Source organism: Nelumbo nucifera, chromosome 5 (genome assembly GCF_055504915.1).
Source record: "Nelumbo nucifera cultivar China Antique chromosome 5, China Antique-T2T, whole genome shotgun sequence".
Taxonomy (NCBI): domain Eukaryota; kingdom Viridiplantae; phylum Streptophyta; class Magnoliopsida; order Proteales; family Nelumbonaceae; genus Nelumbo; species Nelumbo nucifera.
Window position 1 is genome coordinate 24,199,540 of NC_142653.1, and position 123,523 is coordinate 24,323,062.

At 40.9% G+C, this 123,523-nt stretch overlaps 6 protein-coding genes, 1 long non-coding RNA gene and 1 pseudogene across 20 annotated transcripts; 6 read left to right on the top strand and 2 right to left on the bottom strand.

The window, feature by feature from the left end:
• Positions 1-2,697: 2,697 nt before the first annotated feature.
• LOC104595849 (GDSL esterase/lipase At2g23540) lies at positions 2,698-4,762 on the top strand. The gene is made up of 5 exons (XM_010256780.3): positions 2,698-3,083; positions 3,211-3,341; positions 3,536-3,784; positions 3,883-4,138; positions 4,269-4,762. The coding sequence occupies exons 1-5, from the start codon at positions 2,828-2,830 to the stop codon at positions 4,487-4,489; spliced, it is 1,113 nt and encodes a 370-aa protein (XP_010255082.1). The 5' UTR covers positions 2,698-2,827; the 3' UTR covers positions 4,490-4,762.
• A 28,435-nt stretch (positions 4,763-33,197) lies between these two features.
• Positions 33,198-34,416, top strand: LOC104595850 (dof zinc finger protein DOF3.4). Its single transcript, XM_010256781.3, has one exon. It carries the CDS (start codon positions 33,467-33,469, stop codon positions 34,130-34,132), a length of 666 nt encoding a protein of 221 aa, XP_010255083.1. The 5' UTR covers positions 33,198-33,466; the 3' UTR covers positions 34,133-34,416.
• An 8,724-nt stretch (positions 34,417-43,140) lies between these two features.
• On the bottom strand, positions 43,141-63,816 carry LOC104595851 (lysine histidine transporter-like 8). Its single transcript, XM_010256782.3, has 5 exons — positions 62,799-63,816; positions 46,670-46,803; positions 44,629-45,056; positions 44,343-44,474; positions 43,141-43,756 (listed from the first exon to the last, which is right to left on the bottom strand). The coding sequence occupies exons 1-5, from the start codon at positions 63,179-63,181 to the stop codon at positions 43,271-43,273; spliced, it is 1,563 nt and encodes a 520-aa protein (XP_010255084.1). The 5' UTR covers positions 63,182-63,816; the 3' UTR covers positions 43,141-43,270.
• A 16,502-nt stretch (positions 63,817-80,318) lies between these two features.
• On the top strand, positions 80,319-89,130 carry LOC104595854 (uncharacterized). The gene is made up of 5 exons (XR_734957.3): positions 80,319-80,801; positions 80,891-81,005; positions 87,514-88,317; positions 88,452-88,612; positions 88,706-89,130. It is a non-coding gene; the product is annotated as an uncharacterized LOC104595854 (long non-coding RNA).
• Positions 89,131-92,894: 3,764 nt separating this feature from the next.
• On the top strand, positions 92,895-96,774 carry LOC104595855 (thylakoidal processing peptidase 1, chloroplastic-like). Of its 2 annotated transcripts, none has more exons than XR_016075942.1 (6): positions 92,895-94,046; positions 95,360-95,428; positions 95,535-95,603; positions 95,715-95,932; positions 96,036-96,103; positions 96,328-96,398. XR_016075942.1 is itself a non-coding variant. In XM_010256785.3 (6 exons), exons 1-6 carry the CDS (start codon positions 93,312-93,314, stop codon positions 96,479-96,481), a joined length of 1,182 nt encoding a protein of 393 aa, XP_010255087.1. In that variant the 5' UTR covers positions 92,899-93,311; the 3' UTR covers positions 96,482-96,774. The 2 variants fall into 2 exon arrangements, 1 of the variants encoding a protein (XP_010255087.1); XM_010256785.3 differs by having other exon boundaries at positions 92,899-94,046; positions 95,715-95,801; positions 96,328-96,774.
• Positions 96,775-97,043: 269 nt separating this feature from the next.
• Positions 97,044-100,031, bottom strand: LOC104595856 (Pentatricopeptide repeat (PPR) superfamily protein). Its single transcript, XM_010256786.3, has one exon. The coding sequence runs from the start codon at positions 99,757-99,759 to the stop codon at positions 97,657-97,659; it is 2,103 nt and encodes a 700-aa protein (XP_010255088.1). The 5' UTR covers positions 99,760-100,031; the 3' UTR covers positions 97,044-97,656.
• Positions 100,032-100,746: 715 nt separating this feature from the next.
• On the top strand, positions 100,747-102,599 carry LOC148791300 (galactomannan galactosyltransferase 1-like; annotated as a pseudogene).
• Positions 102,310-112,282, top strand: LOC104595857 (golgin). 13 transcript variants are annotated; one of them, XM_010256787.3, is made up of 14 exons: positions 102,310-103,470; positions 103,580-103,642; positions 103,784-103,837; positions 103,971-104,072; positions 105,254-105,340; positions 105,429-106,022; positions 107,566-108,045; positions 108,511-108,572; positions 108,664-108,772; positions 109,730-109,809; positions 110,091-110,432; positions 111,200-111,724; positions 111,822-111,890; positions 111,976-112,282. In XM_010256787.3, the coding sequence occupies exons 1-12, from the start codon at positions 103,405-103,407 to the stop codon at positions 111,264-111,266; spliced, it is 2,106 nt and encodes a 701-aa protein (XP_010255089.1). In that variant the 5' UTR covers positions 102,310-103,404; the 3' UTR covers positions 111,267-111,724; positions 111,822-111,890; positions 111,976-112,282. The 13 variants fall into 13 exon arrangements, with proteins under 13 accessions (XP_010255089.1, XP_088743253.1, XP_088743254.1 ...); XM_088887127.1 differs by having other exon boundaries at positions 111,200-111,417; positions 111,500-111,724; positions 111,822-112,282; XM_088887128.1 differs by having other exon boundaries at positions 111,200-111,417; positions 111,579-111,724; positions 111,822-112,282.
• The last annotated feature ends 11,241 nt before the right edge of the window (positions 112,283-123,523 follow it).

The window sequence follows — 123,523 nt, forward strand, 5'->3', positions numbered from 1 at the left end:
AAGCCTTCCAAGGCTCCCGTGTGAGCTGGCAACCTAAAGTTAGTAGTGCTGCCCCCGAAGGTCGAGCCCCTAGCAGCTTCTTGTAGGAGTGGGTGACCGGCATTATGAAGCTGATGCAGCACAATCATAGCTCGACACCTCACAGGCAAAGCCTACGGGCCACATTACTGCTTAAGACCCGGTCGCCTCTCTGGCACGGGCAAAGTCAAAAAAGAGTAGACCACGAGTCACTCCCAAAAGCCTACGGGCCACATTACTGCTTAAGACCCGGTCGCCTCTCCGGCACGGGCAAAGTCAAAAAAGAGTGGACCACGAGTCACTCCCAAAAGCCTACGGGCCACATTATTGCTTAAGACCCGGTCGCCCCTCCGGCACGGGCAAAAGTCAAAAAGAGTAGACTACGAGTCACTCCCAAAAGCCTACGGGCCACATTACTGCTTAAGACCCGGTCGCCTCTCCGGCACGGGCGAAAATCAAAAAGAGTAGACTATGACTCACTCCCAAAGCCTGCGGGCCACATTGTTGCTAAATATCCAATCGCTTTCTCAGCAGGAACAAAATCAGCAAAAGTGAACTACAAGTTGCCCCAGAGCCTAAGGGCTACACTACTGAAACCGGCGGAGATCCCCTCGTCTTACAGGCAGCTCGCCACATACAGACAGCTCCCAAAGCCTAAGGAATTGGATCAAAACTTACTAACTCGTCGACTTACGGGCCAAAAGAAATCTACTCCCTTCGCTGAGTTACTCTCAGCTCGGGAGTGGGGGGCAATTGATGAGGGCTGATTTGGCCCTCCAGTGAAGTTGCGACACATGGCACCTCGTGACAACTAGGCAAGCCCCCAGGCAACAACTTACCAAGTTGGTCCCCCCCGGGCACCGGTCTGGCTGGCCTGCGCGCGACCTGCGCGCGGCCTGCGCACGACCTGGCCGGATGAGCCTGCCACATGCGCCGACCTGGCAATCTGGCCCGGACGCAGGCGCCGACCTGGTGATCTGGCCCGGACACAGGTGCCGACCTAACAACAAGACCCGGACACAGGCGCTGACCTGCTGACCTGACCCGGACACAGGCGCCGACCTAGCAACTTGGCCGGACGCCGACCCGCCGACTCGCACAAGCGCCGACCTGGCAACCTGGCCGGACGCCGACCAGCCGGCTGACACAGGCGCCGACCTGGCAACCTGGCCCGGACACCGATCCGATGACTGACACAGGCGCCGACCTGGCGATCTGGCCCGGACACAGGCGCCGACCTGATGACCTGACCCTGACACAGGCGCCGGCCTGGCAACCTGGCCCGGACACCGACCCGTCGTCTGACAGGCGCCGACCTGACAACCTCGAGGATTTCATCACCGTACCCCGGTTCTGACGGGATATGACATCTTACCATTTGAAGGCTTTTTACCCACCTAACCCACGAGGGCACCACTATATAAGGACTCCGACCCCCAAAGCCAAGGGAGGAGAAAAAAGAGTATGGTTAACCCCCGCTCTCTAGCTCTCTCATTTCTCTCCAAGCCCTCTGTAATCAGAATGCTAACTTAGGCATCGGAGAGTCCCCGCCGGGAAAATACCCCCGGGTCCTCTGATTCAGTTCCCGCAGGTCCCTCAGCTCCCGCCGTCTACAAAGGAGAGAAAATCACCTCACGCAGGGGGTAGTCGGGTAGCGCTGCACCAGGGAGCTCCACCATCCTTTGAGTTGCAGACCCCCTAGGAGCAAGTCAAGTGACGAGTTCGCCATCAGGGAACACTACCAGGTAGTTCGCCACCAGGCAGTTCGCCATCAGGCAGTTCGCCATCAGGCAGTTCGTCACCAGGCAGTTCGCCATCAGGCAGTTCGCCACCAGGGAGCACTGCCGGGCAGTTCGCCACCAGGCAGTTTGCCATCAGGCAGTTCGCCACCAGGTAGCACTGCCGGGCAGTTCGCCACCAGGCAGTTCGCCATCAGGCAGTTCGTCACCAGGCAGTTCGCCATCAGGCAGTTGGCCACCAGGGAGCACTGCTGGGCAGTTCGCCATCAGGCAGTTCGTCACCAGGCAGTTCGCCATCAGGCAATTCGCCATCAGGCAGTTCGCCACCGGGCAGTTCGCCACCAGGCAGTTCGCCACCGGGAAGTTCGCCACCAAGTAGCTCATCACCAAGGCACGTCACCACCAGGTCAAACACGAGGTACTTAGCCAAAAAATTTTACACATCCCAAAAAATGGTACGTGACCAAAAACGGTTACATCACAAACGATCTTATTTATCTTGAGCCTCTAAAAAGTTGAAAAGCATCAATGTCTCTACATTTTAATATCTTTTTAACTTTCTAGATAGTTAAGATTTATCAAACACACTTACACACCTAAGTTATGGAATGCAAATTCCTAGATAGAATTGGTTTTCGTGAGGCAAATTCCCAACCACATTACACCTAAGTTCCCACCTACTGACTTACACCATGCTTTTATGTAGTCGGTTGTGTGATGCAATAAGCAAGCAGTTTTGACCTCAGCTGGCGAACTGCCTTACTGAGAACGTAATATCCCAATTCCCAAGTCCACGACACGTTACTTAAGACGACAACAAAATAAGGCTGATGAACTACCATCCTAAACCCGGGTTAGTTTTTCCCTTCCACCAAAGAATATGTCAAACCAAATGCAAATCTGCATATCCAATAAAAGTGGCTTGCAAGGATCATTCATTCCTAATAGTTTTTATTTTGTTTTCGGTGAAGTACAAACTCGATCGTCTATAAACTCACTTAGTAGGGGGAAGGTCGTAGCCATGGTTTTGTAACTCTTGCTCTGTTGAAGTTACAAACCCAAGGGTCTCCATGAACTCTCAGATCCTGGTTCTGGCCTTCCTCTTCCTGTTATTCATTATCTCGCCCTTTGTTAGTGGAGGTCTAGATGATGATATCTTAGGAGCCTCTTACATTTTTGGAGATTCTCTGGTAGATGCTGGAAACAATAACTACCTCAACACATTGTCTAAAGCCGATATCTCGCCTAATGGCATTGATTTCAAGGCTTCTGGAGGGAACCCCACCGGCCGGTACACCAATGGGAGGACCATTGGAGACATTGTTGGTAATCTCTCTCTCTCTCTCTAGAAACACGAAATGCTTTGAAGAGAAGAGAAGAAAGGCTTACTCACATTTCCATGTGAAATTATGTTAATTAGATGATGTTTACTTTCTGGTTTGTAATCTTGCAGGGGAGGAACTAGGTCAACCAAACTATGCCGTCCCATTTTTGGCCCCAAACACTACAGGGAAAGCTCTACTTTATGGAGTCAATTATGCTTCCGGGGGAGGAGGAATAATGAACGCAACTGGGAGAATATTTGTAAGCCTTCTTTATCTATCCGTCTCTCTAGCTATTGTTGCAGATCAGTAACTTCTCTTTTCTCCATTTCCAGTTTCCATTTTTCATCTAAAGGAGGAATATTCATAATTTCCTAGGTATATATATATATATATATATGCTCATATAATTTCGTGGCTTCTAATTAATATATTCATAATTTCGTTTTGTTGCAGGTTAATAGACTCTCAATGGATATCCAGGTTGATTTTTTCAATGTGACAAGGAAGCAGATGGACAAATTGTTGGGTCCGACGAAAGCAAGAGAACATTTAATGAAGAAGTCCATCTTCTCGATCACCATTGGATCGAATGATTTCCTCAACAACTATCTCCTTCCTGTGCTGTCAATTGGAGAAAGGATTTCTGAGACCCCAGAAGCTTTCATAGATCACCTGATCACCAATCTGAGGGGCCAGCTTACCGTAAGTAGACTGACGCTGAGAACAGGCATTATTAATTGATTTAATTCTTCTTCAGTAATCTCCTGATGACCTACCTGGTTCTTAATACATACATGCAGAGACTCTACAATCTGGACGCTCGAAAGTTTGTGGTGGGGAATGTAGGGCCAATAGGCTGCATTCCCTACCAAAAAACGATAAACCAGATTAACCAAGATCAGTGCGTAGAATTACCGAATAAGTTAGCGCTTCAATATGATAAACGATTGAACGACCTACTGACGGAACTAAATGAAAACCTCCCTGGAGCAACATTTGTCCACGCCAATGTGTATGAACTGGTGATGGAGCTCATAACAAATTATCAAAAATATGGTGAGTCATGATCGATCATGAGTAACCATCTTCAAAACTGAAAAGCTTTGATCTTCGTGAAATACTGAAATAGGCAGTTGTGAAGTAATTGTAAATTTTCAAATTGGTTAAATGCCTTATGCATGTGCAGGGTTTAAAACGGCAAGCAGGGCTTGTTGCGGCAATGGAGGTCAGTTTGCAGGGATCATCCCCTGTGGGCCAACATCTAGTATGTGCGGAGATCGTTCTGAGTATGTGTTTTGGGACCCATATCATCCAAGTGAGGCTGCCAACCTTATAATCGCAAAGCAACTGGTCGATGGAGACAAATACACTACTCCCATGAATCTTCGACAGCTTAGAAATCTCTGATTCAAGCATTTCCGTCTTGTATTCGTATCTGTCCAAGCGAGAATTTACCTTCAATAGCAAACCAGCAAGAAAGAAGAACGTTTTTCGAATTGTGCTCTGATTGGCGAAAGTGGGTTGCCCTGTCTTGTTGTATTCCTTTTTTTTTTTGATTGGCGAAAACAATGAAATGAAAATCTCTTTTTGATCTGTCGTGGAATTCCTGTTTTGGGGTTTGAAGTTTTTAGTAGTATGAACTCTGAATTTTCAAGATTGGCTTTGATTTGCTTGCACCGCAGTTTCATTTGTTCTGGTGCAAAAAGTATGGGAGTGGAAGTGAAGTGAAATAAAACCTGAAGCGACGTAAATTGAAATCCAAATTAATCCCGAGCGAACGGTTGACCAGACTTCGAATTTTTCTCATTTGCAATTAGATATGGATTACAGTGGACAAAATTTACTCTTTTTTAAATTTGAAAATTCATATTATTAATTTGCATATTATATGCATTTATCCCAAATAATTCGCATATTTTTAAATTTATATCGCAATTTCGGGTTTTTGGTTCTTGAATAACCGCCATTTTCTGTGAGAATATCACAATATGAAATCGGAAACCCGCGAGATCCTGAAAAGAAATTCAAAATTTGGGAGTTTCCACTTTCCCAGTCCAGTTGTAATGGAGGAAGAAGCGCAGTCGACAGAGAAGAAAACGGTGGTTGAACCAGCAAAGGGAGGATGGGGAATCTCTCTTCTCCTATGTCAGTTCTATCACATCTATCTATCAGATCTTCAGAAAGCCGCTGCCGTCCCAGCCGAAGAGATTTCTCGTAATGTATTCCCGCCTCATATTTTTTCTGTCTTGTCTCTCATCTGAGACCATACAATGCTGAAATTTGGCTTAACAAAGTAGGAGCATAACCTGAGTATTTTGTTGTAAATTGGAAATGCTTAGGTCTTTTCATTTTTTTTGGGTAACTTACAGGGACACTACCCTATGGGATCAGTGAGCCGGTGACAATTACCCCTGAATTTTCATTTGCGACAAACACCCCTTCTCAAGTCTCAACTTTGGCTTTGCGACAAATACCAGTCGTTAATTATTAAAAGATTATTTTTATTTTTTATTTTCTCTTAAGCCCCAGATAAAAAATGCTTTCCATTGCCGTGCCTCAATGGCTTCTCACCGGAAAATACTTTTGCTATTTCATTGGCGAAGAACTGTTACACAGGAGAAGGAAACAAATCTTTTGGGGAAAAAAAGAAAATCCTTCGCATCTGGTTTCACTGTGCTGCCTCCAACTCCAGACTCTTCTCGTGTAGTAGCAGCAGGAGAATCATTTCTCCCACACCATCACTGGTTCCAGTTGTGTTGCACTCCGTCTCAACTATGCAACTTCTGGTGTTGCGATTGTTTTTGTTTGGTTCGCAGTTCGCACTGCCATCACTTAATTTCCGTAGCCGGTGCTTTGTTTTGCAGCGATTCTTTAGTGCTCCCTCCTCTAGTTTGTGGTTGGATGGTTTCAACAACAATGAAGAGTATCCAATTTTTGAATTAAATTGGTATTTTTAATTGTTTAACATTAAGGGTAATATCGTGCAAATAAATACGAGAAGGGTAATTTGGGTATTTAATTTTTTTTGTTTTCAAAATTGACCAAGGGAACCTAACGGTAACGTAGAAGTATTTGTCGCAAAATGAAAGCTCTGAGGTCTTTGTTGTAAATGAAAATTTAGGGATAGTTGTCACTAACCAGTAATCCCTATGGGGATTCTGCAAATTACCACTTTTTTATAAAAGAATTAAACAAGGGTTTAATTATAATATTGCTTTCTTTATATTCTTATACCTAGATAATGGCCACCCTGTATTGGATCATTTTTGTTTAACACATTTAGGTTTTTTTTTATTTGATATATACATTTGTTATTAAAATAACCCAGTTTATGAATCCCAGTTTTTTTCTTTTTTTAGTAGAGGTAGCTAGCATTTGAAGCTCATATGTTTTTTTTTTTTGGTTAGAGCGTGAATAGACACGTGTAAAATAAAATGAGTCTATTTGAATGGAAATAACTGTTCTTTTGATTATATACCTATTGATGAAGGAAGATTTGGTTCGATCTCGCAAATCACGGCACGTGGCAAAAAAGGCAAGTAGCTCAGCACTCAAGACAGCATACCGAGGGTACAAACACCAAAGGGAAGGGACCAGCAGGCCCAAACTCCCTACTTAGAGCTCGAACTCCCTAGCAAGAGGCCCGAGCTCCCTACTTAGAGCTCGAACTCCCTATCAAGAGGCCCGAGCTCCCTACTTAGTGCCCGAACTCCTTACTTGGAGTTTGAACTCCCTAGCAAGAGGCCCGAGCTCCCTACTTAGTGCCCGAACTCCCTACTTGGAGTTCGAACTCCCTAGCAAGAAGCCCGAGCTCCCTACTTAGTGCCCGAACTCCCTACTTAGTGGTCGAACTCTCTGCAAGGTGCCCGAGCTCCCTACTTAGTGATCGGACTCTCTGCGAGGAGCCCGAACTCTCCCTTTTGACCCCGTCACACAAAGCAGAGACCCAAACTGGCCCGTCTTATGATAGTTCGGGGCTTCCCCTTATTTGAACTCGAGACTTTGCCTTATGCACCACTCCAGGCACTTCGCTTTCGGAGCATTGAACTGGACGAACCACGCCGTACCTGACACCGAAGGAGTCCGTATCCAGGGGCGGCGCATCTGACTGACTTGGGATCTGACGCTTGACGGCCGCATTTCCAACGGCCACCTGCCACCGTCACCTGTCACCACTGCCTCCAGTTACAGAGACGGCTCCGACAAAAGGAGCAGTGACGGTTCTGCCCCAGCAGAGGCGATGACGCCTAGACTAGCAGAAGCACGGAAATACTCATTCTCGACTTGACAGGAGTCTAGGAGTGAGTGCGCAAGGTGGTTATAAAAGGCGCTCCACCCCCAAAGAGGAGGTATGCAAACTTTGCGCTATCTGGTTTATCTTGCCTTTGAAGGATTCTAACTCAAGCTTCGGAGCCTTTACACCGGGTCCTCCCCGGAGCTTCCTCATCTCCTCCGTTTCAGGTTCCCTGTCACTCGGTTCAGAGGCAAGATCGCTGACAGCTAAGACCGACCGGATTGCGCATCATCACCTATCATCCATTTGCAACCCTACCCTAGTCTTATTTTTTTGATAAAAAAGCATTTAAATTTCAGAAGAGAAAAAGTCTTTCAGGAACCACCCAGGAACTTCCTGAAAATACAATTCAGATTCATTTAACCTATTTACAGCAATGGTATGGGCCAATCTATTTTCTTCCCTATTTACAAAAGAGACTAGAAACTTCCTGTCCTTAATAACATTTAAAAAGTCTTGGACTAGTAGTCTTATTTATGCACATAATTGGATGCAAATGTGGTGTAGCACATCAAATTAAATTGCCCAAATGTGGTGTTCCCCAATCATTTTTGTGTCAAAAGTCAAATAATTTTTATGATACATGTAATCAGAACATCATAATAGTAAGTAAAATCAATGGGCAAAATAAAATAAAAGGGTAAGTTACAAATTAGAACCCTATACTTTGAGGGTAGTCTTACTTTAGTACTCGAACTATAAAACAAGCCACTTTAATACCTGAACTCCCAAAAATTGCCACTTTAGTCCAATACCATTAATGAACGTTACAATGGACAATAAAATTACCAAACTTCCCTTTATTATCATGAATAATTAAATACATTTACAAAACCAAAAAAAATTGGTCTCTTCCATTGCCAACGGATGAGGAGCACAAAGTATCCTTGTACTTGGTAGGTCATCAACGACTTGAGGAGCACAAAGTACCCTTGTACTTGGTAGGTCGTCAACGACTTGGCCTCTTCTATATGCTACCTATATCGAGGGGACTCGCTTCATTTATCTAAGATTGTTAAGTGTTGGTTCAAGGAATTCTTCACAATGACATTGAGGCATCTTAGGGAGGAGGTGGATTGGTGGTGGGTTTGGCTCTTTGTTCACTAATGTTCTAATTTAGTCTCAAGAAAGAACTAAGAAGACAGTAAACAATTTCTTCTTTTGAAGAGTAATTTTGAGATTTTGAAAGTTTTAAATCCCATATGACATCACATGTGCTAGATAATTGATGGAATGCTAATGGCAAGGCCTAAAGTGGCAGTTTTTGGGAACTTAGGTACTACAATGGCACATTTATGATGGACCATCCTTCTGCCTACCTTACTAAACATTAAAAGCTTTTTTTATTGGAATTTACCGTAAGAGAGTATATTAGATCGAAGGGTTGGACCATAAATATCTTGCTTATTATGGTCTGTATGCAAGATTGTCTATGCTCTTTGGCTTTGGAATTAGAATCAGCCTTTCACAGTTTCTTATCCTGTATTTGTTGGAACTATTTCCATAATACTTTTGGACGGTAAGACTTCAATAAGAAATTTCCAATAAAATAATAACTTGCGTAAAATTTTGTTTCATGAGCACAAAGGAGTTGCAGTTGCTATGGTAGATTGTATTTGTCAGTCTCACTGGCAGCCATGGTAGATTGATTCTATATATTGCTATGCTTCAGTAATAGATCTCTGGTTTTGTGGATTGAGGCAGTTGCAGTTGCTAAAAATGCAGCAAAGGGCATTGCAGATGTGCAAAAAAAAAAAATTATCCTGACTCTGGATCTTCCAGGGAAGAAGAAGAATTAGAGGAATCAACAAATAAAGGGGAACAGGAGGAAGAGACAGACAAAACTCCCCAAGGCTGTCCTTGATAAATTGGAGGCCAGTGAAGATTCTCTCCTGGGGAAGGTAAGCCATACCTCTTAACTGAAAACATGCTTTTTGCTTCTTTATCTGACACCTTGGGTTTTAAGCTGTGTTAATTTATTAGCCGATCTTTTAATGCGTATACATCTTGTCCACGTACTTCCTGGGTGAATGAGAGATTATAAGCCTCAGTTTTTATTGCTTACCTATTATTGTTATTGTAGGGATGCATATATTTAATATCATGTAGATTTCATCTCAGATATTATTTTAGATCATGCAGATGCCTAGATCATAAGCTCATAACCTATTGGCTATTAATTTCTTACCACAAAAAAAAGAAAAAAGACTTTGACTTATGAATTACTGGAACCAGATAAGCTATTCAATCTGTATTTGTTTAGCCAGATATTATTCGGAAGTGTTATTTCTCTTAAGTACGATATATATTTTTAATTTTCTTGATTATCAGTTTTCTTTATCGTTTTTCTTCTCCTACAGGGTCTTAAGGTTCTTGACAACTCGATGGAAAACCTTGTTTCAGGAGCATGGCAAGCATTAGACAGTGCATGGAAAGGAGGTTCTGATTTGGTCCAAAAGTATATGATACATTTGTAAGATAACTTTAACGTGTTACACTATTAATCATACACTAAATTCATGAGACGTAGAAAATTTGGTTCATATCTTGTGATGGAGATGGAGTACTATCTTGTTTTTTGGAATAACTAATGAAGTTTGGACTGACTTGAGTTTATTTGGCTGCATCTCACTAAATGTACTGATCGTTTGTTGCAATTTGTTTGATTATATTGTATATTTTTATAAATCAGGCCAAACTTGTCATGCATTTTTCAACACTGAATTTTTGTTAATGAAGTGAGTATTCATTTTCTGATGTTTGCTGTAGAATATCTTGGAGAAGGCATGTGCAAATTGATTTGTTGGAGTATGTTTCTCAATAAGAAGTTTTGGATAAAACCTCTCATAATTCAAATGATAAGTTTCTGTGTCAGAAGAATGATCTGTTCTTTTTTTTTTTTCATTTGATTTTTCTGTTGAACCTTAGGAAGGTAGGATAGAATTGGGAGAGTTAGATTTAGGGACAGAAGTGTAGCGAGGAACCAGAATTCTAGATGCTTTCAGGGGTGAAGGTATGTATCAAATGTACCTGACATTAATTAGTAGAGTGTGGACCAGAATCTTGGAACTAATCAATAACTGGGCCAGTTTAGGTCCATACATTAATATCTAATGGGGAATCTCGGGTTCTTCTTGGCTTTGCTAATGGGTAGACAGGTTTTCTATGATATCTCTTTAATACTATTATTCTACATATATTCAAAATTTGTTTGACAGAAAAGACTTTATGATTTGATCAGACAAAGGAAAGACAATTGTGGCAATGGGAGAGGGTAGAGTTGATGAGATGAAAAGCCTATGTGATTCAAGTGTGCGCCTTGGTTAGGTGCTTAAGTGTGCGCATGATGCATGTTCAAGCCTCATTGAAAATTTTGTAAGTTCGCAATTGACCCTTGCTATTTACATTGTCTGTGAATGGATTTTATATTCTCCAAATGGACTGAATTTCTTCTCCTGCTCTCACTCATGCTCAACATAGTTCAAATAATGGTTTGCTTAATGCAATTTCTTTTGGGAAATGACAGCAATTTTCTATTAGGTGTTATTCATGTTGCCATCATCTCTCAAGAACTAGACTATAGAATATTGCCTTTGGTGTGCTGATCCTGGGGCCATTGCAGTCTAAACTCTAAAGGTAAAATCTTGGGATGGAAAAACATGAGAGTGCAGGTTTATCCTGGGGGCCATGACCTATGTGCTGATCCTGAGAACTTGGACAGAAACTCCAGAAATAGCAGAAGTGTGAACTGCCAATTACTTGCAAATGGGACCAGTTTAGTCACTTAACTGGTCTCTTTAATTATATTTTCTCCTGTAAACTTTTTATTAATATTTATCCTGTTTTTTTAACTGAAGATATGGCCTTAGAGTGGAATGGTAGAATGGTTTCATGTTAGCGAACCATAGTTGTTTAGGCTGCCTTTGGTTTGTGGGATAGAAAGGGAAAATATGGAATATTCTGGATTAATATTCTTCCCTTCTCATGTTTGGTTTGTGGGATGATATGAGATGGGAAAATATGGGATTATAGATCCCAATTCTTGGGATGTGGAGTCCCACCATTCTGGTGGGAAACAAGTGGGAATGTAGGGGGAAACTTATTTAATAAAAAAACGCCTTTCTTATAGTATTTATAAGAGTTAATACAAGATCCATGATCCATAAATAAATTATTAATTATTTAATAACATATTAATAAAATAACTTAATTAAAACAAATAATAAATAAATAATTGATAAAATATTAATCAATTAATAAATTAATGATTAATTATTTTTTCAGAATAAAATATTAAAATTATTAATTAAATCATGGGTATTAATAAAATATAATATTAGTAATAACTTATGAACTAATAAAATGTAAAATATTAATTAATTAAAATAATTAATTAACTAATTATATAATTTAAATAATTAATAATAAAATACTAAATAATAATAAGTATTATTAACTAATTAATAATTAAAAAATAGTAATAATCAATTAACTAAGTAATTAATGAATACATAAGGATTTTATTATTAATCTAATTAAATTAATGATTCAATAAAAATGTTAAATAATGAAAAGTAAATAATAAAATGAAATTATTAATTGATTCCTAGTAAGTATTAATAAGAATAAATTTAAAATATTAATACTTAATGAAATAATTAGCAATATTAATTTATTATAAAATTATTAAAATATAAATAATTAATAATTAATAATTAATAATAATAAATATGAAATGATAAAAATGTTACTAATCAATTAATAATTGTTATTAGGGTTGATTCTCCCACTATTTTCCCTTTTGCAACCAAACAAGGGAACACGAAAAAATTCCACCCATTTTCCGTTTCCCATCACACCAAAATCTTCCCACAAATCAAACAGAGGCGGGTAAGTTTCATATGACAATAATGATGATAATGTTCTTCGTATAGTTTCTAAAGGAATTTGATTCCCTTGCTTATTACTTTGTTTTGGTTCCCGAACCACCTCCCATTTAATGAAACGAAACTGCATGGCATGCTCACTATAATGAAGTAGTTATTAGTTGCTGCAAGTTTGATTACCAAAAGCAAGTTGCTGCAACTTTCTAACAAACAGTGTTCCTGCATCAGTTCCTCTGTCCTGTTACCATGATTACTTGAATATAGGAACAGGATTAAAAGTTGTAGACATGTATATAACCTGCATTCTCATGCTTTAGTAATTTAAGTTCGTTCTACAACTGTTATTGCTTCATTAGGTTTTTTACTTCAAAATTGTCATACAGAGACTTTCTGAGCTGTGCGGCTTTGCGGTTTCTCAAATTCTTATGCTTGGAAAATCTCTCATCTCCAATTCAAACAACGTACAGAATGAAGATTTGGATGATGATACCATGAAAGTTGACTGGCCTGAGGATTCAATTGCAAGTTCAAGGATAATCAGATAAAAAGCACAATCAATGACAAGAGATGTAGAAGCAGTTTCTGATAGTTTCATCGCAGGTACATTTTCTAGAATCCTGCCTCTTAATCATGATAGATATTTTGCTTTGGGAAACTGGGCTCCATTTTTGCCATTATTTTTTTTACCTGCAAATTGATAAAATCTGTGAAAGTGACAAATGTCCAAAATGTTTGAAATTGAATCTGAAAATGCATTTCATTGTTCACCTGTTTAATATTTGTCACGATATCTAGAACTAGTGAAAACTTAAGTTTTGCATACTTTATAACTAGTTTCTATGGTAGACCAACAATCAAAACAGAAGCTTTTAGTATATGCCTTTATGTTGTTTGTGCTAAAAGAAATCAAATGTAAAACAAGCACCACATTGAGTACCGACTAAAAACACCACACTGCAGAGAATGTTAAAAGAAAGAAAAATACCACTCGCATGAAAAAATCTGGCATAAATCAAGGAATTTCACTTGGAATTAATCAGTTGATCACTTGTTTGTTCAATCAGTCCATGAACATGTTTGCATGCTCATCTGGTACTCTTATTAAATTTTTTTCATCACTCAAGTATTTCTCATGTGTTTGTTTGTTTTTTTTATTTTCCAGGTAAATAATATAATGATTATTTTAACCATAAAAATTTCATTATCAAAAGAGGCATTTTTGTCCCATCCAAGTGTTCACAATTTTCTCTGAGATGGGAAAGTTAATTTACCCATCATCGGTATCACTTATCCGGCCAAGTGATAACTAAGAAAATAAACTTTTCCTTATCTCCACATAAATCTGAAAAAGAAAATTGATTTCTTGGTCAATAAAAAACTTTCCCTCTCTCAAAATCCCAAAAAATAAAACCCCCGAACACCCGCTTATATAGTAATTTCCAATTCAATGCCCACCACATACGACTGTTTCTTTGTGCATTTCTCTTGCCATGTATACAACTATTTATAATTTGATTGTATAAAGTTTCTATTATTCGGGTTGAGTGAAAGGTCTGGGTAGAAACATGCTCCATGTTGCTGCCATTACATTGCTGGTTCCATCCTGACCCATATCACACTGATCATAAACATGTACAAAAGATTTTTTTTTTTTTTATTGTTCTACATATTTGCTAGTCAGCAGAATCCAGCCACTTACTGATATTCAATGCTTGCCTTACAGGTCAAACTGAAAGTATTAGATTGAGTTCAAGCAATTGAACTTTAATTTGAATGTGACAAAAGGATAACTATTAGAAGTTCTCATTGAAGATTCAAATACCGCAAACTAAAAATGAGAACGCAACTTCACTATTATTTTCTCCTTCACTATTCTTAGTGGCTAATGGTATGTAGTATGTAGAGTGGGTCATACTCATGTCAGCTGTGAACAAGGAAAGAAGTTTTGTTGTCTTTATGGTGATTCCCATACAAGTGTTTCTGTCTTCTCAGAGTACTATAGCACCATTTATACTATGCTACTGATTGTTTGGTGTCATTGACAAGACGATGGTGATTCTGATTTCCAACAGCAGGGTTGGGCTCTGGTTGTATGGGACCAATAAAGCTACAAAAGGTGGTCTTTCTTCACCGTCAAATTTAGCTTAGGTGACCCACAAATACCATTTCGAATTGTTTGATCAACTTCACTATTCTAATTTGTAGGTCTTCCTGACGACTGACGAGACTCATGCAACAAATACGATATGGGCCCGATCCTGGGATTTTGATGGTGGGATCAATTTTTGGTAGAATCTCTAAAAGGGTAGGGCCATCAATGGACTCAATCTAAAGTTCATTAATAATAAATCCATTAATATATAAAAAAGATTAATAATTTTTTTTCGTTTTTTCTCAATTTTCAGAAGTTGATACTCAAAAGATACATTGACGTTTTAAAATGGACTTAAAGCATATATTTTATGACTCTTTTATCTTTTATTTTCTTTTAAATTTTTAAAAACGTACCAAAGATAAAATAAAACCATTTTGTCTGTATATGATTTCTAATTTCCATCCTTTAAAAGTCTTTTTGTTCTTACTGTTAGGTTGTGAGTAATAAAAGCGTAATTTGAACAAAAAAAAAAAAAGAAAAAACGATGAAGAGAATAATTCTTATATATGGATGTATTATACTGTTATTCGTTTAAGCTGGGTTTCTTGGTTCACTTGGATTGAACAGTTGAAGAGAATATCTCTTCTGGAAAAACATGCAACCTGATATAAAACCTCTGGTTTCAGATTATTGATTATTTTGCCAGTCTTATCATGAATAGCTGTGTTTTGTGCTATTCATCTGGGTGGGTGATGAGCATATCATCGTTCAAACAGTCATTTATTCAAAGTTAGGTTAAATCTAAGTGTATACTGTTATTGTTCGTTTAAATAAACCCTCATATTAGAGTAAATTTTTTAATCTATCCTTATGGTTTAATTAATTGACTAAATGTATTGTTACTGTTTAGAAATTGATTAACACTATCTCTATTATTTCTCGTGCAAGTGACTAACGTTATCCTAATGGTTTAGTTAATTGATTAAGTGCACAATAAGTCAAAACAGAATAATTCTTCAAACCATATTATTAGTACCATTGTGTCATCATGATCATAGTTGCACCAATTGGGTTTTTATCACAGAAAAGTACGGTTAGGTTCATTACAGATTTTTGAATTCCACTGTAGACCTATAAACATTTAAAATGTGAAATACCCCCATTTTATATATCAATGCCCGCTCATGAATTGGTATTAATTTCGAATTAACACTTACCCCAGCTATAATTTGGGCCTAAGAATTCTAACCCTGAAATGAATCTTCATTCTCCCGTTTTAAATAGTAAACATGACAAAATAAAATCATGTTTACTGAATTTTAATTTGTAAGAAGCCTAACCGGGTGTGATTTTTTGGTTGTAGGCGACTACAGTTTCATATTTTTAAAACAAAAGTATTGTCTATTAAAAGGACAAAATAAGATTTTTTCAATTTATTTTAAGTTCACAGGTGACGTTCGACTAATGGAGAATATGTTTAAATCGGTATTTTTAAATTTACTTTAAAATTTTTAAAAATAAATTCAAGAAACTTGAAAGGGTTCGGAATTAATCCAAAGCCGGCCAATTGATCTGAATCCAATCCAGGTTTCAAATTTTAACAATCGAATCAAATCCGAAAGTGACCGGAAGCAATTTGAATCAACTCCTGTTACAGCCGTAAACAGGGGTTGAAGCTCTAAATCCGGGGCCTAACCATATTACCCGGTCTAGAGCGGTAGACCACAGTAGTTCGTATGTTCTGAACTACTGTGGTGCAGATCAGAGGGGGAAGTTGAGAAACAGAGAAAGCGACGTAAGAGACGTGAGACGTTTGGATTTTGGTTAGGTGTTGGAGCCGCGCGTGGCAGGCGAATCCCACTATATAAATGTATGAAGGTAGAGGACGAGGTCGAGGACCCGTGAAAATCCAACACGAGTCGATTTGCAGTAGTTTTATTCAAGTCAAGCCCCACCCCCAGAGCTGCGGCGCTTGCCCGGCTGATCACTCATCAGGACAAGTCAGGTCTGATCAGGTCGGCATGACAGAAGCTGCTCTCTCTCTCTCTCGTGCTAGTCTGCTTGATGGGGGGTTGAGACTTGAGAAAGAGAGAGAGAAGGGTGGGGAGTTTCTGTTATTTCCAAATACATGCTTGCTTGCAGGAGAGCTACCGAGCAGAGAGTACGAGACATGCTAAAATTGTTTCCACTCTTTTGGACACCACCCTATTCTCTGTCCCTCCGTGGTCACAAAATGCTGTTAGTATCCCACCAGGTATCACGGCGACCGAGAAATCCGGCAACAACACCAACAACGTACGATGATAGAGAGAGAGAGGAGAGCCCGAGGAATCTGATGCAGACTGAAGGTGAAGTTTGCCACTTGGCCGGAGACCCAATTATTGCTGCACACGCTGCCCGACATCAATGATGTTGTCGGTTCTCCTTTCGCTACGTTACAGTCATTGTCATTCTCATCACTCGTCGTCTCTTATTTTGACGGTTAGCCGACCCCCGCTGCTGCTGCTCAACTGGCTCCGTCGTGTCGGTTAGCTTCCTCCGTAGCCGTCGTCTTTGCCCAAAACTCGTCACAGGTGAGGTGAAAATTGAAATTTTTTACACAACGTACTTTCGATAGGCACTCTCCCTCACTGAAAAGCTTTTAAATTTTTTATTTTTTAATAAAAATACAATAATTTTATAAATTCCTTTCGAAAGCTCAAATCAATCGGGCGGCCCGAATTTGAACCGGCCCGGCATGGCACGATACGACCGTGTGCCGGCACATAGGCTTCCCAACAATTATTTTCAGCCTTCTGAGTTTTATTTTTACAAAAATACCCTCTATAGAAGGGGTATTTATGCATTTTAGTTTGGGGCAGGGAAAAGAGAATGATACAAATGCTTCCCAACAACTATATAACATGACAGTTGGTTTGGAGAGGCATTTTGGATAAAATGATAAATAAATTTACAATAAAATAACATCGAATAATACAAATTCTACAGTTGTATCTTTCATGTCTCAACTTGAGTCGGAAGAGAAAAACCTTTTTATTTAATAAGAGGCAGAAATATAATGCCTCCACAACAAGTTTATTTATTAAATTTAATTTTTATTTACAAGACCTGTTCATGGGTCGAGTAGCCTAACGGGCCAGCCTGGCCCAACTTGATCTAATTCAAGCTTGGACAAGATATCAAACCCATAGGTTCGAGCTCATGCCTAAAAGATTGGGCCTGACCTTTTTCAAGCTAAGCTCGTGCTTTCTCCAAAAAGTTTGACCCGAATTCGAGCCCCACTTGATAATATATTTATATAATAAAAATATATTTTATATAATAAAATATATATAATCTATTTTTTCCTTATTATTCTTATCTTTTTTTTTCAAGTAATAATGAGATCGTTTATTATTTTTTAGGTTTTGAGATCTTTTAATATAAATAAAACAGTTTTTATTGAATAAAAATAAATAAATCATTTTCTAATTTTCGGATCAGGCTTAAGCTCAAGCCTGGACTTTAAGCTTTACATGAAGGCTAGGCTCGGGCTCAAGACCTAGGCCCATTGGTTAGGTCGAGCTCAGAACTGAGTATATTCTATTAATATTGAGACAAAGCTTACCCCCAACCCAGATATGTCTAATACTCACCTTGAATGATTGGGTATTCACCTTGCCCGAGCTACCTAGTCAGTAGTAGTCACAAAGAGCAACTCAGCTTACGAGTCAACGTGTATGGGTAAGAAAGTAAACTCCAACGACACGAGCCGCACTAGAGGACATTTGAGCTCCACCACGTGTACATTGAGACAATCACTTTACAACCCACTTATCACACCTGCCCATCCTATGAACAAGTGGGCCTCAAACTTTCTCCATCTCCCGTAGCGGTTTTTTCCATGGTTCGGTGAGCCCACATGACACTTGGTAGCTCGTTTGCCCACAACCCTTTAGCTCGGTCTAGTTGTGCTTTCAGTCCGTGGAGGATGGCTCTGTTCATTACTTCTGTCTGACCGTTTGCCTGCGGGTGTGCGACCGACGTGAAGTTCTGACGAATTCCCATACTTTGGCACCATTCTTGGAACTTGATATCCTCGAACTATTTTCCGTTGTCGGAGATCAGTACCCGAGGTAGCCCTAAGCGACATACTATGTTCTTCCAAAAGAAGTTCTGTATGTTTCGGACTGTAACTATTGCCAGAGGTTCAGCTTCTATCCACTTTGTGAAGTAATCTACTGCCACCATTAGGAACTTTCTCCCACCTGTTGCTGGCGAGAATGGCCCCAGAAGGTCGATGCCCCATTGTGCAAAGGGCCATGGACTGGTGAGGTACTTGAGGTCAGCAGCAGGCTGATGGTGGATATTGGCATGCTTCTGACACTTGTCGCATTTTCTAACGAGCTCGACGGCCTCTGCCTTCATCGTTGGCCAGTAGTATCCTTGTCGAAGTGCCTTTTGAGCGAGGGCTCTGCCCCCCAGGTGTCTACCGCACAAGCCTTCTTGAGTGTCACGGAGTACGAGCTTGGCTTCGGCAGGTCGCAAGCAACGCAGGTAGGGGAGCGTGTAGGATCGTCGGTACAACCGTTCGTCTATTATGATGTATTTGGCTACCTGGCGCTGCACCCTCTTGGCTGCATTGCGGTCCGCAGAAAGGGTTCCATCTAGCAGGAAGCTCGTGAGTGGGTTGATCCAGCTCGGCTCTGCTTCAAGGACGGGAGCGACCTCTTCTACCCCATCGAGAATGCTAGGTCGAAGTAAGTCCTCTATGTACACAATTCTCATGGCGTTGTGACTCATGCTGGCTATCCGGGACAGGGCGTCGGCCTTAGTGTTCTCTGACCTCGGGATTTGCCTGATGAAGTGTGATTGGAGTTGAGCAGAGCCTCCTTTACTTTTGCCAAGTATGCAATCATAGTGAGCTTGGGTGCTTCGTACTCGCCTGTAACTTGGTTGACCACGAGCTGGGAATCACCGTAGATAACTACGTGCTTTGCTCCGACCTTGTGTGCTAGGTTCAGCCCGGCTATCAGTGCCTCGTACTTCGCCTCGTTGTTGGATGCTGCGAACTCAAAGCGTAGTGCGTATTCCAATTTTGTTCCACTCGGGTCACGTAGCACTATTCTAGCCCCGTTGCTCTACTGAGCCATCTACGTGAAGGATCCAGGGCCCCTCATCCCAACTTGCGTTTGGCCTAACCAGGAGAGATGCTACACTGGCTGCTACTTCACGGGGTTCGGACTCTATTGGCTTGGGAGCTCCGAGCTCGCCCGAACTAGGGATCTCGGGCTCGACCGGCTCAGGGGCTTCGAGGCTAAATGTGCACTCGGCGATAAAATCTGCCAAGGCTTGGGCCTTAATAGCAGTTATTGGCTTGTACTAGAGGTTGTACTCGCTGAGTTCGATGGCCCAATTCGTCAATCGACCGGAAACCTCGGGTTTGAGTAAAACTTGCCTCAGAGGTTTGTCAGTCAGGACGATGATGGTGAGCATGGAAGTACGGGCGGAGTTTCCGAGCTGCTATCACCAGTGCGTATGCTAGTTTTTCTATCTGCGAGTACCTTGTCTCTGCTCCCTGCAAAATTTTACTAACATAGTAGATGGGTCGCTAGACCCGGTCTGCTTCTTTTATTAGTACCGAACTGACCACCTCGTCGCTTGCCGAGAGGTACAATTCTAAGACCTCGCCTCCTCGGGCCGGGCTAAGGTTGGCACACTAGCGAGGTAACTTTTTAGCTCGTCAAATGTGAGCTGGCAGTCTTGGGTCCATTCGAACCCTTTGCCTTTGATTGCTTTGAAGAAAGGTAGGCAACGGTCTGCTGATTTGGACATGAAGCGACTTAGAGCGGCTATGCGGCCGTTTAGCCTCTGAACTTCTTTTACTTTCCGGGGTGGTCTCATAACTAGGATGGCTTTTATCTTGTCCGGGTTGGCCTCAATATAGCGCCGGTTGACAATGTACCCTAGGAACTTGCCCAAGGTGACGCCAAAGACACATTTGTTGGGGTTCAACTTCATGCTAAATTGACGCAGGATTTGGAAGACAGAATCTAAGTCTTGTATTAATTCCTGTGAAAACTGTGTCTTGACGACCATGTCGTCTACATAACATTCTATCTTCGTGCCAATCAAGGGCCGAAACAGCCTATTTACAAGTCTTTGGAAGGTTGCCCCGGCATTTTTTAATCCGAAGGGCATGACCTTGTAGCAGTACAGGCTGAACTCGGTTATGAAGTTGGTTTTTTCCTCATCGGACCGGTCCATCCTAATTTGGTTGTAGCCCGAGTAGGCGTCCAGGAAGCTTAGCAACTCATGTTCCGAGGTCGCGTTCATTAGGCGGTCAATTCTGGGGAGGGGGAAGCAGTCTTTCGGGCAAGCTCGGTTCAGGTCGGTGTAGTCGACGCACATGCGCCACTTGTCGTTTGCCTTTTTCACCAGCACTAGGTTGGCCACCCAGCTCGGTTAATGGACTTCCCTTATGAAGTTTGCTGCGATGAGCTTCTCGACCTCCTCGTCGACCACCCTCCAGCGTTCTGGGGCTAAGTTGCGTTTCTTCTATTTAACAGGTCTGACTACAGGGTCAGTATTAAGTTTGTGAGTTATCAGGCCGGGGCTAATACCGGGCATGTCGGCCACGGACCAGGCAAAAATATCTAAATTTTGAAGTAAAAAACTCACCAGTTCGGTTCGTAGGGGTTCCTCGACGGAAGCACCGATCTGTAGTATGCGAGCTGGGTCTATAGCCGAAGTCGGAACTGCGACCGTTTCTTCTGTGGGTGAAGCTCGTTCCTCGCCTTGCTCCGCAGGCCGCTCCAGTTCAAGGTCATCAGCCACCTTGGATTTTCTCTTCAGGGCGGCAACATAACACTTGCGGGACTCGAGCTGGTCGCCCCGCACTACCCCCACACCGAAGTCTATAGGGAACTTCATGGCCAAATAGTAGGTGGAGACTACCGCCCGCAGGATATGCGTGATTGGCCACCCTATTATGGCATTGTATGGGGAGGGGGTCGCGACCACCAGGAAATCATGGTTGAGTCTGACCGCACAAGGCTATGTGCCGACTTCCACAGGTACTGTTATTTTTCTGAGGGGCCTGATTTTCTCTTCGCTAAAACCAACAGGAGAAGTGTTCGCGGGCTTCAGCTCGCTCCTCTGTAACTGTAATTGGTCAAATGTTGATTTGAAGAGGATGTCCGCTGAGCTGCCCGAATCTATGAGTACGCGTCTGATCTCGAAGTCGCTGATCCTTAGTTTAATGACAAGCACGTCATCGTGGGGGTAGTGGACCCCTCGCGCGTCGTCTTCCATGAAGGAGATTGGTTCTTCGGTTTTCGGTCTTTTTGGGGGGTTCCGTTCCTCGAGGGTCGCTTCGTGAACTGAAGTCCGGGATGCTGCCGAGGTACACCCTGCTACCACTGAACCTCCCACAATTACATGGATGGTTCCCCGAACTGGCCTCTCTTCCGGAGGCTGTCGCTGCAACGGTTCGGCAGGTCTGCTGCTAGATTCGAGGGCATCCTTTTCGTGCTCCCCTTGCTAACCTGCCTTATTGTTATTATTGTTATGCTGTACAAAATTTCTTAAGTATCTGCGACGGATGAGTCCCTCTATCTCGTCCCGGAGATTATTACATTGTTCGGTACTATAACCGTGGTCTCTATGGAAACTAGAATACAAATTCTTATTTCTCTCGTTCGGATTTCCCTTTAGGCGAGGTGGCCACTTTACGTATGGGGCGTCCTTGATCGTCATTAAGATCTCGGTCCGCCTCGTGTTTAACGGCGTGTAATCCGTCCGAACTGCTAGGGGAGCTCGGAACGACTGGTTCGGCTTCTGCTCCCGGGCCGGGTTTTTTCTGTCGACTGGGTTGGAGGGCTTGCCTTCCCTCTTTCTTTTCTCGTTCCCGCTTTTGGTTCGTTGGTTGATTTCTTCCTCTGTCCTCATGAACTTGTCCGCGAGTTTGAGGAATTCGGCCACGGTTGCGGGCTGGTTAGCTACCATGTGCCATTTGAACTCTTTGAATCGCTTGATGTAGCCCCGGATGGATTCTCCTTCCCTCTGGACTACTCCGAAGATGCTTTCCTCTGTTATGGGGCACTGTTTGCTGGTGACAAAGTGTGCGGTGAAGACCTGCACGAACTGGGCCCAGCACTTTATCGACCCGGGGGTCCAGGTTCCTGTACCAAGTGCGGGCTACCCCCCTGAAGGTGGTGGTGAAGGCCACGCACATGCACGTTTCACTGGCCCTGGCGAGGTGCGTTTGGGACTGGAAAGCGTCAACGTGGTCGTTGGGGTCGAAGGACCCGTCATACTTGTCCAAAGGTGGGAGCTTGAAATCCCTAGGCAAAGGGACCGCTAGGAGTTCTGATGCGATGGGGGGAAGGAACTGAGAGAATCGGGGCAGCTCCTACCTCGTCCGAGCTCGTCTCTTCTTTGCCTCTGAGCTCTGACAGGACACGGGTGGCAGTTCGGCGCTTTCGCCGCCGCCTTCGTTGTTGAGTGGGCCTGGTACTGGCGCTGCTGGCCTCCGTGTTGCCGAGCTCGATGGGCCCAGAATGCTGGTAGTCTGCTGCCAAGGCACCGAATTGGTTTTCCGTGAGCGGGAACTCGGGCTTGGAGCGTTGAGGTGCCGATCTTGGGGGCGAGGTTCCTAACCTGCCTGTGAGCTGCGAGGCGGGGATGATTTTTCTCTCTTTTCGGTCTGGGGACGAGGCCTGGTTGTTAGGGGGGTTCTAGGGCCGGGAGGCCTTTCCCTGGTGGGGGCGTCCATCCTGTGGGGAGGCCTTAACCAGCCTCGGAGCAGGGTGCCGAGGTGGAAGTAGTGGTTGGTTCAACGGCAGTTGGGGGAACTGCTGCTGATAGTGATACTGAGAGATGTTGTGCAGTACTTGGTGCTGATGAAACTGGTGTTGCTGGAACTGTTGCATTTGGGCTTGCATTGCCCACATGCACTGCATCAGGTCGTCCAACCGGTTTTGGCTGGCAGCCAGGGTGACGGCAGTTGGTTCAGTAAAGGTTGTCTTAATAGGGGAGGAAAGGGGATTCTCATGGCAGGAAGGTTTACGGGCGCCACTGCTTGTGGCGCATTCAAGCTGGGGATCGCATCCATCGAAAGGGGGATGGTGAACTGTCCGACGCACACCACGGGACTTGAAGTTGTTCCCCGGTGGTGTTTGTCTCCGTGCCACATCCGGCGTTGCTGAAAGAAGCCATGAGTGTTGGGTTTTTTGAAGAAAAGAGGTTATGAGAGTTTGGAGGGAGGCTTTTTGAAGCGTTTCCCACAGATGGCGCCAATTGATGATGCACAATCTGGCCGGTCTTAGATGTCAACGACCTTGCCTCTGAACTGAGTAGTAGGGAACCTGAAACGGAGAAGATGAGGAAGCTCCGGGGGGAACCCGGTGTAAAGGCTCCAAAGCTCAAGTTAGAATCCTTCAAAGGCAAGATAAAACCAGATAGCGCAAAGTTTGCATACCATGTTCTTGGGGGGTAGAGAGCCTTTTATAACCACCCCGCGCACTCACTCCTAGACTTTTGTCAGGTTGGGTATGATTACTTCTGTACTTCTGCCAGTTCGGGTGTCATCACCTCTGCTGGGGCAGAACCGCCACTACTTCTTTTGTCGGAGCCGTCTCTGTAACTGGAGATGGCAGTGGTAGGTGACGGTGGCAGGTGGCTGTTGAAGTGCGGCTGTCAAGCGTTAGATCCCAAGTCAGTCAGGTGCGCTGCCCCTGGATACGGACTCCTTCGGTATCAGGTACGGTGTGGTTTGTCTAGTTCGGCGTTCTAGAGGCAAAGTGCTAGAGCGGTGTGCGAGGCGAAGTCTTGAGTTCGGATAGGGGGGGTGTCCCGAACTGCCATGAGTCGGGCCAGTTCAGGTCACTGCTTTGTGTGGCTCGGGGCCTAAGGGAGAGTCCGGGCTCCTCGTAGGGAGTTCGGATAGGGAGTATCCCGAACTGCCATGAGGCGGGCCAGTTCGGGTCACTGCTTTGTGTGGCTCGGGGCCTAAGGGAGAGTCCGGGCTCCTCGTAGGGAGTTCGGATAGGGGAGTATCCCAAACCGCCATGAGGCAGGCCAGTTCGGGTCACTGCTTTGTGTGGCTCGGGGCCTAAGGGAGAGTTCGGGCTCTTAGTAGGGAAGTCGGGCTCCTTGTAGGGAGTTCGGGCTCCTCGACGGGAGTTCGGTCTCCTCGAGGGGAGTTCGGACTGCGGGTTTCTTCCCTTTGGTGTTCGCCCCCTGGGTACGCTGCTTTAAGTGCCAAGCTATTTATTTTTTGCCACGTGGCGTGATCGCGAGGTCGGGCCAAATCTTCCTTCATCAAAATGTTTTCAATGCACGAGGGAGATGGGTTGTGGGGTGCCTTTGAGGGGCTTTCATGGTGTTAGGTTCTATTGCCTTTTTATAGGTTTCAGTCGGCCCAACACATTGTATGGGCTGATGGGTCGTGCTGGGCTGTGCTCGGCCCATCTAGAGAACTAGTCATTGGAGACCCCCCAAATAGCTAGTTTCAACTTTTTTTTGGCGGGGGGGGGGGGGGGGGGGTTGAAAATACCCCCAACAGCTATAAACAACTATATAAGGGGGGCATTTATGTATTTTGGCTTTAGGGAGAGATAAAACGGCAATAATGCCCCCAACAACTATATAACAACTAATTTAGGGGGTTATTTAAGTAAAATAATAAATGACTTTATAATGACCAAAATACCTCTCCTAATAACTAAAAAACATCTAGTTTTTAGGGTATTTTGGGGAATTAAATTATTTTCAATTCCTATAAATAGCCTTATCCTCCACCATTCTCTTCACACCAATTCTCATACTCTCTTGGTCTCTTAGTCTCATACATCTCTCACATATACTCTCATAATCTCTCTACTCTTTATTTCTCAACTTGATTCAAGTTTCAATAAAAAGAAGGTTTGCTCGGGTATCTCAAGTTAGTAATTTGGGAGACTTGGAGGCTTCAACCGTTGAAATTACAAAATGGAAACTCGGGTAAGTGCAATTAAATTAAATTTTATTTTTTTATAATTAAAAAAAGGTCAGCTCCTCTTCTCGATCTCGACACAACATAGTCAATGTCGACGATGTCGATGTTTAGTCATAATATGATAGTATTAGTGTCGGTATGGATGCTGTTGCTGATATTACCAACGTTCCCACCCCTAGTACTGCTACTTGAGGTAGGCAAAAGAAAAAGGAGAACACTAGGTTGATTAGCCCGATATGGACAATATTTAAAATAGAGGAGGTTGAGGGGAAGGGAAAAAGAACCGTTTGTCAAAAATGTAAAAATGACTTTAGCTATAGTAATAGTGGTGGTACTGGCCACTTAGGCAGACATTTGAAACGCCATTTGATGAAAGAAGAAGAATGGAAAGAAACATCACAAAGACAAATAGGAAGTGATATTTTTGGTACTTTTAAATATTCCCAAGAAAAAATAAGGCAAGATTTAGCAAAATATATTGTGCATGCCGAACATCCATTTTTATTAGATGAAGATACTAAACTTGAAAATTTTTTTACATAGATATGTAAATCCACAATTTAAAAAAGTTTCTAAAAATACTATTAGAATAGATGCTTTAAAAATTTTTTATTCATATAAGCAAAATTTAATATTTATTCTATCAAATCTTAATTCTAAAATTACAATTGCTTATGATATTTGGACATCTAGATTTAACATAAGTTATATTTGTGTTACCGGTCATTTTATTAATGAAAAATGACTTTTACATAAAAGAATTTTAAGTTTTACTAGGCTTGAAAGGCCACATATTGGCCCAATTATTGCTACAAGTATTTTAAATACTTTACATATTTATGGAATTAAAAATAAACTTTTTTCTGTTAGTTTTGATAATGCTAGTAATAATGATTTAGCAATAAATATTTTAAAATCTCAATTAAAACCATTTTTAGATGGTAAATTATTTCATATTAGATGTGCATGTCACATTTTAAATTTATGTATTCAAGATGCTTTAAATATTAATTCTCATTATATTTCTAAAATTAGAAATTGTATAATATATATTAAAAGTTCTAAAGCAAGAAAACAAGAAGTTAAATATTTATGTCAAAATTATAGTTTAAAATATAAACATTTTGTATTAGATTTCAACATAGATGGAATTCTACATATTCAATGTTATAAAGTTGTATTACATACAAACAAATTCTTAATGATTTTTATAATGCAAAAATGACACACGATCCTATACTTGAGGAAGATTGGGAAATGGTGATTTGTATAAGAGATTTTTTACAAATTTTTTTATGATACAACTAATGAATTTTTAGGTGTTTATTACTCAACTAGTTGTCTTTTAGTTAATCAACTATTTATAATTAGTGAATATTTTGAAAAATATAGGAAAATTTCACAATTTCAAAGTATTATTGAAATAACAAAAAATAAATTTAAAAAATATTGGGAGAAAATTTCTCCCCTTTATTGCTTAGTTGTAATATTAGATCTTAGGATTAGGAAAGATGGTTTAGAAATTTTACTTGATTCATATTGTGAAAATATGAATATTGAAGTTGGAAATAAAATAGAACTTAATAATTTATTATTTGAAATGTATAATTTATATGAATCTCAAGTGGGTGGGCATAAGAAATCTTGTATAGGTGCAAGTTCCACTTCTGAAATAGTTAGTTCCATTTCCAATAGTGGAGACAAAATTTGGTTTCTACTACATAAGAGGCAGAAATCTACTACCAGTTCATCAACATGTTCATTTACTGAACTTAATTTTTATTTACAAGCAAGTGTTTTTACTTTAAGGTTATGTTTGGTTTGAAGGAAAAGGTAGGGAAAGGAAGGGAAAGATAGGAAAATCTATACAAAGCTTGTAAAGGTTTCCCTACCTTTCCCTTCATTTCCCTACCTTTTCCTTCAAATCAAACATAGCCTAATTGATTCCTATGACAATGAGGGACGGGATACTTTTGATATTTTAGCTTGGTGGAAAGGACATGAAAATGACTATCCAGTCCTTGTCGCCATGGCACATGATCTACTAACCCCTTCGTTGCCTACAGTTCTATCGGAGTCTTGTTTTAGTGTAGGTATTAGGGTGCTGAACAACAAAAGAAGATGTATGAATGATAAAAGTCTAGAGATGTGCATCTTCTTTAAAGATGGTTGAATGCTGAAAATAGATTACAAGACAAAGGAAGATATGACATTACAATCAAGGAGATGATTAGATGAAGATGTGGGTGGAAGTTGAACTTGAATAAATATGATAAATTCAATAACTTTTTTTCTTTTGTATACTCGATATTTTATCATTTCAATTATTGTAATTTTTTTCAATTTTATTTATATTAGTTCTTATTTTTTCAACAATGTAGTTTTTTTATTTTCAATTTATAATTGTTTTATTTTTTTATATTTTATTCCATTTTCTATATTTCATTCATCGATTATTCATTGACCACCGTATTGTTGAAATTCAAGAAATAAAATTCCTATTTTTCCAATTTGTTGTCCATTTTTTATTTTGTTAAGTATTTAAGTATTTTTTAATTTTTTTATAAGATTTTTTATTTTTCCAATTTGTTCCCATAGCTCAAAGGAATTATTAAATTAAGGAAAATAAAGTATTTTAACAAAAAAAATCAAAATATCAAAAAAAACAATTTAGCTTAATTGGGCCCAAACCCAAGGCCTGACCCGTAGCCCAATCTGACACAGGCCAGGCCCACTACATGGACCTTAGCCCACCCAGCCCAGGCCCATGGCACGGCCCAGCCCGGCATGTAGAATACACATATACACAAGTAAAAAGTAAATTAAGCAAATTTAACTTTTTCTAAAACTAATAAACTTAACTTTTATCAGCTACACCAAAATCAAAGCAAAAATCTGTTTTATATAATAATATAGATTAATGTTACAATAATTAAAATAGAAATTCAACTAAAGCACTCTTTCCTTTCATTTACAATGTCTTAATGTCTTTACTCTTGAACTAGTTTCAAAGTCAAAGTTTTATATGTCTTTTGAATGTTTGAAGAAAGTCTATCAACGAATATGATCAAAGTGCCACCAACCTGCACGGCCATTTGAACTGACAAGCTGAATGAACACGACGATAATCGATGAAAGCTAGCAGCTAGTATATTAAATGGACGGTCCTGATCAATAGATCATTGCAACTACATATGCTGCTATCCAATTCGATGTTCAGAATTTTGACATTCCAATGGCTGACCGATCAATGCGATTGCTTATTTATATTAGGGTAAAATTATAAAGACCCTCCTGTATTATGGGTCTATGATAAAGACACCCCTGTATTTTGTTTTGCAACAAAGACCCCATCTGTACTATGACGGTGAGACAAAGACCTCATTGACCGTTAAGTCAGATGATAGAATGCGTTAAATTACCAAAATATTTCACTAAATTTTTTCTATTTTTTTTTTGCCTTTTTTCTCTTAAAACCTATTTAACCTTTTTTTTTTTTTGCCCTTTTGCCATCCAACTAACTAGTTTGGCATTCCCATTCAGAAATAAAATAGAACAAATAAACAAAATGAATATTATCCATTAAAGAAACACCAACAACAAAGATCAAGCACACTAAAGCAAAAAAAGTCATTACCAGTTGGCTTCCTGCTCATCCAAAATTCTCACGAATCCTGCAAGAAAGCAAGTAAAGGCATAACTCAATCGAAAGTTTACATATCAAATTATCAAATTTCTCCTTCAAACTTCAAACATTCCACTAGAGATTCAGGAACTCAGTGTAGAATAGCTTTTCAAAAAGGCATAACTCAATCGAAAGTTTACATATCAAATTATCAAATTTCTCCTTCAAACTTCAAACATTCCACTAGAGATTCAGGAACTCAGTGTAGAATAGCTTTTCAAAACTAAATTGCCCAAAAACACCTAAAAACTGAAATCAAAACAATAGCACAATCCAGATTCGCCTTCAACATTCTAGAACACAGTGTAAGAAATGTAAGAAAGTGGGTTTACCGGTACCCTTTTGATTATGTCTTCAAGACTTCAACTAGAGACAGAGAGAGATGGAGGTGAAAAAAGGTAATATAAAGAAACAACAAGTCGGAAAAGGAAAACGTAAATGATGTGAGGGGCCAAATTCATAATGCCTTGTACTTGGGTGATGTCAAGGAGCGTGTCAAGATTTTGGAGAATGATGGCCATTTGCCCCTTGCATATGTTACTGCTGCTGTCCATGGTCTCCAGGATGTTGTTGAATGTCTTGCAGCTGAATTGGGAGATAATGTTCCAACCTTGCCAAAGGGGAGAGTGCTATCGCTTCTGATGCCTCCATCACCTATTCTCTGTGGAGGAGATTGGCCCTTATTGAGGGTTAAGAAAGGTATCTTTGAGGGTGGGCTGGATAATGCAGGGAGGGGTGCAGAGGAAGATGATGAAGAGGCTACTAATGGTGATTGGGGTGAGGACTTGGATATTGTTGATGCAAATGACATGTAGAATGGTGACATTGCTGTGGTGGTAGATGATGGAGAAGGGGAAGAAGAGAGATCGGGGGAGAGAGAGAGAGAGGAGAGAGAGGGAGAGAGAAATGTGAAGGAATCTGAGGTAGAGGGGATTATCGCAGGGTCTTTGTAATTTACCTTTTATATTATAAAATGTAATCTCTTTGAAAAATTATCAAACAAAAAATAGATAGCTTTTGAACGTAGAGGGTACATACATTTTTTAGTTATAAAACATATATTCTTTTTGGGCAGAGAGAGAAAGATTGGTGTGAACATTAAAAAAAATATCATGGGATCTGCTATATCATAGGGATGTGAATGAATTGGACCCGGAACAAATTCATCTCAACCAAATCCTGATTGACCTAACTTAGGCCCCATTTGGTTCATGGGAATAAGGGTCTGGAATCAGAATTAGAATGGGCTATTTTGATTTCAACTATTTGATTGGGTAGAATTGGAATTCCATTCCCATTCTTACTGGAATGACATTCTCCCATTTAAGGAAATGGCTATTTTCTACCATTCCCTTGGAAATGAAGTCCCATTCCTACTGAACCAAACAGACTATGGGAATGGACTATTCCAATTATGACTGTGAACCAAACAAACCCTTAAGATATCAAATCCAACCCACTCCATCCTATTTATATTACAATACAAATATACTCAACCAAGTTTATATTTACAAATATTTTAATATTGTAATGTCAATCAGTCAGGTTTAATGACGGTGCACCCTTAGGGGTGTCAATTGGACTGGATTTGGCCCAATCCAGTCCAATGTGAGTCCATTACAAATGGACCAGGTCTAATCCAATCCAATGAATATTTTGAACCGGTCCAATTCAATGTTTGGATTGTCTAATATGTTCAAATTTATTTTAATTTAGATTAATTCTAACTCAAATCCGGTCCATTGACACCTAGACCTGTTCATGGGCCAAGCTTTTGCTCTTCATCAACAGAATTTTTTTAGACTCGAGCCCGAGCCCGACTCGACCAACGGGCCTACAACTTGGGCCCGAGCGCAAAGCCCGACTTAACAACTTGTACATACTACAAACCACAGAGTAACAGAGGTTGAAATGCATGACTTGTACAAAGTTGAGAAATGTTGGACTCACTGTCGGAGAGAGAGATGACTGAGTTCACTGGTGGCGCAGCTGGCGCCGGTGCCTGAGTTCATCAATGCTTGAGCTTGCCGGTTCCTGAGAATGTGCGACAGTGTGAGTGAGAATGAGAACTGTGAGAGAGAGGACTGGTGGCGAGAGAGAGAGAGAGAGAGAGAGAGAGATGACCGATGCCTAAGCTCGCCTCTAAGACTGAGAACAATGGCTGCCTACCTAGGTTCATGCCAATTCTTGAGAGTGAGAGTGAGGAGAGAAGATAGAAGATGAAAAGAGGGAATGGGAAAGGGTTAGTCGGCTAGGAATTTAGGTTTTAGAAGAAACTACAAAATGTTGGGCCGAACCGGACTTTTAGGCCCGAGGTCAAGCCCGCAGGCTAAAATCCATGTGCAAGCCCGTCTGGGGGTTGGGTCGGACTGGGCCGGCCCGTTGGGCTACCCGGCCCATGAACAAGTCTATTGACACCTATGTTCTTATCTTCTATCAATGGACAAGATATTAGCTCAATCCAACCCATTCCAATATAAATTCAGCATGGACGGACCAAGTCCAATCCAATCCTATAAATACCTTGTTGGACCATTAAATCTGGACTTGTCCAATTCAATATGTCTTGTTGGTTCGTCCAATCCATTCAAATTGATTTTGGTTTGGATGGGGTCCAATCCAGAACAAGTTCATTGACAACCCCACCCACCCCAATCCAAGCTTGACTTGAAACCCAATTAACATTGACCAACCCTAACCCAATAGGGTCAGGTAAGTGTAGGTTTACTACTAATCCAACCCATTGACATCCCTGGCTATATGAATCCTGTTTTGCATGTTAAAACATTCTAGTTATAAACCTCAATTTGAAAATAGTGTAAATACAAATATGTTCAATGCAAAACCTTGTATAAAGTATCTTTAAATATTATTGTATTCTCACAATATATATTTGTATTTATACGCTTCCCTGATCATCCACATGATTCACGAAACCTTTTAACACGTTTTTTTTTTGTTTTTTTTTATGCTGGGAAAATTTAATCAAACCCACAAAAAGCATTTTAATTTTAAAGTGATACATCGTGTAAGCATGTTAGTATTTGTTATAGGATTCAAATATGATATGAAAAAAATATGATACAGACAAAACAACTGATCAATAAACTGAAATTATAAACGTGATTGCAAATAAAATGTTATTTATCAAAATTCATGGATGAGTTTTGATTGATCAAAACTTTTTCCATATCATATATTTTCTGCATCATAATTTTTTCCCTGGATTCGACTCAAAAATGGAAAAAAAATATGACCAACAATTTAAGTCTAAAAAATGCAGACTAGAGTGTAAAGGTGGTGCGTGGGAGAATGAGAGACGCCATGTTTTTAACATCATTGTTTACTCTCAAATATTTTATTGGGCTTTAAATAGTTTGCGTGGTGTCTGCTACGTGATTGTTTATAGTAGAAATGGGTGTTAAGAATTTCACTGGTGCTACCTCAATTTCAAATAGGTATAATAAATTTAAATGGTGTTTTAAGAACTCCTGAATTTATGTTTTTCTCTATATTCAATTAAGGATAAATCTATGATAATGAAAGAGCTTTAATTTTTTTTTAAAGTTTAACTATGATACCAGAAAGACATGATACCATTCAATCGATAATAATGGTTTGAATTTATGTTTTCATTGAAGAATCATTGGTTCAGGTTTCAGGAAGCAAAGCTTTTTCAATATATTTTGTTCATGTATTATAGTTCATTTTATTAATAATATTAAAAGCTCATATGAATCTAAAAATGAATAAATCAAATTTGGATCTACCTTATGATTTAATGCATTGCGATCCTTATCGCCTAAGTTGAAGCAGTTGGATTGATTATCATACTCTAAAATGTTTTATTATTTGATTAATTCTCATGCACTAAAATGCAAAGCAATAATAGCTCATTCAATTTAACCTCTTCATAATTATCAAATCAAATGCTTGCTAAAATTTTCCTTCTCATTTACACCCGTTTTTTTCCCTTTTGTGTCCCTGTTATAATCGGATTCGGAGAGATCCGATCCAGGAGAAGTCGAGCCTAGCCGAGTAAGATCAATCCAGCGAATAAATGCCCGTTAAAGGTCATATGTCACACAGGCAGAACCCACGGCTGTAAAGCTGTTCTCAGTTTCGAGTCCCCCAATGCGTACGTTTCCTCCTATATATCATGTATCAGAAAATCAGAAAATGTTCACCAACAGAATTTCTCCTCTCTCTCTCTCTCTCTCTCTCCACACACATACATAAAAGCCCCACTCGTCTCAACTTCCCAAACCCCTTCCGAGTTCCGAGCTCCAAGTTCCAACCTCGCTCTCTTTCTCTTCTCTATCTAGCTTCTCTAGCTCGAGCCAGCAGGCCCAGCACATATACATACAAAGAGAGCTACACCCCATCTCACATTCTCTCTCCATCACACAGGCACGGTCCCTTCGACAAACAGAGGAAGCAAAAGAAATGCCGTCTGAATCCGCTGATCGACGACTGGCAAAAGCACAACACATGGGCGCTCCAGCTCCCCCGCCTGAGCAGGAGCATCTCCCCTGCCCACGCTGCGACTCCACTAACACAAAGTTCTGCTACTACAACAACTACAACCTGTCGCAGCCCCGTCACTTCTGCAAATCCTGCCGTCGATACTGGACCCAGGGCGGCACCCTTCGTAACATCCCCATCGGTGGTGGCAGCCGCAAGAATGCCAAACGCTCTCGCACCATCTCCTCCTCTTCCTCTTCCCAGGACCCCATTCCTGCCACTCCAGCTTCCGTCTCCCTCGCCCCTGATCCCGACTTTTCCTTGCCTACGCGCGGTGATCTTAATCTCGACGTTAACGTCTCGGGGAGCTTTACTTCGTTGTTGAACACGCAGGGCCCAGGATTCTTGGCACTTGGTGGGTTCGGGTTCGGCCTCAGCTCTGGTTTCGAGGACCTGGGTTTTGGGCTCGGCCGAGGCACCTGGCCCTTGTTGGAGGCTGTCGATATTGGTTGTGGCGCTAGCGCTGGCGGTGGTGGTGGTGGTCTTACCAACTGGCCGGTTGCAACCGGTGAAAGCGGCATCGTTGAAGGAGATTGCTTTACTTGGCCAGACCTCGCCATTTCTATGCCAGGAAAAGGCCTGAAGTGATTACTCTTCTTCTTTGGTTTTGACTTGAGGTGTTATTTTCTTTTTTTGGGTCTTTGCTTGGTGGGTATAGATCGAGTATAGGCTACAAGATATGGATTGTAGACAGAGGAATCAGAAATAAGTGTACGTATTAGGATCATGATTTATTTTTTCCTTTTTTTCCCTCTTCTGTTTGTTCTTCTCCTTTTTCTATGAAAGTTCTGTAAATGCTTGTGTGGTCTGCATTGAACACATTGATGAAAGAAGATGAGAAGAGGAGCTTGTTTTTAGGTTTTTTTTTTACGTACTCTTATTGCCAATTTGGAGTTCCTGATGAAGTTCATTCTCTCTCTCTCTCTCATCTCTATTGAGGCTTCATTCAATTCCCAATTTTAATCTTGTTAACTTTGTCTAATTTTGATTACAAATCAACTAATGTTTCAAAAAGATGCATGTATATAAATCCAACAGAGTAGGGAAATGTACATGAATTGAAAAGGTCCAAAATGAGAAATGGTCACTCCTGTAGAGAGAGAGAGAGAGATGGAAATGTATGTACGGTTGATCATGCAGCGTGCACTCTAATCTGCTGACTGCTGGTGCTGCTTCTCTCCCGCCTTTGATGTCTTTGTCTAGATCGTTTTGGGTTCTGGTGCATTAGTTGCATTTGTTGTCACGGTACACGTGCTCCCTTCCTACTATGTCCTTCCATCCGACTCGACGTTTTTGGCAGAAGGCACAGCCAGCCCCCAGCCAGGGGGGGACTGATGAGATTAGAGCATGAGCATTGTTGCTTTGTTGCTCGGTCGCATGGGGCTGGGGCCCTGGGCCTGAGCAGGGATGGGCGAGAGAGTAAACCAAGCTAAGCTCAGCTAACCGGTTACATTGATAGTTTTGGATATGATCACATGGGTTGGTTAGAGGCTTAGGGCAGAACTTTAAACCTTACAGGAGATGGGACCCACCAAAGAAATAAATCTCAGACAGATCATTATTAATAGTTTAATACATATTCTTCTTCCAAAGAAGAAGCTTCAAAACTCTTTTGGAACAATCTTTAACGGGATGGTTATAGATTTTATTTTTTATAAAACTTAATTCCGACTAATCTTTTCATGTATTTAGGCTGGAACCGGAAGACAAACGACCCAAGTGGGACCAATTTAGAGTGGCGTTTATCACCCATATGCATAGTTACATACACGGCCGTATCTGACTACATGATCGTCTCGTCTGAAAGGGGTGTTTTGTGCGCTTCTGCTTGTTGCTAACAAGAATATCGGACCATTTGGCCTGATAGAGGAGGTCCCGTCCTAGATATATCTCCAATTTTCAGGAGAATGCATCCTTGCTTTAGCCACCTACCTGTTCTACAATAATTTCTCTACAGGTTGAAATTTCAAGTTTTAAAAGTGGCCTATTTTGGGGGTCTTTGCCTGCCAATGGGTGGTTCCAATGAGTTGAGTCTCCACTCTCCTACAAGTCGGGCCATCCACGTTAAGACTGGACTCGATATTCAATGCAGATCCATTTTTACGTAATCCTTTAATGTTTATTGTTGTGCTTTCCCCACCATTAATCGATCGTCCACTGCGCAATTAAACTCGCCATCAGTAGTACATCTGGTGTAGACAGACCCTTTGATGTAACTTCGTTGGCATAAACGGAACCCATAACCGTCTTTCATCAAATTGAATTATATTGTAAGTTTAGACTTGGGTAATTGGGTTAATCTTAATTGCTCTGTCAGCTAATTGCCGGAACATCTAAAGACGCCCACACCAGACCGGCCTGTGAGCTAATTATTGCACTGTGACCCTTATATGCAGCAGGTCACCACCACCACAAGAAGGGGAGTTTGTTGGGGGTTGGGTAGGGATGTTGAATTGGGTTTTTCCATTTTCACTGAAATAGGGCATAGGGGGTTGGGTTGAGATGAATATTATTAGGTGACACCGGCCGGGCTGAGTTTCCAAATTGGGGGAAGAAGATGGATTCAAATTTGATGAAATTACGACAACGACTTGACGTGACCAATACTATCAATTATCAAACAAATGGGTCCCTTGTGGATGAAGGGTGATGAATGATCATCATCATCACTTGCTACACATGCACCCACTAATGATGCTATTGTCGCTACATATGAAGAGAGAGAGAGAGAGAGAGAGATGAAGCATTGACTAGAAATTCGCATTACATTACATACTCGGGGTAGTCCCGTTTTGCACCAAACAAAGAAACAAAATAAAAATAGCAAGGTCAGTTGTTCAGATTGGTCCTTCATTCATCTCATTGATTTACTGCTTTAAGTCAATTTAAGAGAGCTTTGAATTCCCTGAAAGCAACCTTAAACAGCACATGTAAGTATGCCCTGTCAGGCCGTCCCACGTTGATCGTCCGATACAGGGAGGGAGAGAGTAATTTTAAGAATGAAGGGAAGCAGTGGAGTGGGGTGGGGTGAGTCATGAGTGATGGTTATGGGACCCATAAGAAATAAAAGGGAGGAAGCGTCAGTTATAGAGAGTTAGGGTACGAGGTTGAGGTTGCAGGAGGGGAGGGGCCCAAGTTCGGTTACGGTAGGGCCAAGCGGCCGTTTTAAAAAGCATATGGGGGGGTGGCCGGTGGAGTTAGACGTTAAAGACTCGGTGGAGTATAGGCTGGATTGTGGCCCCCACAGACATGGAATACAATACTGAACAAGTGCTTTGTGACCTTTTGTTACTCACTCCCACATAATTCATAAATATATGTCTGTTGCTTTTGCTTATCACGATTCTACCTACACTGCGGTCTGCGTGCGGTTGTGAGCTGTGGCCGCTGGCCTGGATGCCTGGATAGGGGTGGGAGGTGGAGGTGGGGTGTCCGTGTATCATCAATAACTTGCTTTTCACTTTTGAGTCCCAGGCTCAGGACTCAGGACACAGGGATGGAGGCAACGATTTTGAATTTCAGGCGCCATGCTTCATTCATCACTCTTCAGGCCGAGTCTGTTAGGCTGTTAACAAGGTTCAAAATTTTGATATGATATCATATTGTATTAGTGGCTTAATGGTATTCTTCTACAGGGGTTATATTGGAGTTTGACCCGGTTTAGGGGATAGATCAACCTTAAATTGATCCCTCAAAACCGATTTCAAAGAAAAAGAAAAAAAGAAGAAGAAGAAAATGGATTTCGATACAGGCCGCCGATAGGCTGGGTGTTATATTGGACTAGGTCCACAAAATCCATTCCCAACCGGATGGGATTGGGTGTTCAATCTGGGTCGAATTGGATACGCCCAGGGCCAGGCCTCATCACCAATTTAAGCCCAGACTTGACTTTGACTGGGCTTGCTGCTGGGAGTTGGGATCAGGCCGTCCATATATAGATAATTAAATACGTTGGATATATATTATAGCTGGAATGGGTCAAGCTTCGAGGAGCCATGGCCAACCCAAATCTCCCAATTCTGAACAAACATAGACCAAGCATAAACGCCACCCAAGTCCAAACCCAAATGAATAAATGTTAATTGAAAGGTGAATATGGAAGAGTTTGAAGAAATCCCAGCAGTCAGGGCTCATGGGTTGCACATGCACCCCTTGTTTTGAAATTAAAATGCAAACCCAACAGTAATGTTGTAAAGACTAAAGAGCTCGTGCTAAAATAGGTTAGCACCTTTAGGCCTTAGCTCGAGCTTTGCACCCTAAATTAAATACATTTTAGTACAAAATTACAAAGAATAAGGCCTAGCGGATACCACTTAATTCAATCTTTCATGGGAGGGAGGCTTGTGGCCAACTAATAATCAATCGTAGACACATTAGAACTACACACATAGAGAAGAAGCCTTAGCAACTCTACCAGTACACCGGTTTGCTTATCCAAGGAAAGGACCGAGACCAAGAGCGAGAGAGAGAGAGCTTTGGGTTTGGGACAACATTAAACGGCGGCAAATGCCCTCTGACACTCTCAACTGCTTTTACTTTTTTTCTTTAGAAAAACCAGTTGAATAATAAATGAATTAGAGAGACAGACAAAAGCACACGTGGTATGATTGCATGCTTCTTTCTGCTAAAGACCCATCCATGAATGCAGTGCAGGTAGTTCCAATGGGCTTCGATATTGCCTCGATCATTGTCCATGGGGATGGATCATCAATTGAGAAATGAGTGCCTGTCGATCTGTCTTGTCTTCTTTTTCTTTGCTTATTTTTAATATATGTACCACCTTCAACTCAAATATTTAATTAGTACATGACGAATAATAGTGCAAAATTTTCCTCTATCTTAGCAGTTTGCACATGCTTTCCATTGTACAAACCCCTTCTATGATTTTTATTTTAATTTTTTTAGGAGATGTTCTTTTTTTAGATTTTGAGAGGGGAGAAACTTGGTGAATGAGATTTGATTCTTATTAATAAAAAATTTCATGTTCTTTTTTTTTATTTAATGTGGGGATCAGTGAAAATTCATTTTTCTGGATATCATTTATCCGGATAAGTGATACCTATCTTCTACGTGGATAATTAATTTTCCCATTTAGGGGGAAGTTTCCAACATTAGAATGGGACAAAAATGTCTTATGTGGATAAATAACTTTCCCACCTAGGGGGAAATTTCCAACACTTGAATGGGACAAAAATGTCATTTTTTAATAATGGATTTTTATGGTTCAAATGGTCATTGACTTATTTACTTGGGAAATAAAAGAACCTAATTAAATACACTTACCTGGGTAAGTGTTTCCTAAGAAAAACTTACCCAAATAATTGTATTTATCCAGATAAATAACTTACTGAAAAGCAAGCGGGGCCTTAATTTCAAAGTCATACATTGCCAAAATAGACTAATTTCGGAAGCTAGGAAAATAAGCTATCAAAATTTGAAGGAAAATTTATCATTTTAAAAATGAAAATGGACAGCAAACAGAGAGGTTTTCCTTTAATTTTTTACAGCCCTGATAAGTATTAATACTAGTTAGATTATGCTATTTCAACCAACCCGAGATCATCATTTTGATCAAGGATTCAGTGTAAACCGTATACTGGAGGCAGGAGATCAGCTTGATTGGGTACCTTTAATGAGAGTATTAAGGAACAATTTAGTGTTACCAAGCCCAAATCAGTTGGGAAGCCCATTCAGATCGACATTGGAAATTAGGAAGCCTTGTCTTTCTATTCTAACGAGCATTTGATTGATCCTATGCTACTACTTGGGTTGAGTGGTTGACAACAACGTCATCCCCTTGAAATTGGATCCATTCCTCACAAATTTTTCTTCACATTATGCTCACAGCCACTTGCAGCTGTGTATTGAAAATATCTCTCTGTGAATAAAATATACAAATATGAAAATGTTCCCGATGCATATTTGTAAAAGGCTGTGAGCACCGTTTTGCGAAGATTGAATCCAGTATCCATTCCATAATGTGTTTAAGCTGGGCAATAATGTGATCCAACCTTTCAATTCTAATCAATACAATATTTCTTTCCTTTGAATGCTTACTATTTAAGCAGTTTACCCCGAATCCATCGGTTTAGGCCTTGTACTGTAGGGCTGCAACTTGGGCTAGGTTGGGCCCAACGCCCAATCCAACCTAAAGTTGGGTCAGGCTGGGATTGGGTCAAGGGATTTTATATTTGTTTAGGTTAGGGTTGGGGCTGACTAGGTTGGTTGGGGGGGTTCAAAACCTCAAGTTGGGCTTGGGTTGACCAAAACCCAACCTAACATAGTCTGAGTTGTGCCTTAATTTGCTTTGTGTGGTTGACGGGTCAGTGGTTCAATCATTTAGGTCAAATGGTCAATTTATGACATTTTAATTAAATAATAAATAAATATAAAAAAATTATGCATCTGTATTAATATATAATTTTCATATTTTTTATGAAAATTATATAATATATAAATATAATCTTCATATTAAACAAAAAATGAGTATGATAAATATAAATTATTTGTATTGGTGACAGAAATGGCTAAAAATACAAAACAAACAAACCCACCCCGAACCCTAACTTAGTGATGAATAATTGCACTGATACAAAACAAACAAACAAAAATCAGTCTAACTGGCTGATTCAACCAAGGATTGAAAACACTATTGATGCCGCGATTGCTGCAGTGTGCTCGTTCCTCTGATCAATAATTGTACTGATACCTTCCAAGCATAACAGAGAGCCTATGTGATTCATTGAAGCGCCTAGGAAGTCAAAGAAAACAGTAAAGGCAAGTCTCCAAATAAAAGTGACCCATGATTGATTCAATGCACTGTTAACGTCCACCAGTGCATTCAGACCTATTAAAACTCTCGGGTTTTTTATATGTAAGCGAGCTGGTCTTACATTCAGACCAATTAAATCCGTCATGAAAGAATTAACCTGCAAATATATATAGAAAATACAAATCCACTGATAATCAAGAAAAATATAATGAGGAATCAAATCCTGAAAAGACTCAAATTTGTCAAAGAGAATTTCTTTTTTCGAGATACAAGAACCATGATCTTCCCAAGAGCTTACACCAATTTTTCTTACACAAATATCCCATTTCAACAATGAAATTTGATTCCTTTGCCACCCCACAATCGAAAATCATGGGGAGTTTATGATCTACCCTCTGAAGTAGAGCCTCTCCTGTAGGAAGAAGCAAGGATCATTGACCTGATTGTCACAGTGAATAGCACAATATTATGCTCAATCCAGCTTGGGGATACAGCAATCTGTTTGTTATAGCAGGAATAATGAGAAAAACCAAGTATAATCAAGCTACATACCCACCTGGAGACATGGGAACCTCAGCTTTCATGCATAACAACAGTGGATGATAACACTCCACACTTCACTGGCAAGAAAGGCACGCATTAATGATGCATTCCATCTCTTGCACACCAGCCCAGGGACAGAAAGCTGCTCCAGTGTGCAAGAGATGGAATATATCATAAACCCATGTGAACATAGCTGACAAACCAAGAAAACAGATGACAAACAGAGAAGGTATCTTTGAAGTTCTCTCAGGCAGAAGACTGAGAGCAATACTTGCTCTGTGTGTTTGAAAATCCATGGAGTTTGAACAATTTATAGAGGTGATGGGCTTGACTTGAAGATCCAAAAGTCCTTCTCCAAAGGTGAGAAATGGTGCCTCATCTGAAAGTTCGAATTGACTGTTGGTTCTTTATGTTAAGGTATTAGTCTTACTCTTGAACGGAATTAGAATATATATAAAGGTAGGATTAATGTCTTAATCATGTTATGACGTGGACCAAGCTAAAATGCTCTATGACGTGGAAGTCACCCATGAAACCTGCAACCGACATCTAATGTAGATCCATTAATTAATGTTGGGTCTCTGTAATTTCTTTTTTCTTATTGAGATCTTTGTCTTTGAGAGCAATTCAAACATCCTCTTTGGTACCTCTCTTAAGAAAAGGACGGTTAGGCTATGTTTGGTTTGATAGGAAATAAGAGAGAAACAGAAAGTTGAGGGGAAATTCTGAACATATGTTGTGAAATTCCTTAAGAACTTTCCCTCATTCACAATCAAAACAAACACACCCTTAATTATCCTCTGCTGATGTGATGCTGTGTCATGCAGAGATGCATTTTATGTAGGCATGAAAAAGAGACTTTTTCCATTAGGATGACCTTACAGCTTTTCAAACTCTATGTTTTTTTTTTTTTCTTTAACCTCAAATCTCGATCTCTTTCTTGTGCCTTTGGTAAAGCAAAAGCTGGTCTTGTCTCTGAACTGTTGTCCTTGAATTATTCCCGTGGCTGGCCTGCCCCTCTATGTCTGTGTGAGACTTTGAAGCTCTCTCCTAGCAGTTTTTGATCCATAGACCGGCTTCACTACTCACTAGTTCTACCCAAAATATAATAGACGGGGCTGACAACTAGCCACTGCAGAAAGATTTTTCCTTTTGTAAAGGGAATCTCTGCTTAATGGGAATATGTGGTCCCAATAAATTATGCTTGGAAACAGTGATAGAGAGAGAGAAGATGAATTGTGTTGTTGGTTCTCAGTCCTCAGTGTTTGGGCCATGATTTTAATTGAATAAAAAGAAAAACAAGCCCAAGAAGCTTACGCACGCATGTTTACAGGACTATATATGTTTCTGGTCATCCTGCAACATGCACGTTACGCACTTTTAACAATGTCTACAAAGCTTGCACTAGTCGACAGAATGGCATAAAAAGAAAGATTCAGCTCTCATTTACATACACTCCTGGCTCAGCCGCTAAGGTTCACTACAATTCCATTGGGTTAAGTAAACGTTTGTTGAATAAATAGGTCAGAAATCAGAATTCAAGGTGGAGTTTCTCTCTTTGAAAGCTTTAAGCCTGGAGCTTGCACCTATTTTCCAGTTGGACTTGTTTACACCCCTTGATTCAGTAGTTATTTTACAAATTGAAAGAATAGGGAGAAGAAAAACTTGAACATGGATGGAGACGAGATAGACGTGTATTTTCACATGCAAATTAAATAGAACTAGGTAAAACAAACCATTCAGACTGCATTTTTCCTTCAAAGTTCATACTGTAGGTTCACACAAGTGGGGTCACTCACCCACCTTAGCAAGTTTGTGGTCATTACGAGGCTTGCTTTAACCAGAAAGTATATCTCACTTTCTCAGAAATCTTAAAATAATTCCTTAAAGGCTAGCAAGGTAAATTTTACTTGATAATCTGAGACCCCAATTCATCCATATTCATCACCAAATATTGTTAAATTTCTTTTAAGACTCCATTTGATGCTTGGGGAAATTAAGGAAAACAAATGATTTCTAATGATAGCCATGGAAAATGATCAGATTTCAGAAAGTGAGTACTAGCTTTAGGAAAATGGCACTCCTGCTAGTTTTCTCCAAGTCATTTTCAAATCAGAAGTTGCCTAAAGCACCGGGGAAATTAAGAATATGATTGGTGTTCTTGTTAAATATCATTTTCCTTCATTTTACATGCAACCAAATGCAGCCTAAATCCAAAAGCAAATTTCATGCCTGCTGTAAACTACCAGAAAGACCATTAGCAGAGTACATTACAAAAGCATTTAATGAGCCCTGAACTGGATTCATTTGAATTTCACATTCATCAAACCAGTAATAGAAAAAACAAAAGATTGTAATTACATACACTGAGGCTCACTTCTTAGGTACCACTATCACAAGTTTACAATGCCTCAATTCGGTTTAAAGAACTTGAACTTAAGCCCATTGTTCACGATACTCCAAACACCCCCAATACTTAAAGCTAAGCTGAAAGCAATTCCTAGCCACCCAAGTGTCCAATTGAAGTACCAATTAAAGCTGAACTTTTGGGGTTTCTTTATGAGAACCCACATGAAGCAAGGGTAAGCAAAGGTGACAGGGAGAGTAAGTCCTCCCAACAGACCAGCAAGGCTGGAAAGGAAAGGGAGTGCCACTCCAATGAAAAAAGAGATGAATCCATAGAAAACTCGGAAACCTGATCGCACCCAAATTGAGCAAGGACGGTTGGTACGGCCTGTGTACCCTGCTTCGAAACTGTCAAAAACAGGCATGGAGTATATCTGGAAGCTACTCAGGCAATTGAACACAACTAAGAGGAAAGTTGTTGCAAGAAGTCCTCGTGGAATGTCATGATTATGAAATGCATACAAGGCACCCAGAATCCCTCCTGATGGCATCTATAACAATAATCAGACAGAGGATTGAAATTCAGTACCAACCACAGACACACAGACATAACCATAAGCAGCATCAAAATACTTGTATGTGCATCATGTAAATACTTGCACATGAAAAGACATGGATATCTGCCTTCCTAAATCCTAAGGGATTTTTTTAAGTCATATTAAATTGCCAAAAAAAACTTACCAACAGTATACAAGCACAGCTTTCACTCTTTATTTGTACTCACAAATGAATTATCTAATACATTATCTTTTTAGCAAAAAAAGTATTTAATATATATCTGTCTATTTAGATATCTTGTTTTATTTCTTAATAATTAATGGTCTCGATGTTTGCGTCTCTCCTAAGCTATATGACAGTATACCCAATATATTTGGGTTGTCCTGTTTAACACCCTCACAATGAAGCTGTGGCTCCCCACCGTGTTTGTCTGAACAGTCACATAGGCTGGCTACACTATAAGCAGACATGGCTGTCTGCATGCATTCTAACAAAGTTTTGAGTTGGAAAGGCGATAGAGTTTGTGGTTTATGTTAGCAAAGTTAATGTAAGAATAAAGATTGTTAGTATTGTACTTACAAGGTTCCCATATGCCCAAAAACCTCCAATTGCAACGGGAAACAAGCACATCGCAATGAAAAAATAGGCAACCTTAGCTCCCCTCCACATTGGCACATGAGCTGGGTGTTTAAATGTTGATGGCATTGTCGCCTGAAACATCCAATTAAACTCCTTGAAGTCAAGATAACTGAATGGATAGTTGTGTTAATTCTATGAAGCTTTTTTTTTCTAAAAAATGCATTTAGAAAGAAAAATTAATATGACACAAGAATGTAGGTAACAGTTCAGTTCATCTAACAAATACCTGAATCTCCAATGCAAGATTGTGACCCCTGAAAGCAAAAGCTATGATTCCAAGTGCATTCATGATTGAAAAGACTGAGGCAGAAAATGAAGGAGATGCAAGGGGCTGATATGAGATTGAGGATGGCCTTGGTTGACTAACAGAGAGGACCCACACCATGGTGGAGTAAGTGATGGCTGTTACAGCCCCTATGAGAGAAAGCCCAGCAATTGAGTTGAGATTTGGAAGCTGAGACAAAACAATGCATAAAGAAGTGAATACCAGGTACCACTCTACGGTTGTTAAAGGATTTGATGAACAGAGGGGTCCACAGACTATCTGGAAGAATAGCTTCATGGTCTCCCCTCCTGTGAGAATCAAAGCTGTTGCAGTCCCTGCCGATAGGTAAACTGTTGGAAAAAGAGCAAGCCACACACCTAACCTTTCCCCTGCAGAAGACAGAGAGAAATGTGGCATAGTAAGAAGCAAAATAAATTACACTAATTCATCTAGGTTTTGATACTGCTGTCATTACCAGTAATAGGAGTGCTTTAGAGATATGGATTACAATCTATTAACTGTAATGTGAATGATATTTAATATTGAATATATCATCATTACAATGATAACACTACCACTTTCTAAACATTAAACATTTTAATGCTTTTGCAATAAAATTCATAATGAGATGGCACATCAAATACACAATCTCATATTTGATAATAAACTGTTGAAAAAACAATAAAAAACAGAAAAAATACAGAAGGTTTTCAGCCTTGTAATGATGTTTCATTTTCTTTAGTAAGGAAAAAGGTATTTTATTAATCAGAAACAGAACTGAGTACAAGTACAATAGAGATTAGCCAGCACAAGATTGTATACAGAAATTTCCAGCTAAACCAAAAACAGGATAAATGCCTAAACAAAAAGAATACCCTAGAAAGGGTGGAAGAGTGGGGCACATCCCAGAAAGGTTTCAGCACCAAGGTCCAGGTAAAAGTCTAAAGCAGAATCCTCCTATGAAACTCCTCTTGGGTAACTTTGTTGTCAAAGATCCTAGCATTGCAGTCCTTCCACAAAGTCCAAGTAATTGCCAAAGGAATGGCATACCAGGCCAGATTTCTTATGCTCTTGAGGCCTTTCACAGGTCAGCAAGATAGGGTCTTTTCAAAGCACATTTCTTAAGGGAGAAGTATTTTTAAAGAAACAAAAATTATGCAATATCACATACAACAGGAAACAGTGAAGGATGAGAGATGTAGAAACTCAATCTATGATACAGTAAAAAAAATGAAGACAATAGTGAAGCAAGTCTCTGTGGTTCAAGTATTAAACATCATGCTACATCTAAGGGAAAGATCAAAATTCTTCACTATGTAAATTAGTTGTAATTCTAATTAGAATGACATGAGTATAAATGGCCCTGTAATAATGAATTACCAAAAATAAAAGGTTGCTCTGACCATTATTTGTGGTAAAAGTGTAAAATTCAAAATTGTGAACAGTCTGAAGCGGAAAAAAATGATAATAGTTAACAAGAGTACATGACACCTATTATAACAACATCAGGTTCCTTTTTGTTTAACCATCTAACAAATTAACTTTAAAAAAGAACCTTAGAGGTACACTTTTTTTAAACTTTGTTTAATTAAATAAGTAAATTCAGCTGGTTGAGATCACTCAGACACTAATAATGGAAATTCCAGGAATATCATGCCAGTTGCCCATATTCCAACTATTTGATGATTCAATCCAAGATTTAATATTTCATTGTGCTAGATTTCAGCATAGGTAGGAACCAGAATTTTGACTAAAATTCCACTGACTTTTCAAGATTCCATTCAGAAACTACAAGGGAAACTCTCTTTTTTTCTAATGAGTAAACATATGTAAGAGGAAAAGAAATTCTGCCCGACTCTATCCTCCATATTAACAAAACCAATTGACTGTTAGGTCCCATCCATTGCATGTATAACATATTTTTCTATATGTTGACTGTTGCATTAAGTCTATCACACAGGTACTTCAGCTTCCTAATAAAAAATTGCTTGTTAGCTCTTACCAAATGCTGCTTGTGCAAGCTCTACATATCTGTTGTATCTCTTCCCAGGAACTGCCTCGTGCAGCTGGACTAGAATCCACAGAGTGTAAAGTTGCCAGAAGTAGGCTATGGTCAGGGATATTATCCCCCAACTCCTGTAATGCAACAAAAAACTTGCAATAACATGCTTAAAAAGTTGAATGTGTTATGATGCCATGTATCTCAAATTAAAAACATCAACTTCAGAACCATTTTCTAAACCCTAACAATAAGGAACCCAAAAAAAGGCAAGCAAAACCTGGGAGACTAAAGACCAATGATGAAGAAGATCAATGACAACTGTCTAATTGGCAGACAATAGCACTAAACAACCAATTAGAGTGAGGAGCAGGGAATGATTAAGGATGATAATGCTTTATGTGTTTTATTCTTGTTCTTATGTTGAGGAAACATTGTATAATAAAATCTTTCATTCAATCACACCTACGGCCATTGCTTGTAAAATAGTAAATCTCAAGCTGACAGTGACAAATGTGAAAATGTGGTTCAAGTCATAGCAACCACTGTGCAGATTGCCAAAGATGCTCTCATTCAATCAATACCCTATCCCTATGCCTGCAATCAATGAAACTTCTGTAATAGCTTAATTGTTTAACCTCCAAGATAACAAGAATGTATCATGTATCCATTATCATTGTCTGTGGATTTCTTTCAATAAAAAAAATTAAGAAAAGAGACCAATCTATAAGATCTATCTTTAGAATCCCAGTAGTAGTATAGTAGCAGAAGCAAAAAGATTGGGGGGGCACTATAAGATACTTCTTTGGGGGCCAGGAGATTCTAAAAGGGACGATCTTATCAAATGGAAAGTTGTATGTAAAAGTTGATTTTTCTTCTGTAACCAAATATCTAATAACCATCTAAGGGTTTTGGTGGCATTTTTCTTAGTTGGACTGAATAGCTGGACCTTGGAAGGATAAGAGGATTGGATTAATTTGTTGTCATTCATGAAGAGATGTTCCTAATACACAGCTGCAATATGCTGTGAGGAGAAAATCCCACTTTTCAACTAGGGTATTATGTAATTACTTACATCAGATTTTCACACTAATGATTGCAGCCTGGGATTGCTAAAAAGGGGAAAACTTTGGCTGTTGGGAGCGTTTGTGGACATGACACATTACCATATATTTGGGGTAAAAGAGTAATTTTCTCAATATTCTTTTGGCTAGAAATACAAGCATGGGACTAAGTGGGTCGGCGTATCATGTGGAAGAAGCTCCCCAACAACCCTCAAGTGCCAAGGTTTTGTCGCTAATAAGATAAGCAAGCAGCCTACCGTCTATAATTTTGTTTCCAGACTTATAGAGCCCTTGCTACATGAATGAGATAAACAATGTCTTAATTGCCTCTGGGTGTGAAAAAATTTATGATACCAGAAAGATATGGTATTGTAAGAGCTTAGACCAATCAAAGCACCATGAATTTTGATTAATACCAGCTAATTGGACAACCATAGCGAAAAGTTATGAACTTTGGAAGTTTGATGTACATTTAGCATACAACTTGTGACCCAATTAATCTATATCTATACTATAACAAAAGTGTGGATGTAGTGCGAAACTTTTTTTGGACTAAAAGTACCTTCTATTTCTTTCTTTGAGAAAGGGTATAAAAGCCATTTTATTATAGCTTTAATGGCTACTAAAATGCCCATATTTGTATATTTAGTCCATCTCTAATTGCTAGGGTTGGAAATGTAGCTTCAATTATTACTTTCCACTTCAATTTAATCCCCTCTCATTAAGTCTTATACTTATGATATTAAATATCATTTTCTCTTATTAAATCTTATATTTAAGTTGTTTTTCACTAATAAATGCTACTAACTAGATCTATATCAATATTTTTAACTATATTTTAAAATTGACTCAAAAACAAAACCATTCTTTATCCAAGTGGTGGTTAAACAATTCAACCATTCGGATCAAATTGATTAACCTGTGAAGTCATAGTTAGGTAATAAAATTTTTAAAATAGAAATAATATAGAAAATTACAAAACCGTAGAAAAAATTTAGACACATTTATGATATTTTATTAATCAAATTAAAAAAAATAAGTGTAATAAACAAGAATTATTCTTATTGATAATGAAAATGAAATACATAATTTAGAACTAACAAAAAATAGAATATAAAAATCAATAATAAATAGTTTAACTTTTGGGTTAAATGTGTTAACCTTTAATGTCATAAATAAATAATAAAATATAAAAATGAAAAAATACATAAATTTTGCAAAAAAAAAAAAACATTCAAGCACATGTATAATATCATATATTTATGATATTAAACAAAAAGTATTAGAATTATTTTTACACACAAAAATATATATAGAAAAAACTGGACACATTTATAATTCTATTTTTACACTACTATTAAAAATATGAATAACATTGTGGAACTTTCTTTTGACTAAAATACTCATTTTTTAATTTACTCCCTATTTAATTGTAAGGTTTAAATTGTAAATTGAACTACTATTTTTCACCTCATTCAATTTTTCTATTTAAATCTTACATTTTTTTGAGAAATGAATAAAAGAAAAAAGATACACCAAAAAGATAAAACATTACAAAGAGAAGAGTCTAGCCAAGTAGGTAGGCCTATTGATGATACTTGAAACTTCACAACTCGATCCGATTATCACATATTTTGATGAGATGTTTATGTAATCAAATTTGGATTTTGCAATATTTGTTTGATTAATGATAAAAAGCAAAAAAGCAAAAAATACATAAATTTTATAGAAAATTTTGGATATATTATTACTATCATTATCATCACCTAAAATTACCACATACAAAACAAGTGCACACTTACTAGTAGATTAAATGGAACCAACTAATGTTGGCTCAATTGGTAGGATCTTTGACTCATTAGAGTAGAGACCTGGAAGACTTGGGATCAAATCCCCTGCCACCGTGTCACAAGTGACTGCTTCACCACGCCTTCAAGTGCCTTCGCCATGCCCACGTCTCGCCATTAGAGTGCCATCAAGTGTGTCTTGGGTGGGGCTACTTATGTATTTTGTATTGGGGGGATGCCAATGGCATAATTGTAAATACAAGTATGATAGTTCAATATTTTGATGTAACCTTCTTCCAGAGCACCAAAAGCTTAAGCTACTCTTTGAGGGGAGGTAGGTAGTTGAGTGGTGCCAATACCGTGTAAAGGTTAAGCACGAGGTCTCCTCGATACAAACTTGTGTGCTTGTGCTTGCCACTGTTTAATGCAATACAAATCATCTTTTGACTAATTCGTGTGCCATCTTGTTTCCTTGTTTTGTGTTGTTGCTTATCTCATAGGTTTACTTGACCCACAACAAGTGCCGCACAGGGCCTCACCATCTAGCCCTGTGACAGTTGGTATCAGAGCAGGAGCTCCACTACACATTGGACCCTATCAATCGACTCACATCCAGCACAAACAATGAAAGGCAACCGCGACGCCGCCAATGACATACTACATGGGCTGTCTCAAGCCCATGACACTGACAAGGCACCAACCGGCAAACCTTCCAAAAGCCAAGCCCCAAAGGGCCACACAACCAAAGCAGGCAAGCAGGACAAGTCCGTTGATCAATTATCAAGCATGGACATGCATGTCTTGCGTTGTGAGGCAACCGTGGGTGAGACCCAAGATCGGGTTAATGAACTCCAACTAAACATGGAGACTGTTGAGCACGCCGTGGTAGAGTTGGAAACCCATGTCAATGGAGCCCTCAAAGAGATCCATGATACCTTGCAACGTTCCCAAGCCAGCTCCTCCCAAAGCAACCTCCAAGGCATGATGGACAACTTTCAAGCACAATTGGATGAGATGAGGGGTGAGATATCCCTCATAAAAAGGGCCATGGCCAATTCAACTAGTACCTCATCTGCTCCAACCACACACATAAAGATACGACAACCGACGCCCTACTCAGGTGTACGGGATGCCCGGGAGCTAGACAACTTCTTGTGAAAACTTGAGCAATATTTCTCTGTGACTGGCATACATGATGATCAAATTCAGGTACACATAGTCGTCTTGTGTTCAAATGATATTGCAATGTTATGGTGGCGTAGGTGTTGTCAAGACATGGAACGGGGCACACGTACCCTCGACACCTGAGTCGATTTCAGAAGAGAGATCAAGCGACAATTCTACCCTGAGAACGTTGAGTACCTTGGGTGAAGGAAGATGAAGAACTTGAAGCAAGATGACTCATTGCATGATTATGTTCAAGAATTCTCAGCCTTGACACTTGAGATCACTGACATGTCTGATAAGGACCTCTTGTTCAACTTCATGGACGGTCTCAAGCCATGGGCCGAGCTTGAGCTACAACGAAGAGGGGTGAAGGACCTAGCAACAGCAATGGCAGTGACCGAGCAACTTGTAAACCTAAAGAAGCCGGATGAAGTAGACCACCAGCCTCCTAGCCCACGTACCGGAAGCTTGAGTGGGGGAGACACGCAGTCCACGTTCCCTTGAGAGAAACAACCATCCACCAGCAAGCCAGTTAATCAACAGCAAGGGAAGAAGCCACAAGGATCTTCTAACTCCCAAGGTTACTGTTGGATTTTAATCTCATAAGAGATTAAATCCAATGGGTTTGATTGGTCAATTACATGAGAAATTGCACCTGCACACTTGATTGAAAAATTAGTTTTTCTCTTACAAAACCCAGCTTTGAACTTGTCCCACATTGGAAAATTATAAGCTTTGTTTTTAGTATTTTAATAGGAGTTGATTTACACTCCTTAGAAATAGTAGAGGAGAGTATGGGGGTTTGATACCGCGCAACATGTTGTGGATGCATTCGTGGGAAGAATTACCCCCACCGGCAGCAGCAGTGAGGGGGGGCCCACACAGCAGCTTATCTTGCCACGTCAGCTCTTCTTGCCAGCTCGCCAATAGTTTACTTATTCCAGTTCTGTTCTTACTTATCTAGTTTTGTTCTTACTTATCTATTAGAGATAGGAACTGAGTTCTATTAGAAGTCTGTTAGAAGTAGGAGTTATGTTCTTACTTATCTATTAGAGATAGGAACTGAGTTCTGTTAGAAGTAGGAGTTTGATTTAAAGTTGGATTGTCCTAGCTTAGTCGAATGGAGTAAGGAGTCTCCTCTTGTAATCTCCTATTTAAGGAGCTATGATTTGGGAATAAAGTATTCAGTTTCCAGTCAAGAGAAGAGTGAGGAGAGTTCGGGTGGTCTCTTGGACAAATCATCCATTCGGTTTTCCACAATAGGGTCTGCACGCAAGGGAAGGTGCAAGGGGAAGCAAGAGGTTCTCCCCGTGGACCGACCCATGACGAGATCTTACGCCCAGGCCCATAACATTCTGGTATCAGAGCCTACCGTCATGGGGGAACAGGAGCCGCTGTCTTCCAAGGTCCACGAACTGGAACATAAGCTCGCAGAAACCAGCATGGAGATTCGTGAAGTCAAGGATGATGTCCGGGAGCTGCGACGCCTACTGGAAGCATTCCTCTCCAACAAGGACAGAAGTTCTGAGGGAACCACCACCACAAACAGTCGTCGTCCGGACTGGGCAAAGACGTCTAGCGAACAGCAGACCGCTGCCCCGACAGCCGTAGTTATTCCCAAGTATAGCCGGCTGGAATTCCCATCTTACAACGGCACCAGAGACCCGTTAGGATGGCTGTATCGCTGCGAACAGTTCTTCCGTAATCAGCGCACTGATGACAAAGATAAGGTCAGTCTGGCCGCCTTCCACCTATCAGAAGAGGCGCAGCTCTGGTTCTACCGACTGGAGCAAGAAGAACCCGGGCTCAGTTGGGGACAGTTTAAATCATATTGTCTCCTTAGGTTTGGACCACCGTTGACAAGCAACCCGCTGAGCGAGTTAATCAACCTCAAGCAAACTGGAACTGTGGCAGAATACCAACGCCAGTTCCAAACCCTTCTCGCTAGAGCAACCTCGGTTTGCGCAGATCAGCAAGTCAATATGTTCACCGTGGGGCTAGCAGAACCCCTAAGAGTGGACGTGAAGATGCAACACCCTCCCAACCTGGTCACAGCCATGAACCTAGCACGCGCCTTCGAACGCAAACTACAACTCAGCCACGAAACCTTCAGTATGGGGCGGCCTCCATCAGCATGGGCATCCCCGGAACCACTCGGAATGGCTCCATATTCAGCAGCCATCCAAGAACGGAAGCCACAGACGAGCACCAATTCCAGATCAGCATCCAATGTGGGGAGCAGCATCGTTACACCCCCTATTAACCACTTGTCCAGGGCTGAGATGGCAGAACGCAGGGCGAGGGGGCAATGTTTTAATTGCGATGAACTCTACTGAGCAGGGCACAAGTGCAAGAGACTTGCCTCCTGGTGAAACAAGAGGAAGATGAGGATGAACCCCCTTCATTGGAACCCGATCCAGGAGGGCAAAGTCATTCCACCTATCCGGGATTCCTTTGACGGTGTTTCTCGACACCCATCTTGAATTCGAGCTTGAGGACAAGCTCGTAGTTCAAGAGGGGAGTAATGTTGTGGATGCATTCATGGGAAGAATTACCGCCACCGGCAGCAGCAGTGAGGGGGGGGCCACATAGCAGCTTATCTTGCCACGTCAGCTCTTCTTGCCAGCTCGCCAATAGTTTATCTTGCCAGCTCGCCAATAGTTTACTTATTCCAGTTCTGTTCTTACTTATCTAGTTTTGTTCTTACTTATCTATTAGAGATAGGAACTAAGTTCTATTAGAAGTCTGTTAGAAGTAGGAGTTCTATTCTTACTTATCTAGTTATGTTCTTACTTATCTATTAGAGATAGGAACTGAGTTCTGTTAGAAGTAGGAGTTTGATTTAAAGTTGGATTGTCCTAGCTTAGTCGAATGGAGTAAGGAGTCTCCTCTTGTAATCTCCTATTTAAGGAGCTGTGATTTGGGAATAAAGTATTCAGTTTCCAGTCAAGAGAAGAGTGAGGAGAGTTTGGGTGGTCTCTTGGACAAATCACCCATTCGGTTTTCCACAATAGGGTCTGCACGCAAGGGAAGGCGCAAGGGGAAGCAAAAGGTTCTCCTCGTGGACCGACCCGTGACGAGATCCTACGCCCGGGCCCATAACACAATGCGCGCACACACGTGTGCGTGTGTGTGTGCGGCACAGTGAGGCACACTTTGCTCGCACTTCGCGCGCACCTGTGTGGATTGTGAAGGACGGCTTTGGTTTTGGTGTGATGCTGACCGTTGATCACCGTTGATGAGATCAACGGTCACGATTCGATCGAGTGTGATCAAGAGGCACAATTCAAAGTTAACAGTCATTAACTGTTAACTACTTTTTAAACAGTCACGATTCGATCGAGTGTGATCAAGAGGCACAATTCTCTGAACCAGCACCAACCTTTTCTTCATACCTCTTCATAAACTATTTAAGGAGCATGAATCAGACTTCAAAAACACACATTTTCGAAATCCACTTTCTCTCTCTCTCTTAGTCCGGTTTGCTACAGTCTCACAGAAGGTTTCTCCGGAGATTCTTCAACTTTGCTGGTTGCAGATTCTTGCCCAAGGCTCTGTTGTATCCGAGGAACGGATTTGCTTGTAACCCAACAGCAAACTCAGTGAAACTGAGTGGGGGAAAATAATGTTCTAAAGACAGTGTCTTCAGACGCGCCTCAGAGCTTCTCCTCCAAAGTTACAGTGACCCCATTTTCCAACAATTTTAGAATGTTATTCTGCAATGGAGGTAGAAGCAAACATGACTTCGATCAAGATGATGAACCAAGATCTTGTTCGACTAGACCAGTTCGATGGAGCAAACTTCAGCCGATGGCAAGACAAGATGATCTTCTTTATGACCACACTAAAACTATACTATCTGCTGGACCCAAATCTGCAATCACTTCCTGAACCCACTAACAAAGACTCAAAAAAACTAAAGAAGGAAAAAGCAAAACAAGAAGAGGACTCACTTCTGTGCCGAGGACACATACTGAATGCCTTATCAAACCGGCTCTACAACTTCTACAAGGAACTTACATCTCCAAAAGAAATCTGGAAGGCCCTAAAATTCAAATACAAGGTGCAAGAAGCAGGTACAAATAAGTATCTTATTGCAGAATACTTTGACTTCACCATGAACGACCATAAACCCATACTGGAGTAAGTTCATGAACTACAGGTGATAGTCAACAAAATTCGATCCCTTTACATCATCCTTCTTGAATCTTTCCAAGTGGGAGCAATCATTGCCAAACTTCCACCCTCTTCGAAGGATTAAGGAAGAAGCTTATGCACAAGGCTGAAGAACTTACCTTGTAGCAAATTCAGCAATACCTTTGTATTGAAGAAGAGTCTTGGATTAGAGACAGTAGGGATAAGACCCTGGTCGGTATGCTAAACTCTAAGGTCAATTTTGTGGAAAACGGATCAAAGAAGACTAACCCTGCATTACAAGTAAAAAAGAAGGATGGGAACTTCAAGAAGAGCAACAATAAGAAAGGATCCTGCTATGTTTGTGGAAAGAAGGGGCCGACATTGGAAAGGCGGAAGCAAGTCTGCAAACATGGTAGAAGACAATCTAGTGGCCATGATTACTGAAGTCAACATGGCAGAATCATCTTCTGGATGATGGTTTGATTCAGGCGCCACAGTTCATGTTTGCAAGGACAAGTCCTTGTTCAAGACATATGAAGAAGTGACTGATGGCCAGGAGGTAAAGATGAGAAACCAAACATGTGCCAAAGTTGGAAGAGGCAGCGTAGAGTTGAACTTCACCTCCGAAAAGACACTGACTCTCCTGAATGTTCTCCATGTTCCTAACATTATAAAGAACTTGGTCTCAGTAAATCTTGTTTGTAAGAGGGGATTCAAAGTTGTCCTTGAATCTGACAAACTAATCCTATCCAAGAATGGGATGTTTGTTGGAAAGGGATATGGTTGTAATGGTATGTTCAAATTAAGTATTAATGAAGGAAAATTTTCTACTTATATTGTTGATTATTTCTCTTTATGGCATGATAGATTAGCACACTTGAATTTTAAATCCATAAAGAACATGAGCAAACTTGGTATAATTGCTTATAGTAATGAATCAACTGAAAAATGTGAGATATATGTAAAGTCTAAAATGGCTAAGAAACATTTCCCTAGTGTTGAGAGAAATTCTCAACTTCTAGAACTAATTCATTCTGACATCTGTGAACTCAATGGTGTATTAACTAGAGGAGGTAAGAGATACTTCATAACATTTATAGATGACTTTTCTAGGTACACCTATGTCTACCTTATGAGAATCTAAGGATGGAGCCTTTGACATGTTTAAACTATATAAGACTAAAGTTGAAAATCAACTAGAAAAGAAAATTAAAATCCTTAGAAGTGATAGGGGTGCTAAATACTTTAAAAATGAGTTTAATTCTTTCTGTGAAGAATTTGGAATAATACATCAGTGTTTTTCTCCCTATACCCCTCAACAGAATGGCCTGGCCGAAAGAAAAAATAGAAAACTTATAGAAATGATAAACTACATGTTGTTAAAAGCTAATGCACCATTAAACCTGTGGGGGGAAACACTCCTAACAGCCTGTCATTTACATAACAGAATTGTTTCTAGAGTTAATAACAAATGCCCATATGAATTATGGATAGGAAGAAAGCCTAATTTAGCATATCTAAAAGTGTAGGGGTGTTTAGCATATTATAGAGTTCCAGATCCTAAAAGAACCAAGTTAGGACTCAGAGCTAAGAGAAGTATGTTTGTTGGATATGCAGAACATAGCAAGGCCTATAGGCTTATAGACTTAGAGTCCAACATAATAATTGAAACTAGAGATGTTGAATTATTTGAAAATAAACTGTGTTCTGAATCTACAGAAAATGAATCCACAGAAAATGACAGAGAACCTGAAAGAGAAACTCAGATCTCAATACCTGTTGATAATAACGAGACTGAAAGAAGAAATGATACAACTGTAACACCTACAATAGGACCTAGAAGAAGTCAAAGACAAAGAACAGAGAAACACTTAGGTTCAAATTTTATCTCTACGCAGTCAATTGTATTTTTGGTTGAGGCTGATAGAGAGAATATTTTAAATAAGATACCTATTGTCCTAAACATTGAAAATGATCCAAAAACCTACAATGAGGCCATGACCTCTAGAGATGCTGCCTTTTGGAAGGAAGCTATAAATGATGAAATGGATTCAATAATGTCAAATAACACATGGGTACTAGTAGACCGGCCTCTATGATCAAAACCAATAAAATGTAAATGGGTGTTTAGAAGAAAATACAACACTGATGGAACTGTACAAACTTTTAAGGCTAGATTCGTAGCCAAAGGATTTAGTCAAAAAGAAAGGATTGATTACTTTGACACCTATGCACCAGTGGCTAGAACAACTTCTATTAGAACACCCATAGCATTAGCATCCATTTATCACTTATTTGTTCACCAAATGGATGTTAAAACTGCTTTCTTAAATGGTGATTTAAATGAAGAGGTTTATATGGAACAACCAGAAGGATTTGTTCTTCCTAGAAATGAGAAGAAAGTCTGTAAACTGGTTAAATCACTATATGGATTAAAACAAGCACCTAAACAGTGGTATGAAAAATTTGATTTTTGCATTCTAGCTTTTGGTTTTAAACATAATAGTGCTGATAGATGCATCTACTCAAAATTCACTGAAAATTATGGATTAATTATATGTCTTTATGTTGATGATATGCTTATTATGAGTACAAACATGGTTGTCATAAATGAAACTAAAAACTACTTATCCTCTGTCTTCAAGATGAAAGATTTAGGAGAAATAAATATCATCTTGGGAATAAAAGTTAAAAAGCATAGTAGGGGCCATGCATTAAGCCAATCACATTATATTGAGAAAGTACATGAGAAATTTAAGCATTTAGAGTTTAAAGAATATAGCACGCCATATGATTATAGTATAAAGCTAGTAGAAAGTACTGGTAGAGCAATTACACAACTTGAGTATGCTAGTGCAATAGGAAGCTTGATGTATGCTATGCTTTGTACCAGACTTGATATTGCATTTGCAGTAAGTAAACTCAGTCGATTTACAAGTAATCCCGATGCAAAGAACTGGAAGGCAATTGGGAGAGTTCTTGGGTATCTCAAGAGAACCTTAGAACTTGGCTTGTTTTACTGTGATTATCCAGCTGTACTAGAAGGGTACACTGGTGCAAGTTGGATTGCCGGTAATGAAGATAACAAGTCCACTTTTGGATGGATTTTCGTTCTTGGTGGGGGTGCGATCTCTTGGGCATCCAAGAGACAAACTTGTATATCTCACTCGACCATGGAATCCGAATTCATAGCCTTAGCGGCTGTTGGAAAAGAGGCTGAATGGATTAAGAATTTATTATTGGATATAAAACTTTGGCATAGTCCTATGCCTTCAATTTCCATTTACTGTGATAGTGAGGCAACTCTGTCAAGAGCTTACAGTGGTACCTACAATGGTAAGTCCAGACATATAAGTTTGAGACATGAATTTATTAGGCAACTTATTCAAGATGGAGTCATCACTATAACCTATGTGAGGTCAAGTAAAAACTTGGTTGATCCTCTTACCAAGGGATTGGCCAGAGAATTGGTAAGAATGACAACCAAAGATATGGGATTAAAACCTTTACTTAGTCTTCTGCATGGTAACCAAACCTGAACTGAAAAACCATCAGTATTGGGTTTAATGGGTAACAACAACTTACAACAATGTGACTGTTAGCACTAACATTGAGAAATTTCCCATCACAACATAAACAGTGTTGTCCGTTATGATGAGAGGTTGAGTTAAACTCTTAATGAAGTTATGAAATGTGTCAAATAACGGAACACATAGTGGAACTTCACTTATGTAAACATAGAAGTAGTGTCGCTTCTCATGAGAGTTTGGGTTTGCTCTCGAGATTGTTCATGAAATCAGGAAAGAAGCACATGGCCATAACAGTACAAACTTGAAACTCTTGCAGAGACTGGACATTTTTGTGTGTATAGGTGTCTCCAGTCTATCTTAAGAGTAATTGGTTTAAGATCTTACCACCAATAACTTTGACAAGGCTCTGAGATATATCTATACTAACAAAAGGTTTAAGTTGATAAACACCTTTTGTATGCATAACCGTGTCATAGTAATTTGGATTGAGAGAGAACTATGTAATTGATCAATCAATGTGGGGGATTGTTGGATTTTAATCTCATAAGAGATTAAATCCAATGGGTTTGATTGGTCAATTACATTAGAAATTGCACCTGCACACTTGATTGAAAAATTAGTTTTTCTCTTACAAAACCCAGTTTTGAACTTGTCCCACATTGGAAAATTATAAGCTTTGTTTTTAATATTTTAATAGGAGCTAATTTACACTCCTTAGATATAGTAGAGGAGAGTATGAGGATTTGATACTGCGCAATGCGCGCACACGCGTGTGCGGCGCAATGAGGCGCTTTAGAGGCGCACTTTGCTCACACTTCATGCGCACCCGCATGGCTCGCGAATGACGGCTTTGGTTTTGGTGCAATGCTGACCGCTGATCACCGTTGATGAGATCAATGGTCATGATTCGATCGGGTGTGATCAAGAGGCACAATTCAAAGTTAACAGTCCTTAACTGTTTACTACTTTTTAAATAGTCACAATGTTTGAAATTGTGACTGTTCAAGGTGCCTTCTCTGAACCAACACCTACCTTTTCTTCATACCTCTTCATAAACTATTTAAGGAGCATGAATCAGACTTCAAAAACACACATTTTCAAAATCCACTTTCTCTCTCTCTCAGTCCGGTCTGCTACAGTCTCACAGAAGGTTTCTCTGGAGATTCTTCAACTTTGCTGGTTGCAGATTCTCGCCAAGGCTCTGTTGTATCCTGGGAACAGATTTGCTTGTAACCCAACAACAAACTCAGTGAAACTGAGTGGGGGCAAATAATGTTCTAAAGACAGTGTCTTCAGATGCGCCTCAGAGCTTCTCCTCCAAAGTTACAGTAACCCCATTTTCCAACAATCAGTACAGGAGACCTGCCACACCTCCTTCCCCATGTTTCATCTACAATGAGATGCATTTGACCAATCAATGCCCCTTGTGGAAGAAGATCAATGCCCTCATCGCCAAGCTTAGTGATGATGAAGCGTGATGAGGAGAGACTCACACAGGTGCCTAGAGTTGGTAACCTCAAACTCATAAATGCCATGGTCAAGAAAGAGGCCACGACTAAATAGTCCAACAAATCCCACAAGGGGCTAAAACACATAGACATCACCTTTGGCGGGAGGCCAACTCAAGCCTTGGTAGACACCAGGGCAACACACAATTTAATCTCCCGGGCAGAAGCTGAGTGCCTTGGCTTAACCAAACAAATGGGTTGGGTCAAGGCTGTCAACTCGGGGGCCAAAGCAATCGAAGGTATGGCTCGTGGAGTAGAGCTCCAAGTGGGACCATGAAGGGGCAACATCAACCTATCTGTGGTTCCCTTGGATGATTTCTAAGTTGTTCTCAGAGTAGAGTTCTTGACACAGGCGGAAGCAGCCCTCATGCCTCACATCAACAGATTACTCATCTTAGACGAGCGCTCCCCTTGCATGATCTCGGTGACAACAGAACTTCAGGTACATGGGAAGCAACTTTCAGCCATTCAACTGTGCCCAAGAAGCAGACGTCCATAGAGCCAGCACCATGTCAGCAGTAGAGAAGGTCCCCTCTTTGACACGTCACATCAGCACCAGAATGGGTAAGGAAGCCATCATGAAGAAGCAGTCTCCGCCCAAGTTGTTCCAGCACCAGCCTCAACAACAATGTCAGCATCCGCACCAGCCTCGGCATCAACACTAGCATCAGCGCAACCGTCATCCAACGCCGAAGGTGCCCGGGAGACCAAAGGCCATCTCTAGCCACAACCATTTCAAACACGCCCACTATAGGGGAGAGCGAGTGCCATCCTACCCACATAGGTACCCTTCCCATGATAGCCATCACTCCATCCCTCCTAGGAACCTTGCGAGGAGCCACCATCGGGGGACAAGTCATTTTGGGAATTTAAGTCCTGAACCTGGCCCCAACTTTCCCTTCAACCAAGCCAGACCCTCCTCTGTCTGGCCCCAGCACAATGAACACTTTCAAGACTACCCATCAAGACCATGCTTGGGCCCTGGGAGAGATAGTGTTCGCGGAGTAGCTGAAGAATCCTCCCTCACCAACAGCTAGATCAAAGCATCAAGTAAGAGTTGGTCTTCGAGGACAAAGACCGAATTGAGTGGGGGAGACTGTCACAAGTGACCGCTTCACCGTGCCTTCAAGTGTCTTCGCCGTGCCCACGTCTCACCATCAGAGTGCCATCAAGTGTGTCTTGGATGGGGCTACTTATGTATTTTGTATTGGGGGGATGCCAATAGCATAATTGTAAATACAAGTATGATAATTCGATATTTTGATGTAACCTTCTTCCAGATCACCAAAAGCTTAAGCTACTCTTTGAGGGGTGCCAATACCATGTAAAGGTTAAGCATGAGGTCCCCTCGACACAAACTTGTGTGCTTGTGCTTACCACCGTTTAATGCAATACAAATCATCTTTTGACTAATTCGTGTGTTATTTTGTTGCCTTTTCTTTTGTTGTTGCTTATCTCATAGGCTTACTTGACCCACAATGAGTGCCGCACGGGGCCTCACCATCTAGCCCCGTGACAACCGGTTGGAGGGTTTAAGGAAGGGGGATGTGTTACCCCGTAGTATAGTCCCATGAAACAACAGAAATTACTGCTACTGTATTAAATGGATCGATGATTGTACTATTTGGATCGGATGTTTTTTTACTTTTTTTTTTTTTTTAATCCACCAACATGTCTCAGCCAAACCGGACCCGGAATCTACATAGCTGACGGTTCAACGGTCTGAATCAACGACGGGTTGAAAAAACTGGTTTATAACAAGATTTTCATGGAGAGGCAGAAGCAGGCCACACCATACGGTAACAAATTAACAATGCTAGGTATGGGCAATGGCAAAGCTGGAAAACAAGGACGAGACGTTCCGCCGGGTAGCTCCCCTCCCCCTCACTCAAGGAATTAGACATGCACACGTAATTATTGAAGTTATTGGAAATGAGAATGGTGAAAAATCAAGATAGTGACATGACGTGTGACATGCCCATTTCCTTTCTTTTTCTTTTTAAGAACAAAATAACAATCCCAATAAAATGAAGAGAAAACACCAAACATCAGCTTATGCTACTAGGAAGCGTTTCCTAGCCGCTAGATTGTTATCAGGCGGCATCCATGATCATGCCATGCCAATCTAACGGAAATAATTCGCGTCCAGATTAAAAATTCCTCCCTACAAGTTCCAACATGATCCCTGTGTGGGATCCACCATGCATGTGATTTGTTAGCACAGATCATCCGGTACCATACCTCTTTTTTTTTTTTTGTATCAATACCATACCTTTCCAAGCATCATAAGCAGGAATTCATGGAAGAAGCGATCGACAAAAAGCACAAAAATCTCATATCGAGGAATGGACGACGAGGACCACAGGAAGACTCGACACTCAACCCTAGAGAAAAGCAAAAAAAAAAAAGGAAAGAAATCGCATGCACTTGCACTTTTCTCCTCCGTGCCAGTGCAAGACCCGAGACCCAGACCATTCACAGAGTATGGTGAGACAGAGAGACAGAGGATACCAATGCAAACATGCGATATCAGACCAGACATTTGAACACAATAAACACATCCCGTCTTTCTCACTTCTCAGTTTCAAAATCAAAATAGCCAAGAAATGTAAAACCAGACCAAATTTGTTGGTGCAGTAGAAAACAACCAAAGAATACTAGAACAGAGGCAGAAACTCAGAAAGAAAACCGGACCTACAGTTTTGAATCAGTGCATAAATCTCCAAGCCTAAGGGACTATTTCATAATAGGAGCAGTCTATTCGGCTGTCAAGTTGTTCAGTACCACTACCCCATCCCTGTGTCTGAATATCAAATGCTACAACTATGAGCAAAGCAAAGCTACTGACCTACTGTTGGATGAAAAAAACGAAAAACACAAAAGTAAAGAAAGAAAATAAATAAGCAGAGGAAGAAGAAGGTAGGAAGGAGGTAAGGTACCAGCCGAGGAAAGCAAAGGCGACAGGTAAAACAAGAGCCTGAAACCCAACACCGGCGTTAAGGTTGTGAAAAGCGGCGTAATGAGCATTTCCGTTGCGAGACTCTGTGATGGGGAGCCATGCGTCCTGTGGGTTGAGCTTGGTGAGGTGGCCCACCTCTTCCAGGTACCCTTTCATGTTTACGAGCACCCTCTTCATCGGCGTCCCAAGCGGGCTCAAGAACCTCGGCGATATCAACGACGTTGGGGTCCACGCCGTCGACAACTTTCCCTCCTTGGAGGCCGGCCTGGGGGATCTCTGCCCCGATGGGGTGAGTATCTCCGGCGTCGATACCCGAGGAGTTGCTGGTATCGACACCAGCTCCATATCTGCTCTGTCCTCCATTGATGTTGTTTCTGCTACTTTTTCTTCACTGCTTAATCACTCACGTCAAAAGAGTATGTCGCTCTTACACAGTCCCGGGATTATGTGATGGTTTTTGTGGAAGAAGAAGAAGAAGGAGAAGAGTACGTGGAAATAAATTAGTGATGGAGTCCCGTTTGTTTCTGTCTGTCTCTGTCCAGATGGGTCAGTTAGAAACCAGTGATGTTTGTGTGTTTCTGTGTATGTATAATGTAAGTGGGCAGAGCGAGCAAGCGAGCGAGAGAGATGAATAAAGGATTGTGGAAAGCGAAGAATATGGGGATAAAAAGAAATAGAACAAAGACATGAATAGAAACTCAAATAAAAAAAGAAAAAAGAGGACGAGAGTGATGGATCACTGTGGTCGGTAGGGACAAGGGCGTCGACTGTGTAAGTTCAAAAACAGTAAATATGAAATGGAGTCGTCGTTCACACTTGGAACCACTCACCCTGCAGCATTGTTTTCCCATAAGACCCTTCTCTTCTTCTAGCAGTAGCTAGCACTGTAACAGAAAGAAAGATGTTGAAATATACATACACGCCAAGATTCCAATAAATAATAATAATTGTTGCTGCTAAGGATGGGGCCGAGGGCAAGAAATTAAATCCGCTTCTTTGAATGTGTCCAACTTCAGAGTAGGAGGATACGTTAGAGGTTTCAGTTATTATCCTGCGGGTGAAGACTTGGATGATCAAATTAGTCAAGTATATGAGAGGATATGATGACTTTACCTAGAAAAACACCCCTATACACATCCATCAAACTTTGTTGTGAGGTGTTTATATAATTTACTAAAGCTTTGGGGAAAATGAAGCAATACTGGCTTAGGCTTCCAATAGTTATAGTTACATTGGAGTAGGAGTAGGAGTAGTACCACACTCACATATACATACACATACACACGAGACACGACACACACCCCTCTCGCCTCTACCCTGTCTTCTGTTGACATGACTCCGTAACTGCTGTACTTATTTGCGCGGAACTTCTCGTGCGCTTTCATTCCGTCTACTGCTCTCATTTCATTATTTAATTTTTGTTCTTTGTATTTATATAAAATACCAAAAAGACTACCTGATACTTTCTCCCCTTTGCTTTAACAAGACTGTGTGTACAGAGTCGAAAGCATCACATTCTCGCTGATACATGACGGCTATTATTGATTTGATTACCGTTATTATTATGTCTATAATCAAGGTTTAAGGTTGTTATGTGATGATTACAGCCATGATCTAGTTTATTTTCTATGAAATTTAATGGATGAATCCTTTTACCATGCTCAAGTATTCAATTTCCTTTTCCCCTACCAACCTTTGTTGCGGTCACTCGTTCAATCAGGATCATTGAACCAATTAACCTGTGACATGTCATCCTACATGTATAATTATATAATAATATCAATTATATAATGTCATCCTACATGTATATTTTTTTATTTTAGTTTTAATTTTTAACTAAAATTTAATATTTGACGCCAAAAAACTCTTATTTATTTATTTTGCAAAAAACAATGGAACCCCCCCCCCCAAAAAAAAAGGATTAAATCAATTTGACCGCTGAACTAGGGATGGCAATTTTCTCGATCCCTATGGGGATCCGCCCCGAATGGGACAGGGATGGGGATGATTCTTCCCCGCGGGAATGGGGATGAGAAAATTTCCATCCCCATTAGCAGGGATGGGGAGAGCACTCCCCGCACCGCAAAGACCCCAATCCCCGCCCTGTGGGATCCCCACTAATATATATGTATATATGTATGCATATGTTAGCGGAACAAGGACGGGGATGGAGAGATGCTCTCCGTCCCCACCCCGATTTGTTGCCATTCATTTGCTGAACTGACCTCCAGCAATTTCTATATACATTGAAATGTATATGAACAAAAAAACATCAAAAAAGTACATACAGGCCCAATGCAGATTTTTTATTTCCACTACAGAGCTATAAACATTCAAAATGTCAACAACCCACATTCTATACACCAATGCCCGCCTATAAATTAGCATCAATTCCAAGCTGGCACCTACCTCAACAGTACTTTGGGCCTATAAATTCTAACCCTAGGCTGAACCGTCATTCTCCCTAAAAACATTCAATTTTATGATATGAGGACCAGTTTCTCAATTGACCGGCTATATATGAAATTCAAAAAGATTCTCATAAAAAAGGTAAATGGTTTATGAAATTCACTAACTCTACCTCTATTGTTAGGGGCAGAGCCAAGGGGTGGAAGGGGGGGGCATCCCCCCCCCCACCCATGCCTTAAAAATCCCTACAATACCCATTTTAACTTTACCTATATTTTTGTCCCCCTACCTATATTTACTAACATTTGGCCCCCCTATCCATGTTTATTACATTTTGGCTCCCCTCGAAAGAAAATCCTAGCTCCACCCCTGCTTATTGTTTACATATGGTCTTAAAATACCCCTAAGATTTTTGCCATTTGACATCGTTTTTAAGCACTAATAGAAAAAAAATGAAATGTTGAATTTGCCATCCACTATTCCTCAAATTTTTAAAATAAAACTCAATTGACAAAAATTTTCAGGAAGACGAAGAAGTGGATCGCAGCTCAAACGGTGATGTTTCGGAGATGGTAATAAAACTACTAAAGCTAGAAGAGAGCGCAGTTAACAGGACAATGTACAATTTCGTTTTCGGGTTGGGTAATCAAAAGACAACACAGAGTAGGGGTGAGCATTTGGTTTATTCGATTAAAGACTGAACCGAATAAATTGAATTTTTAAAAACTGATATACCTATTTGGGAAACTGAACCGAAACCAAACTTTTTCAAAACTGAACAAACCAAACCAATTTTTTTTTTTCGGTTACTTTGGTTGATTCAGTTAAAACCGAGTCTGCTTGCTACTTTCAATCTTTCCTATGCATTTATGCAAGTGCATCTAAAATTTACACTACAAAGTTTAAACAAGCACTTAAAAACAGAAAAATCCAGTGGCTAAAAATTTTCACAATCCATATTCAGTGGCTAACAAAATTACAGGGAAGAATTGAAGAATAAAGGGAAAAGAAGAAAAAAAAAAGAAAAAAATTACATGTACACAGAGACTCTAGTGGCTAAGAAAAAAACACAAGGAGGGAACTAAGAAGAGCCGAAAAGCTGAAGATTGAAGAAGAGTTGCAGGACTCTATCACTTTCCACCAAAAAGGTTAATTTGTTGGAGGATGCAGCCTGGAGTAGTGGAACTGGAACTCGTAGTTTGCTGCTACCTTGCTCGCTCACTGCTGCAAGCCTGCAACTGAGGTCTGAGGTTGCTAACGACACGGTATATATTGGAATAGAATGGAAGCTCTCAACAATTAGGGATTCAGGGTTTCAGTCATTAGAGTTTAGAGGAAGAGGAAGGTCCATGGTCAAAGAATAATGGGGTTTTGGCCTTAAGGCTAATGACTTTTCGGCTTTTCATTGTATGTGCATATTTATCAATTTATCTCCTAAAAGTTTTTGGGTTTTGGCAAGGCTAATGACTTTTGGTCTTTTCATTATATCTGCATGTTTACTCCTAAAAGTTTGATTTTTTTCGGTTAACCAAATTACTAAATGTCACAATCAAAATCAAACCAAAAACACCGAAACCAAAATTTTGGTTCAATTATTCAGTTTCAACCGAATTATACTCACCCCTAACACAGAATGATAAAATCTGCAACTTGTGGACAGGGTTTCTCATTTCCAGAATCATATCAAGTAATGAAGTAAACAATCACAAGCCTTTTTTTTTTAATTTTCTTTTCGGTTTAAGCGTTGAATCTTTTTTTGTAGAACCCTTTTTATTCTTATATAATTTCTAGCATAGAACGCCAATATATATATTTTATACATTCTTTTCAAATTGTTCAAAATTTTTTCCACTTACGACCTCTCTAATCTCCATTATTCGACACTAGAGTAGTAGAAAACCATTAAACAATAGCAAAGCTGTATATGAAGCCCCTGACCTTCCGCAGAATCTATCCACATATTTCTTTAGCTTCCCTCCATTTCCCCATCAATCAAGAGCCTGTAGAAAAGTTCGAAGATCAACCAATGGAAACCTCAAATTCTCAAAATCTTTTAAACGTATCTAAATTTCAATCACTCCCTAGGACCCATGGTTTTCGAACTGCTATTGATCCAGATGGTCGGACCATTCAGCCTGTGAATCGTTCAGGCAGTCGGTTCTGTTTTACCCCAAATTCGGTTCTTAGTCAAAAACCATTGAAAAAGTCAATAACCTGTTGACCCGGGCAGCCGAACTGTCAACCCGTTCAATAAATTTTGGTTGTTTTTATTTTTAATTTTTTTGTCAGAACAGACCGTTCATTCGAACCAGACGGTCGGACCATCAACCCAAAAAACCAGTGACCAGAATGGTTCCGTTTCCTGGTCATTTTTTAAAATCATGCTAGGATTGTTTAACTTTCAAGGATTTAACTAACCCTAACAGTTCTCGATCACACAAAAACGTGAACATTTCACCTCTGTTGAAATTGATAATAATAACTACAACCCATCCAAGCAAGAAAAGAAGAATAGAAATAGAAATTTCAAATCTATCTAAGCAAGCAAAGATCTCTCGCTCCTGAAACATATGTTTGGTTTGAAGGAAAAGGTAGGGAAAAGAAGGAAAACCTATACGAGTCTTGTAAAGATTTCCCTATATTCCCTTTCCTTTCCTTATTTTTTCCTTCAAACCACAGTCTAAGTTCAAAACAGTCTCCAATATAACCAGAAGATGAAAAATAGTTAAGAAGTATTTTGATTTGTATACAGTTAGGTGCGTTGTTTTGGTTCCTTATGGTTTGTGGTAGCTCATCAGTATCAATGAGTGTGTTCTCAGCAAATAAGCCACTAGGGCCCTGCTGTTTTTGTTGTTTCTTGGCTGAAATTTGAGATATCAAAATTTCATGAGGAAAAATGTAACAGAGGGCCTAGTTTTTGGGCTTCGGCGGTCGGAGTCGGAGGTAGAAAGGGTTCGTTGGGACATCTCTTCTAGGGCATGAAGCCCTTGGACTGTAGGCCCATTCTAGCAGAGAAATCATTTGAAAACAGTTGTATCATTATTTGAACTTCAGATTAACACTGAGAAATCAAGAGGAATAGTTTTGACACCATAATTATAAAAGAGTATTTTAGAAGTTTTTAAAAATATATCAATAATGTGATGTTACATGTGAGTGAAGTGTAATGGAAAATTAATGGCAATGGGGGCTTTAAACAACTATAAAAAAACTTAAGGGTACTTTAAAATAATATGTAAATATTTAAAGTAGAGTTGGTCAATTTCTTAAACTATAGGGGTACTTTAAGAAATTTTCTCTAAAACATCTCACAAATTTGTATTCATCATCCTCAAACATTGAAAACGGAAATGACAATAATACTAATCACAACCTAAGGAGGTGTTTGACAACATAGTTGGTTTTGTTTTTGAAAACAAAAACAACTGATACATTAATGAAAACTGATGGTGCGCAATCCGGCCGATCCTATCTGTCAACGACCTTGCCTCTGATTGGAGCAATAGGGGGGCCTGAAACGGAGAAGAAAGTGGGGAATCTCCGGGGAGGAACCCGGCGAGATCACTCCGAAGCTCAAGTTAGTATTCTCTCAAAGGCAAGATAAAACCAGATGGCGCAAAGTTCACATACCTCGTCCTCGGGGGGTAGAGAGCCTTTTTATAACCACCTCATGCACTCACTCCGAGGCCTCTGTCAGGTCGGGTATGATTACTTCTGTGCTTCTGCCAGTTCGGGTGTCATCACCTCTGCTGGGACAGAACCGCCACTGCTCCTTGTCGGAGCCGTCTTTGTAACTAGAGATGGCGGTGGTAGGTGGCGGTGGCAGGTGGCTGTTGGAATGCGGCTGTCAAGCGTTAGATCCCAAGTTAGTCAGGTGCGCCGCCCCTGGATACGGACTCCTTCGGTGTCAGGTATGGTTTGTTCAATTCGATGTCCTGGGGGTGAAGTGCTGGAGTGGTGTGCGAGGTTAAGTCTTGAGTTCGGATAGAAGTGTAGCCTGAACTGCCGTGGGGCAGGCCAGTTCGAGTTGTTGCCCTTTGTGTTCGTAAGGCTCGGGGCCTAAGGGAGAGCTCGGGCTCCTTACTGGGAGTTTGGGCTCCTTGCGGGGAGTTCAGACCACTGATTCCTCCTCTCGGAGCTCGCGCCTTGGCGAGTTGTTGTGCCGAACTGTTGCCTTTGCCACGTGTTGAGTGGTTACGAGGTCGGGCCAAATCTTCCTTCATCAATTGCCCCCCACTCCTCGTGCTAAGGGTCTTGCCCTGGCACGGGGAGTTCGCGAGGTGGCGGGTCTATTGGTCCCGTACTTCAGTTTGACTGATAGCGCGAGGTGCATCGTCAGGATTTTTTGGGTTTCTCGAGCGCCCAAAGAATGGGAAACGCACTGATCTGCCTACAAATGCTGACAGACGTGATAGCGTGCGCCTTATTTCAAAATTCAAAAAGCACGCCGCTGGGAGACGTGACAACGCACGCTTTATTTCAAAATTCAAAAAAGCGCGCCGCTGGGAGATGCGACAGCGGGCGTCTTTTCAAATTTGAAAACGTGTTGCTGCCGCCTTTAATGTGAGGAGACATGCAGTCAGTTTCGAGAGACGTGTGGCCAGTCACGTCTTGGTCTCAGGAGACGTGCGGTTAGCGCGACTGCGGGCCATCGGATTGGCTTTGATCTGAGCCGTTGATTCTTGGTTACTGTGGGTATAAATAGTGGGGGGACCCCAGTTGCTTGTCACTTCTACGCCTTGCTTCTTGAGCTCGCTTCCAAGTTTCAGCTCGCGTCCAAGCCTTTAGTTCGCCTTCAAAGTCTTCTGCTCGTGTTCAAGTTCCCGTAGTCCGTTCAAGCATTTTTCCGGATGAGTACTTTCCTGGGATCCATCTTCTCTCCCCGATGTCTAGCTCGGATAGCTCAGACGGTTCTTCAAGTGGGTCAGATGCAGGTTCTACGGACCGAGTTGCATCCCCTGATGGTCCTAGTGAACTGGAGGTAGAGTTCAAGGAAGAGTTCGAACCCGTAGGCCGAGTCGCCTTGGGTAGCTTGGCGTCCACCTCTCGTCGAGGTCGGACGTTAGACAAGTTCGGTCCCTCGACCATGACGCCTAAGGGGCTCCAATCCCTTATTACTTATTACAACTTGCTTGGGAAGTACGCCTACTTCATACCTTCGGGTAGCTTTCCTTGGGAACACGGTCCTGAAGAGATCGTGATATTTCGGGAGCAGCTCGCTGCGGGGCTGTGACTGCCTTTCCATCCCCTCCTTGTCAAGGTTATGAACCACTTTAGCGTTACTGTCGGTCAGCTTCACCCAAACTCCATTCGTAACTTGGTGGGGACAATCTCCCTATTTTGCGAACAGGGCTTCCCTTTAGACTTTGAGATCTTCTTTTCCATCCTAATGCTTAAGAAGCAAGCGGGTCCCCTTCCCGAGCGTAGGTGGGCGTATTACCTGTCTCCCCGCCTGGGTTTTAAGCTTTTACACGAACTTCCCAACAAGGTCCCGGCGTGGAAGCGGGACTATTTCGGGGTGCGAAGTGTATTGGGGTGGCCGTTTCAAACCGGGTGGGGAATGGCCGCCCTTGACTCCGGTGTTACGCTTGATAAAGAGACGGCGAAGGGCCTCCGACAACGGGCACGGCCTGGGCTAAAATGCCATCTTTATCTGTCGGAGGCCAAGCTCATTGAGGCCGGTTTGAGTTCGGGTAGGTTCCTTACTCAGGTTTCTTTTATTTTGCTTTGTTCTTTCGCTTTTTCCTGATGCCGAACTCATTTTGCAGGTGTGATGGACTTAGAGAGGACTCGCGGTGGGCACTTGTTTCACGGCATGAAGAGGAGGAAACGGGTTACCAAACGAACTCGTGCCAAGGTGCCCCGAGACGCGGAGCCCGAAGTACCAGACTACTCGTCTGTGGATCTGCCTAGGGAGCCCAAGATGGCACCTCCAGTCCATGAGGCGGTAGGGGCTCCTTATGCTGAAGCTACTTATACGGGGGCTCCTGCTTACTCTGAATCCGCTTACACGCGAGCTGGGCCCTCAGGCTCGAGGGCCCAAGGTGAGTTCAGGAGCGTGTTGTCACCGAACTACGCTTTGCAGAAGAGTAGGGAGGCCATCCATCCTGAGGAGGTCACGGCATGGTCCGAGCTTCCTTTGAACCAGGTAGCTTGTCGTGCTGCTACTCATGCCATGGTGGTAAGTCAGATTTCTTGTCCGGCTCTTTGCTTTTATCCTTCTGTCGTTTCTTTGATCATTTTTGTTCTTCCCCTTTTGGTAGGTGAATTCTTCAATCCATGCCTTGGTGGCCCAGGTGGAAAGGAGCTCGAGGCAGGCGCGAGCTGCCAAAGAGGCCTTCTGTGCTGCCGAGGCGGCTGCTCGCGTTGCACAGGCCAGGCAGGCGAGGTCTCAGAGAGATGCTGAGGCCATGAGAGTTGTGGTAAAGCATATGGCGGACCTGAGGCTGGACTTGCAGCATCAGGTTGAATATCTTCAAGAGGATATCAGGGAGAGGACGCAGATTTTTTCCCAAGGCATTGAGGACGCCAAGAAGAAGGCTATTGATGAGTACATTGCTTCGCCGCGCTTTGATGACCTAATGGTGGATTCGTACAGAAAGGGATTTAAACTAAGCCGGTGGATGATCTGGAATACATACCCCGAGCTTGATATTAGTGCGATATCCACCTCGCGCATTACTCAGGAGATGGCCGACGCCGCTGATGGTGAGCCGGATTCTGAGTGCGAGGCAGGACCTTCGGGTGTTGTCGAAGTGCCTTTTGATGAAGAATACTCACCTCCGAGCCTGTGAACTCAATATGTATTTTTTTTTGTTCGAAATGTACACTCCCTTATTTTGGAATGGAATCTCTTTTGGTTAAGTGTTGGTTGTTTTTTCTCCCGAACTGACCGTATTTGCCAAACTGCCCATATGCCTGATTTGTTTCTTGCCCAGGTTACTACACACGCGTGACCTGTTTTGGTGTTAATACTTAGTCTCTGAGATGCCGATGTCCTTATTAGTTCGTTGTCACCACTTCGTTAGCTCGACATCCTAACCCTTGGGCTCTGATAGCGATTTTGTCCACTTCGCTTGGTGGTTATAGGTAGTATCGCCTTAAGTTGACGATGTACCACGCTCGGGGTACTTGTTTGCCCTCTAAGGTTTCGAGCTCGTATGCCCCCCTGAGCGTTCTCTTTACTCTATATGGTCCTTCCCAATTTGGTCCAAGTTTGCCCACGCCGGGTTCGGGTACCATGATCTTACGGAGAACCAGGTCGCTGACACGGAAGCTCTGCTTCTTTACTCTGGCATTGTAGTATCGAGCTACTTTTTGCTGGTAGGCTGCTGTCTGGATGTGCGCGAGGTCTCTTACCTCATCCAGTAGGTCGAGGTTGGTACGTAACTCGTCTCCGTTTGTCTGATCGTCATATGCTTCTAGTCGTAGTGTGGGTATTTCGATCTCTGCCGGGATTACCGCTTCAGTGCCATAGGTGAGGTTAAAGGGGGTCTCTCCCGTGGTGGTTTTTTCCGTAATTCAGTGAGCCCATAGAACACTTGGTAGCTCGTCCGCCCACAACCCTTTAGCTCGGTCTAGTCGTGCTTTCAGTCCGCGGAGGATGGCTCTGTTCATTACTTCTGTCTGACCGTTTGCCTGCGGGTGTGCGACCGATGTAAAGTTCTGACGAATTCTCATATCTTGGCACCATTCTTGGAACTTGATATCCTCGAACTGCTTGCCATTGTCGGAGATCAGTACCCGAGGTAGACCGAAGCGACATACTATGTTCTTCCAAAAGAAGTTCTGTATGTTTCGGGCTGTAACTGTTGCCAGAGGTTCAGCTTCTATCCACTTTGTAAAGTAATCTACCGCCACCACTAAGAATTTCCTCCCACCTGTTGCTGGCGGGAATGGCCCCAGGAGGTCGATGCCCCATTGCGCAAAGGGCCATGGACTGGTGAGGTACTTGAGGTCGGCAACAGGCTGATGGTGGATGTTGGCATGCTTCTGACACTTGTCGCATTTTTTGATGAGCTCGATGGCCTCTGCCTTCATCGTTGGCCAGTAGTATCCTTGTCGAAGTGCCTTTTGAGCTAGGGCTCTGCCTCCCAAGTGTCCGCCGCACAGACCTTCATGAGTGTCGCAGAGCACGAGCTCGGCTTTGGTAGGTCGCAAGTAGCGCAGGTAGGGTAGCGTGTAGGACCGTCGATACAGCCATTCGTCTATTATGACGTATTTGGCTGCCTGGCGCTGCACCCTCTTGGCTGTATTGCAGTCCGCAGGGAGGGTTCCATCTAGCAAGAAGCTCGCGAGTGGGTCGATCCAACTCGGCTCTGCTTTAAGGACAGGAGCGACCTCCTCTGCCCCACCGAGAATACTAGGCCGAGGTGAGTCCTCTATGTACACGGTTCTCATGGTGTTGTGACTCGTGCTGGCTAACCAGGACAGGGAGTCGGCCTCAATGTTCTCTGACCTCGGTATTTGCCTGATGAAGTGTGACTGGAAGTTAAGCATAGCCTCCTTTACCTTTGCCAAGTAGGCGATCATAGTCAGCTCGCGTGCTTCGTATTCGCCCATAACTTGGTTGACTACAAGCTGGGAATCGCTGCAGATAACTATGTGTTTTGCCCTTACTCTTTGCGCTAGGTTCAGTCCGGCTATTAGTGCCTCGTACTCCGCCTCGTTGTTGGATGTCGAGAACTCAAAGCGTAGTGCGTATTCCAGTTTCATGCCACTTGGGCGGCATAGTACTATTCCAGCCCCACTGCCCTGTTGGTTCGAGGAGCCATCTACGTGAAGGATCCAGGGCTCCTCATCCCAGTCCGCGTTTGTCCTAACCAGGAGAAATGCCACACTGGCTACTACTTTACGGGGTTCAGACTTTGTTGGCTTGGGAGATCCGTGCTCACCTGAATTGGGGATCTCGGGCTCGACCGGCCTGGGGACTTCGAGGTTGAACGTGCATTCGACGATAAAATCTGCTACGGCTTGGGCCTTAATAGCAGTTTGTGGCTTGTACTAGAGGTCGTACTCGCTGAGTTCGATGACCTATTTCGTCAGTCGACCGAAAACCTCGGGCTTGAGTAAGACTTGCCTCAGAGGTTTGTCAGTTAAGACGATGACAGTGTGAGCCTGGAAGTATGGGCGGAGTTTCCGAGCTACTATCACCAGTGCGTATGCTAGCTTTTCTATCTGCGGGTACCTTGTCTCTGCTCCCTGCAAAATTTTACTAACATAATAGATGGGTCGTTGGACCCGATCTACTTCTTTTATTAGTACCGAACTGACCACCTCGTCGCTTGTCGAGAGGTACAGTTCCAAGACCTCGTCCTCCTCGGGCTGGGCTAAACGCGAGCTGGCATTCTCGGGTCCACTCGAACCCTTTGCCTTTGATTGCTTTAAAGAAAGGCAGACAACGGTCTACTGATTTGGACATGAAGCGGCTCAGAGCGGCTATGCGGCCGTTTAGCCTCTGAACCTCTTTTACTTTTCGGGGTGGTCTCATATCTAGGATGGCCTTTATCTTGTCCGGGTTGGCCTCAATATCGCGCCAGTTGACAATGTACGCTAGGAACTTACCTGAGGTGACACCGAAGACAAACTTGTTAGGGTTCAATTTCATGCCAAAATTGACGCAGAATTTGGAAGACAGAATCTAAGTCTTGTATTAATTCCTATGAAAACTGCGTCTTGACGACCATGTCGTCTACATAACATTCTATTTTTGTGCCAATTAAGGGCCGAAATAGCCTATTTACAAGTTTTTGGAAGGTCGCCCCGGCATTCTTTAATCTGAAGGGCATGACCTTGTAGTAGTACAGGCCGAACTCGGTTATGAAGCTGGTTTTTTCCTCCTCTCGGAGCTCGCGCCTTGGCGAGCTGTTGTGCCGAACTGTTGCCTTTGCCACGTGTTGAGTGGTTACGAGGTCGGGCCAAATCTTCCTTCATCAAAAACAATATAATTTTGTTGATGTGATAATTGTTTTTGTTTTCTGAAATAAAACCAACCAGATTGTGGAACACCCCCTAAGTCATGGGCTAGAGTTCTTTGACCAATGCAAGCCATTCCTATTTCTTTAGCTTTGGAATTTGGATTTGTTCTTGAGAAGTTTGGAATTTGTAATTGCTCAAAACTTTTTTTTTTTGCAATACTAGTGGGGGTGCATGTGCGTTGCACGTGTATGTTCCTATTGTCAGAATTTGGGGGTTCACAGTCCGGTTTGGTGCGATTTGGAGAAGATCTCAAACCAAACCTGTAAATTACATTTTGAGAAATTTTTAAACCGAACCAAACCGTTTTATTGTGGTTTCTATTACGGTTTGGGGACTTTGGGCCATTCTATGTTCTTTTGGGCTTAACCCAATTAGAAAGCCCAAATAGCTCCCCTAAAAATTAAAACTTAAAAACTTTTATTTATTATTTTATTATAAAATAAAGAGTTCATTATATATTTATAATTTTACGTATTCCATTTATATCATATATATATATATATTTACGGTTTGGTTCGGTTTATAAAATTCAATAAACCAAACCAAAATTGTAAATCATAATTTAGAAAATTCTCAAACCAAACCAAACCAAACTACAAATTCAGTTTGATTCGGTTCAATTTTGTGATTTAAACCGTATAATGAACACCCCTATTCAAAATAACATATTTGAATTGAAGTGATTTAAAAAAAAAGAATTGATTTTCAAGTACCAAAAATATAATACACAAAAACAACCCGGCAACGATAATAAATGTAAGTTCAAATATCTTCGATCATTCTCTAATTTAAACTCCTCTTCATTACCAAAAAAAAAAAAAAGAAAAAATTCCTCTTCTTGTTTTCTTGTTTGATCTATGAATTTAATAGCGGTGTTCCTTCCATCTGAAAGCAATCCTTATAAACTGGCCCAAAGCGACCATGTCAAAATAGAAATAGTAGTCTTCCCAAAGCTGTTTAAAAGTGAAGAGTCGAACCACTATCTCAATTGCAAGTTATAGGGTTGTATAATCACATTTCTCTTCATATAAACTGCTATACACCCAAAACAATTTAACCAAAAAAAAATTAAACATAAAAGAGAAACCAAAAGAGAGTGCAAGTTAAATCAATTTAGAATTTTAGACAAAATAAAAGAAAATAAACTAACTACTTTGTTGAGTGAACTCTTATATTGGATTCTAAATTGATTGTGTATCCAAAGAAAATGAAATAGCATTCAAATGCTATAACATACTACGTCCCTATTTAGGTTCAAATTTGGAGGATTTTTAAAAATATGATCACATTTTTAATAAAAATGGGGAAATACATCCATTCAGCTTATCAATTAAGTTTATCCTTGAAGGAGAAATTTTGAACTTATCATGATGATTTGATTCTATTTAATATCATGAAAACAATACAGAGTAATATGAGAGTTGTTCAGCCACATTAATATATTTGATAAAAAATTAACCAACATCATGACTACCTTAATAGGGTAACCATTATGTGGAGAATTTGGATGTCCATGGATTCATCTTTTTAGGGTTCCATGGATTCATCTTTTTAGGGCACTTGTCTCTCTTGTATATAAGGGTAAAATAGAAACTTACGAATTTGCTAGATTGGCTGTCAACCCATTCAAAGTTGTATTATTAATAGGGGTAGATTTGTAAATAAAAATTGGGGTGTTCTACCAAGAGAATTGATCATTTTCATTTTTTTAGTTTTTATTTAAATAAATATAATGGGGTATATGTTAGTTTGGCTGTTCAACAAAGAGCCGTTGATCATTCTATTTTAATTTTTTTTTTAAATAATGGGGTATATGTTAGTTTGGCTTTTTGTATTATTAATAGAGGAAAAATTGGATATAAAAATCAGGGTATTAGTTTGACTGTTTTGTATTATTAATAGGGATAAACTTGAAAATAAAAATCAGGGTGTTCAACGAATAGCCATTGATCATTCTCATTTTTAATAATGGGTCAATAGATAATAGAAACATGTTATGAATTGAAATTGCATGGTTGTGGATGGTCCAAGTTGTTCTTGATTTTGAAAGCAAATTAAGGAAAAAGAATGAAAATCGTTATCCCACTAGGGCCCGGTGAACATTCAAATAATCATTTAGCTCACATGTTATGTGTCCAGGCCAATAGTCCACATATGTGCACCCCAAGCTTGAAATTGTACATTGGGCTTAGCACTTGTTGGAACACTTGAAATCAAGGTTCTAAAAATCAACCCGGATATGAAATCGCTTTGACCATCGGTTTCTAGGTTGGTTCAACTGTCCAGGTCAATCAGTTCAAACGTTTCAGTTATATATCTCATGATCTCATCCTACCCTTTGGACTGGAATATTAGGGTATGATGGGATGTAAATGTTATGGCAAAGGGGCATGAGAAAGAGAGTGAAAGGAGGGTTTGTGACGCTTGTCGGCTTAGAGAAGGGAAAAGAAAAGAAGGTTGAGAAGAAGAAGAGGAGGAGGAAGTAGAGGTGTGGGTGACATGTAGCGGCAACGACGACGGCGACATATTTCTCACAGATCTCTTTCTCGTAGATCTGTAATTTGAGATCTCTCTTACAGATCTCATCTCTGAACATAAGATTTCTCAGATCTCTAAATCTCTCTCATTTCTTACTCTCTCTAGATCTCAGATCAAAGATCGATCTTGTTTCTCTATGTTTTTTTTGTTATTTTATTTTTTTTTGAAAATTTTAAATAAAACATATTGTACTGCAAATTGTTGCCCATGTCAAATGGTTTAATGGTCAAATTGTTTGGGTCAACGGTTTATTGACCAATTCAGTGATTATTAATAAAATAATGGTTGAACATTAAAATGGAACCGATGCCTTGACCAATTTTCAAGCCGAATGGTTTGACCGTCCAGATCAATGGTGGTTTGAAAACACAGCTTGAAATAAGTACATATTTTTAGGTGTTGGAACCGCACAATAGTCCACTAATGTTTTGGTTAGAATAATTATGTTAGATTCTTGGGCACATTACCGATAATACTCCATCAAATCTTGCTCGACACTAAAAACAAATTGCGCTAAGGTAGTCTTTCCACTCCCATGCATATCCAAGGTTTTAAAAACTGATCCGGAAATGGAACTGTTCTAGCTACCAGTTTCTGGGTCAATGGCTCAACCGGTCTGGGTCGAACGGTTCAGACGATTTGCATATTAGGGCAAATGTTTATATGAGATTTTCCCTAATATGCAAATCTCATGTAAGAAAGAAGATGTCGGTTGAGAAAAGCCAGGTTTGGCTGAGAAATAAAAAAAGAAAGAAGAAGGAAAGAGAGGAAGGAAGGAGAAAAGGAGGGAAGAAGGAAGAGGAGGAAGAGGATTCGATGCTCACCGGCGACGATAGCGGCAGCGGCAATAGATGCAGATCTGAGATCTGAGTTCTTGGATCTCAGATCTCAGATTTGAGTTCTCTGAAGTCTAAACACCTATACTTCTTCTTCTTCTTCTCTCCCTTCTCAGGTCGCATATTTGAGTTCGTGTGGATCTCTGATCTGAGTTCTGCAACATTATATAGTGAACCGCTGGCTGGGTCAAACGAGTCGACGGTTCGACTGCCTGTGTCAGTGGTTTTCTAACGAAGTCAACGGTTTTTTACCCAAGAATGGGTTAAGGGTGAAATAGAACCGGTTGCTTGGACAATTTTCGGGCCGAACGGTCTGACCGTCCGAATCAACAACGGTTCAAAAACATTGTGCATATCAACTATTGACAGTATGAAGACACAAATTATCTTTTCTATGTTTCTATCTCCTCTCTCTTGGAATTCAAAATTCAGTTAAACAATTACTTAATTGTAATCTTGCTCTAGCTCCTTTCGGGTTCTCAAACACTTTCGGTCAAAGTGAGAGCAACCTTTTATGATGTGAGTTTCTTTAATTTTTCCAAGGTGTCAAAGTGAGATGTGAGTTTTTTTTTTTAAAAATTTTCCAAGGTGTTCATTATCCTTAATTTCATCCCAAGTTTAAATTCCATTGCTGTTGGGTGAAATACACCTATATGATAGGTGTGTATTTCATCCATTTCGAGTCATTTGCAAGTGAACCAATGCTACTCACCAGCCATATTCCTTTTCCTCTTCCTTTTCTCTCTATTTTTGCAATTAAGTCCGTGAATCAACATGATCCATTGCTTCTCATTTTATAGCTACACAGTTAGTAGAAACTAAGTAACTAAGTAAGTGAGATAAAATTTGTATTTGTTGAATTTTATTTTGAAAATTTAAAGAATAATGGAGAACATAATTAATCATAAAAGGGTAATATTGGATTTAAAAAAAGAATTATACATTAGATGATGTTGCATGTGAACGGATTGTGATAGAAGGGACACCATCCATAGGAAAGGATTTATAGTCAATTATCAAAAAGCTTGGGGATATTTGTGGCAATTTATTAGAATCCATTTCTTAACTTAGACTTAGTTTCGAAGGAGTACAGATACAAATATGTAGAGTGCAAATACATACAAAATAATATAAAATACAAGGTTTTGTTCTCTATATATTTGTATTCTTTCCAAACCGAGCCTTTAAGTTGTGTTTGCTTGCAATGCAAATAAATTTGCACTGATGCAAAACCATGGCAGTGCAAATGATTTGAGTCTAAATCTTATATTTTTATCTATTTCCGTTTCAAATTTTAGCTTATTTTGTTTGATTGCAATATAAATAAAGTAAATTAAGACACAAAGCCAAATAAAGTAAAATCCAAAACAAAATTAAACAAAAATTTGTAATTTTTTCATTTGCACTCTCACGCATTAGTAGTAATGCAAATTAAATTACACTCAAGGTTCTAAATATTGATATTCTAAATATTGATATGCCCGATATGCCAGTAGAGGTGTATTGATCATTTTTTTTTTTTCAAAACCGATTCAGGAGGCTGATTTAAGACTCCTCCACCCCCTAAACCGGTCAGAACCCTGATACACGGGGTGCTCCCGATAAGGGCCGATCATGTATACTTTGAACCTTGATTGCACTGCAATCAAACGCAGCATTAAAGACAATTTAAGAGATTTTCCGAACCAAAAATTATCTGGAAATTTTATCGGCTAAAGGCTGGAGGGAGTCCCCGAACTGGGACCGTCCTCACAGCGACTTGCAGCTGTGCATTGGGAATATCTCCCTGTGAATAAAACGTACAAAGAACAGAGATATTCCTAATGCACAGTTGCAAGTAGATACGAGTACCGTGTAAACACGACATTATTGTGAGGACTGAATCCGATCTCAGTTTCGCCAACGGAATATTTCGAAATGTACGAAGAGTGGGAATCAAACACTAGAGAACAATAACAGAAATGGCATTCCGGACCTTCCGTTCCTTCTCTTAACAGACCCAGAATCAGCAAAGCACGCAGCTCTTGCAGCCTCAGCCCTAGCCCCAACGGCAGCAGTAGCAGCAACAGCTACACCTTTATCTCTTTGCCAATGATAAATCCCTGGGCAGTTACAATACATATTAGGCCGATATAACCATAATGTTCCCTGACTGAGTTGTTTGAGCTGAGCAGTAAATCAGGGTTTAAATAAAGATTTTCTTTTCCAAACTCTTTCTACAGGTTTGTTATATAATGCGGAACTTTCTTTCTTTCTTTTTAATTTTATTTTCCAATTCCTTAATTAATGGACTTTTTTTTTGGTCTGTTAGGGGGCGGATATTGGAGTACAGAGACGAAAGCCAGAGGTTAGACCATTGTAGCTGTCTTTATGATTCTTTGGTATCAACTGGCGGATTTGAACTTGAAGCTAATCATATTGTGCAGGTTTGTAGCTTCATAAATTAAAACTATTTTGGGGTTCTTCTTGGATCCTTTTAACTTGCAATATTCTCAAAGAGTTGGATATTTGCTTCTTCTGTAATTTTTACAATTGCATTAGTTCATTCAATTAAGTTCCTATTTGTACTCTTTCCAAACTGAGGCTTAGTTTTTATATACCAATTCATAAATCTTTACTAATAACATTACATTTCCTCTCAAAACTTGTCTAAAAGACAATAATATTTTAAATCTGTTAAGTTTCAATATTTTAAAAAATAAACACTATAATACTATAATACAATTCAAAAATCTTATTTGAGGTTTCTACTTCTGGAGGATTGCGTGACTTATGAATGTAAATTGGGGGCAAAATTTTAGAAGATGACCATAAGAGCATCCGTCTCTTAAAGAATTGAATTTGAATAACCAAAAAGTATATGACCATGGAATGGGTGCGGCTAAGTTGGTGAGTAGCAAGGCTCAGAACGATAAAAGAAGTCAATGCACTCGTGGGAATCTGGTGGTTGTTGCAATTTGTGACAAGCAAGAAAACTTTGCTAAGATGATTAGGTCATGTGTGTTTGCATTTGATCACATAGAGGTGTAGGGGAACTTTTAAGTTTTAAGTGACTTTTGGTTTGACTGCTTATCAATTTATATGCCCCGGATGCCTCAGACACCGTATTAGGGAGATCAGAGAATTGGCATCTAGAGTGAAAATGTCATTCAGTTGGATTCCTAAAATCACCAAATTATTTGCAGATAGTTGCTGTTGTGGATTTATTATGGTTAACTTTTCTTCTAGGGTTGTTGAGAAAATATCATGGTTCAATGCTTCTTTCAGTATTCTCAAGAAAGGATGGAGCCAAGAGACTAAATGTTTTCAGACCCATATAATCTGATGAGGAGCATTTATTAGATCAATTCTAGAAGGACCGGTGGAGGATTACCAAACTTGCAACCTTGCTATCCAAGTGATTTTTTTTGGGCTAAAGTATGTGAAGGAGAAAAGGAATTGTCTATTGCAATTTGAAATGTGTCTACGGAGCCTTCGATTTTATCATGTCATAGGTAGGATCTCATAGTAGCTTGGAACCTTTCTTCTTTTGGGAAAGAAAGGGGGGTAAACTGATTTCAAGACACAATTTGGGATCATATTGTGGTGGTCACAAAAGCTGACCCCATATAGTTGGGACAAGGCTAAGATGATGATGATGATGATGACAATGAGGATGATAAATGTAGTGGTCAAAGGGAAAGAAGAATGAGGCTTCTTAGAAACAAGGCCCATTACACTTAACCTAGGTTGGGTTTAGAGGGTTGCATTGCACTGCAGTTGTAGATATATTTGATAATGTGCCTCCCCGTCCCTATCCTTGTTGGTGGGGACAAGGTTATCCCCATCCCTATGGGATCCCCACTCCCTAAGATTTTTTATGATTATAATCATTTTGTTTTTGTTTTTGTTTTTTATTTTATTTAAAAATTTAAAATAAAATAGTTAAAGTTTACAATCCTATTAAGCGGGGATCCCCATGGGGCAGGGAGTACTCTCCCCGTCCCTGTCAACGGGGGTGAAAATTTTCCCATCTCCATCTCAGGGGGGATCATCCCCATCCCTGCCCCATTCGGGGTGGGTGCCTATGGGGATCGGGAAAATGGGGAAATTACCATCCCTAGATTGATGGCTATACTAGTGTAGTTTCATTCATTATTATTTTTAAGTGAAACAGATTGTATTATTGGGGAGGGAGAGGGTCCCTCAGCCATTGTACAAAACAGTATAACAATGGCTATACCAGTGTATAGTCCGTTGGGTAAAACCTAGGCCTTTTGGCACCTATGAAGAAAAGAAAAACGTAGGCCATTTGGCTTGGCAAGGTGTGTCAATGCCTAGATGATGTAAATGAAAAAAATAAATATGTGCATATATTGTGATTCATGCATGTATACTATCATACACTTACATGTATTATATAAGTAAATGTTAAATTGTTAATTATATTATAAACTATTAAACCACAAATTAAATCAGTGAATGATCAAATGACAACTTATCTTATAAAATGACATGATTTTTAAATAACCTCCCTGGCCCAAAGGAAATAGGCAAACACACAAAGGGAATAGCCCTAGTTTTAGCTATAAATACACTCCTACAAACAACTCCACTAGTGGGATCTTTTATTACACCTCCAGTCCCAAGCTTGGATAAAGGAAGAGGGTTGTTTGAAGTTAGGAACTGGTATTAAAACTTTTGCGGAACTTTCATGGTCATGAATCCTGATCCATCTTTTCATTAGCTGACTCCATATGATGATGATGATGATATACTCCTATAAACCCCAAATGGGATACATGCTCATATCAATATTTTAAATAACATTTTCTTTTATTTTTTCTTATTGTATTTATATTGCCTGTTTAGGTTGGCTTGTATATGTACATAGATTATCGGGGGGGGGGGGGGTCTTGTAATTGTACACAATGTTTTAAAACATGGAGGTGTGACTTGAGACATTCCACTATCTGGAGGCGTGAGGAGTATTTCAGAATGCAAGAGGCATAAGCCTCCCAAGAACAAGGAAGTGCAAGGCTCGTTAAGAGGAGGAGGAGGAGGAGGAAGAAGAAGGGGGATCTCATCTTGTTTTTCTTGTTTCTTTTTTATGAAAGATGTCTTGTATTAAGAGGATGGAGATGCATAATAGACTTCCTTTCTCTTCCTTTCCCTCCCCTTCCCTTCCCCTTATTTTCCTTTTCTTTTCTTTCTTTTCTTCTCTTTCTTTCCTTCTCCTTTCCTTTCCTTCTTTTTGTTAGAATAAAAACCTATTCAGGAACCTCACCTAACAGTTTAAACTTTTAGGTTGAATGGTTCCTTGAGATGGTATCAGAACCTGTTTGACCAAGTAGTCTAGTGTCCAGTACTCGCCACCCCCATTATAATTAATTAAATTTCAGCACAAGTTATAGGTGGGCCTGTGCTTGTACATGCTTCAAACCCGATGAGCTTTTGCATGAGGGGGTGTGTCAGAGAATAAAAACCTATTTCAGAGACCTCATTAACAGCTTAAGCTTAGGTTGAAGGTTCTTTTAGACTTTTCTTTTCTCTCTCTTTGTATGCATGAGGGGTACCCCTCAGAGATATCAGCACCTTTGGCATGTGCCTTAGGGCATTTTGGGGCTGCCTTGTCTGGACTGCCTCTAGGCGTATGCTTCCCACACCTTTTAAAACATTGATTATACATAGGATTTGCCCTTCTAATACAACAACCCTTGTTGGAGGTGGGAGTATTCTTCGAATACACCTCCTAAAATCTTCTCTCTTTTCTTCATTACTTGCTTGAATGCTAGATATACTAATACCTTGAAACAACCTAGACCTAGATCAGCAAATATTGTAGTGGACTCCATTGCAAGGGCTGGAGTTCTAGGGAATGCTTATGTTGGGCTGAGCAGTACCTGGGGGATGGTCATAAAGAAATTTGTGTAAAAGGCCACAAAGGAGGTTGTTAGTATTACGCTGTTTTTGTACTTATTATCTTGTATGCTTTGGTGATAATCCTTTTGTTGTGGTGCTTGGCTCAATATTGTTGTGCCAGTGTAAACAGAACTTAACTATACTGGGGAATAATTTCACAGAAGGATACTTTGCAAGGAAAATCAGGAAGGAGAGCTACTGAGTGTTAGTCCTTTTGTTGTGGTGTTTGGCTCAATATTGTTGTATTTCATTCTTTAGTACAATTAATAAAATTTTGCCATTATGGATAAAATGTATAGTTTTATATTTTACTGATATATCCTCTTCATGGATGTACAGATTTTATATGTTGGATTGGAATTATCTAAGATGCTTGTTTGGATTGCAGTCCTATATGGCTGATTCTTGTATTGATAGTCTTTTGTGGTTATTGTGTCTTGCAACTATGTTATCTAGATGCTTCAAAGTGGCTTCTCAAATTGCGCTGGTTACTTTCATTATTCATGTTTTAAGTTAGTGCTATATTTAGTTCCATAAATTTCTAATTTTCTATGTGATATTAATGTCTCATGGAACTGTAACCTTAACACCATTCTGTGATATTTGCATCATTATGGATATCGAGGGTCTGGAATAGGTGCTGATACATGGAAACTTGTTAGTTTTCTTTTCTCCCTCCAAGGGTCATATAAATGTTGCTGATGTAAGTAAAAATCAAGATATTCTCAACAGTATATAGGTAGCTAGGCAAAAATTTTGTTTCTTTTGATGGTTAAGTAAACGTAATCGCAAATCCCAGAAACTATTAAGTTAAGAATCATAATATTTTTGAAACTTATCTCCTCCATTGTCTTTCCACCTGGCCACAAATAAGTAACAAAACAAAAAGGAAAAGGAAAACAAAAATCCTAACACATTCTAACACATTTATGCATGTGGCTTTTGAAATGTCATAAATGACTATTGCAATCATTGTTTTTCCATCTTGTGTATGTTGCGTTGTTAACTTATCATAAGAGACTACACTATCAGTCATAAAGCAGGAGCTTGGGGGAAGTAGTATGGCCATGAAAGAGGAAAAACTTTGCTGCAAAAGCTGGTGGCTGTTGTCAAGACCATGATAAGAAATATAGAGCTTGCAATTCATTCACTCATGATACTCTGTCCAAGGTTCCTTCATCCGAATTCTCTCTATTTCCATATCACAGGCTCCAGGAGAAGCTAGTCTACCAAATACAACCAGTCAACCAATGTCTACCTCAGTAGTACCAGTTTCTAATTTCGATAGTGGGCTTTCAAAGAGACTCTTACTTTTTACAGGATACAGTTGTCAATTTGAGAATCGATGTAGGACCAGCTCAGTTCTAGTCTTTCGAAAATGTTGAATGGTCTTCTTTGATCAGAAAATTTATGGCCGTTGATGGATGTAATGGCTTCTTGAAGGAATAAGAAAGAAAATAGGGAGAGAAAGTAGAGAAAATACCCAGAATCTCTCATGGGGTGCCTAGAATCACGTTGAAGTATGAGAATCACTCACCATAATTAGCATAAACTGAAGAAAACTCAATAAACTTCATTGCTCTTTGTGTAAAATGTCCATACATATTTATAGACTCTAAACTCATAATAATTCCAGGAGTCAAACTGTTAGACTTCATTATAGCTCTAGGAGTCAAACTGTTAGACTCAATAATCCTAATAGGACTCAAACTAAGTTGTCATATCCTATTTCAATTCAAAGAAAACTCAATAACTCTAATTCCGCTTATGCAATGACTAAAGTTTTAAGCATAAACAAATTATAAATAGACAATCAAACCCTATTATTGGACCCTATAGAAAAATTGTAAAATGGTAAAATTATCTCGGGTGTCCAAAAATACAGAAATACATAAAATTTCACAAAATACCAAATTTGACTCTTCATCTCCTGCATCAAGAAGTATCTTGGTATGTGCTATCAATGGATTGAAGAGTTAGAGCAGTTACTCCTCTTAGATTCTGATGACAACTCTTCTGGAATGGATTCATAGTTAGTGGAGTCTCTACCAAAAGTCATGTCAAATGTGCATGATTTTTTTTTTTTTTTTTCGTTCATGTAGCTTCCAAGGTAATAAAACTCTTAAATGCTACCCTCCCAGAAGGGATGCTTTTTCTTAGCCTCAAGTTGGGTCATGTGTTTTGTATTTCCTGGGGCCTAACCACATACTAGTTTGACTTATCAAATTGATATTGCAATGCAACACCCATTTAGCTATATTTAAGTAACTAGATCTTAATAATTATTATATTTTATTGGGTTGGATAAACTCTTATGATCTGCACAAGCACTAAGCACATAATATATACAAATACAAGGAAATATGGGGTGTTGGGATTTAAAACGGGTAATTGTGATTGAATGACAATTACTCCATGAAGTTGCATTGGATTCCACACCCAAGATATTAGATTTTTTTTTGTAGTTGGAAGTATATTTTATAATGCAGAAGATGTTAAATAATGGGCTTTATTAGATTACAACAATTAATATCTATGCTTTGAACTCTTTTTTTTTTTTTGTTTTGTTTTGTTATTGTGTGTGTGGGTGGGGGAGACCCTGAGGCACCTTACCCAAATCCTACATGGGTGGTTCAAACCATTTGAAACAGCTCATGTGACAAGCAACCTAGGTGGAGTGCTGGATTAGAATTTAGTTGGCAACATGCATCTTTCTGGCTGACATCAGGAAAATGTCTATGTCAAATTCTTAGAATTATCTAACCTGTCTACTAGAATGTTTGAAAACAAATGCATGAGTAGTTTAAATGGCGTTGGGAAGTGAGGCTTCTTTCTCCTGTTTTCTATGGAAGAGTAAGAAAATTCCTTTTGCTTGTTATGTATTGAAGTCCATTTAACTATTTATTTTTGGCTTGTTTACCAAATATTTTTGATTATTGGCATGATCTGTTCCTGAATTCTACCTTCTGATTTCTTATATAATAAAATGTTATTTCTTGTTTGCATGTTCCCGGGGGCTGCAACAACATCAAGGGCAAGTTTCAGAGCTGCATCTGTTAGTGAATTTGTTCCAACTTGCAAAGCCTTGTGATGAGGGGTAATTTGGCCCTCTAGTGGCATCACGCCATGTGGCACTTCCGAACTGTTGCATAACAAGATCACATCTCCTCCCCACAAGGGGCTGCCCCACAATGCCCCACAGCACATCCCCGCCGTGTATTGGGAACATATCCCGATGATGACATCATCCGAACTGGTACTATCATCGGGAGATGTTCCCAATACACGGCGGGGATGTGCTGTGGGGCATTGTGGGGCGGAGATGTGAACTCTTGCATAACACCTCTATGTCACGTAGGCGATGACTTGCATTAGCCGAAATGACAGAGATCGTCTCGGAACCACGTTGGGTGCACCTTGCACACCTTGAGAGTGCTTCACCACCACTTCGACAGGGCCGACTTGTAGGCACCTCGGCAGGATCAAGCTGGCCACCTCAAGACTGATCTAGAGACCTCGACACGAAGGGTGACCTCCTGTTGAGGCCCAATCGACTTGACCGAGGTCCAGTTGGTGACTTGCGTGACATGGCGACCGGCCTCTGTTTTGTGTGACTTATCGTCTCCGAGTCCTATGGGATCACGTCACCTCACTGATGGAGCTGGCTCCTGCGTCACCCACTTCAGAGGTAATTGGATAAGCTCTATTGTTTTACAAGGAAACTGTCTCCGAGCATGGTGGGCTGATAAATCACATCCTCCCTGGGATCTCGGATGCGCTACATGAAGCTCACAACTACCTGTGCCTATATAAAGGTGCTCCCTTCAACCAGAGAAGGTATGTGCGATTTAGCTCTCATAGCTCTCTTGCTTTATCAGTTTTTAGCTCTCTCAAAACACTCCTTGCTAACTTAAGCATCGGAGTGCCCATCCTGTGTAAACACCTCGGGTACTCTGATTGTCTTCTTGCAGCTCGACCAGCCAACCTAGTTAACTCGACATCTGACTTGTCCTCTAGCAGGTAGCATGAGATCGCGCACCATCACCTTGTATACAATATTTCTAAACTTTGTATTTGCAGTCTTCCCAAACTGAGTCAGGAAAGTGGCTATTGAAATCTGTCTAGCAAAGAGGTTTGTCTCTATGTCTTCTTACCACATGATAATTGTAATTGGTAGTAATAAATAAATTGAATAACCACCTCCTGTTTTGTCTTCCCTATGCAGAAATCTGCTAAACCAAAGCCAGTCACTGCTCGCTGCTAGTCACTTTCATTTATTAGTCCTGACTCCTGAGAATTGATCCACTCTGAGTTGGTGGTGGTAGTTGCTTGAATTGTCTCCAAGCTTTTGCTATACTTAGCAATCTGTCTCAACATCAAACATATGAGACAAACTTGATTTCTATTCAGCCAGTTCCACTGAACTTTCTGACCCAACTTCATTGTAAATGAATAATATTGGAAAAAAAAAAACATTCATGCTGATCGGATTGAGACACGTTTACAGATTTGTATGAGCCAGTCTTACAAGGGTTGGATGAGTTGAATTGCGACTACAAAAAAAGGTGATACCTGGTAAAAGATGAAAATGGGATTTTGAATAAAAGAAATTTTGAGTTGATAATTTTTGGTGGTAAGTCATCAAACGGATGGAAGTTTATCCAGGAACAGATAATGATATCAATCAAATTGTCTTGTATTTGTGTGTGGGCATTATGACCATGACTCTCCACGACCGATTCGGGCCCTCGGTAACCCACTCCAGCCATAATGCTGTGTTCCTACATTCGCTCATTAAGATTTAATTTGCCCATCACATCACAAAGACATAGGGATGGCAATTTTGCGAGAATTTTCGATCCGTTTCTACCTTAATAGGACTCGTTTATCAAAATCTTATAGGGTTTTGGATTTTAGATAAAAATCCTATAGGATTTGGGATGGATTTGGGTTTTGACTTTAGGTATCCAATACTTGAAATATGAACCTATTATATTATATATCATGCACAAATTTATAAATTTTAAGTATTAAGATAATTATTCTATTATTAATATTTTATTTGTATAAATTTCTTGAGATTAAAATCATCATTTGATGTAAATTTGGATTTGATAGATTGTTTATTTCATTTAATTATAAAATGTTAATTTTAAATATTATTATTTTTTTTTATTTTTAGTTGGAATCGTTAATCATGCATACATTGATTGTTTTGATGAGTACAAAAGTTAATAAAATCTATTTTATTTAATTAAATTACACAAAATGTGAGATGACTTGGTGCCTTAAAGTAGTGTTAAGAGATTTGGTATTTATCATTAATTGATCTGAGTCGAAGTTACACTATAAGCATTAAAAAAAAAATTAGTAAAAAATGTTTGGTCAAAGAATTTAACAGATGGGATGGATCGGAACAGGTTTAAAAAATTGAAAGGAAAAGTTAGACGAATTTAAAAGCAAAGATACATAAACGAATTCAAGAATGAATAGAACAATTTGCAGGGAATCACAAAGATTTGGATCGAGTGTTTGTCTTTGACATTGAAACCTAGAATTCAACTCTTATCGCCTTATAATTCGGATGATGATGTTGGCCTCCCTGGAATTTGTACACGTTTTGCGTAAGCGCTTACCTCATCTCACTCGTTGTTGTTGCCGTTGTTTTCCTTCTGCCATCTCTATTTGTTTACTCAATTCTCCCATCCATTTCTTCTCATTTTTCTTAATTTTTCAACTCGCCACCTGTCGAGTGCCGGCCCTATCCATGTTGTCTCAGACAATCCATACACTCCACGTTGACTATTTAACTGCTTAAGATCGGCCACAGAGGTTGGGTCCCATCAATCCCGGGCTGATGACTGCGATTTTTTTCCTTTTTTTTTTTTGTAAATTTTGAGCATCGGCTTTCCACTTTCATTTTCTTGACCAAATTTCGTAGGAGTTGCACCCGACAAGGTCCCTCAAAGTCTATGAGACCATGTGAGAGTAATTCACCAAACCGAGGCTAAAATGGTCTTTTCCTTGTCGTTCTGTATCTTGTCTATATTTTTGGGTGGGTGGGGCAGTGGGCTGCCCGGAAGTTGGCGGGAAGGCAACCAACTCCTCAGACCGGGTCAAAGTCAACCTTTTCAATGAGACATAAATGCCCGCGATGTCGTCCACTATCTCCTCTATGCCCCGAGGCCCCCGCTGCATATTCTAGTTGTTTTCTACATTTGAATTATCAAAAGTAACCCTGGTTCATTAACCACCCTAGAATTTTTTTCCTCCGGGGAAAATTGTATACTAATAACCCGTACTTTTGGGTCTATTTTCATTTTGGTCCTCAGTTATTGCTATCACATGACAATATGTACGACTTTAAAACTTTTGAAAATGTTAAAACTATCCTTCAAAATAAAATATTATTCATCTATCTTTTAACTCAAAAAATCAATGTTGAACTAAAGCAATGATCAACAAGAAGAGGATCCGCCCCATATGCTTACAACTGGACCCATGGAATTAGAACCCTCCTAGGTCCTTAACGCATGTACATTAGAGCTTTCTCTTATCCATTAGGCCACATAACAGTGAAGCAAAAGCAGAGCAAATAATTAACTGAACCCTTCAAATCTAAAGAAATTTTGGTTTAAGACACTTGTCAAAGCAAGACTTGGTCAAATAAGAAGTTGACTTTCAAGCTGAAAACAATCCTACAGCCCATATAACAAGAAGTTACTTTAATGGAGTGAGAAATATCTAAATCAAATAAGGTATCAGTTATGCAGCTTAAAGAAAATGATGAAAGCTATAAGAGGATATTCTAAATTGGAAACAAATAACGAGGAAAATGAAGGAGGATTAAAGGTATCTCAATTGTGTCAAAATTTCAGTGTGATCAGGTTCACTGTAACCGTGGCTCATTGCTCAGCAGGCTCCTTCCCTCCACCTCTAATTAATTTCCGATTCATTAAGGGCCCCAAACCTCAGATCATATTTTGATGGCAAAGAGAAACCTAGGGCAAATGTCATGAGCAAAGCTGCTGTTGATGAAGCTTATCTATCAGTTCTCTCTTTACCATGGTTTGCCTTAATTTTCTTGCGTTTTGCTTTGTATTCGGTTGGTGGGGGTCAGTCACCTGGGAAATAGCCTCCAAGGACTTTCTCCTTGAAGAGCTACTTGCTTGGTGTATACCACGATACAATGAGCTTCTAAACATCAAAAGCAAACCTCTCCCATAATCGGAAGATTGATTTCTTTTCAGATCAGTGCGGGGTTCCAGCAACATTTAACTCGATGGCCGCAATAGAAACCAGGTCCACAGTTGCCACAGTACAGACTAGATTGTGAGCTCTATCAGATCGGTTTTTGACAAAATAAATTGACTATGATGTTCTCCGGTAATATTTCTTTTTCCAATGTCATCTTCCACGTATTAGAACCAGTGCGGAGAACTAGTTAATAAAGAAGATTAGATGACACCAGAGGGCATTTGTGTTCTTTTAAATGTCATTTAATGGCTGGTTAATAGTAAAAACTAAGCTGATATGTTTTGAAAGTTTAAATACTAAATTCAGGGATTAAAATAAAAATTCAGGGATCTGCAATTTTCCCTTTCTCAAACAAAAGGCTTTTTTTTTTCCCTTTCTTTTTTTAACTACGACTCAGTTTGGAAAGAATAGAAATACAAATATATAAAGTGCAAATACATACAAAATACAAAGTTTTACACTATATATATTTGTATTTGTATACTTCTTCCGCCTAAGGCTGTGTGCCTGTGTTTGAATGCAAATAAATTTGCATTGATGCAAAACTATGGCAGTGCAAATGATGACCAAGGTTCAAAGTATCGGCCCATATTAGCCGATACATATCGTTCCAAGACCCCTCCGATATGCCCCTATAGTGGATGTATCAGAGGTTTCAGGGGGTATAGGAGACCTAAACCGGCTCACTGAACCAGTTGCAAAAAATAAATAAATAAAAAAAGGGACCAAAATGTGTATCATTTTGCTCGATATGCCCCTATTGGTATATCGGGCATATCGATATTTTGGACCTTGATTCTGATGTATTTTTGTTTCAAATTTTAGCTTATTTTTTTATTGCAATACAAATGGAGTAAATTAAAACACAAAGCAAAATAAGATAAAACCTAAAACAAAATTAAACACAAATTTACATTTTTTTTCATTTACATTCCCATGCATTTTTTGTACTAGTGCAAATAAAATTACACTCCAATCAAACACAGCCTAAAGCTACGGATTTGGAGAGTTGGTGCCGCGTACACGTGATAAAAGGGTTCATTTGTCATTGTAGCACTCTCCGAGGCTATTCTAGTCTTTTTAATTATGAGGGCACTCGCGTAAATGTGGATCAGAAGCAAGAGCTTCTTCGTCTTCAGAATCTAGCCGCCACAGAATAAAACCCAAAGCCCGTCCAAGTCCCCTCTGATTTTCTTCAATTTTTTTGGGCTTGGCTTCAGCGATCATCTTCTTCCTTTTTCCCTCCCCCTGAGCTCGGGAAGCTCGGGAAGCTCGGGAACCCTACATTTCCTCGATTTCCTTTCCCGTTTCATCTATCACTACATCGTTTTGTTCTACTAAACCCTAGATAGATTTTAGAACCCTAGAAATTCTTTCTTCTGCTGATAATTGCTTTCAGTTTTGTTAATTAGGGAGGCTTTACCGGCCCAATTCAACCCTCCCGTCTTCGCATTACTTCCTTGTTCAGTAGAAATGTCATCCCTTCTTTAAGTTTTGGTATTTGGCCTTCGACATCTTCGATCACCAAGACTACTCTGTACCGAACCTTTCTCAGGTTCTTCAAGGTTACCAACATGGCAATCAGAATCACCGTCACCTATTCCAGCTACCTCGCTCAGAATCTCGCTTCATCGGTCGGGATTAGGACTGGGAACTGCAGGTTGTTCCATGAGTGCTGCGGACGATCAAGGTTCCTCTTCTCTAACCAGAAGTCTGATGTTGACCCAGCTGCTGCTGCTGCTGCGAGGAATTACCGGGCTGATTTCAAGAGATCCCCAACGGGATGTTGGCCTAAGGCATCCGCGTCGTTATATAATTCCCTCTCCGGCGATTTTGTGAGTGATAACTGTTCTTCTCCTCTGGTTATGGGTTTGATTTCGATGATGAAGTCTTCGGCTTGCGTTTCTGGATCTGCCGGTATGGGAATTTTTGGGATTTCGTCGTCGTCCGTTCTCGGATTTAAGGCCTCTTCGCTCCTTACATTTTTCCAGGGGACGAAGTGGCTTCCGTGTAATGAATTCTTTCAGGGTTCTGTAAGCAACGAAGTGGATAAAGGTGGAACACTTTGTTGTGATAGAGAACATAATGAGGCCCCAGGGACAGCCTCGAAAGGGTTAAATGAAAGGATGATTCAAAAGAAATGCTGGCTTTCGAGGCTTGTGAGTTTCTCGTCCGATGATGCCAAGGCTGTTTTTACGGCGTTGACTGTTACCTTACTGTTTCGCTCCTCCTTGGCTGAGCCGAGATCAATTCCATCACTTTCTATGTATCCAACTCTCGATGTGGGGGACAGAATATTAGCAGAGAAGGTAACATAAACTTTCTCCTGTTTCACTTGACCTTCCACTTTGGCCTTTAGATGTGTATCTTATATTTTTCTCTTCCCCATCGCCTGTGCAAGGATATTTTCTTGCAAAAATTGAAACTTGAAAGAGGGATGATGCATGGATTAATTTAATTTATATTCTTTTACTGTTTTAGAAGCACTAACACGAAGAAACCACCAGCTCCAATGATCTGTCTCCTTTGAGAATTTTAAAATCTTAAAAATAAGGTGTTTATTGAAAGGTGCTCAGCGAAGCAATAGTTGCATACTAATTGTCTAGAAGTTTCCTTCTTCCAATACATTGAAGACCTTAATTAGAGAAGTAACTTATGGAAATTGTTCTCTTCTGATTTAGATTAGAAGATTTTAGATTTGAGACGATGCAGTCAGTGATAAAAGTTAATTGACCCGTTATGCACATATTGAACACTTCTGAAATTCCTAATAGTTGCATATGCTTGATTCAGGTTAGAATTATAATTCAAAGTTTCAAATCAATAAATAAGAGAACAAAAGAGTTAAGTGTGGATCAAGTTATTCTTAAGATCACAAACTGGAACTTTCTAATTCAGATAAGAATTATTATTTGTAACAATACCATATAAAAGTTGAGTCCCTTATTCTTCAATTGTTGAACTATTTATTCTTTTTTTCTTTGCTCTATGGGGCTACACAACCGGGCCGGAGGGGGGACCCATACCCCATCCCCTTAACCCCTCCAACCCTGGTGGCGGTGGGATTTGATCCCACATCTCTGCTACAATGAGTCAGAGATCCTACCAACTGAGTCTGCACCAGTTGTTTTTGAACTATTTGTTTTTACGTCACTATAGTTACACTCGGAAAATGTAACCAAATCCAGGTGTTTGTGATAATCTGTGCACATGGTATAGCTAATTCACTCAGCAACCAGAGTTTACATTGTAAAGTACCAGAACTTCATGGTTAGATATGTACCTTTGTTTAATGTAAACTAAAATTAGTTCTGTAAATTGTTAATAAATTCTGAAATATCTATGATTTTGCTGATGCAAAAACTGTTTTTTCTTAAAAATGACTAAGGTTATTTGAGTGAGTAAACACTTTATTTTTTGATGAATGTGAGTGAGTAAACACATTAAATACATCCTGGATGAAATGACTTTAGGTCCTGCGAATTACTTGTTCAAGAGGTGGCTATGGATATATGTGAAATCAGTACAAGTGTGCTAAACTAGTTCAGATAGTTCAAGGCATAGGTTACACTTCCGTAAATATTGAAATTGATATTGTTTGCTTCTGTGATTGATATTTCAGGTTTCATACCTTTTCAGAAAGCCTGATGTTGCAGATATAGTGATTTTCAAGGCCCCTCCAGTTTTGCAGGTTCGTTTTGCAGCTTTAAAAATTCAATGCTGTAATAAGCCATTATATACCATCAAATTTATGCAAATGACAACTTGAACTTACATAGTTGCATTCCTGCACGCAGGAATTTGGTTATAATTCAGGTGATGTGTTCATCAAAAGAATTGTAGCCAAAGAAGGAGACTGTGTTGAAGTGAGTTTTCTTACAAGTTATTTGATAATATCTTTAATGACGTTCTTTCTGTTCCTTGCATTATTGATGTTTCACATTGATATAAAAAATGCGAGTGGTTCCTCATGATAGGTTCGTGATGGAAAGTTGCTGGTGAATGGTGTTGTACAAGAGGAAGATTTCATTCTAGAGCCACTTGATTATGAGATGGCCCCAGTGGTATAAATTTCTTCCTCTCCTTTCAGCTTCCTTGACACTAGCTCATTGTAAATTGAAAAGTTGAAGTTGCAAACTAAAAATAGGAATAAGAAAATGATCAGAGATCTACTTGATCATTTTCTGGAGAAAAGGTTTGTATTTAACCACACTTTACCACAGTATCTGCTATCAAGGAATAGGATTATTTCTTTTTCTCCACACTTACGGTAGGCTATCTTTTGTTTATTTGTGCAGCTTGTGCCTAAAAGTTATGTTTTCGTGATGGGTGATAATCGGAACAACAGCTTTGACTCCCATAATTGGTAAATTTTAAATGCTGGACTCTGGATTAATTTTTGACATTTGAGTAATCTCCCATTGCATTGTGTTGTATACAACCTATACATGGCACTATCACGGTTCCTAACCCCAGCGTTCAGTGGTGTGTGTGGATTAGACAGAATTTTTGAAGATCTAGTTGCCTCGTAGGTTCCTTTGAAAATCTGTATGTATACTTACAATCGTATGTCTTTTACAATATTTTCAGGGGTCCTCTTCCGATAAAGAACATTGTTGGCAGATCAGTGCTCCGCTACTGGCCTCCTTATAAAGTATCAAATACTGTTTATGAACCACAGGATAATGTATCAAACACTGTCTTTGAACCACAGGCAGGACACAATCTCGTGGCAGTTTCCTGATCCATCAACCCTTTTCTTCAATTCTAGAAGGCGAAACTTCTGCCGCGAATATGAAGGGAGGATTCATTATCCTCTGCATCATGAAGAAAATGAATTTTTTTCCTATTTTATTCATGGACCTCTGTAAATATAGTCCTGGGACTTTCTGTATGTAGTTCGTTCCTGAGTGCTTAAAACAGTGCATTTTATCTCCATTGTATCCGGGCTTTTGTCAATTTTGGAAAGAACATTCTCATAATGGTCCAACTGAGGCCAAGAATAAATTCTTTCTCTAATGGCATTAGTCTTTCCAACTTCTACCTTTTCCTACGAGTCAGTCAGGCATTTCAGTCCTGCTTTTTGGGAAGTTTATTTATGTGTCTCATGCATCGAAGTATGAAGAAGTGGAGAGATTGAGATGATGCAATTCTGGTATTACTGAATCAATTGTTTGGGAAGTAGCAGAGGGGGCAAACATGCGGGTCTCAATGCTTTGACGGTCCGCAGAAGATTTTTTAGCGTAGTGAGATGATTAAACATTGTATTTCATTTATTCTTCAATTTTAAAAAAATCACTTTTTTTTTGGCTACAATACGAAATTTCACAAGAAACAGAGCATTGCATAACCAAGTCTTTTTCTACCAAGGTTCTAATTCTAATCCACATTGGGATATTTTCCACAAAGAACCCAGAAGCTGAAAGGCCCCTCTGGTCTAGAGAGTGAGCTACTGAGTTTCTCAATCCATTCACAAAACAGAAATCTACCTTTCTGTTTTTCATCTGATTTAAAATATCCTGAACAAAAGATAAAGCATCCCCAACAAGAGATTTCCACCGGACACATCTTGAACTAGGTTCTTAAAATCGCTTTCAATTATGCACTTTTCTGTGTTCAACAAAAAAATCCACTTTTTTACACCATCCAAATAAGTACAAATTAAATTCTATAATTACAACATGCCATCTCTATCGGCCATGTTCTTGGATCTGCAAATCAAGTAGCACATATCCTTTCTTGTCATGCTTTTGTCTTTGAATCTCCTTTTCTACTTGTCGCGTCAGTCATCCTCTTTACGGTATTTCGTTTTATCTCTCCTTTCTTAGGTCTAAGGTGAATCCCATCCAATGACAGTTCCGGCTACTGAGACATAACCCAAGATCCAGCCTTGTTAAAATTTTATGCTTAGACATCCACTCAAATTTTGTGTTCCCATCTTATCATATTCCCCTTTAATCTTTGCAATTCCATTTCTGCCTGAGCAAGCTCAGGGTGAATTTGGTTGCATGAAGAAAAAATATTAATCTTGCTCTTAATCTCAATCCAGCTTAGTCCAGGTTCCTTTTCCAACATCAAGAATCTGATATTCTTCCTTATTTCTGCCACAGCATCCCATCTCCCTGCAGCAGCATATAGATTTGAAAGCAATATATGGGTTGTTCCATCTTCTGTACCTAATCTTAAAATTTGCTCCGCTGCATGGATTCCCAATTCCAAGTTCCTGTACAAAATGCATGAACTTAGCAAGATTCTCCACAACTCTGGATAATCATAGGCAAAAGGTGATTCGCTGATCAGGTCTTTTGCCTCTTGTAATAATCCTGCCCGACCCAACAAGCTGACCATGCATGAGTAATGCTTTAGCTCTGGTACCATGTTATTTTCTTTCATGGAGTTCCAGAAAAACCAACCCATCTTGACTAGACCACGGTGGTTGCAACCTGAGAGCAGAGAAACAAAAGTGATCTGATCTGGCCTTAGACCTTGTTTTAAAATCTCATCATAAAGCTTGAAAGCCTCCTCTGCTTTTCCATGGTAGCATAACCCTCCAAGCATCGAGTTCCAACATTTTAAATCAGGGTCTGAAATACTAGAGAAAATTAATTGAGCAGCTTGAAGGTTACCATTTTTCGCATACATATCCACCAAACTTCCACAGACAAACGTGTCTGATTCGTACCCTGTTTTTATGGCCAGAGAGTGAATAATCTCACCTTGATGCAGGGTTGCAAGATCAGCACATGAGCTCAAAGCACTGCTTAGAGCAAAGCTATCAACCTCGTATCCTTCCTCCCTCATTTTGTGGAAGTACCAAAGTGCACTTTCGCCCTCCCCCACTCTGGAGTGGCCGATTATCATTTCAGTCCACAGGATGATGTCCTTATCAGGAATCGAATAGAAAAGTTTTTGAGCGGAGTCTGTCTCCCCATTACCCAAGTACATCGAAACCAGAGTACTTCCCACAAAGATGCTTATCTCATATCCAACTTTTGTAACCAGGCCATGGAGAGGCTTTCCATAGTCCGAAGCTGGCAAAGCACCAGTAGCAGAAATAATGGCTGCATATGTATACTCATCGGGTTTTTCATGAGACATTTGCTGCAACTGGATGAACAGGTCCACAGCCTTCTCGACATCTCCACTCTCCGAGTAACCAGATATCATGGAATTCCACGAGACCAGGTCTGGGGCATTGATTCTTTTAAAAACACATAATGCTGAGTAGATGTCAGCACAAGTGGAGTACATATCAAGCAGGGCATTTTGCAGAGGTACATCAGCTGGTAGATCAGATTTGATTACTTGCGCATGAATGAGCTTCCCACTAATATGATCTCGCAATCTGCTGCAAGCGTTCAAGACCATCGAATATGTGAAGTGGGTTGGAGTTGAACCGGACCTTCGCATTCTGCAGAAAAGTTGGAGGCCCTGTCTGATTTGATTGTTTTGCATATTGCCAAAGATTATGGAGTTCCAAGCAATGGCATCTTTATTAATGAGATGTCTGAAGACTCTGTTTGCAAAATCCAAGACACCGCAATTGGAGTACATCCCGAGTAGAGACGTCTGAACGCAGAGATCATTGAAGAATCCGGACTTCATGACTTGGGTATGGAGTGAGGTGCCAAACAACAAGTCCTGGAGGGAAGAAGATGCTTGGAGTAGGCTGGAGAAGGTAGAGCCATTGGGTCTAAGGCCTTCTGTTTGCATAACTTTAAGTAATCGGAATGCGGAAGTGGCATGACTTGGAATTCGAGAGTAGGCCGAGATGAGCGCATTAAAGGATACAATATTTCTGTGAGGCATTTTGTCGAAAACCCGTTGAGAATCTTCGAGAGAACAACATCGTGCGTACATGGAGAGGATGTTGTTGTACAGAAATGGCGGTGGGCATGTGAGGAGGGATACGGAGGTAAGAATGAGGCCGTGCAATTGGCGGGCTTTCCTCAACGAGGTTGTAGAGGTGCATCTCTCAATGAGTTCTGCCAGCTCATAAGATGGCATCAAAGGATGGGACATGGCAGAGCTTTTCTCTAGCGGGGATAAGAAAGGCAGCCAGGGCTCAGGGGTGGATGGTTGGAAGAAGGGGACTTCGAATTTCTGAATTTAGCGGGAGTTTAGTAGTTTATTGGGAGTTCAAATCTGCGCCCCACACACCGAGCGACCGCCACCTGTCCATTCGCACGCGATCAGCATTCCCGCGTGCGGGACTAACAGGACGGCCGTTAACTTGTTCTGTTAGCCCCAAAATTAGCCCAAAACCGTCCCTCATGCCTGAACTGGCCGTCCCCTGACCCCGTTCTTCTCCCCTTCTCTCGATCTCTCCTTCTCCGGCACCGACGACCGCTCCGGTGAGTTCACCTTGACTAGGTATTCTCCAACACTTATATTTTGTTTTTCATTTCAAATCAGATAAACCCCTATTCTCTAATATTTTATTTTCTCATTTCAAATCAAAGAAACCATCGGCCATCTACAACGACTACCGGCAATCATTCCCAACCCTACCCCTTCTTTCTCTTCTGCTGTCACCTGGCCAAAGCCCTCTGTCTCGGAGGCATTCGCCTCAGATGATTGCGCCCAAGCTGTTGTGTCAATGAGAGTAAACCGAAGCCACGACCCCTCTTCTCCCACATTCTATGACGACCCCAACCTCAGCTACTACGTCCACAAAGACAAACCCATTAACAGCTGGGACAAGAAACGGCGTGAATGGCTGAAGCACCACCCATATTTTTCCCCCGGAATACTGGAGCGAATTCTCATCGCAGCCATCGCCGTGCCAGAACCAGGGCTCTTCATAAGAAGACCCAACCCGACCAAACCGATCAATCCGGACCGATCCAACCTGAGTCGGCCGGGTTTTCTTCAGCACTGGTCGGTTTCGGGTTATAAAAAATCATAAACCGATGATTCGGTTTGATTTTGATTTTCATGTGTGAAAATTGAAACCGACTTGAACCGAACCGACTTAGTAGTTAGTTCCTACTTAGTAGTTACAACCTACTTAGTTACACTATATATCTCTCATCTCTATAGTGTAAGTGGACACCAGTTGGCAAATAATACTCTCAAACTCTGTTCCCTCCACAACTGGATCCATGGATGGGCCACAAAACATTAAGGAAATGTTGGTTTCCTTTGGGAATGTAGAGCTAGAAATGAACACTTAAACAATAACTAAGTCACGACTAAGTAGAGTTGAAACCGACCCAAACCGACTCAAACCGATCAAGTCAATTTTGCTTAACATAGGGTCGGTTTTAGTTTCAATTTCTGGTAACCCGAGCAGGTCAGATCGGTTGGAAAAACATCAGTAAACCGAGCAGGTCAGTCGACCCGTGAACAACCCTAGCCAGAACCCCATCGACAATCACCTCTTCCTCAGATTCTTCAAGAACAAAGTGGATTATTGTCGAATCCATGACTACGATATCTTCTACAACTATGCCTTTTCTGCAACCCGAGATGACAACATTTTGGGTGAAGATCCCAGTGCAGCGGGCCGCGATGATTGCTCACCCGGTGTTCACGGACATGGAGGTACAGGGAGCACAACATGGTGGTTCACGAGTGGGAGAAATTGATATATGAGAAGAAAAATTGGGTAAGTCTGAATGTAGGTGTGTTCCTCATCCGAAACTGCTAGTGTGTCATGGTCCGGCTTAGCTTTGTGTACACTTGGCGGGCTTACGTTAAGGGACACCATTGTCATTTTCACCTATAAGATTTTTGAGAGAATTGATGTCATTTTCAGACAAACCTCTAAAAGCTTAACGTACTCTTTGAGGAGTGGTGGTCGACCTCCTTGGGTGCTTGACCTTGGCACTCTTAGACAATCTTCCCTTGCGGGGCGGCCTTGGTTAATGGCTAGCATAGGGTTCATCATGGGTGTACACATGCTCATGGGGACAGTGCATGGACCGGCATTGCGCCTCCGCTCATTGAAGGGAGGCTTGGCATGCGGGTCTGGTTTATGCATGTTCCTATACCTCGCTAGTCCCTTGCCTAAGCTGAATGAGCTATCCCGTTGCCCATAGCGCACAGGTGTGTTATGACCTAGTAGTTGCCTATCATCATTGGCACTTAGGTGCCCAACATCATCAGTATATAGTAGTCCCTTTACATCGACACCAAGTCGTCTCTTATCATGGCCATCCTCCCTTTAGCATGTAAATGGCGCCTCCCATGGACCGATAAGAACCAACAGAGTGCCTCGGCCATGAGCCTTGAGGTCACGATTCAGTGTTACTGACCTTGGTAGAGTCATCTCATCGGGCAACTCCTAGCCCTAAGCATAAGCTTGTCCTGGACACCGCACGGGTTTCCGTGACAAGTGGTCAATGGACTTTATGGACGTGTGGGCGAGCATGGGACCCCAAGCACCGGATTATGACAAGTGGAGGAACACCCAGAAATCAGTCCTGAAGGACAATGTATACGCGGAGTCGGACGACTAGTCTGGCCTGGTTTACTTACCACTGGAGCAGAAGGAGAAATGGGCGGATAAGATTTACGTGGAGAGCCAGTACTACTTCAGAGGGTGTTGGTTGGAGATTGTGGAGATGTTGTAAAAGATTAGCGACATGTACACAGGGATTGAGACAAGTGCAGGGGAGCTGAGAAGGTGACATGCCGAGAAGGTGAACGGCTACTATGCACAGCTAAGGGAGCCATATCTGAAGGAGGCTGGGTTCGGTTGGGGGAGCTGGAGACGCCCCTTCGTCACCCATTTTACTGGCTGTCAGCCCTGCAATGGAAATCACAACCGCATATATTCGGGGGAGAGCTGCTGGAAGGGAATAGAGAAAGCGCTGAATTTTGTAGATAATCAGGTTGCAGATACCTGGTCAAGGTGAACTCACCGAAATGGTCGCCGGTGCTGGAGAAGGAGAGCTCGGGTGGAGGGGAGAAGAACGGGGTCAGGGGACGGCCAGTTTAAGCATGAGGGGGCGGAAATGTAGAAATGAGATTTTGGGCTAACGGGACAAGCTAATGGCCGTCCGATTAGCCCCGCACGTGGGAATGCTGATCGCGTGCGAATGAACAGGTGGCGGACGCTCGATATGTGGGGCGAGAGGCGGTGGGACGCAGATTTGAACTCGTTTATTGGAGTCACTCCAGTCGGGGCATGCGAAGAAAGCTGAACGACCGAGAAAGTTTCCACGTGGCAAATTAGTTTGGTCCAAAATGATCCCACGTGTTCTTCTATTGTCCTCTAACAATAGAAAGTTGCCATATAGATGTGGGTCCCATGCTGAATTCAAATCAGCCCCCTCAAAATTGCCCCAACAACGTCCAACTTCGTGTATTGGGAACATCTCCGATGATGAATCAACATTCTGATATTATCATCTACATCATCGGGAGATGTTCCATCCCAGGGATTCTAATTGATACCGAAATGACACGTAATCAAGTTAAACATCAGCCCGAGGAAAAAACTCAAGCCCTAATATGTGCGGTACTGGGTACGTGTCCATTAGTAGATCCTTTTCATGGAGGCTTACGTCTTAAATTGAAGGAGCGAAAAATTTCCCCCTGTTTGCACGCTCAAGCTTCTGCGCTTGCCAACTTCTAACGAGACAGCATCAGATTTTGGTCGTATATTCGCTTGCCGGGAGCGAAACAATCACAGTTTTTGCTGTTGCCGCGTCAGAAAGGATGAGCTGTAGTTCCGAATACTCGCGGCTGTGCAGGCTGATCAACGCCTCTCTCCGTTCGTACACCGTCAGTTTTTCCCACGATGTCCATTCTTTTCACTGCTATTCAGGTGGTAACTTCCGCCTTGTCGCCGTTAAAGCTCCAATTTCACTTATTGTTGTTGCTGTTGTTGCAGGAATCGGAGCCAATTCAATTAACCAAAGAAAAGGAGAAACATCTTTTGATTGTTCTCTCTCAGGTCCCTCCCCTCTTCCCCCTTTCAGTTTTCACTTCTGTAGAGTGTAGATTGTTACTTCTGGGTTTCTCATTATGGCGTAACTTTATTGCTGGATTCGATTGTGCGACCTTGTTTACGGTTTTTGATATGTTCTTTTTTCAGGTTTCAAGAGAAATTCAACGTTGTGGAGATGAACTCGAATGCGATTCCGGGAAGGTCAGCCGGCTTAAAACTTTTATTATTTTAAGAGGTTTCTGTTTAAAACTTGTTTAGGCGAAAATTGATACTATATAGGGTTTTTATTGGAATGGAAAATTTAATGTAATTGCTTATGGTAATACCTTTCTAGCAGCCACTTGTTCTGAATCCTGTTATTGGTGGTCATTGCTTTCCGGCACCGGAGTTGTATTCTGAATGTCACAACTGCTTCCTGGAGATATTATCTATCTTGGTAAAGTTACCACATAAATGGGCTGATTTATTTTATTTTATTTTACACTTGTGCTATACCTTTACCTTGCTCACCGGCTTGTACTTTGCGTAGAAGAATTTAGCAACTAAGTTTAGGGTCCATTTGATTCGCAGTCGGAACCTTAATAGAAATCCCTCAGAATAGGAATCAGAGTGGTCTATTCTCCTGTCTGTTTGGTTCAGACAGGAATTGGAATCAGTATCGAAATTGGGTGGACTGGTTTTTCATTGCCAAGGAGGGGGAGGAATGGCCATTTCCTCAAATGGGGGAATGCCATTCGACCAGGAATAGGAATAGGATTCCGATTTTGCCCAACAAAATGCTTGGAATCTGAATGGACCATTCCAAATTTGATTCCAGACCCCTATTGCCACGAACTCAACAAACCCTTAGTTCCCGAATTTCCTCATTTTTGGGGATTGCAGGGGAGGGGATGTAAATTGGAATGGCTTCCTAAACTACTGATACTTTAAAGTTCACGATTCACCTTAACACCACTCTCTAATGAAATTTTTATCCATGAATTATCAAGAGACAGAGCCCTTGTTACTGGACATTTGTGATTCATTGAATCATTAGTTGCTTGTTTGAGGAGTAATGTAGAATGATTAACTGGTACGGAATGTTGAAATGGGATTACGAAAATAATATGGTTAGAAGATGAGATCACCAATTAAATAATATTATGCTATGCCATCTCTCATTGGATGACTTGGGGAACATGTTTATGGTCTCCTCATGATATTGTCATTCAATGAGGCAGGGTGCAACTCAAGTGTGCTTGGAAATGTTGGGAGACAGATTCTTTGAAGTTCAAACAGGACTTATGGTAGCTTGTTTGATACTATAGATAATGATAGATTTTCAAAACAGAAATGATTTCTGTGTCCTACTCAAAGGCAGATAATGCTTTACCACTAGAGGCACATACTATGTGATATTATGCTAGAGAATAAATGATTTATTTGTACTACTGAAAGAGTGATATCGCTTTTTGATCTAGAAAGTAAATGTGTATTTCTTTCAATATTTGGTCTTTTCCTTTCTCTTTTGTTTATGGTCTCTTATATGCTTCTTAGTTGTTCTATGGTGCATTATCTTTATTTTATGGCATCTTGTGCATCTGATCTCCTTTCTCCTTTCTCCTTTCTCTTAAACAGGTAGGCCTCTTAAATATGAAAAGTCAATACATTCAACATTTGGTGGGCAATATTCTTGTGGGCATCTCCAATTTTGTGTCTAAATCTGTATGATTCAATAGTTTGCCTGGAAATTCTTGGTTAAATGTGCATTCAATCTTGGTTATTTATCTACTTAACACTAAACATTTTGCAGGGCAGGAATTTTGGTGACTTTCTTCATTTGTTATGTGTTTGCATAGAAGTGGTCATCTCTAACATTCTTTCATCCTCATCAGCATCCCTTTCTGACCCAAATAATGATGGATTGGGATTGATTTCAGTCTTGCAACCAAGACTTGTAAATGCTAACTGGCATGTGGTGACTTGTCTTTCTAGAGTTTTACACAATATATTGAAATATTTGAAGCAAAACTGCAGCAGTGAACTTGCAGAAATATACTTGCATTCCGTCAGTTATGGTCTTTCAAATGTGCCCTGGGATTTATTGGATAAGATTCATTCTGGTCAGGCATATGACATGCAGATAAGCTCTAATGGGAATGCTTCACTGCTCAGAAACATTTGTTCTCCAGAGGCATGGTTCTTGTTTCTAGGGAGCCTTCTTCAACTTTTCTGTTCCCTCGTTGAGCAAAGTGGTCTTGTAGAAGAAATTCATTGCTCCTTGGATGAGCATCTTCTTCTTGATAAAATTACATGCCTTATTCCTAAGATTTTGAACTGGTGTTTCTCTGTGAAATGGGATTCTGGTAATGCGTGTATCCAGCAATACTTGAGGCACAAGATGTTGGTGAGCATCAATGTTATCTGTTTTCTTGACAACCCTTGAAACTAGAGAGATTGCCAAATTACATAAACTATTTAGGGTTGTCTAGTGAAAACCTAGGCAATTTACTGCTAGAATGTAATTGTTGGTACTGGTGAACATGCAGGGAGATGTAACTCACCTATTAATTGGATTTTGTTTAGAGGCATACTTGTTCTTTTGGATTATAACCATCTCATTCCATTTCTTTACTTCTTTCATTTTCTATGGTAAAAGATAATTATATACTTGATATAATAGTTGTTTATTTTGATGTATGTTTGATATAAGAGATGTTGTTAAATTAGATGCAAAATGGTAGATCTCATGTTCCCTTTCTCATCCTTTATATTTGGGTTTTATGAGTGTTATATGGACAAGGATACATGAGTCAGCATGCTGAAAAAAAAAAGGATACATGAGTCAGAATCTGATGTTTGTTCAAGAGTTTGAATGAGCATGATGAGAAATCATGGCCTTGTCGATATGCCTATGGAAAAGTATCCCCCTCCTCTTCATCATCACCCAAACCTTATCCCAACTATATTGGGTTGACTACATGATTTCTTTTCTGTTCTGTTTAATGCCATATCCATTGTTCAATTATGAGTGCTGAAATCATTTCTTACTACTTCAACCGATGTCCTTTTTGGTCTACCCCTAGCCTGTCTAGCCACTTTCATTTCTAATAGGTCACTTCTTACAGGTGCTGTTGATGGTTGTCTATGCACATGACCAACCCATCTTAGTCCACTCATCCATTTCAACATACACATTTTTTCCACACTTTTTTTTTTCCGGACATGTGATTTCTTGACTGCACAACACTTTTCTTTATATAGCATAGCTGGCCTTACCGCCTTGCAACTGTTTCATATAATTTTCCTTTTAATCTTAGTGGTATTCACCTTTCACATAAGACTTTGGAGGCACCCCTCCATTTTGCCCATCCTGCTCTAATCCTATGAGTGACATCCTCCTCAATCTCTCCATTGTTATGAATTATCGAACCAAGGTACTAGAAAAGGTCACATCGGGTTATCTATGTTTCCAACCCTAGGTGTACTCTGATTTGCACTCCTATTTTTATTATTGTTGTTGTTGTTGTTATCATTATTATTGTTATTATTATTATCATTATTAAATCTATATAGTATATATTCTGCTTTATTCCTATTTATTTTAGTACCTCTTTTTTTTTTCTGTGGAATTTCCCCATAAACTTAATTTTGCATTTAATCGTTCATTAGTTTCATCAGTTAAAACAATGTCATCAGCAAACATGTGCTATGCCTCCTCTTGAACATGTTTAATCAATTCATTTTTTATTAGTGTAAATGCTGAACCTTGGTGAAGGCCCATTGTAAATGAATCTGATGTCTCCTACAGGTGTTCTAACATAGGTTGTTGCACCCTCATACATATCATTAATTAGGTTTTTATTCCTATCTAACATCTTATATCCAAGTTTGATGCACTACTGTTTAAAAGATATATTCTAATTTGACTGCTAAAAACAATTCTGCAGATGCTAATGACCAGGCTTACTCTCCAAGTTCATTGGGAATGTTCCACCCTAGTTCTGTGGTTGCAGTTGCTTCGAAGACACTTTCAAGATCTTTTAGTGCAACCTATATCTGCATATGATTCTGGTTTTGATGATAGCCTAGAAGGCTCTCCATTCTTGGCGAGTATCGCTGATGGAGTACATAAGATACATACTCGCCATTTACAGAGGCAAGCTATTTTCCTTTTCCTCAAGTGTTCCTTCAGTTTGGTTGGCTTTGGAAAAGAAACAGATATTAGATGTGTCTGTGCATCTTCAAATTCTTGTTTGACACATGAGTTAAAATCTGGCCAGGAATGTTCTGGCAAAAGGAAGGGTTTGTCTGAAATTTCTGAATGGCTTCAAGACCATTTGCCTTTGGAAATGTTTGTAGATTATGGAATATACTCAGAAAAATGCAGCATCTTTGCATCATCCTTCATGCAGCTATATGTTGATGAGGTATACAGTTCTTTCCATTTGATGCGTAGTTGTTAAAATGTAGGGAAATCTTTTGAGGATTCATGTTGTTTTCTTCTTTGGAGGGCGTAGATGTGTTTATCTTATTGAACTTCTATCTAATATAATTAATAGCTGCAGGAAAGAAAGGAAAATACATAAAATGGAAAAAGTACAAGAAAGAAAAGGTATCTTTTGTAGGTAGTTCTGCTTTGGGAGGCCACTGTTTTGTTAGATATTTAGATTCAACCTATTCTTTATAGGTAGTTCTGCCTATGCTTGGTTTGACTAGTTCGATTAGACCATGTTTTTATAGGCTCTTTTGTGCCTCTGATGGGTTTTCTATTTAGTATTTTTATCTTTATTTAAAATTTCCTATATTAAACAACTTTATTGTCTTCCTCTTAAATTGTTCTTGTTTAGGCCTTTCCATCTAAACAACTTTCTTAGTTTGCTCTTAAATTGTAGGATGATATCTTGTTTGAAGTGCTCCTGCAACTGCTGGCCCTACCATTTCCTTTGGAGCAAGTGTATGAACAAACCTTTCTTATCTTTTTACTTGTGATAGCAACCTAGACTAGTGCAAGAATTCTACTTAGTAAGATATATTGAACTATGCAGGGATTGGAATGATAGGTGCAATGCTATTCATGAGGCAAAAGGAGACATCATCTACCATGTCTTGAACATTTTCAACCCTATACATCTTTTCCATTTGTTTCTTGCAAAGGTGTACATATCATACCCTATGGTTTGTCTTTTGTTTTTTTTTTGTTTTTTAATCTATAAAACAAATTTTTTATAACTTTATAAAAAATGAGTAATGAAATTGAATTGAAAAAATGGGGGTGGAATGGATGATTACAATAACTGAGTTTGCATTGCATACCTGGCAAACATCTCCTCCCTCAAGTTCCCTGTATGGCTTAGGTCATTCACCAAGGTTTTGGCTTGCCTTGGGTTCACAGTAGATGTTCAATCTGGAAGGGGAAGGCAAGGCCCTCACCTAAGACAAACCTTCAAAGACCTTGGAAGAGTGGTGAGCCCATCTTACATCAATACTAAATGTAACCCCATCAACACTACTCTATTTGAGCTGAGAGAAATGACATACTATATATTCTTGAGGTGTACTTCTACATAACAGCCAATTTACATGATGTTAGTTAGGTTTTCATTGCATATTTAATAAATTAAAACTCCAGTACTTTTTATATTTTAATTACCTTGTAGTCTGTCTTTGCTGTCTGCTTGTTTTCACCTAGTTGAGTTGAATATTAAACTATAATGTGCTGTTCCAATTTGTCAATGTTTCCTCCATTTGTTAAGGAAATATGAATTAAGACTCAATGCCATGATAAAAGGCCATTACCAAATGTTGGTCCTAGCTATCTGGGGTCTTGGGAAGGGTAGACTGCTATGGTCATAACCATTGGCATTTTTTGCACAAAGTGGCTGCTCTCAGATTTAAACCTGCATTCTCATACTTGACAGCCTGAGATTTTATCATTATACCAAGTAATGGTCCCTAAGACTGAATTCCATGATGCCATTAAGTTGATGCTTCAATAGATGTCATTTCATGCTATGTCTTGATTTTTTAATATTTGGTGACAGGATATCTTCCTTTTTTATTTTGATTCTTTTTGGTAGAAAAATAATACAGCGAACTGCTCTTTGTTTGCAGTTACACTATGATCATTCAGTGCTTCTTGATTACCTCATTTCAAAAGATATTGGGGTTAATTGTGTACAATATCTTTTGAGGTATCATCTCAGTTGCTTTTAGTTCCCTTCTCTTTTTCTTATATTATTTTCCAGTACTTGTTGGAACTCCTAACTTGCTTTTTTCCCCATTTTCCTGGTTTATTGGTTCTTTATTTAAAATTTGTATTCATAATGACCTCTTTTTTCCTTGTCATGTAACCATTATGTTTAGTTGCTTATATATGCTTATAAGGGAGGTACTTCTGCAAACCTGTATTACTTTCCTGTAACCTCCGAAGTCCTGACCTCTTTTTTTTTTTGTTTAAAATTTCTCCTTTTAGGTGCCTTCGTTTGGTATTCAGATCATGGAATTTGTTTGTAGACTTTTCCATGTGTCAGAATGAAATAATCCAACTGTCTTGCAAGAAAAGAAAGGTCCTCCTAGATGGTTCAGATTCTCATTATAAGGCAGATATTTCAGTTTCACCAATGAAAAAGGGAGAAACTCTTGGAACACTTGAGAAAGAACATAAGAGACACCATAATCATGGCAACAAGCGATTTTGCACCTCACAACAGCCTTTTGAAAATGCCAAAGATTGTTTGCTTTCTTTAAAAAGATGTGTGGAAAGCCTTCATCATAAGAACTTGTTTCCATATAATCCTTCAGCACTCCTGAGAAGGTGTGTTCCTTTCTTCTAATAATCCCTTTTATAATGATTTTCGTTGGAGTTTTCACTCTGGCTGTCTTTTGGTATTTTACCATATCTTATATTTTGAAACTAAATTCTTTCACTGTCCCAACAATCAACATTTTGACCCACTTTGATGGTAATAGGGTGGGTTCCTGGGAAATGTAGGATGCAACTAGGAAAGTCGTAAGCCAGGGCATGAAGTTATGAAGGCATGCCTATGTGATTCTGAAGTGCCATGTTTTAATAACCAAACTATACTAATTTTCACAACAAAAAGCTATAACAAATGAAGGCATTTTACTATCATGCCTGCCAAGCTATTTTTTCAAAATTATTATTGTCATCATCACAATCATAAGTTTTCCTTTTAACCTTGTCTTTTAACACCCTCAACTTGCACCAGACCATTTCATCTCACTGGCGAACTCGATGCACTTTTTTTTTTTTGCTAAACCATTGCAATGTACTTTTTCCTAATTGACAAAAAAGACTTTGGCTTGATTGTTGCATAATTGAACTTGGGGAACTATGCTTGTTGCCTAGTTGAATTGAATTTAGGCAACTGGCTTATTTGTACTCCCTGGCTAGGGCCTAGGGGTAAAGTTAGTTGGTAGGAAAGACACCTATTTGATGTTATTTCACCTCATTATCTAAATGATCCATCATTTTACTTCAGATATTATATGCTATGACTTTTTTGGTTAACCATGGTTTCACTACTTACTGTGTATGTATTTGTTTCATGGGTCTCAAAGCTTCTCAAGCCTTTCAAGAATAGCCAGGGGTCTGACAGATGGTCATTACACATTCATTGTTGACTAACCTATGCAACTTTCTCATCTTTTTAATATGCCTCAATGTTTAGTCCATTTGGCTGAAAACATAAGCACTTTTGAGTTGCTCCTTGCAGCTTCACAAGGTTTCAAGAGCTCTGTCATCAGCAAGAGAAATAATAACCTTGGATGCTGGATAGGTAACCTGGGAAATTGCACTTACCCAATCATTATCATTATTTATTTCTTCCCGTTCTTATATTTATCATCATCACTGGCCAGGGTTGCCAGGTTGGTCAAGAATGGTTATGTAATGCAGGACTTTTTCCCAATTTATGATGGGCTTGACTCATTAATTCAGGTTTGAGACTTTGGGGTCCCGAAGTCATTGGTCTACCATTTGATAGTGTAACTAGAAGCATACAAATATTGCACAATTTGATTGGCAACAGACATTATGGTAGTGGCCTTTCAGAACGAATCTGTTGAATATTGCCAGAAATTAAGGTATAAGTTCACTTCAATTTGGGTCATCCATTTTTTCTGCCTTTCCTTGTACAAGGTCATAGGTTTTTTAATCAATATTTTCTTCCCGTGATTTCAGTTAAACTGTGCCATTTGATTGGCAGAGTGGCTATGCATAACCAGTTGGCTGAAGATTATCTGGAACGAGGTAATTTAATCGGATTGAATTATCTATTTGCGTTTTTTTTGAACTTCTCCTTTAACTGTTCATACAATAATAATCAAATAAATAGGAACCCTATGAATTTTGGGGCATGGTCCAAATTTCTATACGCTGGGATATTCAGAAACATAGAAATATGGGCATGCACATATTTGAAGACAACAGCGTTCGCAGTTGCTGATATTTCTCCTTGCTTCTGGGTGCATCCGGATTTAAGAATACTGATAGAAGAGCCTTGTGAGTCAACTATTTATCTGTTTGAACATTGCATTGGATGCTGTGGTAGTTTGTAATTGTTTTAGGTCTTGAGCTACCTACCTTGTTGGCATGAATGGTTTGAGAAATTGGTAAGAAATATATTGATGTTGTTCTTGGATCGTGTGGAAGAGTGAATATTGACATTAAATGAGCACATTGGATGCGAGGCATGAAATGGACTGCAATGTTGTATGATTTTGTTTTGGTACCAAAATCACTTTGATGCCCCTGCTCGGCCATCTGAATAAGGTATGGGTATTGGGTCCTCAACTTTCTGCTAAGGAGAGAGAGAGAGAGAAAGAGAGAGTAAATCGGTAAAAAAGAAAAAAAAAAACTGTAACAAAGTAGGACCTCAAAACGAGCTGTTATGTTATTTGGGACAACTTAAGGGATCCATTAAGGTTCTCAACTTGTCTTGTGAAGTGGTCATATGAATCGTTAAAAATAAGACAAAAAGGACATTGGACACTTATCAGAAAAAAGGGCACATGGCCTCTCTAAGGGTATTTTGTAAGTATATTGTAACTTACCGAAGTACCCTTGCCATGCTGTGCAGTAGGTTCCTTGTCTGCCCCACATCCATGACCCATCCGACTTAAACTGGTTTACCATTATTTCTATCCCACACCAATGGCCCATACGGCTTAAACTGGTTTTACTTTATAGTATCTTTTGATTCACTCCGCACTCCAATATGTATCCAACCAAAAAAATGTTGATCGAGTCAATGTGCAGAGCAACTGAAAATTTACTGAGAAACAGAGTCTGGAATTACCAAAACTACGAAGTACGAACCATTTTCAGTGTCTCTCGCCTCTGTTCATCCAAAGGCTATTAATCTGATGGCTTATAGGAACAGAACAATGAACGACCAGAGAAAATGGTCAAGATTTCAGGCAAGACACCACTATTAAAGGATTAGTACACACAAGTGACACAACCCTAGAAGGTTTGATGCATGGTGCATGCGCATCTTTCATATGTTTATGAGACAAATTGTCTTTGACTGGTTTTTGGTGGTGGGCCTGGTGGCTCGTGAAAGCCTCATCTTACTGGACTAGAAAGAACCACAGTGTTCATATAGAATTCAGTGAACCCATCGGTTCACGGGGAGCGAGGACCCTCCAATCAGAAATGTACACGTCATTTAATGGGTCTTAACACAAACTTAACGGAACTGGAATGTTAACGGTTAAATTGCCGGTTTAACCTGCCATTAAAAGACAACAAACAGATAAAACCCCATTTGAAGCTTCAAAGAATGATTCCCCTCTCTCATTCAAACTCCCCTCCCACCTCCACTCAACCAAATCCTAACCAGTACCTAGAGGCGCCAGACCACCGGCGGTCAACAACTAACGTCCGACTGGAAGGGATCAACCGGTGACCGACGGTAAGCTCCTCTTCCTCCTCTCCTGCTCTTGTTCTTGTTCTTCTTATTATTTTTTTTTTCGTTTCGAATGGTTCTACCCTGACCTCCAAATGGCTAGGGTTTCATGTCGTCATAAATCTAGGTTATTTCTGCATTCGTAAAATTCAATTTACTAAAAAAGCTTTTAATTTTCAGGTTAGCCATCAACGTGTCTCAATATATGAGAAAGCAATACATATTGTTGCTGCTTTAAAAAAACGTACTGAGGAAGGGCTTGTAAATGCTGGCTGCTGCCCATCATATTGTTGATTGTGCAGTTTTTTTTTTTTTTTTTTTAACCTCGTTGTATTGACGTTTTTATTTGTACTGGTTGAAATTGGTAAACACTGCAAGAAAGATACCATTTTCCGTAATCTACCTATGCCTTGCAACGAAAAAATGGATGGGGATTGGGGAATGACAATATTTGCCTTCTTTCATCGGGGTGGGATTTCACATATTGAATAATCGACCAATCAAAGATTTTGCTTGTCGAGAATTAATAATAGGTTCTTGATCGACCCCTTCATTATAAATTTATAATGCTTTTTCATGGCTTTACCTTCCAAATCAGCTCTATATGCGTGTTGAGCGCAAAAAGGCCGAATAACATTTATATTTAAGACAGCTCAGTTCTCAACCTCATTCAAGATGAGCCCAAGCATCATGTGCTAAACATTTATATTTAAGACATCTGAATCTATCCAACAAGTGTTGCAATGTCAATCTTCTAGAGCCTGTTAAACCAATTTTAAATTCTTTGTTCACAAAATGTAAAGACTATTCTCAAATGACAGACAGTCATGATCAGGGAACTTATCTTGTCTCTCTATATATCATCCATCAAGTCAATAAAAATACAATATGTATAAGAATAGAATTATAGCTCACAAGAAGAAAAATAATACAAATAAAGGAAAATACAACAAGTATTTCTTGCATCTCCGGAATCCTAACACTATACAGATCCAACAAAGGAGACTCCCAATTGCAAAAATTTCCCACAAGTTCTCAGAGAAGAAACGTTTCATCTAGACATCAAGGAAATTGCCATCTATTATACGTGTCTTCATGCACAAAAACTGGTTCTTGCATTGTTTGAGGTGGAAACTGAGGTTGTCTCCTTGATTAGGATTGGAAACACCTCCCCATCGTTCAGCCCTGCTCTTTCCAGACGTTAAGGTGAGATAATAAAGAGAACCAAGGGCAACACTTGCTGGTGACAAGATGACACCTCTTTCAAAGACCCCAGGTTTTACTACATAGCATTGCCTGCCAGAGTACATGCTCTCCTCACCATTAGTAACAGGAGAAATGCTTTAACAAATGTGAACCTGAATGATGATAACATGCACGAATCAATTCATTTCAAAATGATCCTGGTAGGAAAATACATTTTGTTTTACCAATTGTTCTAATTCACATTTTAGTGCTAAGATCATTTTTTGGTTTTACAAGCCTACAAACCACAACAAAACACACACACACACACACAACGAAAACAAAATTCATAAATATATTCATATACATGCGCATGCACATGCACGCATATGAAAGTTGGTTTAGCCAATCCATGCCATATGCATTAAAAACAACCTGAAAGGGGAAGGTAAAAACTGAGGTGATATGTTTTGTGATCTTATAGTAGAAGATGGTGCTATCATGCTGGAATCTCTCTTCCATAGATCTTTCAATGCCCTGAAGATAGGGTTCTAGAAATGCTGGAGCCCATGATTATGCTCTCCATGTAATGAACCAAATGCAAGCTTGTTTTCATTGTCAAACTGAGATAAGTATCATTCCAAATTTTTGAGCTTTTGTGTCATGAACAGGGAATGATAGCTGGATGAACCTAAAAGAACATAACTAATATCCTTGAATGCAAGTCAAGTTGCAGTTCCAATATCTTTCAAAGCATGGACTAAACCATTAATTCACAATTGGAGCCCAAAATAATGTTGTTTTGGCTAAGCCTTTGATACTATAAGTCCATTTGGATGAGATGCTATATGCAAGAGTAGAGAAGATAACATGAACTAGAAGGAAACTTTAGAAGAATAACATCAAAAGCAGCCAAATGGTAATTCAAACAATGTACCATGAAACAAGGTTTAAAGTATCAACACGTATCGGTCCGTATCGGCCGATATGTATCGTTTTAGGACCCCTCTGATATGTTCCTGCAGTGAGTGTATCAGATGTCTGACCGGTTCAGGGGGTAGAGGAGACCTAAACCATCCCCCCTGAACCGATTGTAAAAAAAATATAAAAAAAGGGACCAAAATGTGTATTGATTTGCCCGATATGCCCCTACCGGTGTATCGGGCGTATCGATATTTTGAACCTTGCCATGAAACAACAAAGCAAACCAAAGCCAATGAGCAATTGGAATTTGAATTAGGTGAAGTTTTTCAACAACAAACGCACCCAACCTGCAACATCAATAATAACTTGTGTGACCAAAAGGGATATGAATGCAGTCAATCCAAGAGCCATAGTTGGGCTCCTTGGGCTTGTGGATGCATATTGTTGTGACTTTCATCGTGTTTCATCTTTTTCCAGAAGCAAAGGGGCAAGAATTTTTTTTTCCAGAACAATCACTTCTTTCAGCAAACTCAACTCATATAATCCTTGTCCCAACCACATGATTCATTGATTCAGATGGTTCATGGTTAAGATCAGTGTTGTCAATTTCCAAATGCATGCTTATTGGTTAATATAGGATAATGGGAATTTGTTGTTAAGTGTTTTTTTTTTGTCCAATCAACAAATCATCTTGAATCTTACAGATCAATCAAACGGTTATGGCAACACTTCTATCCCTTTATTATTTTTTTCTAAATCTTCCAATAGAACTAAAACATACAGACCAGCAGCAGAAACATTAGTTCTTTTGTAGGAATCAATCATAAAGATACAGATTTGAAGTAGAGTCTACATGTGGTGCTGTGCAAAGCCATTTGCCATTCACAATTGAAAATAGACATTTTATACCATTACAAGTCAGAAATACTTTTTGATATAAAAGTAGTGGGTTCATGAGATAAACTTACATTGTGCATAATTGACACCTTGCGAAAAATCTTTAAATTGTAGACACATAATTGACACCTTCCGATATATCTTTAAATTGATTCATATTTTGGGGTTTCGATTTTGGAGATCAGAGTGCCGCAGATTTGAAGTTCAGAGAGGAAGGACTTCAGGGTATAACTGCGGCTTTGAGCCATTAAAAAGAAAACAAAAAAAAAAATAATAATAAGAACTTAAGAAGTTAGTTTGCAAATAAAATACGAAGAAGAAAAAGAAGCAGCAGCAGCTTACCACCGGTTGATCCTACTTAATCGGATGTAGGTTGCACAAGGGTTTTGCTAGGGGTCTGGTCATAGGATAGGGATAGGGCTCAGATGAAAACATGGGAGGGAAAAGTTCAACTGAGGCTTCAAATAATCAAATCGTGTTTTAAGCCTCATTTTGATTTTTTTTATTAGTGATGAAGGAAGATTTGGCCCGACCTCGTAATCATCCAATACGTGGCAAAGGCGAACTGCACAATAGTGCGTTCGAGGCGCGATTTTCGAAAGGAGGAACCAGCGGTCCGAACTCCCTGCAAGGAGCCCGAGCTCTCCCTTTGGCCCCGAGCCTTACAAACACAAAGGGCAACAACCCGAATTGGCCTGCCCCATGGCAGTTCGGGATACACCTCTATCCGAACTCAAGACCACCTCGCTCACCACTCCAGCACTTCGCCCCCGAGGCGCCGAACTGAACAACCGTACCATGCCAGACACTGAGGAAGTCTGTGTCTAGGGGCAGTGCACCTGACTGACTTAGGATCCGACGCTTGACAGCCGCACTTCAACGGCCACCTGCCATCGCCACTTGCCACTGCCATCTCCAGTTGCAGAGACGGCTCCGACAAAAAGAGCAGTGGCGGTTCTGCCCCAGTAGAGGTGATGACGCCCGAACTGGCAGGAGCGCAGAGATAATCATACCCGACCTGACAAAAGCTAAGGAGTGAGTGCGCGAAGTGGTTATAAAAGGCTCCCTACCCCCCAAGAACAAGGTATGTGAACTTTGCGCCATCTGATTTTATCTTGCCTTTGAGAGAATTCTAACTTGAGCTTCGGAGCATTCATACCGGGTTCCCCCCAGAGCTTCCTCATCTTCTCCGCTTCAGGCTCCCCGTATCTCTGCCCAGAGGCAGAACCGTTGATAGATAGGACCAGCCGGATTGCGCACCATCAATTGACGCCGTCTGTGGGAATCGCTTCTAAAAGCCTCACTCTAAACTCTCATAACCTCTTTTCCCCAAAAGCTCCAACACTCATGGCCTCTTCCAGCAACGCCGGTTGTGGCACGGAGACAAACACCACCGGAGAACAACTTCAAGTCCCCGTGGTGTGCGTCGGGTAGTTCACCATCCCCCTTCTGGTGGATGGGATCCCTAGCTTGAATGTGCCACAAACAGTGGCACCCGTAAACCTTCCAGCCATGAGCATCTCCCTTCCACTCCCTATCGAAACAACCTTTACTGAACCAACTGCTGTCCCCCTGGCAACCCGCCAGAACCAGTTTGACGACCTGGTGCAATGCATGCGGGCAATGCAAGCCCAAATGCAATAATTCCAGCAACATCAACTCCAGCAGCACCAAGTACTGCACCACCTCTCTCAACATCACTATCAGCAGCAGTTCCCCCAACTGCCCCTGAACCAGTCACTGCTTCCACCTTGGCACCCCGCTCCGAAGCCAGTTAAGGCTTCCCCTCAGGGTGGACGCCCTCGCCGAGGAGAAGCCTCACAACCCCAGAACCCCCCCAACAGCCAGGCCTCATCCCCAGGCCGAAGGGAAAGAATCACCCTCACCTCGCAGCTCGCAGGCGGGTCGGGAACCTCACCCGCAAAGTCAGCACCTCGGCGCTCCAAGCTTGAGTTCTCGCTCACAGAGAACCGATTCAGTGCCCTAGCAGCAAACTACCAACACTCTGGACCCATCGAGCTCGGCAACATAGAGGCCAGCAACGCCAGTACCAGGCCCACTCAACGAAGGTGCCGGCGAAGTCGCCGAACTGCCACCCGTGTTCTGCCCGAACTCAGAGGTAAGGAGACGAGCTCGGGCGAAGTAAAAGCTGCCCCGATTCTCCCAGTTCCTTCCCCCCTCGCATCAAAACTCCTGGCAGTCCCCATGCCCAGAGACTTCAAGCTCCTACATTGGACAAGTATGACGGGTCCTTTAACCCCAACGACCACATCGATGCTTTCCAATCCCAAATGCACCTTGCTAGGGCCAGTGAATCATGCATGTGTGTGGCCTTCACCACCACCTTCAGGGGGGTGGCCCGCACATGGTATAGGAACCTAGCCCCAGGGTCAATAAGAAGCTGGACCCAGTTCGTGCAGGTCTTCACTGTGCACTTTGTTACCAGCAAGCGGTTTCCCAGAATTGAGGAAAGCATCTTCGAAGTAGTCCAGAGAGAAGGAGAATCCATCCGGGGCTATATCAAGCAGTTCAATGAAGCGTGCCTACAGATACCACGATTAGACCCCGCGGTTCAGCTCGCGGCGGCCAAGAGAGGAGTAGCGCACAAGGAGTTTAAATGGCACATGGTAGCCAGCCAGCCCGCAATTGTGGCCGAATTCCTCAAGCTCGTAGACAAGTTCATGAGAACGGAGGAAGAGATCAACCAAAGGACCGAAGGTGGGATCGAGAAAAGGAAAAGAGAAGGTGAACCCTCCAACCCAGGCGATAGAAGAAACCCGGCCCGGGAGGCGAAGCCGAGCCAACCGTCCCAAGCACCATTAGCAGTTCGGACGGATTATATGCCGTTAAACACGAGGTGGACCGAGATCTTGATGACGATCAAAGACGCCCCATACATCAAGTGGCCACCTCGCCTAAAAGGGAATCCAAACAAGAGAAACAAAAATCTGTACTGTAGTTTTCATAGAGATCACGGTCACAGTACCGAACAGTGTAATAATCTCCGGGACGAGATAGAGGGACTCATCCGTTGCGGATACTTGAGAAATTTTGTACAGCATAATAACAGTAATAACAATAAGGCAAGTCGGCAAGGGGAGCACGGGAAGGACGCCCCCGAATCCAACAGCAGACCAGCCGAAGCATTGCCACAGCCTCCAGAAGAAAGGCCGGTTTGGGGAACCATCCATGTGATAGTGAGAGGTTCGGTGGTAGCAGGGTGTACTTCGGCAGCAGCCCGGACGTCAGTTCGCGAGGCAGCCCAAGAAGAACAAAACCCTCCAAAGAGGCCGAAGACAGAATAACCGATCTTCTTCACTGAAGACGATGCACGAGGTGTCCACTACCCCCATGATGGCGCGCTCGTCATAAAACTAAGGATCAGCGACTTCGAAGTCAGGCGCATACTTGTGGATTCGGGTAGTTTGGCGGACATCCTCTTCAAGTCGGCATTTGTCCGACTACAGTTGCGGAGAAGCGAGCTGAAGCCCGCAAGCACTCCTCTGGTGGGCTTCAGCGGAGAAGAAGTCAGGCCCATCGGAAAGATAACAGTACCTGTGGAAGTCGACACATGGCCTTGTGCGGTCAGACTCAACCATGATTTCCTGGTGGTCGCAACCCCCTCCCCATACAATGCCATAATAGGGCGGCCAATTTCTCATATCCTGCGGGCAGTGGTCTCCACATACTATTTGGCAATGAAGTTCCCTACAAACTTCGGTGTGGGGGTAGTGCGGGGCGACCAGCTTGAGTCCCGCAAGTGTTATGTTGCCGCCCTGAAGGGAAAAACCAAGGCGGCCGACGACCTTGAACTGGAGCGGCCTACGGAGCAGGCGAGGAACGAGCTTCGCCCACAGAGGAAACGGTCGCAGTCCCGACTTCGGCTACAGACCCAGCTCGCACAGTACAGATCGGTGCTTCCGTCGAGGAACCACTGTGAACCAAACTGGTGAGTTTCTTACTTCAAAATTTAGATATTTTTGCCTGGTCCGCAACCGACATGCCCGGTATTGATCCTAGCCTTATAACTCACAAACTTAATACTGACCCTGTAGTCAGACCCGTTAGGCAGAAGAAACGCAACTTAGCCCCAGAACGCTGGAGGGCGGTCGACGAGGAGATCGAAAAGCTCCTCGCAGTAGGTTTCATAAGGGAAGTTCATTACCCGAGCTGGGTAGCCAACCCAATGCTGGTGAAAAAGGCAAACGGCAAGTGGCGCATGTGTGTCGACTACACTGACCTGAACCGAGCTTGCCCAAAAGATTGCTTCCCCCTCCCCAGAATTGACCGCCTAGTGGATGCGACCTCGGGACATGAGTTGCTAAGCTTCCTGGACGCCTACTCGGGCTATAACCAAATCAGGATGGACCAGTCCAATGAGGAAAAAACCAACTTCATAACCGAGTTCGGCCTGTACTGCTACAAGGTCATGCCCTTCGGATTAAAAAATGTCGGGGCGACCTTCCAAAGACTTGTAAATAGGCCGTTTCGGCCCGTAATTGGCACAAAAATAGTGTTATGTAGACGACATGGTCGTCAAGACGCAGTTTTCACACGAATTAATACAAGACTTAGATTCTGTCTTCCAAATCCTGTGTCGATTTAGCATGAAACTGAACCCTAACAAATGTGTCTTCGGTGTCACCTCGGGCAAGTTCCTAGGGTACATTGTCAACCGGCGCGGTATTGAGGCCAACCCGGACAAGATAAAGGCCATCCTAGATATGAGACCACCCCGGAAAGTAAAAGAAGTTCAAAGGCCAACTCGTATAGCCGCCCTGAGCCGCTTCATGTCCAAGTCAGCAGACCGCTGCCTGCCTTTCTTCAAAGCAATCAAAGGCAAAGGGTTCAAGTGGACCCGAGACTGCCAGCTCGTGTTCGACGAGCTAAAAGGCTACCTCACCACTGTGCCATCCTTAGCCCGGCCCGAGGAGGGCGAAGTCTTGGAACTGTACCTCTCGGCAAGCGACGAGGTGGTCAGTTCGGTACTAATAAAAGAAGATCGGGTCCAACGACCCATCTATTATGTTAGTAAAATCTTATAGGGAGCAGAGACAAGGTACCCACAGATAGAAAAACTAGCATACGCACTGGTGATAGCAGCTCGGAAACTCTACCCATACTTCTAGGCTCACACTGTCATTGTCCTGACTGACAAACCTCTGAGGCAAGTTTTACTCAAGCCCGAGGTTTCCGGTCGACTGACGAAATGGGCCATCGAACTCAGCGAGTACGACCTCCAGTACAAGCCACGAACTGCTATTAAGGCCCAAGCCTTAGCAGATTTTATTGCCGAGTGCACGTTTAGCCTCGAAGCCCTAGGCCGGCCGAGCCCAAGGTCCCCAGTTCGGGTGAGCCCGGAGCTTCCAAGCCAATAGAGTCTGAACCCCGTGAAGTAGCAGCCAGTGTGACATCTCTCCTGGTTAGGCCAAACGTGAGCTGGGATGAGGAGCCCTGGATCCTCCACGTAGATGGCTCCTCGAACCAGCAGGGTAGCGGAGCTGGAATAGTGCTAAGCGGCCCGAGTGGCACGAAATTGGAATACGCACTATGCTTTGAGTTCACGGCATCCAACAACGAGGCGGAGTACGAGGCACTGATATTTGGGCTGAACCTAGCGCACAAGGTAAGAGCAAAGCACATAGTTATCTGCAGTGATTCCCAGCTCGTGGTCAACCAAGTTACGGGTGAATACGAAGCACGCGAGCTCACTATGATTGCATACTTGGCAAAAGTAAAGGAGGCTCTACTCAACTTGCAGTCACACTTCATCAGGCAAATCCCGAGGTCAGAGAACACTGAGGCCGATGCCCTGTCCCGGTTAGCCAGCACGAGTCACAACACCATGAGAACCGTGTACATAGAGGACTTACCTCGGCCTAGCATTCTCGGTGGGGCAAAGGAGGTCGCTCCCATCCTTGAAGCAGAGCCGAGTTGGATCGACCCACTCACGAGCTTCTTGCTAGATGGAACCCTCCCTGCGGACCGCAATGCATCCAAGAGGGTGCAGCGCCAGGCAGCCAAATACATCATGATAGACGAACGGTTGTACCGACGGTCCTACACGCTCCCCTACCTGCGTTGCTTGCGACCTGCCGAAGCAGAGCTCGTACTCCGTGACACTCATGAAGTTTTGTGCGGCGGACACCTGAGGGGCAGAGCCCTCGCCCAAAAAGCACTTCGACAAGGATACTATTGGCCAACGATGACGACAGAAGCCGTCGAGCTCGTCAGAAAATGCGACAAGTGTCAGAAGCATGCCCGTATCCACCATCAGCCTGCTGCCGACCTCAAGTACCTCACCAGTCCATGGCCCTTTGCACAATGGGGCATCGACCTCCTGGGGCCATTCCCGCCAGCAACAGGTGGGAGAAAGTTCCTAGTGGTGGCAGTAGATTACTTCACAAAGTGGATAGAAGTTGAACCTTTGGCAACAGTCACAGCCCGAAATATACAGAACTTCTTTTGGAAGAACATAGTATGTCGCTTCGGGCTACCTCGGGTACTAATCTCCGACAACGGCAAACAGTTCGAGGATATCAAGTTCCAGGAATGGTGCCAAGATATGGGAATTCGTCAGAACTCCACATCGGTCGCACACCCGTAGGCAAACGGTCAGACATAAGTAATGAACAGAGCCATCCTCCGCGGATTGAAAGCACGACTAGACCGAGCTAAAGGGTTGTGGGCGGACGAGCTACCAAGTGTTCTATGGGCTCACCGAACCACGGAAAAAACCGTCACAGGAGAGACCCCCTTTAACCTCACCTCTGGCACCGAAGCGGTAATCCCGACAGAAATCAAAATACCTACACCGCGACTAGAAGCATATGACGATCAGACAAACAGAGATGAGTTGCGCACCAACCTCGACCTACTGGATGAAGTAAGAGACCTCGCGCACATCTGAACAGCGGCCTACCAGCAAAAAGTAACCCGGTACTACAACGCCAGAGTAAAGAAGCGG

What these genes read in the sequence shown, in the direction of transcription:
- LOC104595849 (XM_010256780.3), top strand. Translation starts at nt 2,828, where the DNA reads ATGAACTCTCAGATCCTGGTTCTGGCCTTCCTCTTCCTGTTATTCATT. An exon ending in GACCATTGGAGACATTGTTG is followed by an intron (nt 3,084 to 3,210) that starts GTAATCTCTCTC and finishes GTAATCTTGCAG; the next exon opens with GGGAGGAACTAGGTCAACCA. An exon ending in ATCTGAGGGGCCAGCTTACC is followed by an intron (nt 3,785 to 3,882) that starts GTAAGTAGACTG and finishes ACATACATGCAG; the next exon opens with AGACTCTACAATCTGGACGC.
- LOC104595850 (XM_010256781.3), top strand. Translation starts at nt 33,467, where the DNA reads ATGCCGTCTGAATCCGCTGATCGACGACTGGCAAAAGCACAACACATG.
- LOC104595851 (XM_010256782.3), bottom strand. Translation starts at nt 63,181, where the DNA reads ATGGAGGACAGAGCAGATATGGAGCTGGTGTCGATACCAGCAACTCCT. An exon ending in GCCTTTGCTTTCCTCGGCTG is followed by an intron (nt 46,804 to 62,798) that starts GTACCTTACCTC and finishes GTTGCATTACAG; the next exon opens with GAGTTGGGGGATAATATCCC. An exon ending in GCTTGCACAAGCAGCATTTG is followed by an intron (nt 45,057 to 46,669) that starts GTAAGAGCTAAC and finishes TGTCTTCTGCAG; the next exon opens with GGGAAAGGTTAGGTGTGTGG.
- LOC104595855 (XM_010256785.3), top strand. Translation starts at nt 93,312, where the DNA reads ATGGCAATCAGAATCACCGTCACCTATTCCAGCTACCTCGCTCAGAAT. An exon ending in AGGCCCCTCCAGTTTTGCAG is followed by an intron (nt 95,429 to 95,534) that starts GTTCGTTTTGCA and finishes TCCTGCACGCAG; the next exon opens with GAATTTGGTTATAATTCAGG. An exon ending in AGCTTTGACTCCCATAATTG is followed by an intron (nt 96,104 to 96,327) that starts GTAAATTTTAAA and finishes CAATATTTTCAG; the next exon opens with GGGTCCTCTTCCGATAAAGA.
- LOC104595856 (XM_010256786.3), bottom strand. Translation starts at nt 99,759, where the DNA reads ATGTCCCATCCTTTGATGCCATCTTATGAGCTGGCAGAACTCATTGAG.
- LOC104595857 (XM_088887126.1), top strand. Translation starts at nt 103,405, where the DNA reads ATGAGCTGTAGTTCCGAATACTCGCGGCTGTGCAGGCTGATCAACGCC. An exon ending in TGGAGATATTATCTATCTTG is followed by an intron (nt 104,073 to 105,253) that starts GTAAAGTTACCA and finishes TCTCTTAAACAG; the next exon opens with GTAGGCCTCTTAAATATGAA. An exon ending in CCAATTTTGTGTCTAAATCT is followed by an intron (nt 105,341 to 105,428) that starts GTATGATTCAAT and finishes AACATTTTGCAG; the next exon opens with GGCAGGAATTTTGGTGACTT.